This window comes from Bombina bombina, chromosome 6 (genome assembly GCF_027579735.1).
Source record: "Bombina bombina isolate aBomBom1 chromosome 6, aBomBom1.pri, whole genome shotgun sequence".
Lineage (NCBI taxonomy): Eukaryota > Metazoa > Chordata > Amphibia > Anura > Bombinatoridae > Bombina > Bombina bombina.
In genome coordinates, this window is record NC_069504.1 from 718,321,283 (window position 1) to 718,465,461 (window position 144,179).

Here is a 144,179-nt window from a genome sequence, read left to right on the forward strand (position 1 = left end):
CCTTTCCTGCGTGTACAACACTAAGTGCAGGATCTTGTTGGAACAAAGAGGCTCTGAAAAGTTAAAGAGCCAAATTGTTACTTAGTAACGGATTCAGAAGATCAAAGACCAGGCAGTGACGTCAGACGCCGACTACACGCGGCGGGTCTGAGTTTGCAGTCGCATCGAGGAAAACAGCAGTGACTGAACCGGCTGTAAGGGAGAAGGTAACTCATACGCTAAGTATCATAACATTCATCTAGCCTTATTTTGAACCGCTAAGTCTGGGACTGCATACTATACAACCTTACTGACTTTGCAACAACTTTAAATTGCCATAACAAGAAATATTTCTGTCAAGAAAAAACGGCAATTGGAAATTCTTAGAAATCTGATTGCAAAGACTCCCTTGTTATACAGAGTTGCAAGAAATTATTAGGGATTTAGATTCCATTGATATTAGATATTAGTTTTTATTTTTTACATTTTGGGGAGACGTCCCTTTATCAAATCTGATTTTATATTGTTATAATAAATAACTTTTATTAAGATTTATTCTCCTCTTCGGTTTTTTGGTATATATTTGTATGAAATAGAGATACCTATAGAGTATTTGAATTTAGATACTTTGGAACATCGGTATATTTAGAATTTGTAAGTTAACATATTTTGAAATACAAAATCTAAGACGTATGAAATTTTCAGGAGTAGCATTGATTCTATATAGTATTGTATATTAACAATCAAAGAATTTTGGGTGCACAAGATTTATCACACAGTGCACTTCATTCACATTTTTATAAATCATGATAAATGGTCATACTATATCTTAAAACGTTATACAACACAAACTATAACACAATACTCATATAAATAAACACTGATAGAAATTGGTTTTATATATTCAGAGTAATCAGTCGAGCAGACATTGACTACACAGACACACATTGTGTTAAATATTCACTAATTAGATTTCTTAAGCTTTCACTAGCCCCCTCACGCCCCACTCCCCCTTTTTCGTATAAACACAAAATTAGTCTGAAGGACTTATTTACTGTGAGGTGTTTGGAATCACTGTTTCCAGCGCTCTACTTACTCCACTCACACCGCAAAGTCCATTGTTGTGCAGCAGATCCCTTTGCGCATGCAAACGTTTTTTCTAAGCTCCCTTGCTTATGACGTCACCTAGTGCCACGTCATGGCTGGAAGTGAAGTGCCTCCACTAGCTCCTGAGCACTGCCCGAACGCGGCCATAGAAACTGTAATGGGGAATGAATAGGATACTAGGCAGATGCTTGTGGGATGGTAATAGAGAGAGCATGTGTTAGTAGTGACAAAATCATTAGCAGGTGCTATTTTTCTTATCCAATTTTGCAGCCATCTTTCAGATTTTATATAACTGCTTCTCTATAGTTAGTGTAGTACGTACTGTGACTAACACATTGACCCTGCAACTCGCTAGGTATCACCTCCCTGAAATGAGTTTTTGCAGGTTGGGATGTCTGCATAACATTTCTCTAACCTCTTGCTTAATATTTTGGAGAAATACATTCATCTTTAGAAAAATATCTGTATTACATTTTAAATGATCTGATCTTATAAAATATAGTAAGTATGCATATAAAACCTCAAAACTGTTCATGAGATCAAGTTTTTGTAAGTTTAGCTATTTCATACATAGTAGGTCATGTATGATCTCACAGGAAAAGATCTGCACATTTTGGGGTTTTTAATAGTGAGATGTTACTGTTGCAAACTAAGTTCTGGACAACATAGTAAGACTGTCTCACACAAGTGATTTGACAGCCTGGAGCTAATCTCTGCGTTCCAGATAATTATAAATTACCAGCCCATACAAATTTAACGTGGAATTTCCATTACAAATTCACGCGTGACCTTAAACACGAGTCCATGCTACAGTGTTCATATCATATGGGTTCGAGAATTATTGTGTTCCATTACTGTTTCGTTTAATAGGTTATGTAAAATAGGTCATAAATCTGATTGCCTCAGGTTAGCAACAGCGCATGTGTAGTATCATGTACAATTTACAAATGTGTCGTAGTTGCAACAGGGATTTGTCTATGAGTTCCAAGTGATTATTTGTTCCGGCTAAAATGCTGGATTCGATTGCCGCTCATGTCCGTGCTGTATTGCCACCGACTCTGGAAGAGTTTCCAACGGAGTTCGGTCCAGAGGTAGAGCATAGCGTAGCACGGTGTGTGCGAGAGGCCGCAGAATTTTTGTACCGAGGTGATCCCGCAAGATGCGCTGTTCTCGGAGCGTTACTGGTGGATTACTGCTGGGAGAAGCTGAATGCAAAGAGCTGGCAGGATGTGTCCCGGGCTTGGCGGGCTGTCTATTCTTATGGCTGTCTGTTTAAGGTGGCGGGGTTAAGCAGCAAGGAGGAGGCTTTGCAGGTGTGTGACATGGGGCTGCTGCTGGGGGCAGAGGTAATTGACAACGTATTGGGCCGGATCATCCACAGCCTACAACATAGTACAAGTGACACTTCTGATGGACTTGGGATGCTTGAAAATAAAGCGACCTCTGACTCCACAGCAGGTAACAAGAGTTTACCATGACTTTAAGTAGTACAATGATTTCGTTTAAGTGTAACCCACTGCTTACTGTTTTTTTTTATTACAAAAATTAAACAGACTGTTTTATATCCCTTTTAAGCTATAAGTAAACTAACATTCCCTAGAGATGTCTTGCCTGTTGGTCTGCAGTTTGTTTGTTTTTCATGTCCTTTTTTTATAATGGGCATGGTAATTATTTTTTCAATTCTGGAGTTGCACACTTTGGGCTCCATTTATCATCCACTGTCCACAATTATCATTGCAGAAGCTGTTGCTTGTGAAATGCCACTGCCCCACGCTCATGTGTGGCCAGTTGTGCTTGAGCAGGGGCTGTCAGTCATCCCAGTTGGATTGTAATGATTTAATTCCACCACACTATGGGTGTCGGAGAGGCTAAGTAGCTTAAAAGGCCACTAAACCCAAAATCTTTCTTTCATGATTCAGATAGAGAATAGAAAATTAACCCCTTAACGACCGAGGACGTGCAGGGTACGTCCTCAAAAAAAAGGCAGTTAACGCCTGAGGACGTACCCTGCACGTCCTCGGTGTGGAAAGCAGCTGGAAGCGATCCTGCTCGCTTCCAGCTGCTTTCCGGTTATTGCAGTGATGCCTCGATATGGAGGCATCCTGCAATAACGCTAGATGGCCATCCGATGCAGAGAGAGCCACTCCGTGGCCCTCTCTGCACCGGACATCGATGGCCGGTATCGTTGGTGGGTGGGAGCCGACTTGGGAGGCGGGTGGGCGGCCATCGATGGGCCGGGTAATGTAGAGGGGGGCGGGATCGGGGGCAGGGCCGATGGGGGCGCGCACGGGCGCGCGCGCGTGCACGGGGGGCGGCGGGCGGGCGCGTGCACGGGGCGGGAGCGGGAGGGAACGCTACACTACAGAAAATCAAAGTTTGAGAAAGGGGTATCTGAATAAAAAAAAATGTAAATCAAATGTATCTAGGAGGGGGTGGGGGGTTGGTCTTTGGTGGGGCAGGGAGCTACACTACAGAAAAGGGGAAACATTAAAAAATATAAGCAATTTTATTCTAAACTGGGTACTGGCAGACAGCTGCCAGTACCCAAGATGGCGGCCATTAAGACAGAGGGGGAGAGTTAGAGAGCTGTTTGGTGGGGGATCAGTCAGGTTGGGGGCTAAAGGGGGGTCCTACAGAGCAGCATATGTAAATATGCCTTTTCGTTTAAAAAAAAAAGCCCAAATATAGCTTTTATTTTAGTACTGGCAGAGTTTCTGCCAGTACTTAAGATGGCGGGGACAATTGTGGGGTGGGGGAGGGAAGAGAGCTGTTTGGGAGGGATCAGGGGGTCTGATGTTTCAGGTGGGAGGCTAAGCTCTACACTAAAGCTAAAATTAACCCTGCAAGCTCCCTACAAGCTACCTAATTAACCCCTTCACTGCTAGCCATAATACGTGTGATGCGCATTTAGCGGCCTAAGTACCAAAAAGCAACGCCAAAGCCATATGTGTCTGCTATTTCTGAACAAAGGGGATCACAGAGAAAAATTTACAACCATTTATGCCATAATTGCACAAGCTGTTTGTAAATAATTTCAGTGAGAAACAAAAAGTTTGTGAAAAAGGGAACTTTTTTTTTTATTTGATCGCATTTGGCGGTGAAATGGTGGCATGTAATATACCAAAATGGGCCTAGATCAATACTTTGGGTTGTCTGCTACACTAGACTAAAGCTAAAATTAACCCTACAAGCTCCCTACAAGCTCCCTAATTAACCCCTGCACTGCTGGGCATAATACACGTGTGGTGCGCAGCAGCATTTAGCGGCCTTCTAATTACCAAAAAGCAATGCCAAAGCCATATATGTCTGCTATTTTTGAACAAAGGGGATCCCAGAGAAAATTTTACAACCATTTATGCCATAATTGCACAAGCTGTTTGTAAATAATTTCAGTGAGAAACCGAAAGTTTGTGAAAAAGTGAACGATTTTTTGTATTTGATCGCATTTGGCGGTGAAATGGTGGCATGAAATATACCAAAATTGGCCTAGATCAATACTTTGGGATGTCTTCTAAAAAAAAATATATACATGTCAAGGGATATTCAGGGATTCCTGAAAGATATCAGTGTCCCAATGTAACTAGCGCTAATCTTGAATAAAATGGTTTGGAAATAGCAAAGTGCTACTTGTATTTATGGCCCTATAACTTGGAAAAAAAAGCAAAGAACATGTAAATATTGGGTATTTCTAAACTCAGGACAAAATTTAGAAAATATTTAGCATGGGTGTTTTTTGGTGGTTGTAGATGTGTAACAGATTTTGGGGGTCAAAGTTAGAAAAAGTGTGTTTTTTCCACTTTTTTCTCATATTTTATAATTTTTTTTATAATAAATTATAAGATATGATGAAAATAATGGTATCTTTGGAAAGTCCATTTAATGGCGAGAAAAACGGTATATAATATGTGTGGGTACAGTAAATGAGCAAGAGGAAAATTACAGCTAAACACAAACACCGCAAAAATGTAAAAATAGCCTTGGTCCCAAACGGACAGAAAATGGAAAAGTGCTCTGGTCACTAAGGGGTTAAACATTACAATTTACTTCCATTATTTATTTTGCTTCATTTTTTAAATATCCTTAGTTGAAGAAAAAGCAATGCACATGGTGAGCCAATCACACGAGGCTTCTATGTGCAGCAACCAATCAGCAGCTAGTGAGCATATCTAGATATGCTTTCCATCAAAGAATATCAAGAGAATAAAACAAATTAGATAATATAAGTAAATTAGAAAGATGTTTAAAATTGCATTCTCTTTCTAAATCATAAAAGGAAAAATGTGGGTGGCATGTCCCTTTAAGCCTGAAACACTTTGGCCCAGAAGTACAGTTTAATCATAGAACATTTAGCAGATACAATTTCACTTTTGTCATTGTTTGCTCTGAGTTTATGTGGCTTTGCCAGATCTTCGTATTTGCACTGGAAAATGTTTTGCAAGTATTTGCTTTATCCATATTGCCGACATCACCTGAATTTGGACCAGATCATTGTACTAGCAGATATTGGACAATCACAGTTTAGTTATATATCCCTCTTAATCATTTTAACTGTCTTCTGAACAATTTTGTGTCAACATTGTAGGTTTTTCTGCCAAAGGTCAGAAAAGGCTCCGTGAAGAAGATGAGCAGGAGAAAGTCAGCACTTCTGAGGTATTTTATGTTTGAAAGAAGTTAAAGGGACATGATACACAAAATTTTACTTTCATGATTCAGATAGAGAATACAATTTTTAAACAACTTTCAAATTTACTTCTACAATCTAATATGCTTAATTCTCTTGATATTCTTTGTTAAAAAAGCAGCAATGTGTTACTGGGAGCTAGCTGAACGCATATGGTGAGCCAGTAACGTGGCATATATGTACAGCCACCAATTAACAGCTCCTCAGGCTACCTATGTATTCTTTTCAAGAAAGGATTGAAAGATAACAAAACAAATTAGATAATAGAAGTAAATTGGAAAGTTGTTTAAAATCACATGTTCTATTACAGGGGTGTCCAATATTTAGATCGGAATCTACCGGTAGATCCCGAAGGCGCTGATGCTGCCGATGTAATAAAATTATGTGGTCAAATTACGCAATCTCAACACTAAGGCACAAGTAGAATATGGTTGCTAGCGATAAGGCTTTATCTACCGCAGTGTGTGAAGGTCATTAACCCTTTAATGACCACAGCACTTTTCCACTTTCTGTCCGTTTGGGACCAAGGCTATTTTTACATTTTCCTCTTACTCATTTACTGTACCCACACATTATATACAGTTTTTCTCGCCATTAAATGGACTTTCTAAAGATACCATTATTTTCATCATATCTTATAATTTACTATAAAAAAATTTATAAAATATGAGGAAAAAATAACACACTTTTTTTCTAACTTTGAGCCCCAAAATCTGTTACACACCTACAACCACCAAAAAAAACCATGCTAAATAGTTTCTAAATTTTGTCCTGAGTTTAGAAGTACCAAATGTTTACTTGTTCTTTGCTTTTTTTGCAAGTTATAGGGCAATAAATACAAATAGCACTTTGCTATTTCCAAACCACTTTTTTTTTCAAAATTAGCGCTAGTTATATTGGAACACTGATATCTTTCAGGAATTCTTGAATATCCCTTGACGTGTATATATTTTTTTTTAGAAGACATCAGAAAGTATTGATCTAGGCCCATTTTGGTATATTTCATGCCACCAGTTCACTGCCAAATGCGATCAAATAAAAAAAAATGTTCACTTTTTCACAAACTTTAGGTTTCTCACCGAAATTATTTACAAACAACTCATGCAATTATAGCATACATGGTTGTAAATGCTTCTCTGGGATCCCCTTTGTTCATAAATAGCAGACATATATGGCTTTGGCTTTGCTTTTTGGTAATTAGAAGGCTGCTAAATGCCACTGCGCACCACACGTGTATTATGCCCAGCAGTGAAGGGGTTAATTAGGGAGCATAAGGAGCTTCTAGGGTTAATTTTAGCTTTGGTGTAGTAGACAACCCCAAGTATTGATCTAGGCCCATTTTGGTATATTTCATGCCACCATTTCACCGCCAAATGCCATCAAATTAAAAAAATGGCTAGCAGTGAAGGGGTTAATTAGGTAGTTTGTAGGGAGCTTGCAGGGTTAATTTTAGCTTTAGTGTAGAGATCAGCCTCCCATCTGACACATCCCACCCCATGATCCTTCCCAAACAGCTCCCTTCCCTCCCCCACAATTGTCCCCGCCATCTTAAGTACTGGCAGAAAGTCTGCCAGTACTAAAATAAAAGGTTTTTAAAAAAAATAAATGAAAAAAATTAGCATATTTACATATGCTGCTGTGTAGGACCCCCCCCCCCCCCCAAAACAGCTCTCTAACCCTCCCCCTCTGCCTTATTGAGGGCCATCTTGGGTACTGGCAGCTGTCTGCCAGTACCCATTTTGCAAAAAAAAGTGTTTTTGTTTTTTTTCTGTAGTGTAGCTTCCCCCACACACACACACCAAACCCCCCCACCACCTGACTGATGTTTTTTTTTGTTTTTTTTTACTTTTTATTGCCCTTTTTTTACCGATTTTAAATACATATTTTTCTGTAGTGTAGTGGTTCCCACCCGCTCCCTCCCCGTGCGTGCCCCCCTCCACATCACCAGGGCCATCGGTGGCCGCCACCCGCCTCCCACACAGGCTCCCACCCACCAACGAAGTAGGCCATTGATGTCCAGTGCAGAGAGGGCCACAGAGTGTGTCTCTCTCTCTCTGCATCGGATGGCTACAAAAGGTTATTGCAGGATTACTCCATATCGAGGCATCACTGCAATAACCGGAAAGCAGCTGGAAGCGAGCAGGATCGCTTCCAGCTGCTTTCCACACCGAGGACGTGCAGAGTACGTCCTCAGGCGTTAACTGCCTTTTTTTTTTTTTTGAGGACGTACGCTGCACGTCCTCGGTCGTTAAGGGGTTAAACAGTCTGACAGTGGGGACACAAAAAGTGCTACAGGGTTGGATCTTGAGGGACATCGATTTCAACCAATCAATGTAGATGATTTTTTAATGACAAATTGGCCTATCAAAAGCATGGTTGAGTGAGTACTCTACCAATAGATATGGAGGTATAGTTAGGAGGGTAAGTATTAATAGATAGAAAAAGTAAATCTGTTGTATCTTTATGCTTTTGCCCCTCCCATGTGTTGCTAAATCATGCAACCTTAAAGGGATTTGAAACGCACACTTTTTTTTTCTTCATGCTTCAGATATGCAACATGCAATTTTAAACAACTTTCTAATTTACTCCTATTATCAATTTTTCTTCATTCTCTTGGTATCTTTATTTGAAAAAGCAGGAATGTAAGCGTAGGAGCCGGCCCATTTTTAGTGGGTAGATCTCGTTGAGCTATTCATTTCAAAAGTAGATCCCAATACAAAAAAAAGTTTGGGCACCCCTGCTCTATTAGAATTATGAAAGGAAAAAAAATGGCTTTCATGTCCCTTTAAAGGGACACTGAACCCAAATTTTTTCTTTCGTGATTTAGATAGAGCATGCAATTTTAAGCAACTTTCTAATTTACTCCTATTATCAAATTGACTTCATTCTCTTGGTATCTTTATTTGACAAGCAACAATGTAAGTTTAGATGCCGGCCCATTTTTGGTGAACATCCTGGGTTTTTCTTGCTGATTGGTGGATAAATTCACCCAATAATAAACAAGTGCTGTCCATGTTTTTTTTTTTAAAAAAAATAGCTTAGCTGCCTTCTTTTTCAAATAAAGATAGCAAGAGAACGAAGAAAAAATGATAATAGGAGTAAATTAGAAAGTTGCTTAAAATTGCATGCTCTATCTGAATCACTAAAGAAGGTAAACACCAGAATTGGTGTTGTTTAAAAAGGTAGATAATCCCTTTATTACTCATTCCCCAGTTTTGCATAACCAACACAGTTATAATAATACACGTTTTACCTATGTAATTACCTTGTATCTAAGCCTCAGCAGACTGCCCCCTTATTTCAGTTCTATTGACAGACTTGCATTTTAGCCAATCAGAGCTGTCTCTATGGTAAATTCACTTGCAGGAGCTCAATGTTATCTATATGAAACACATGAACTAGCGCCCTCTAGTGGTGAAAAACTGTCAAATACTTTCAGAATAGAGGTGGCCTTCAAGGTCTAAGAAATTAGCATATGCACCTCCTAGGTTTAGCTTTCAACTAAAAATACCAAGAGAACAAAGCAAAATTGGTAATTAAAGTAACTTGGAAAGTTGTTTAAAATTACATGCCCTATCTAAATCATGAAAGTTTATTTTTTATTTGACTGTCCCTTTAAGCATTTTCTCTGTTTTACAATGAGAAACATTTTAAATGATGTATATAAAAAGCAGCAAATGTTAAATTTGTTCATGTAAAAAAAAAAAAAAAAAAAAAAAAAAAAGCAGTTTATTTTATGTTAACATGGTTTGTGTTGCAGTACTAATGGGCCTTAAAGCCCCACTGACTGATAAGCAGATCTACAGCTTTTCTGGTGAATAGTGGCAAACCCCTTGGTACAGTAACACCTCCTTTTACAAAGAAATCTAAAATCTGCAATACATTTTTCAAATGACTTTTCAAAGAATGGGAAACCCAATTTTTTTTTCTTTTATGATTCAGGTAGCATACCATGTGAACCCCTTTGTGACGACGACCACTGTACCTTGGATGTCTGCCGTTGCAAGGGGCTTCCAGTGCTATAGGAGCTAGCAGCAGCTATCTCTCAGTAGTGACCCTACTTAGGTATGCTTTTCACTCAATGATACCAAGAGAACAAAGCAAATTAGATAATGCAATTGAAATGGAAAGTTTATTAAAATCGCATGCTCTATCTGAAACAGGAAAGTTTTACATTTGACTTTACTGTCTCTTTAAGGTAAAATTATCTGGATATATATGTTTGTGCACAGCTCATCCATGGGAATACTGGATAATGAGGGCTATGCCCACAGCTCTTATATTTGACGAGGATGCCCATGCAAATATCTGCTTTTAGGTTTAGCAAAGAATAAAATAGTTTAAAAGTCCTTTTGGAACAAAATCTGAAATTCACTAGATCAGTGTATGTTATCCGGACAATCAATGGTTAAGTTCCTGCTTCTGTGGTGGGTCAGGCAATGAAAGGCATAGAAAAAAAAATGCTGCAAATGTGTTCTAAGACAGCAATTTAACCCCTTGATCATGCTTTATTCTCTTGTTCTTCTGTGTTGAAGGAGAAGCAGTGGACTGCTGGGTGCTAGCTGAACACATTAAGTAAGCCAATGACAAGAGGCATATATGTGCAGCCACCAGCAAGCTCCCAGCTCCTGAGCCTACCTATGAATTATTTTCAAAAAAGGATACCAAGAGAACAAAGCAAGTTAGCTAAGAGAAGTAAATATGAATGTTGTATAAAATTGTATGCTTTATCTGAATCATGAAAGTTTAATGTTTACTTTACTGTCCCTTTGCTATAGTGTTACATATGATGATGAAGAGGGAGAAAATAGTTCTTATGAGAACTGAATTTTAGGAAAGTGAGGGAGTTGTGTTTTTTTTTTTATCCACACAATTCCATTTGTCACAAGTAAAATATATTACTAGTGGACTATAAATCATGTTAAATGCCTTGAACTTGCAATTTAATATAATGACATGGCATCATTATACGTATACTGTGCAGTTTAATCCTTTCTTTTGCTGCCTAAAGAGGATCTTCAGTCCTCTGAGTCTGCAAGCTGATTAAGATTTCAGTATTTCTTTATGAGCCCATACAATTAAAGGGACATTCAACACCCGCTATAACATAATTTCATGTTGTGTAAACAGAATCCAAAATCCGCCTGCACCACATCCCTGCCTTGTTTCTATATATAACGTCCAAGTAATCCTCATCGTTATAGCTTACCGTACTAACTAAATATGGCCGCCTAACTCCTCCCATTCATGCTTCTTCCCCATCACTCATCCCCTTCAGGCACGTTCATGTTATTTTCAGATGACGCTCTTCCTACGTCATCGCGCATGCGCATTTATTACCGAGCGCGATCGTAATTACAAGAGCTGTAGGAGTCTTCTATTGCGGTCCGTGAACGCGCTTTCATTTTCAGTCCGAGGAATGGATCATGATTGGCTGATCCTTTCAAAAAGAAGGTCCCTACGTAACGGTGGGGGGAGTTAGGCAGCCATATTAACACAAGAAACTAGAAGGTATCGTACAAGATTAAGAGGTTAAGGAAGCAAGTAAGAGAAAGGGGGTACGTTGCAGGCGGATATTCGGTTTTAATTTTTTTATATACGATTATGTTATGTCGAGTTTTGAGTGTCCCTTTAATGGGATTCAATGGCTACATCAGTTAAAGGGATAGAAAGGCTAAAATTAAATTGTGCATGGGTTATATTAAATGTTAAATAGAAGACTGTTCACAATATAGCACTAGAAAAATGCTTCTAGTATCAGCTATTACAGTATTTCAGCAGCATACACACATATGCTGTATGGGCATGTGCACCAGTATTCAAGTTCAGAGAGTTGGTGGTGTTCTGTATTGTGCCTGTGAAGACCATTTGTTTATACAAGCCACTACTGAATCTGTGAGCGTGAATACTGGTGCACGGGCTCACACAGCATATGTGCATATGTCGCTAAAAAACAATTACTTTTACTAGAAGAATTTTTGCTAATGGAAGTACATTGCAAAAATGCTTCTGTTTAAAACGGTTGCACCCATGCACATTTTAATTTGACCTTTCCATACCTTTTAAAGCTTTGTCTTTATGCAGCCCTTGTGAACAGGAGTTGAACAGCTATACATTTAGCATCATAAACCTCTGTATGACAGATCTCTCTTATTTGCAGAAAATGCCTCGCCCACCTACTCCTGTCCTAACTTTAGAGACAATGATTCCAAAAGTCAACTGTCCCACCTTGGAATTCTTCAATAAAAAATATTTGATTCTCCAAAAGCCAGTTATATTAGAAGGTGTTATAGACCATTGGCCATGCATGAAAAAATGGAGGTAAGGTCTGAAGGCAAATTATGTCATTTTGAATTTATCTTTTGCAATCTTGCTCTGGTATTGCTTTTATTTACTTCATTCCCATGCCCACTTTTAGTAGCGTCCTTGCAAGAAGTTAATACATTTTATATGTTCTTTGACTCTAGGAAAAATAATACACATTTGAGGTAGGGCTGGGCGATCACGATTTTTTTCCAAAAAAATTATGATTGCGATTTTCACGTCAGCCCCCTCTGTAACCTACATAAGTCCCATCAGCTCCTACTGTAACCCCCAAATAAGCAGCCCCTTTAACATAAGCACCGCCTGTAACCACCATCAGCCCCCAACCCACATAAATCCCAGCGCGCCCCCCTCCCTGTAACCCGCATTAGCCACAGCGCACCCCGGTAAGTCGGCTCAATGTCGCAAAACGGGCAGGGCAAGTCGGCGGCCCTCCTGTACGTCCATAGGTGACGTCATATGGGGCAGGGCTAAAAATTGCATACTCTCACGGTTTTTAAACCGCAGCGATTAATCGCGGTTTAAAATCGCATCCGCCATTAGTCGTGCAGCCTAATTTGAGGCAATGTTTACATATTGTAAGATTTAAAAACATACTAGACACAGTAAATTAAGCACAAAGCTTAATTAAAGGGATGGTAAACACCTTGTCATTACAATATTTTTCTGCAGTCTTACAATAAATTAACATAGTGTGTGAGCTTAAAATTGATTTGAAGCAATAAGATTTCGCTTGCTGCAAATGTTTTTCAGTAGCTAAGCTCCACCAACTAATTGCTTTATTTGGAGGAGCCATTCCGGACTTGTTCTTGAGCTGACAAGGCTAGACACAAAATGTATGCCTAAAGACCGTTGTTTTGCAGTTCCTTATCAGATAATCTATAGCCAATTAGGGCAGGTGGCAGAGATAGGGTTGGTAAAGCATGTTATGTGCCAATTGTCAGAATGGGTAAAGTCTTCATTTTCAGACTTAAATTACTATGGGGCAAAATAATTAGTAAAATTATATTGCTTTGTTTTACTACACCTAAATAAACATTTTACTGCCTCTTTAATTAAACATGTTGTTGCATATATCACTTCACTAATGAAGTTTTCTTTATTGTAAATCTGGCCCTCTACTTACCCAAGTTGTAAAGTGCAGGTTTTGCAGGAAATATGTGCCCATTATACACCTCAGCCCATGCGCAATATAGAGTGCACGTCTCTGAAGTTGGTTCATTTCAGTCAGTTCCGTGGGCATTAAAGGGTCTACTCCAAGATTCTTATTGTTTAAAAAGGTAGATAATCCCTTTATCCATTCCCCAGTATGCATAACCAACACGGTTATATTAATATACTTTTTACCTCTTTAATTACCTTATATTTAAGCTTCTGCAGACTGCCTCCTTATCTCAGATCTTTTAACAGACTTGCTTTTCAGGCAATAAATGTGCTTACTCTTAAATTACTCCATGGGCGTAAGCACAATGTTATCTTTATGGCTAACATAAACTTACACCCTCTAGCAGTGAAAAAAAAGTCAAATGCATTCAGATAAGAGGCGGCCTTCAAGGACTTAAAAATTAGCGTATGAACCTACCCAGGTTAGCTTTCAACTAAGAATACCAAGAGAACAAAGCAAATTTGATGAAAAAAGTAAATTGTAAAGTTGTTTAAAATTGCATGCCCTAGCTGAATCATGAAAGTTTTAATTCTGACTAGACTGTCCCTTTAAAATTAATGCTTTTTGTTCTTTTTACTGCTAGCAACAACTAGGGGGTGCTAATAGTTATCAAAAGGATATAATGCATAAAATAGCAGAGAACATAATCTTAAATGTATCTAAATATAGCAATATACATAAGTGTCTCACTCAAACAAGGATATTAGTATCCCCGAGACAATCCTAAAGGGAATGAAAGTTAGTGTCCCCAAACACAAGTGAAACAGTCTCTTCAATTGATCCACTGGTGGTCCTAATTACTTCCGGGCTGCTCTTCTCCTTTCACCCGCAACAATGAAATTCTAGAACAATATCAATAAAACAGAGAGGCGCCAAATGTACTGGAGGTCGTATTTAAAACAAATTTATTAAAAACAACCAAACTAGTACATACAGGGGGTAATGTAATAAACCCTCTGAAATATTGCAACGTGTTTCTCGCCGTCTAAACTCACCGTTTCATCAGGCACCTCCGGTACATCTCCGTTCCTATGAGGAGTTTGCAGCTGCCTATCACTGAGGAGAGTCTATAGGCCGGCTACTTTTGAGATTGGAGTTCAGTGAGCTGGTACACTGAGAATTACCAACATGCATCTTACAGCACATTAGGGTGCTCTTCTTAATTGTGAGTACCATGTGTTCATTTGTCGAGTTGATATTGGTGGCATCCTGATTGATACGCACATTTGCCGGCTCTCTGTTTTATTGATATTGTTTCTGATCCTTGTGTAATCTTGTGACACTTGTGCAAAGATGAGCAATGTTAACTATCTTTTTACAGAATTACTCTTTTCAATTATATATTAAAGTGGTCAGTATTAATTGAATTTCTGGTTCTCTGCAAGTGAAAAATGATTCCTTTGTGACTTTTCATTTGATTGTTTGGGCACTCCTAGTGTTAAAGTAAATCTGATCTTAATGTCTCTTTGGCATGTTTTGTGACCATTATTCTGTTTATTTATTTTGTTGGTAGTATAGAATACATCCAACGTGTAGCCGGATGCCGTACTGTTCCCGTGGAGCTGGGATCCAGATACACTGATTCAGAATGGTCCCAAAAGTTAATGACTGTCAATGAATTCATCAATAAATATATACTTAACCAGGTATGTTATGTGTTCAGTGGTGACCGCAAAACATTAAATTATCTTGGTGTTCCTTAAAGGGATAGAAAGGTCACCATTGATATGTGAACTGGGGCATTTTTATTTTGAATATAAACATTTTTGCTTCGTTTTTCCGTTGGTGAAAATGCTTCTAGTTAGTCATTACTGTTTTTCAGAGGCATACACACATATGCTTTGAGTGCAGAGCACCAGCGTTCAAAAACTGCACCTTCTTAGAGAGTCAGCAGTGGCTTGACACAAATGAAGTCTTCACTGATGTAATACATAGCACCATCAGCACTCTGAGCAGGTATGGTATTAGAACCTTCTAGTTATACGCTGCTGTAGTCGCACGTAGTATATGTGTGTGTGCCTTTGAAAAACAAAATCTGTAATAATCTTTATGAGAAGCACTTTTGCTATTGGTAGTATATTGCAAAAATGCTTCTATTTAAAAGGGAAACGCTTTCATGTACATTTCAATTTTGACCTTTCTATCCCTTTAATGGCGAATGAGGAAAAGATTTGTTCAAAACTTTCCTATTTTTTTTTCCATATAGCAAAGCACTGTTGGATATCTTGCTCAGCACCAGTTGTTTGAACAGGTGAGTACTTAATAATTATGTTTAATCTAGTATTATAGTACATAAGCCAAGCAAGGATGAGAATGGTTGGAACACATGAGGTGTTTTTAAGAAGAAAAAAAAAAGGAATAAGCAATTAAAAATGTGAAGGAAAATGTTATAAAAATGAAAGCCAATCTGTTTTAAAGGGACAATGTAGTATAAAAAATGACGTGCGCTAATTTGTTAGAGCTTGTAGTTTTACCTCTACTGACCCTGCAAGTCTGTGTGTTTAACCCCTGCAAAGGGAATGCTGACAGTTGCACAGCTGCTCGTTGGCTCACCAGCTGATTCCCGTTTACGACAAGCAGTTCTCTGCCCCTACTGAGCGGTATTTTAACTCTGCATTTAACCTCTTTGCAGGGGTTAAACGCATAGACTTTTAGGATCAGTAGTGCAAACATCACATGCTCTTATGAATTAAAATGTCATTTCGTCACTACAACATCATCACAGCATGTGGTTGTGCGTTTACAGATGTATGTACGACAACAACAAAAACACTTAGTTTAATTGCTCCGGCTTTATTGTATGTTACAAAAGGATATACTATCTTGAACTGTAACAAAAAGTTAATTTTATAATATAGCTTTTAGTAATTGTTCTTAATGTTACTAATGAAATGAAAAATGTCTTCTTATAAATGCATGTGCGCTCTTTTTCCAGTGAGTAGTTTCATGTCCTTAAAGGGACATAAAACAATGTTTTTTTCTGTCATGATTTAAATAGAGCATGCAATTTTAAACAACTTTCCAATTTGCTTCATTCTTTTCGTATTCATTGTTGAAGAAGAAACAGTGCATTACTGGGAGCTAACTGAACACACCATGTTAGCCAATGACCGGAGGCATATACTGTATGTTCAGCCACCAATCAGCAGCTAGCTCCCAGCAGTGCACTGCGGCTTCTACCTAGGTATTCTTTTCAACTAAGAATACATAGGGAACAAAGCAAATTAGATAATTTTCTGGGGTAGACTCATTTGCCTCACCGTTTTTTACCTAATAATATTCACGTGTTGCGGTTTGGGTTACTTAGGGCAAACACAGTGCTCTAGCTGAATTACAAAAAGAATAATTGGGGGTTTCATGTCCCTTTTAATATACAGGTAATAGAAGCCTGAGACCTCACTTTTCTCTTCACTCCCATAAATGGTCACATGATGCTCCTAGTAGTAGCTGTTTCTTATTGTCCAGCATTCGGCTGCCTTCTTTCATTTTCTCTGTTATAAGCTCTTTCAGGTGAGGACTCTTCTGATATCTGTGTATCTGTATACAGTATATCATCAGGTTTGTCCTCCGAAAATGTTACAAAATATCCGGGTGGGGGCAGTGTAATACTTTGCAATATTATAATCTCTGTTATTTGTAAATGTTACTTAACCAATTCCCATCGTTAGGACATTCAATGCCGTCCTAACTGAGCTGGGCTTTAGCACCGTTAGGACGGCATGGAACGTCCTAGCTGTTTGGCTGTACTGAAGCCATAGGCACTTCCTGAATGGGATTGCGGGCTGGAGGGGGTGCCTATCATCATAGGAAATCACCCTTGACACAAATCTCATCATTGAAATCACACAATTGCATGATTTCAATTTTTACTTATTTGTTTACATCAGAACTATATTCGGATTTAGACAAATAAGACCCGTCAGGAAGGGGTTAAGCTATCCATAGCACAAATTAATTGTTAAATGTTAGCATTAATTGATTTCATGATAATTTGTGCAAAAAAAAAGATTGGCTTACATTTTAGCTGGGTGGTGTGCCCATTAAATGTGTCATGGGAAGAACACTGCAGATGATCACATTTACATTCACCTCCCATTCACCCTGTCGCAATGAACAACCACCTTCTGTGCACGTGTGCATAATGGTGTCCATCGCCACATTCAAAATACGTCAGTACTGCTCTTCACATGTGCTTTGATGGGGTAACTATTTTCGACAGAATACGGGCCACCCTATATGAACTAGGGTTCTAAATACATTGTGTAGAACATGTAGAGACGTCTTATAGTAATCTTATGTTTATACCATTTATACATAATTTAATTCTCCCTGTATCAAGTCTCAATGTGTACTATATGTGCAACAGTTACACAGGGTTTAGTCAGTGTAAACAAATGAATTGGGTTGATAATCTGTATTAACATAGCATGTTTGATACAGGCATGCTATATTCATTCTATGCACCACAGTACTTTGTAAAACGTATGAGTATCTTGTCAGCATGTGTAATGTACAATGTGTATATACATCTCATGCACCGTACAAGGCAAAATATATATATATATATAGTTAGGTGTTATTCCCAGGGGGGGAGTGTCAGGTCAGGCCGAAGCCGCGGGCCCACTGTACCACCTGAAGCAGATGTAGATTATCTGATAAGGATATCCTTAGAACAGACTCGGACCACGCAGCAAATGATCTAAAGTTATTCATCTTTATTGAACAGTGCAAGCATGTCTTATAGACTTCAGTAACAGCATATAGGGTTAAGGTGATGACACGTTATGACCGCGTCATTTTACACAGTTAAACACAATGTTTGTCAGGGAAAAGTACTAGCTCATAAACAATATCTATAGTCATAACAAGCTAACATCTGCGAGAACAACAAGGTCGTTGGACCATCTTATTGAGATAATACCCTCCTCGGCATAATGCCAGGGACATCTACAAGGTTAGCTAGCTTTGCAGAAAAAAATGACAAGCATATATTTCTCACTACAGAATAACCCATTATAATAAAGTTTAATCATTACAAAATGGATGCCAATCATTACAAGATGGATGCAAAAGGCAAAATGGCGCCCAAGAACAAGATGGTGCTACTTACGCTAACAATAATTCCTAATATATATATGTCAATGTAAAATTAATTCAGCTTATGAACTGTAACCCGTTAGTGTAAAGTAATAGTACACTTTGGAATACTTTTCCAATATGCAGGTAGCCCTTGGTTTATGACACTTCAATTTGCGCCGTTTCAGAATAGTGCAGGTTATTGTGACACGTGACCTGAGTCACATCACCGCTACCGGGGAGGGAAATGACTGCAATTTTAAATATAAAATATGTTTACACACAGAAACAACTGTACATGTGGTACTGGCGACTTTAAATTAACCCCTGCCACCCTTGTTTTCATCCCCGTAAGTGTCCCTTTACTTGCCCCTGCGACCGTTGCTTGCCATTAGCAGCCACTCTGAATTTTAGCCAGGTGCGGCTGATTCCTTCCCAGGCCTCATGACAAAAGAAATACAGGCTCCAGAATGCCCCACGGCTAGAGGGGGTGCGGCCGGTCAGCTTTTCTTGTGATGGTGAGGGCAGGACGGTCATTTCACTATATATTTCACTGTATTGTTTGATTGACATAATCTTCCATACTGTTGCTTTTGAAACTGCTGGTTTTCTTTTTGATTTTTATTTTTTTTAAAATTTTTAAAGTATACATTAGCAGCAGTGTACATGTGCCAGCACTATACAGCATGTTAATTATGTCAAGTTTGTGAGGGGCCTGGAACATGACTCCTTCACCTTCCATTGACTTATATTATAAACTGGGTTTCAATTTACACCAGTTTTTTATTTTTTTATTTAAACAACCATTCCTTCAGGAACAGAACCCTGGTCTAAATTGAGGGCTAACTGTATGTGTGTATGTATGTATGTGTATATATATATATATATATATATATATATATATATATATATATATATATATATATATATATATATATATATATATATATATATATATATATATATATATATATATATATATATATATATATATATATATATATATATATATATATATATATATATATATATATATATATATATATATATATATATATATATTTAGACAATGTGAATGTATCAGCGCACACAGAGACCACACCGTTATTCAAGTATAAGACTGTAAGTCCAAAATATCAAAGTACCTGAAACTTGCTTGCTGATCCGTGACATGCAGGAGAGCAAATGAGAGTAGATTAGTGGAGATCTGCAGCTGTGGCGGTCTGAGCCGGTCTGTAAGCCGCTCCCAAAAAAACAATGTATACTCCAAAAGTTGAACACCAAATAGCGCAAGAGAACTCCTTGTTAAGATAAAACTTCCTTTATTATAACATAAGTAAAAACATAACAGCAAAAAACGCAGCTGTATAAAGCACTTAAAATACATAGACACAATGTCGGCGATCGAGACCACATGCAGACATGTTTCGTGTGGTTGCGCACTTGATCACTGCTTGAAAGCAGTCATGACCGCCCATTGCTTTATAGCACTTTACTTAAAGAAACACTTGCATTGTAAAAGACATTGTGCCTGTTCACACTGATCATACCCTATCCTTTGTTGAACGACATGCAAAAAAATATTTTTATGTAATTGGAAATAGCAAATGTAAAATAGTAATATGTGTTTGTCAAACAATATGTATCTCTCACAATATTATATTTCCTCTTAAGTTATTTCCTTTGCATGTCATTTCACCTCTGTATTGTTTCTTCAAACACAGTTGGATACATCAATTGTTATTAGTCACTTTTAACATAAAGATATTTAAGAAGATATAACATGTTATAACTGTTATATATCAACTCTTTTTAAATACAGAAGATCTTAAATAAACATATATATTTATCCATGGTTGTGGTAATTTCATCTATATCAGAAAATTATAATATTTGGATGTACCAAACAGATTTTTATTGTGCTTTAAAAAGAACATACGCTTCATTTGATTTTTATCTCAGATATTGAATTGTGCTTATTTTATTTATAACAAAAAATTATTATTGTCTGCCTTTCTTACTTAAAACACTTGATCAGGTTTATACACAAATATTTTTTTCATTTGATTTTTTAGTTTTAAGTTAAGTTAATTTCTATCTCCAAATATATTTGATCATTTTTGTGTTTAGATAAGCATTTGATTTCGATATCTTAAACAGTTGACTATGTTAAATATAATATATACAAGCATTCAGAATTTTTTTTTAAAGATGATTTCTATCTATTTAATAAATAGTTAATCTCATTAAATCGATAAATTTAGTGTATCCTAATTAACAAATAGATCCAGATCCCTTCTCATGTTTAGCCCTAGTGGGTTACAGGTTTTTAGTGTGACAATCCAAAAAACTTCACGTTTTATTAAGTTTATCTTCTCTGTTTCCCACTCGTTTCCATAAGGGAACATGATCAATACCTTGGATTTTAAGCAAGGATGCATCTGAGTTATGGTGAGTTTTAAAATATCTGGATACTGGGGTATCTGTATCATCATCCTCAATCGTTCTTAAATGCTGTAGGAACCTGTCTTTTATGCTTCGCTTGGTTTTACCTACGTATTGGATATTACAAAGGTCACAACTTAATAGATATACTACATGTGTAGTTGAACAATTTATGTAGTATTTGATTTTATATTCTTGCTGAGTTACATATGAGGAAAAGCTATTTCCCTCAATTACATGGTTGCAAGTTTTGCATATGTTTCTTCTACACTTGAAGAAACCTTTCCTTTCTTTTAACCAAAATTTGTTTTGTTTAGTTGGAAGATTGGATGAAGAAAGGTAATTAGAGAGTGTTCTTCCTCTTTTAGATATTAAATCTACACCTTCGCTGGTTATTCTCTTTAGTATTGGATCTGAGTGTAGTATGGTTATAGTTTCTTTAATGATTTTACTAATGTTTTTAAAGTCAGTGCTGTATGTAGTGATGAACCTAGGTTTCTCACTGTCCCTCAATTTTCAATCTTTCTTTTTATACTTAAGTAAATCATCCCTTGTTCTCTGTTGTACACTATCTTTCGCTTTATTTAGGGCATCTTCACTATACCCTCTCTGTTTTAATCTTTCTATAATGATTTCACATTGTTTAGTGTAATCGTCCTCATTAGAGCAGTTTCTTTTAGCCCTAATAAATTCGCCCTTAGGTATACCTCTAAGGACATGTCTTGGATGACATGATTTGTATAGAAGTGTGGTATTTCCTGCTGTTGGCTTTCTGTAAAGTGTAGACACTACCTTTTCATGTTCCACATCAGCTTGTAGGGTCAGATCCAAAAAATCTATCGACTCTGAGCTATGTTCTCCTGTGAATTTCAGCCCACATCTGTTATTGTTGAGGTAAACACAGAATTCTTCAACTTCTTCCGTGTCACCATCATAGATGAAGAGCAAATCATCTATGTATCTAAAAAAATGTATGACCTTCTCTCTGTAAGGATTTCTCTCTCCAAAGACGTGGAACAGCTCCCACCAACCCATGAATAAGATGGGGCAAATTTTGCCCCCATGGCTGTTCCACGCCTTTGGAGAAAGATGTCAGACCCAAACATAAAAAAATTATGTGACAGAAGATATTCAATTGCATTAAGTATAAATGCTTTAGTGACTGGTTCATAATCAGTATATTGATTCAGAAAAAACTCAATGGCTGTTATTCCTAAATTATGCTGTATGCAAGTATATAAAGACGATACATCCACCACTAAGAACTTGTAATTAGCTTTCCACTTAACATTCTGCAATTTATTAAGTAGGGATGTACTGTCTTGTATATAACTTAGTAGGTTCTTGACCAGTGGCTGAAGAAATGTATCCACTAAGTCAGACAACGGTTCATTTAATGAGTTAATTCCTGCAATTATAGGACGTCCTGGTGGACAAACTGGATCTTTATGTAATTTGGGGAAATAATGAAATTATTATTACTGAGTTAGATGGAGTTAAGACTTCTTCCAATGAAGGAGTTATGATGTTATTCAGTTTAGCTGTTTTGGTTATCTTTGATAACTCTTTCCTAAATTCTCTAGTAGGATTTCCATCTAGTTTGATGTATACTTCTTGGTCAGACAACTGCCTTCTGGCCTCTTTGAGATAATCTTCAGTATTTAAGATGACCACATTTCCTCCTTTATCTGAGGGACGGATCATTATGTTTTTCTTTTCTTTTAAAGCCATCAACGCTACCTTTTCTTTGTTGGTTAAATTAGAATATTTTTTCTTTTTACTCTTAAGATTTTTTTCATGTAAAATCCTTAACTTACTTTCCACTGTTTTTTGAAAAATATCTAACACTTTTGGTCTAGTGTGAACTGGGTAAAAGCTGCTTTTCTTTTTTAAATGACTGAATTGTATTTCCTTTTCTGCTGTCTTATTTATAGACTCGCTGTTACTCTCTTCAGCTAAATCTTGCAGATCTTTAACTGCACATAAGTCAGAAAATGAAAAAGCATTGTTAATGGCTAACGTGACACTCTCATTAGTAGACTCTTCGGTCCCAATTTGTGTCATTCGCTCACTTTCAGAGAAAAAATGTTTTCTCAAGGTTAGCTTACGTACAAAATTATTTACATCTAAGACTGTTTCAAACAGATTGAAGTGGGCAGATGGCACAAAATTGAGACCTTTAGACAGTAGTTTGATTTGTGTTGCTCAGAGTTATATCAGATATCAATGTGGACACTCATATCCACATTCATTTTTGTTTGTTCTGTCCTTGTGATCTCGTGATGTATTTCTTCTGTTGTCCTTTCTTCTGATGTTGTTTGTTGTATCTGTTGCCGCTTTCTCGTCTTGCCCCTCCTTCCTCTGTGGATTTTTTTGTTTTTCTTGGGAAAGTCTGGGGATCCTCGTTTTTTGACTCCTTATGTAGTTTTGATGTTGTTGCTTGTTCTTCAAGTTCTTGAAAAACTGCCGGTGTTTCTTCCTCAGCCTGTATGTCATTATCAGATGAGTCAAATTCGTATTCCGTGTCTGAAAATGTCACTCTTTTTCCACCCTTAGGTGTTCTTCTTTGTTGTCTTCTTTGGAATCTCCTGGGATATTCCTCTTGTGTCCATCTATAAACTTGTTTCTGGTCATAATCCCTCTTATCTTTTGTCATTTTTCGTGACTTGAATTGCCATATTTCTTGTCTAAATGTATGCATAGTTGTCTCAAACTTCTTATCATATTCTTTAAAATCTTTGTGGTATTGAAAATCCTTGAGTTTATTTTGCACCTCTTTCATCTCCTGTAACAGCTCTGCTCTTTGTTTTTTCTTATGTTCTACGAGCAAATCTTTTAGTGCAAATGAACATGCATCTAAAATGCTGTTCCATTTGGAGACAAATTCCATGTCAAACACCACAAAAGATGGAAATTTTCTGATACGGAGACCTCTTGGTATCCTCTTGTCATTTTTGTATATAGAGAATGACTTAAGGTCTAAATCCAATTTAATGTCTTTCTTAAAGCATCCATTTCAAAAAATAGGCTGTCTATAGTATGTATAATTTCATTATACGTTTCAGAAATTTCATCATGAAAATCCCCTAGTACATAACTTTCTTCTCTTATATTGTCCATATTGTTCAAGGTAATCAAACAAGGAAAAAAGGAAAAAAAAGTGTGTACATAAATTTATATGTGTAGATTAGTGCTTTAATGTGCGTTTTTGCACATTAGAACACTCTCTAATTACCTTTCTCGATCCAATCTTCCAACTAAACAAAACAAATTTTGGTTAAAAGAAAGGAAAGGTTTATTCAAGTGTAGAAGAAACATATGCAAAACTTGCAACCATGTAATTGAGGGAAATAGCTTTTCCTCATATGTAACTCAGCAAGAATATAAAATCAAATACTACATAAATTGTTCAACTACACATGTAGTATATCTATTAAGATGTGCCCTTTGTAATATCCAATACGTAGGTAAAACCAAGCGAAGCATAAAAGACAGGTTCCTACAGCATTTAAGATCGATTGAGGATGATGATACAGATACCCCAGTATCCAGACATTTTAAAACTCACCATAGCTCAGATGCATCCTTGCTCAAAATCCAAGGTATTGATCATGTTCCCTTATGGAAACAAGGGGGAAACAGAGAAGATAAACTTAATAAACGTGAAGTTTTTTGTATTTTCACACTAAAAACCTGTAACCCACTAGGGCTAAACATGAGAAGGGATCTGGATCTATTTGTTAATTAGGATACACTAAATTTATCGATTTAATGAGATGAACTATTTATTAAATAGATAGAAATCATCTTTAAAAAAAAATTCTGAATGCTTGTATATATTATATTTAACATAGTCAACTGTTTAAGATATCGAAATCAAATGCTTATCTAAACACAAAAATGACCAAATATATTTGGAGATAGAAATTAACTTAAAACTAAAAAATCAAATGAAAAAAATATTTGTGTATAAACCTGATCAAGTGTTTTAAGTAAGAAAGGCAGACAATAATAATTTTTTGTTATAAATAAAATAAGCACAATTCAATATCTGAGATAAAAATCAAATGAAGCGTATGTTCTTTTTAAAGCACAATAAAAATCTGTTTGGTACATCCAAATATTATAATTTTCTGATATAGATGAAATTACCACAACCATGGATAAATATATATGTTTATTTAAGATCTTCTGTATTTAAAAAGAGTTGATATATAACAGTTATAACATGTTATATCTTCTTAAATATCTTTATGTTAAAAGTGACTAATAACAATTGATGTATCCAACTGTGTTTGAAGAAACAATACAGAGGTGAAATGACATGCAAAGGAAATAACTTAAGAGGAAATATAATATTGTGAGAGATACATATTGTTTGACAAACACATATTACTATTTTACATTTGCTATTTCCAATTACATAAAAATATTTTTTTTGCATGTCGTTCAACAAAGGATAGGGTATGATCAGTGTGAACAGGCACAATGTCTTTTACAATGCAAGTGTTTCTTTAAGTAAAGTGCTATAAAGCAATGGGCGGTCATGACTGCTTTCAAGCAGTGATCAAGTGCGCAACCACACGAAACATGTCTGCATGTGGTCTCGATCGCCGACATTGTGTCTATGTATTTTAAGTGCTTTATACAGCTGCGTTTTTTGCTGTTATGTTTTTACTTATGTTATAATAAAGGAAGTTTTATCTTAACAAGGAGTTCTCTTGCGCTATTTGGTGTTCAACTTTTATTTATATATATATTATTCCGACAGATTTCAGTTGATCAGTGGTGATGTCAAAATGTGCAAGATTTCTCAATTCTCCCGTCGAATTCGGCAACCAGAAGTGTACTGCGCATACGCAGATTACCTATTTTAGTCATTCTGAAGGGTTACTGCTGAGTTAAGTGACATTATTGCTGGTATTTGAATGAGGGTTTTCACATTACGACGGCTTTCACTTTTCAACTCAACACCCTGTCTTAGAACACTAGACTCTCCTCTTTCAAGTGAGGTCTCATGTTTCTGACTGACTTTTACTACACAGATCTGGTAAGATTTTATGTCTCTATTGCTGTCATGTGATCATCATAGTAATAGACGACAACAACAAGAAACAACTATTTATGACTCTTGTAAATGTATTTCATTTTTGAATGGATTTATCAATCATGGCTTTTCAAAGGAAAAACAAGTTATATGTCCTGACAACTTCCTTTTAAGATGCGTGACATAAGCTAAAAATACAGCGCATTTAACTTTTTTTTTATTTTTTATGTTTACTTAAAAGATACATGAACTTAAGCAGGATATTGGCATTCCGGATTATTGCTGCCTTGGTGAAGGTGATGAAGATGAAATAACCATTAATGCTTGGTTTGGCCCTGCAGGAACAGTATCTCCTCTGCATCAGGATCCTCAGCAAAACTTCCTAGCACAGGTGTGTTTTTTGTCATGTTTTGTTTCCTCATCTTTATCTCTAGTGTACAGAATTAACTTCTCTGTCTGCACAGGTCACAGGAAATGTATGCAATCTATCACCTCCGTTATATGTCTGCATTTTCGAGCTTGCACCTCTTCCTTGTGCAGAATAATTTGGTCGTCTTTCAAAGCGCAGTATATATTGTTTGCTCACCATGGCAGCATATTTAAGTTGTTTTTCTTTCCGATGGCATGGAGAGTCCACAAACCCATTCAATTACTAGTGGGAATTAAACTCCTGGCCACCAGGAGCAGGCAAAGAACACCCCAGCAGAGCTGTTAAGTTTTACTCCCACTCACCATAAACCCCCAGTCATTCTTTGCCTTATACATCAGGATGGATGTGCGAAGATGGTGTCTGAAGATATTAATCCTTTAATGGGTACTTTTCCCTGCAAGCAAGGATTGGGGCTATGCTTTGTCCATGTAACTCTCTTTAGGAAGAGTAATGGTGGCGAGGTAGTCCTTGCTTACCTTCTAACATTTATGCTACCCTATATAGAAAAAAAAGGTTGGTTACTCTGCTTTTCTTTTTCTACAGGTCCCAGTCAGAGGTCTTCTGAGTCTGTCATACATTCATGAGAAGCTGTTCTTGCCTTGCAGCTGAAGCTCCAAAGGTAAGTGTTTTTATTCCTTCTAGGTGTCACAAAGAGAATTATGAGGGCTGAGTTTCCTTTGCTCATGATTTGATATGGTTTGTTGCAATAATCATTTATGAAGCTGCACTTTTATGTTTCTATGGTTCACTAGTTCAATGCAAATGGTTTTTGTGTGTATGTGAACTGTATTCTATCTCTTTCATAGTATGAGATTACAGCGCTGTCGGTGGCATGCAATATCTTAGTTATCTAAGTGCCCTTATGACACTAATATGTTTATATAATAGCATCATATACATTATTAAAAAAGGCTGTTTTTCTATGTTACCCTGTTTTATACAAGGGCTCCATGTTTTATTTTGAGGGGATTTTTACATATGTTTGTGAATGGGGCTTATTTTAGTCTCTCTCATAAGGAGGTGATATTTCTAAGATCTGTGACATTTGTTGTTTTATGTGTCAGACTCAATTTCTTACTGTCTTGGGACACTAATATATTTATTCCTATGTGTTATTCATAGTGATACAATTTTTTTAATCTCCCTAATATTGAGATGAAAATTGCTATGTCTGTGTCATGTATGATTTCACAGTTCTTAGTGTTTTTAGGACACTAATATCTTGATTTCTATTTTATTTATAGGAATACAATATTTTAATTTCCCTCATATTGAAGGTAATTGTTATGTTGGTGACATGTATTGTTTCATGTGTCATTCTCAATTTATCGGTGGTTTTTAGAACACTAATATATTATTTAATCTATTTCTATTCTTTATTTATAGGAGTACAATATTTTATTTTTCATATTGAGGTGATAGTTCTATGTCTGTGATATGTATGGTTTTTTCATATTGAGGTGATAGTTCTATGTCTGTGATATGTATGGTTTTTTCATATTGAGGTGATAGTTCTATGTCTGTGATATGTATGGTTTTTTCATATTGAGGTGATAGTTCTATGTCTGTGATATGTATGGTTTTATGTATCATACTCAAGTTCTTCGTTTTCAGAACACTAATGTATTTATTTCTAGATGTTGTTTTTAAGAATTCAATATTGAAATTTCCCTCATATCGAGGGATATTTGTTTTAGGCACTATTAGATTTGTTTTTAACCTATGTTTCCTAATGAATCTAATCTTTTCTTATCAAGGTCATTTATGAATGTCTGTGTCATCAGATTTTGACAGATGTTGTATGTGTGTGTATATCTAGTTGTGCTAATAAGTTTACATACCCTGGCAGAATTTGATTTCTTGGCCATTTATCAGAGGATATGAATGATAACACAAGAACTTTTCTTTCACTCATGGTTAGTGTTTGGCTGAAGCCATTTAGTATCAATCATTTGTGTTTATTCGTTTTAAATCATAATGACATCAGAAACTACCCAAATGACCCTGATCAAAAGTTTACATACCCTGGTGATTTTGGCCTGATAACATGCACACAAGTTGACACAAAGGGGTTTGAATGGCTATTAAAGGTAACCATCCTCACTTGTGATCTGTTTGCTTGTAGTTAGTGTGTGTGCATAAAAGGTCAATGAGTTTCTGGACTCCTGACAGACCCTTGCATCTTTCATCCAGTGCTGCACTGACGATTCTGGATTCTGAGTCACGGGGAAAGCAAAAGAATTTTCAAAGGATCTGCGGGAAAAGATAGTTGAACTGTATAAAACAGGAAAGGGATATAAAAAGATATCCAAGGAATTGAGAATGCAAATCAGCAGTGTTCAAACTCTAATAAAGAAGTGGAAAATGAGGGGTTCTGTTGAAACCAAACCACGGTCAGGTAAACCAACTAAAATTTCAGCCACAACTGCCAGGAAAATTGTTCGGGATGCAAAGACAAAGCCACAAATAACTTCAGGTGAAATACAGGACATGTGGTGTGGCTGTTTAAAGATGCACAATAAGGAGGCACTTGAAGAAAGATGGGCTGCATGGTCGAGTCGCCAGAAGAAAGCCATTACTACGCAAATGCCACAAAGTATCCCACTTACAATACGCCAAACAGCACAGAGACAAGCCCCAAACCTTCTGGCACAGTCATTTGGAGTGATGAGACCAAAATTTAGCTTTTTGGCCACAACCATAAACGCTATATTTGGAGAGGAGTCAACAAGGCCTATGATAAAAGGTACACCATTCCTACTGTGAAACACAGAGGTGGATCGCTGATGTTTTGGGGATGTGTGAGCTACAAAGGCACAGGAAATTTAGTCAGAATTGATGGCAAGATGAATGCAGTATGTTATCAAACAGAACATCTTATTTTCCACTTTTTGATTAGAGTTTGAACACTGCTGAATTGCATTCTCAATTCCTTGGATATCTTTTTATATCCCTTTCCTGTTTTATACCGTTCAACTACCTTTTTCGCACAGATCCTTTGACAATTCTTTTTCTTTCCCCATAACTCAGAATTCTGAAACGTCAGTGCAGCACTGGATGAAAGATGCAATGGTCTGTCAGGAGTCCAAAAACTCATTGACCTATTATACACACATACACACACTAATTATAAGCAAACGGATCACAGGTGAGGCTGGTTACCTTTTAATAACCATTCAAACCTCTTTGTGTCAACTTGTGTGCATGTTATCAGGCCAAAATCACCAGGGTATGTAAACTTTTGATCAGGGTCATTTGGGTAGTTTCTGTTGTCATTATGATTTAAAAAGAATAAACACAGTTGATTGATGATAAATGGCTTCAGCCAAACACTAACCATGAGTGAAAGGAAAGTTTTGTGTTATCATTCATATTCTCTGAAAAATGGCCAAGAAATCATAAATTCTGCCAGGGTATGTAAACTTATGAGCACAACTGTGTGTGTATATTAACAAAAAAAAATCTCTTAGGCCTGTAAGATGATCATTTAATCTTCTCTGGTTGAGGAGATTTGGTGTGGTCCTAGATCATATGTTCTTAGTGAGACTGATGGTTAGCTTAGCTGCCTAGCAGTGGGTAGTTAGCAGTTTTAATCTTGCTACAAGCTTCTTGCATCTTAATTGTGTGTCACATTATTTTTCTTCTTATCTTTGTTTAGATAGGATTCAAGGTTGTTTCTCTTACTAGAAGGTTTTATGCCCAAGACTGTTACATCTTGTCATATTTCTTCTTTTTTATTCAGTAGCTTGCATTTCTCTTCTGAGAATTGTTTCTGCAAGTATTCTTGGTGGTTATACCTCTATGCAATATCCTGGTTCATGCACCATTTTTTCATTTAGCAAGATCCCTTCCGGATTCTCTGCTGATGATTCTCCGCTCTCTCACGTGGATGGTGAATCTGGAAAAGAGCTCTTTGGTGCAATATATCAGGGTATGTTGTTTTTTTTTGAGGACGATCATAGACTACGGTCTATATCAAGATTTTCTTGACAAGAGGTCAGAGGATCTAAACTTGTTACTGCCTGTCTTTCTCCTTAGTCATCTGTCGGTTTCTCAGTGGCTCTGGGTAGGGAAGTCATTGGTCTAATGGTGACTTCCATGGACGTTATTCCTTTTGCTCTTTTCCATCTGAGACATCTACAGTTATGCATGCTCAGCCAATGGAACGGAGACCATTCAAACCTCTCTCAGAGGATAGTTCTAGACACCTAGACAAGAGACTCTCTGTCCTGGTGGATCTCCCAGGACCTTCTGTCCCAGGGCACTTGCTTCCTGAGACCATCTTGGGAGAGTGTGACCACGGATGCCAGCCTTTCGGGCTGGGGAGCAGTTTGGTGTTCATTAAATAGCTCAGGGACTTTGGTCTCAGGAGGAGTCTGTCCTCCTTATAAATATCCTAGTTTTGAGAGCCATCTACAATGTCTGATAGCTTGGCCTCAATTAAGTTTGGTCCGATTTATCAGGTTCCAATTGGACATCACTTCAGTGGCGTATATCAACCACCAGGGAAGAACTCTGAGCTCATTAGCTATGAGAGAGGCGCCTCGCATTCTTCAGTGGGTGGAGTTTCACAATTGTCACTTTTCTGCTATCCATATCCCAGGGGTGGACAACTGAGAAGTGGATTATCTGAGCAGGCAGTCTTTTCACCCAGGGGAGCGGGCCCTCGATCCAGAAGTATTCTCAATGATAACTCTTAGGTGGGAAGTTCCGGAGTTGGATCTGATGGCGTCTTGTATAAACGCCAAGCTTCCAAAGGATGGTTCAAGATCAAAGGATCCTCAAGCAACTCTGGTCGACACCTTGGCAGTGCCATGGGACTTCAGTCTATTATCTGTTCCCCCCCCCCCCCCCCGTTTGCCCTTCTTCCTTGGGTAATAGCCCGTATCAAGCAGGAGCAGGCTTCGGTGATTCTAATCGCTCTAGCAGGGCTTCGCAGAAATTGGGGACCGTGTTAAGATGTTGTCCCTTTTCCTGTGGAAATTGCTTCTGAGGAAGGACCTTCTACTTCAGAGTCCTTTCCTTCATTCAAACCAAGCAGTAAGCTTCAGAGAATTTAGGAGATTAAATGCCGTGTTGTCTAGGTGTGGCTTTTTTTACAAAAAGCTTATTGATACCATGCTTCAGGCTTGTAAGCCTGTATCTCGCAAGATTTACCATAAGGTGTGGCATAAATACCCTTTATTAGTGCGAATCTAGGGCTTCTCTTAGAGTCGGGTGAGGGTTCCCCGTATTCTGTCCTTTCTTCAGGAGAGCCTAGAGAAAGGCTTGTCAGTAAGTTCTCTGAAGGGTCAGATCTCTACTCTGTCGATTCTTTGGCATAAACGTCTGACAGACTTACCAGATGTTCAATCAAGGCCTGTGTTAAAAACCTGTTGCTCCTCCATAGAGCCTTAATCTTGTTCTTAGGGTTTTTCAGCAGGCTGCGTTTGAGCCTATGCACTCTGTTGGTATTAAATTGTTATCTTGGAATGTTTTGGTTCTCCTCGCTATTTCTTCTGCTCGCAGAGTTTCTGCTCTTTCATCTCTGCAGTGTGATACCCCTTACCTTACTTTTCATGCGGAGAAGGCGGTCCTTCGTACTAAGTTGTGATTTCTTCCTAAGGTACTGTCGGATCACAATATCAATCGGGAAATTGTTGTTCCTTTATTACTTCCTAATCCTTCTCAGAAGGTACATCTGTTGCATAACCTGGATGTTGTGCTCTAAAATTCTATTTGTAGCAACTAGAGATTTTCTACAATCTCCTTCCCATTTCGTTGTTTTCTCTGGTAAGCATAGGGCCTGAAGGTCACTTCTTCTTCTACTCTTTCTGGCTGAGAAGTGTTATTCGGTTGGCTTATGAGACAGCTGGACTTCAGCCTCCTGAGAGAATTATGGCTCAGTCCACTAGGGCTGTCTCTTCTTCTGAGGCCTTCAATCATGAGGCTTCTGTGGGACAAATCTGCAAGACGGCCTCTTGGTCCTTGTTGCATACTTTTTCCAAATTTTTCAAATTCAATACTTTTGCCCTAGCTGAGGCTTCTTTTGGGAGGAAAGTTCTTCAAGCGGTGGTGCCTTTCTGTTTAAGTCTGCCTGTCTTGTTCTCACTCCCTTACATTCTGTGTCCTCTAGCTTGGGTATTGGTTCCCACTAGTAATTAGAATAGATTCATGGACTCTCCATGCCATTGGAAAGAAAACTAAATGTATGCCTACCTGATAAATTATTTTCTTTCCTGGCATGGAGAGTCCACAACCCATCCTTAATTTAATTTTAAGACCGCTTTTGTCTTCTTTTCAAACCTCAGGCACCTCCTATACCATTGTGTCCTCTTCTTTCCATATTCCTTCGGATGAATGACTGGAGGTTTATGGGAAGTGGGTGTGGCCAGGGGTTAAATTTCCACTAGTAATTAAATGATTTGGTGAACTCTCCATGCCAGGAAAGAAAATAATTTATCAGGTGAGCATAAATTTTGTTTTTCGCTTAGTTTTTTTGTTTTTCAATAGAGAAATTGCATTTTGAGTTTAAAAGGATATGAAACCCCATTTTTTTTTCTTTTAATTTAAAACATTTCCATTTTACTTCTATTATCAAATTTGCTTGGTTTCCATGGTATAAGAGACATCTAGGAAGGCATCTTGAGCACTACATGGCAATAAATAGTGCTGCCATCTAGTGCTCTTGCAAATGGATAACATTCTTTCACAACTGCTGCTATATTGTGCTCTAGACACATGCACACTCCTGAGCTTACATCCCTGCTTTTCAACAAAAGCTACCAAGAGAATGAAGATAATTTGTTAATAGAAGTAAATTAGAAAGTTGTTTTAAAATTGCATATTTTGTCTGATTCTTGAAATAATTTTTGGGGGTTTGACGTCCCTTTAACATGTCTATCAATCTTTTCATTATTTTGTCTGCAGTTCCTTTGTTTCTCAAAAAAAAATAATATAGAGTTTTTGACTGCCCCAGGGAGGATGCAGTGGCGCGTCCTCTAGGAGCCATACCACTGACCCTACAACATTATACACAGTGATTGCATGAACCGTGCTGATGTGCTGTGCTCACTTCTATATACTGATTTTTATTACCTCCAAATTATATCATCAGCATTACATTTTTATTGCATTATCTCAAAAAGTTAAAAAGACAAAATACCTTTATTTCATTCTGATGGTTCCATGCAAAGTAAAGACTTATGTCACTTATAACGTTTGCTAAATTGTTACTGCAAACACACAGATACACAGCATTGTTTTACATTTTCTATTAAAAAAAAATAAATTGTGAGACACAAACAAATTTTGATTTTCAGATAGTTGGAAGAAAATATATACGTTTGTACTCTGTGAATGAAACTGATAACTTGTACCCCTTTGAAAGTTCAATTCTTCACAACACAAGTCAGGTGAGTTGTCTTGATTTGCACTTTGACCGTTAGCTATACATTTAAGTACTTGCAATCTAATTTCTTTCTCTTCTTTATTTTAGGTCGATATTGAAAATCCAGACACTGAGAAATTCCCAAATTTTTCAAAAGCAGAATATCAAGAATGTATTTTATCCCCTGGGCATATCCTCTTTATACCAAAGAAATTCTGGCATTATGTTAGGGCTCTTGATGTCAGCTTTTCAGCTAGTTTCTGGTGGTCATAAAAAAAAAATCATTTAAAATATGTCAAAGTCTGTTCTTTGTTCAATAGCTCAGAACCCATGAGAAGTATAGTATACTGTAACATGTTCTCTTTTTGTCTTTATTTTGTCTTTTGAAATAGCTGGGGGGGGTGATTATTTATATTTTCACTATAGGTGGTGGTTTCAACATAGTTGTATTCTGTGTCGAAAAGTTATGTAAACAGGAGACCATAGCATGAAATAACCTCCCAGTGGGGAGTGGGAGAAAGATTTCTGGAATATCTGGTTTTGCTCATGTAACTTTTAGTCATCGTTAGTATTTCAATACCTAACTATTATACTTTGTGAATATATAGAGAGAGAAAACATGAGCAGGTCTGCTTTTCCTGCAGACTCAGCACATTTAAACAGACATGTCCTTGAAAACAATAGTTAATGGTTTTAATGACCAAAAACAGCTATTTCAAATACAAAATGGACATGAAGGAACAATTTCTTATATTTTAATACGCCTGCAGTAGGCATAACAAGTCATTTCGGACACATTAATGGAAAGCAACTTTTACCGTATACAGTTTCTCTTTAAAGGGACATGAAAACCCGTTTATTTTTGTTTTTTTCTTGCATGATTGAGATTTTATTTCCATTTTCATATTTGCTACATTTTCTTATTATTCTTTATTGAAGGAGCAGCAATGCACTACTGGGAGCGAGTTTAAAACAGATGACCCAATGATAAGAGGCATAGTTGCACAACAACCAATCAGCAGATAGCTCCCAGTAGTGCATTTCTGCTCCTTAGCCTACTTAGATATGCTTTTCAACAAAAGGATAACAAGGGAACAAAGCAAATTAGATAACTGAAATCAACTGGAAGTTATTTAAATTTGTATGCTCTATCTGAATCATGAAAGTTTAATTTTGACTTTACTGTACCTTTAAGATTTGCTATATCCAGAGTGTAAAACAAGTAATCGGTTACTTTCAAGGGAAATTAAGCACTGTTTTGCTTTTGTGTTTTGCCCCACATTCCCTAGAGAGACCACATTTAAAAATGGTTACAGAAAATTTCCTTTATGGCCTCTAGGAAGTGTGTCATAAGCACAACTTTTAGATAAAAGCGATAGGTGTTTAATGTTTCTTTAATAATGCTGTGACTTCTGTGGAGTTTGAACAATTTACAGAAAAAAAGGAATATTTTCTAAATGTTTAAAAATTAGTTTTAATGTTGGTTGAGAAATCACATATAAAGGTCTTAAAGGGACATGAAACGCACATTTTTTTTCTTTCGTGATTTAGAAAGAGTATGCATTTTTAAACAACTTTCTAATTTACTTCTATTATCTAATTAAAGGGACACTGAACCCAAATTTTTTTTATCGTGATTCAGATGGAGCATGCAATTTTAAGCAACTTTCTAATTTACTCCTATTATCAAATTATTTTCATTCTCTTGGTATCTTTATTTGAAATGCAAGAATGTAAGTTTAGATGCCGGCCCATTTTTGGTGAACACACTGTGTTGTTCTTGCTGATTGGTGGGTAAATTCACCCACCAATAAACAAGTGCATTCCATGGTTCTGAACCAAAAAAATAGCTTAGATGTCTTCTTTTTGAAATAAAGAAAGCAAGAGAACGAAGAAAAATTGAAAATAGGAGTAAATTAGAAAGTTGTTTAATGTTGCATGCTCTATATGAATCACAAAAGAAAAAATTTGGGTTCAGTGTCCCTTTAAGGGGATAATTGTGGTGGGAGTTCTATTGGTTAAAAATATGAGATTATATTATAAAATGTGTAATTATACTTATACTTTCATTTTTATTTTGTCCTCTTTTCTTATAGTTTAACTCTGCAAATTGTTGGTTTTCTAAATTCTACTGAAGCTCTATAAAGTAAAGGGCACTGCCATGTTTGAAACAAAGTTTTCTGTTTTTTTACTTCATTCTCTTGAAAAGCATATCTAAAAAGGCTCAAGTAGGTGCTGATTGGTGGCTGCACATAGATGCTTCATGTGATTGGCTCACCCATGTGCATTGCTATTTTTTCAACAAAGGATCTAAAGAATGAAGCAAATTTAGATACTAGAAGTATATTGAAATTGTGTTTAAAATGTGTATTCTCTATCTGAATCATAAAAGAAAATGTTTGTTTTATGTTCCTTTAAACAATTTTTACTTCTATATTAATGTCTAAATGGAAATCTGGATTATCTGGAGATTGCTTTAGATGCTCGTTCCCTTTTGCAGACTGTATATTGTGTAATATTGTGTTTAAAATTACTGTATATTGTTTGTAGGCCTACCCCAAATGTGCTTCCTTCTGGGACAAAGCCAATTTCTGGCTTAATAAATTCTTAGCCCGTCAGATACATAAAAAAAATGGTCCATTTTATGTTTACGTATAATGAAGGAAAAAAATAACGGAAATAAGTGATTAATACAGGGCTCGACAACCTGGCTGGACATCATTTATTATTAAAAACCTGGAAGTCCCCATTTTTGTCCTGGTATCTGAATTAATTTAAAAAATGCATTCTCAGATGTCATTGAAACATTATGACTTCTCATCAGATTGTGAAAATGTATTCAAATAAGTGGAAGGAGTTATTTTGTCTACCAGTCTCAGTATAGCTTTAGTGTGTCTTACCATTTCAGAAGTCTGCATATTTTAACTCCGCTATAACTAGAAGTCTACTTCTTTCATACTGGTTAAAGGGTCAGTAAACACAAGACTTTGTTTATTAGAAAAAAATTCCCAGTCGTATATTGTAAACTCCGCCCTATGTGACACAATCTACTTTTTTTTTTTCTATACCCCCCTGACACGCTCCCTGACCATGCTAATGTTAAAAGTAGCATGGAGATTGCAAAAGCGGCAATCCGTTTTTTACCTCACTAACAGTTTGACAGCTGAGGGAAAGAGAAACAAAGTGCGCATGTGCAGAATCCGAAAAAAAATATTTTTTGATAATGGAGCGCGCTCAATAGAATGCAATGGCGCGATTGGTAACCCAGTGATAGGCGCAAAAGGTAAAAAAAAAAAAAAAATTAGTAGGGAGAAGCAGTGGGTGGGCTGCCTAAGTGCAAATAAGACAAATTATGAGGGTAAAACATAAACATTAATAGAAAACATTTAAAAAAAAAAACTGCTTTATTAATATAATTAAACAAGATATTTAAGATTAAAGAATAAAAATGTTAATGTTTACTGTCCCTTTAAGTTCTTTTTTGTTATTATTAAGATAGACTAATGTAGGCAGGGATGGGAAGATATATATATTTGGTTTTTTTTTTGTGTTAGGGTTCTATTTAAAATGTAAAATTAGAGACACATTTATTAAACAAAGTAGGTTTAATTTGTCTGCAATAGTGCAAGAGGAATGTACGAAGTTAGTATTTTTGTTTTACCCTTTAACCCATTAAAGGGACATTATACACTCATTTCTTTCATGTAATTAGCAAGAGTCCATGAGCTAGTGACGTATGGGATATACATTCCTACAAGGAGGGGCAAAGTTTCCCAAACCTCAAAATGCCTATAAATACACCCCTCACCACACCCACAAATCAGTTTTACAAACTTTGCCTCCTATGGAGGTGGTGAAGTAAGTTTGTGCTAGATTCTACGTTGATATGCGCTCCGCAGCAAGTTGGAGCCCGGTTTTCCTCTCAGCGTGCAGTGAATGTCAGAGGGATGTGAAGAGAGTATTGCCTATTGAATGCAGTGATCTCCTTCTACGGGGTCTATTTCATAAGGTTCTCTGTTATCGGTCGTAGAGATTCATCTCTTACCTCCCTTTTCAGATCGACGATATACTCATATATATATATATATATATATATATATATATATATATATATATATATATATATATATACCATTACCTCTGCTGATTTTCGTTTCAGTACTGGTTTGGCTTTCTACAACATGTAGACGAGTGTCCTGGGGTAAGTAAGTCTTATTTTCTGTGACACTCTAAGCTATGGTTGGGCACTTTTTTATAAAGTTCTAAATATATGTATTCAAACATTTATTTGCCTTGACTCAGGATGTTCAACATTCCTTATTTTCAGACAGTCAGTTTCATATTTGGGATAATGCATTTGAATCAATCATTTTTTCTTACCTTAAATTTTTTTTTTTTTTTCCCTGTGGGCTGTTAGGCTCGCGGGGGCTGAAAATGCTTCATTTTATTGCCTCATTCTTGGCGCTGACTTTTTTGGCGCAAAAATTTTTTCTGTTTCCGGCGTCATACGTGTCGCCGGAAGTTGCGTCATTTTTGACGTTCTTTTGCGTCAAAAGTGTCGGCGTTCCGGATGTGGCGTCATTTTTGGCGCCAAAAGCATTTAGGCGCCAAATAATGTGGGCGTCTTATTTGGCGCTAAAAAAATATGGGCGTCACTTTTGTCTCCACATTATTTAAGTTTCATTATTGCTTCTGGTTGCTAGAAGCTTGTTCACTGGCATTTTTTTTCCCATTCCTGAAACTGTCATTTAAGGAATTTGATCAATTTTGCTTTATATGTTGTTTTTTCTATTACATATCGCAAGATGTTCCACGTTGCAACTGAGTCAGAAGATACTTCAGGAAAATCGCTGCCCGGTGCTGGAACTACCAAAGCTAAGTGTATCACTTTTGGTATCTGTTCCTTCAGCTGTTGTTTGTATTAAATGTTATGACAAACTTGTTAATGCAGATAAAATTTCCTTTAGTACTGTTACATTACCTGTTGCTGTTCCGTCAACATCTAATACTCAGAGTGTTCCTGATAACATAAGAGATTTTGTTTCTAAATCCATTAAGAAGGCTATGTCTGTTATTTCTCCTTCTAGTATACATAAAAGTCTTTTAAAACTTCTCTTTTTTCAGATGAATTTTTAAATGAACATCATCATTCTGATACTGATATTGGTTCTTCTGGTTCAGAGGTTTCTGTCTCAGAGGTTGATGCTGATAAATCTTTGTATTTGTTCAAGATGGAATTTATTCGTTCTTTATTTAAAGAAGTATTAATTGCATTAGAAATAGAGGATTCTGGTCCTCTTGATACAAAAACTAAACGTTTAAATAAGGTTTTTAAATCTCCTGTAGTTATTCCAGAAGTGTTTCCTGTCCCTGATGCTATTTCTGAAGTAATTTCCAGGGAATGGAATAATTTGGGTAATTCATTTACTCCTTTTAAAACGTTTTAAGCAATTATATCCTGTGCCATCTGACAGATTAGAGTTTGGGACAAAATCCCTAAGGTTAACGGGGCTGTCTCTACTCCTGCTATATTTTTAGCGGATGTTGCTGCAGCTTCAACTTTTTGGTTAGAAGCTTTAGCGCAACAAGTAACAGATCATAATTCTCATAGCATTATTATTCTATAACATGCTAATTATTTTATTTATGATGCCATCTTTGATATCATTAGAATTGATGTCAGGTATATGTCTCTAACTATTTTAGCTAGAAGAGCTTTATGGCTTAAAACTTGGAATGCTGATATGTCTTCTAAGTCAACTTTGCTATCCTTTTCTTTCCAGGGTAATAAATTATTCGGTTCTCAGTTGGATTCTTTTATCTCAACTGTTACTGGAAGGAAGGGAACTTTTTTTCCACAGGATAAAAAATCTGAGGTAAATTTAGGTCTAATAATTGTTTTTCGTTCCTTTTCATCACAACAAGGAACAAAAGCCTGATCCTTCATCCTCAGGAGCGGTATCCGTTTGGAAACCTTCTTCACTTTGGAATATATCCAAGCCTTATAGAAACCCAAAGCCAGCTCCTAAGTCCCCATGAAGGTGCGGCCCTCATTCCAGCTCAGATGGTATGGGGCAGTTTACGTTCTTTTCAAAGAAATTTGGATCAATTCCGTTCACAATCTCTGGTTTCAGAACATTGTTTCAGAAGGGTACATAATTGGCTTCAAGTTAAGGCCTCCTGCAAAGAGATTTTTTTCTTTCCCGTGTCCCAGTAAACCCAGCAAAGGCTCAAGCATTTCTGAAATGTGTTTCAGATCTAGAGTTGGCTGGAGTAATTATGCCAGTTCCAGTTCTGGAACAGGGGCTGGGGTTTTATTCTATCTCTTCATTGTACCAAAGAAGGTCAATTCCTTCAGACCAGTTCCGGATCTATCAATATTGAATCGTTATGTAAGGATACCAACATTCAAGATGGTAGCTGTAAGGACTATCCTGCCTTTTGTTCAGCAAGGGCATTATATGTCTACAATAGATTTACCGGATGCATATCTGCATATTCCAATTCATCCAGATCACTTTTAGTTTCTGAGATTCTCTTTTTTAGACAAGCATTACCAGTTTTGTGGCTCTACCGTTTGGCTTAGCATCAGCTCCAAGAATTTTTACAAAGGTTCTCGGTGCCCTTCTGTCTGTATTCAGAGAACAGGGTATTGGTATTTCCTTATTTGGACGATATCTTGGTACTTGCTCAGTCTTCACATTTAACAGAATCTCATACGAATCGACTTGTGTTGTTTCTTCAAGATCATGGTTGGAGGATCAATTTACCAAAAAGTTCATTGATTCCTCAGACAAGGGTAACCTTGTTAGGTTTTCAGGTAGATTCAGTGTCTATGACTCTGTCTTTGTCAGACAAGAGAAGTCTAACATTGATATCAGCTTGTCAAAACCTTCAGTCACAATCATTCCCTTTGGTAGCCTTATGCATGGAAATTTTAGGTCTTATGACTGCTGCATCGGACGCAATCTCCTTTGCTCATTTTCACATGCGACCTCTTCAGCTCTGTATGCTGAACCAATGGTGCAGGGATTACACAAAGATATCTCAATTAATATCTTTAAAACCGATTGTACGACACTCTCTGACGTGGTGGACAGATCACCATCGTTTAGTTCAGGGGGCTTCTTTTGTTCTTCCGACCTGGACTGTAATTTCAACAGATGCAAGTCTTACAGGTTGGGAAGCTGTGTGGGGGTCTCTGACGGCACAAGGGGTTTGGGAATCTCAGGAGGTGAGATTACCGATCAATATTTTGGAACTCCGTGCAATTTTCAGAGCTCTTCAGTCTTGGCCTCTTCTGAAGAGAGAGTCGTTCATTTGTTTTCAGACAGACAATGTCACAACTGTGGCATACATCAATCATCAAGGAGGGACTCACAGTCCTCTGGCTATGAAAGAAGTATCTCGAATTCTGGTTTGGGCGGAATCCAGCTCCTGTCTAATCTCTGCGGTTCATTTCCCAGGTATAGACAATTAGGAAGCGGATTATCTCAGTCATCAAACGTTGTATCCGGGCGAATGGTCTCTTCACCCAGAGGTATTTCTTCAGATTGTTCAAATGTGGGAACTTCCAGAAATAGATCTGATGGTTTCTCATCTAAACAAGAAACTTCCCAGGTATCTGTTCAGACCCCGGGACCCTCAGGCGGAGGCAGTGAATGCATTATCACTTCTTTGGAAGTATGATCCTGCCTATATCTCTCCGCCTCTAGTTCTTCTTCCAAGAGTAATCTCCAAGATTCTGAAGGAATGCTCGTTTGTTCTGCTGGTAGCTCCAGCATGGACGGATTCTTTTTCGGATGGCCTTTTGCCAACCGTGGGCTCTTCCGTTAAGACCAGACCTTCTGTCGCAAGGTCCTTTTTTCCATCAGGATCTCAAATCTTTAAATTTAAGGGTATGGAGATTGAACGCTTGATTCTTGGTCAAAGAGGTTTCTCTGACTCTGTGATCAATACTATGTTACAGGCTCGTAAATCTGTATCTAGAGAGATATATTATAGAGTCTGGAAGACTTATATTTCTTAGTGTCTTCTCATCATTTTTCCTGGCATTCTTTTAGAATTCCGAGAATTTTTTTGCAGTTTTCTTCAGGATGGTTTAGATAAAGGTTTGTCCGCAAGTTCCTTGACAGGACAAATCTCTGCCCTTTCTGTTCTTTTTCACAGAAAGATTGCTAATCTTCCTGATATTCATTTGTTTTGTACAAGACTTGGTTCGTATAAAACCTGTCATTCAGTCAATTTCTCCTCCTTGGAGTTTGAATTTGGTTCTGGGGGCTCTTCTAGCTCCTCCTTTTGAACCCATGCATTCATTTGGACATTAAACTTCTTTCTTGGAAAGTTTTGTTTCTTTTGGCCATCTCTTCTGCCAGAAGAGTCTCTGAATTATCTGCTCTTTCTTGTGAGTCTCCTTTTCTGATTTTTCATCAGGATAAGGCGGTGTTGCGAACTTCTTTTAAATTTTTACCTAAGGTTGTGTATTCTAACAACATTAGTAGAGAAATTGTGGTTCCTTCATTATGTCCTAATCCTAAGAATTCTAAGGAGAAATCATTGCATTCTTTGGATGTTGTTAGAGCTTTGTTATATTATGTTGAAGCTACTAAGTCTTTCCGAAAGACTTCTAGTCTATTTTTCATCTTTTCTGGTTCTAGAAAAAGCCAGAAAGCTTCTGCTATTTCTTTGGCATCCTGGTTGAAATCTTTAATTCATCATGCCTATGTTGAGTCGGGTAAAACTCCGCCTCAAAGGATTACAGCTCATTCTACTAGGTCAGTTTCTACTTCCTGGGCATTTAGGAATGAAGCTTCGGTTTATCAGATTCGCAAAGCAGCAACTTGGTCCTCTTTGCATACTTTTACTAAATTCTACCATTTTGATGTGTTTTCTTCTTCTGAAGCAGTTTTTGGTAGAAAAGTACTTCAGGCAGCGGTTTCAGTTTGAATCTTCTGCTTATGTTTTCATTAAACTTTATTTTGGGTGTGGATTATTTTCAGCAGGAATTGGCTGTCTTTATTTTATCCCTCCCTCTCTAGAGACTCTTACGTGGAAAGATCCACATCTTGGGTAGTCATTATCCCATACGTCACTAGCTCATGGACTCTTGCTAATTACATGAAAGAAAACATAATTTATGTAAGAACTTACCTGATAAATTCATTTCTTTCATATTAGCAAGAGTCCATGACCATGAGGCCCACCCTTTTTGTGGTGGTTATGATTTTTTTGTATAAAGCACAATTATTCCAATTCCTTATTTTATATGCTTTCGCACTTTTTTCTTATCACCCCACTTCTTGGCTATTTGTTAAACTGATTTGTGGGTGTGGTGAGGGGTGTATTTATAGGCATTTTGAGGTTTGGGAAACTTTGCCCCTCCTGGTAGGAATGTATATCCCATACGTCACTAGCTCATGGACTCTTGCTAATATGAAAGAAATGAATTTATCAGGTAAGTTCTTACATAAATTATGTTTTTTGTCTTTGCATAAATGTTTTGTAGATCTATTTTATATAGCCCATAAAGTGGTGTTTTTTTTTTTTGTTTTTTTTTTATGTATAGTTTTTCTTATTTTTAAATAACATTGCTCTGATTTTACAGACTCCTAACCAAGCCCCAAAGTTTTACGAGAATACTGTCAGCTACCTACTCCAGCTTGCTCCTGTTTGTGTAAAGGGTCTTTTCATATGCAAAAGAAGGGGGGGGGGAGTGTCTTATTTCCCACTTGCAGTGGGATTTCCAGTTACCTTTTCAACAGAGTTAAACTGAGAGCTTCGAAGTACGTTTTTAAACAGTTTTATACTGGATTTTTATATCATTATCTGTGCATCTTATTCTTTATAGTAGTGTATATTACATGCAGTTAAATGAAAATGAGTGTATACTGTCCCTTTAAGGACAAGGCCATTTTTCAATTTCTTGCCCTTAAAGAGACAGTATACACTCATTTTCATATAACTGCATGTAATAGACAATACTATAAAGAATAAGATGCACAGATACTGATATAAAAATCCAGTATAAAACTGTTTAAAAACTTACTTAGAAGCTCTCAGTTTAGCTCCGTTGAAAAGGTAGCTGGAAAGCCCACTGCAAGTGGGAAATAAGACACTCCCCCCTCCCCCTTCATTTGCATATGAAAAGACCATTTACACAAGCAGCAGCAAGCTGGAGAAGGTAGCTGACAGTATTCACATAAAACTTTGGGGCTTGGTTAGGAGTCTGAAAATCAGAGCAAAGTTATTAAAAAAAATAAGCAAAACTATACATTTTTTTAAAAAAAAAACCTTTATGGACTATATAAATAGATCATCTACAAAACATTTATGCAAAGAAAAAATGAGTGTATAATGTCCCTTTAAGGACCAGGGCTATTTTTACATTTCTGTGGTGTTTGTGTTTAGCTGTAATTTTCCTCTTACTCATTTACTGTACCCACACATATTATTATATACCGTTTTTCTCGCCATTAAATGGACTTTCTAAAGTTACCATTATTTTCATCATATCTTATAATTTACCATAAAAAAATTGTAAAATATGATGACAAAATGGGAAAAAAAAACACACTTTTTCTAACTTTGACCCCCAAAATCTGTTGCACATCTACAACCACCAAAAAACACCCATGCTAAATAGTTTCTAAATTTTGTCCTGAGTTTAGAAATACCAAATGTTTACATCTTTGCTTTTTTTGCAAGTTATAGGGCAATACATTTCCAAACCATTTTTTTTTTTTTCAAAATTAGCGATCGTTACATTGGAACACTGTCAGGGATCCTGACAGTGACCACTTTGATTTTTTTGATGCCCCTAGATCGTGGGCGCGCACGCCCCCCCCCCCGGCATTTACTACAGCTGGCCGGAAGTAAGTTCCACAGCAATGGGGCTCCCACCCACCAACGATTGGCACTATCGATGGCCGATGCAGAGAGGGCGACAGAATGGCTCTCTCTGCATCTGTGTGCCTAAAAAGATATTGCAGTGATGCCTTAATATCGAGGCATCACGGCAATACCTTGAAAGCGACTGGAAGTGATCATGATCACTTCCAGCCGCTTGAGACCCCTAACGTCGTACAGGGTACGTCGTTGGTCTTTAAAGACCAGTTTGTTTAAGACGTACCCGGTACGACGTGTCGTTAATGGGTTAATATTGTTTTATTAAAGGAATACTAAACCCAAATTTTTTGCTATGTTTACGATTGTGAAATATGTTGGATGTACAAGAATGCGTTTGCTGATTGGTGTCTTAATGTAGCCACCATTCAGCAAGCACTACCCAGGGTACTGAACCAAAATGGTCTGGCTCCTAAGCTAAGATTTCTGCTTTTCAAATAAAGATAGCATGAGAACAAAGAGAACTTGATAATAGGAGTAAATTAGAAAGTTGCTAAAAATTGCATGCTCTATCTGAATCATATATGTTTTGTATCCTTTTTAAGGAGACATTCTTGTACATCCAACATATTTCACAACTGTAAACAGCAAAAAGTAAAAAAAAAAAATCCCAAACGGAACTCTAACCCTCCCCCCTCTAACCAGTAGCAGACATTTTAGGTAATGGCAGCTGTCTACCAGTACCCAGTTTGTTGTATTTTATTTTTTTGTAGCAGTGGGCTAAAGGTCGGACATAGATCTATGTTTTGCGGTACATCCGATTGGTGCAGGGGGTTAAATTTAAACTTGGTTTTTAAGTAGTTTTTACTACCTTTTTTTTTTTTTTTTTTTTTTTTTTAAGGAAAAGATGAAAGTAAATAATGGACTCGATTTACTATTCCTGCAGACAGACAGGTTAGCAAGTAGTGAACCTGTCCACCTGCAATCACACGGCAAAATTTAACATTGGCCTCCCCTGCTCCAGTGCACCAATTGCACTAGAAGAGGGTATATCCATCACCCCTAACGAGCGAGTGTTGCAGTGATTGATTTTGCCCCCTTTGAGGTGGCGGAAGTGAAAAATGTGTCAGCAATCTCACTTATGTACAACACTTGCTCCACATAGCCACATAGCTTAATTAATTTACCCCAATGTAGTGTTTGCTTTTTGGCACTTAGCACAAAGCTGATCTAAAACTCTTGATTATATGATAAAGCAGTTACCCTTAGTGTCTGTAAATGTTATATATTATGTCATGGATCCATGGGCTACCCTCTGTACTAGTTATTGTCGCCCCAGGAATAAGCAAAATTAAAATTGTATGCTTCTGGGACTTTTGGTGGGTGAGCAAACTAGGTCATTGTTAGTATCAGTCAATACAGCTGAGGGATGTGTATTGCTATCAACCACAGAGCATATATTCTTCAGTATAAGTAGTGCAGGATTCACTATGTGAGTACAACATTTTTTGACAATGTAGGTCATGCCATACAAGAATTTATTAAAAAGCATATGCACCAACCCATAATTGATATGTATGGATACATACTGTAGTGTGTATATACAGAATATATGTATGTGTGTGTATATATAATTAGTATTTATTTGAATTTTCTTTTATGCCATAGCAATATGCAATTATTGCTGGGTGTTTAATTTAGATGAAAGATCCGTGACATAGATACTTTTTTTTGTTTCTGTCTACGCCTATCTTGGTTCTGGCCTACTGCATACAATGGAGTTTTTAAAGGGATAGTAAACCCCAAAACTTTCTTTTATGATTTAGATAGAACATACAATTTTAAACAACTTTCCAATTCTATCATCAAATTTTCTTCGTTCTCTTGTTATCCATTGCTGAAGGGACAGCATTGCACTACTGACAGGAAGCCTTATCTATTTAACCAATCACAAGAGACAAATTATGCAGGCACCAATTAGCAGCAGCTCCCACTAGTGTATGATATGTGCGTATTAATTTTTTAACAAGGGATACTAAGAGAACGAAGCACATTTGAAAATAGAAGTAAATTTAAGTCTTAAAATGACATGCTCTATCTGAATCATGCAAGTTTTAATTTTGACTTTCCTATCCCTTTAAGCAAGCAGATACAGCACTTTTGTAGCAAAACAGATGTGTGTTTCTTGAAAAGCAATTCAAGACAATATAGCTACCTGAGTTGTGAAAAATTACAAGTCAGTATCTCCATCTAAAGGGGAGGAGAGTCCACTGCTTCATTACTTGTGGGAATTAAGAACCTGGCCACCAGGAGGCGGCAAAGACACCCCAGCATAAGGCTTAAATACCTCCCCCACTTCCCTCATCCCCCAGTCATTCTTTGCCATCCTCCTGTGATGAAAGGCAGAAGAGTGCCGGAGTTTGAGTAGTCTCTTATGGAGGGTAGTACTCTTTGCATTGGGACTGGAGTTTTAAGTAGTCCTGTCAGCCTCTCGGTGAGAGCCTGGGCGAAAGTTAGAGTCCGGAAATGCAGGGAAAGTCTTTCTGCAAAACCATCCCGACTCATATCAACAGCTCCATAAGCAATCGCGTTGACGAGTTTCGCTGCCTGTTTTCTTCACTCAAGTCCATGTCAGGAGCGAGACTACTAACCTGTCACACTTGAAGGGCCGTGTTCCTGTTCAACGGCGTAGATTCTGGTGTGATTGTTTCATTTTTTATTAATGATAATAACATAGAAGACAGGGTCACAGTGTGGTGCCTTTTTATCTTTACAGAATCAAGGGTTAATATTCCTGGAAGGGGGATTATTGAACAAGGGGGTTTATACATGATATCGTTTATCGTGCCATTGCTGCGTTATGTGCGAGATGAGGCTCTGTCAACGTGTGGAACTTTTAGGACTTGTGGAAAATTTGCAAAGCCATTTTTTGGCGTGTTTTTTCCTAGTGCAGGGGCAGTCCTGCCAGGCATTCCATGTGACTGGGTGTGACTACCTATCTTTCCTGTTGAACTGTGGCGCAGGAGACGTAGCGGTTTCTGTGGTCTGGGTTCTAGGAGGTGGTGAGTGCCCCGGCCATTGGTGGTATAAAGGTGCCTTTTTAATAAATAAAGTTAGTCTAACCTAACAAGCAAGCGATGGAGGAGACTCCTTCCTTAATAAAGTCTCATTCCTGTGTTTATTGTGAGGAGGTTCTGGTAGATCAGCCTGCCCAACTATGTTCCACATGCCTTGATAATCTTACAACATCTAAATGTAAACGGATGTCTAGTACTACTGAGCCGTCCACCTCTGAGGGTTCTTTGTCCTGGGAGGTGCGTTCTCTACATTCATCTCCGATTGCACATGCAGCGCCCCAGGGTCCAACCGTTACTCCTTCGGGAGAGATTAGTTGGCCGTCAGACTTTGCGGACCAACTGGGATCGGCGGTTTCGAAAGTGATCCATGCCTTACCACATTCTTCTAAGCGCAAGCGTAGGGTTCATCATAGCGGCCCGTACCAGGGTTTGTCCTTGCTGATGGAAGATCTAGAGGCTCTCTACGATGACAAGGCCCACTCCGACTCTTCGGAGTAGGCCCTTTCTGGTGTGTCATCTAAACTCCGGCGGCGGAGGAGCCTGGTTATAAGTTTAGGTTGGAAAACTTGCGCTTTCTGCTATGGCAGGTGCTTGCTACTTTGGAGGTTCTGGAACCTAAAATCCCAGAGGAACCTACAATTCCTAAGCTTGACAAGGTATACGAGGATAGGGTAGTACCTCAGTCTTTCCCGGTTCCCATTAAGATGGCTAATATTATTAAGAACGAATGGGAGCGATAAGGTTCTTCCTTTTCCCCTTCTTTTAAAAAACTGTTCCCTGTTCCCGACTCTCAGCTTGAGCTGTGGGGGACCATCCCTAAGGTGGATGGGGCTATCTCTACGCTCGCAAAGCAGACGACTATTCCCCTCAAGGATAGTTTGACGTTTAAAGAGCCTATGGATGAAAAGCTGGAAAACATGTTGAGAAAGATGTTTCAGCACACAGGGTTTGTTTTTCAGCCAGCAGCGGCCATTGTGGAGCAGCGATATATTCGTGTGAATCCCTGTGTGAAATGGTCGAGGGGGAAGCATCCATCGACGAGATACAGGAGAAGATTAAGGCGCTAAAGATGCCAATTCTTTCATCTGTAATGCCAATATGCAAATTATTTGCCTGAATGCTAAGGTGTCAGGTTTTTCCGTTTTAGCGCGCAGGACTCTGTGGCTAAAATCTTGGTCTGCGGGCATGACCTCTAAGGCGAGGCTGTTGTCCCTGCCTTTTCAAGGAAAGATCCTGTTTGGTCCAGGATTGGATTTTGATTATATCCACAGTTACGGGAGGCAAGGGATCTTTCCTACCGCAAGATAAGAAGGCTAAGCCTAAAGGATCTACTTTTCGATCCCTTTCGTGCGGACAAGCCCCAGCGCCAGCAAACCCGCCGCAGAGCAGTCCAAGGGATCTTGGAAGCTGGATCAATCTTGGAACAAGTCTAAGCAGAGCAAGAAGCCCGCCGAGACGAAATCGGCATGAAGGGGCGGCCCCCGACCTGTCTCCGGATCACGTAGGGGGCAGATTATCTCTATTCTCAGAGGCATGGTTGCAGGACGTTCAGGATCCTTGGGTTCTAGAAGTGGTCTCCCAGGGTTACAGGATAGGGTTCGGTTCCCATCCACCCGAGGGCAGATTCCTCCTGTCAAACCTGTCTTCAAGACCGGAGAAGAAAGAGGCCTTTCTAGAGTGTGTGTGTGAGAGATCTCGCCTCTCTTGGGGTTATTGTACCAGTATCCCTAGCAGAAAGGGGTCTAGGTTACTATTCCAATCTGTTTGTGGTCCCGATTCTGGCCCTAAAGTGTTTAAACAAGTTTCTGAGTGTTCCATCGTTAAAAATGGAAACGATCAGATATATTCTGCCCCTAGTTCAAGTTTTTCTTGTGGACCATGGAATAATAAAGGTTTTTCTTTTAACTATCTGCCCAGGCTGGAGCCTCTTTTCCTAGTTCAAGAGGGATAGTTCATGACAACTGTAGACTTGAAGGACGCTTACCTTCATGTGCCAATTCACAGGGACCACTTCAGGTTCCTAAGAGTTGCGTTTCTGGACCAATACTTCCAGTTTGTGGCCCTTCCTTTTGGTCTGGCAACGGCCCGAGAGTCTTCACGAAGGTTCTGGGGGCGCTGCTTGCGGTGGCGCCTTACCTGGACGACATCCTAGTTCAAGCGCCATCGCTCGGCCTCGTAGAGGATCAATCGAGGGCTCTTCTGCTTCAATCTCACAGGTGGCAGATCAACGCAGGAAGGAGTTCCCTGGTTCCCAGCAACAGGGTGGAGTTCCTGGGTACAACATAGACTCTGTCCATGAAGATATTTCTCACAGATCAGCGGCGTAGGAAGCTTGCATCCACCTGTCTTGCCCTTCAGTCCTCCACAAGTCCGTTGGTGGCTCAATGTATGGATGTGATAGGTCTCATGGTGTCAAGCATAGATGTCGTTCCATCTCAGACCTCTTAAGTTGTGCATGTTGAGACAGTGGAACGGAGATCATTCAGATCTATCACATCTGATATCCATGGATGCTATGACTCGGAACTCCCTCTTAGTGGATTCGTCTGGAGCAACTGTCCATGGGGACATACTTCTTGTGACCGTCCTGGGAGATTGTGACCACGGACGCCAGTCTGACAGGATGGGGAGCTGTTTGGGGTGCCAGGATGGCACAAGGAAGGTGGTCCAGGGAGGAATCTCCTTCCTATCAACTTCTTAGAACTACGAGTGATTTACAATGCTCTGAAGGCATGGCCTTCTCTGGAGTCGGTTAGTTTCATCAGATTCCAGACGACATTTCCTCAGTGGCTTACATCAACCATTAGGGGGGTATGAGGAGCTCTCTTGCAATGAGAGATGTGTCTTGGATTCTGGAGTGGGCTGACTGCGTGGAGATTGAATGCCTAGTCTTAGCCAAGAGAGGATTTTCAGAGAGTGTGATTGATACTCTAATTCAGGCAAGGAAGCCAGTCACTCGTTGCATCTACCATAAGGTGTGGGGGACTTGTCTGAGAGGCATGGATATCCTTGGCACAAGGTGAAGGTATCCAGGATTCTGTCCTTTCTCCAAGATGGTTTGGAGAAGGGTCTTGCTGCTAGTTCCTTAAGGGTACAGATTTCGGCATTATCAGTTTTGTTGCACAGGAGACTCGCTGAGCTCCCTTAATTCAATCTTTTGTTCAGGCTATGTCTAGATCAGGCCTGTCTTTAGACAGTCGGCTCCCCCTTGGAGCTTAAACTTAGTCCTTAAGGTTTTGCAGAGGGTTCCGTTTGAACCTATGCATTCCATAGACATTAAGATTCTGTCCTGGAAGGTTCTCTTCCTGTTGGCTATTGCATAGGCACGCAGAGTATCTGAACTAGCTGCCTTGCAATGTGATCCTCCTTATCTGGTGTTTCATGCGGATAAGGCTGTACTTCACACTGGGTTGGGGTTTCTCCCCAAGGTGGTGTCCAACCATAACATTAATCAGGAAATAGTTGTTCCTTCTTTGTGTCCTAACCCGTCTTCTTCGAAGGAGAGGTTACTTCATAACCTGGATGTGGTTCGTGCCTTGAAGTTCTATCTTCAGGCTACAAAGAATTTCAGACAGTCTACATCTCTTTTTGTGGTGTATTCTGGGAAGTGAAAGGGGCAAAGGGCCTCTGCTGCTACTTTGTCTTTTTGGTTGAGGAGCTTGATTCGCTTGGCTTATGAGACAGCGGGACATAAGCCTCCTCAGAGAATCAAGACTCATTCCATTAGAGCTGTGGCTTTGTCTTGGGCCTTCAAAAATGAGACCTCTATGGAGCAAATTTGTAAGGCGGCTACCTGGTCCTCCTTCCTCACTTTTACAAAGTTTTACAAATTTGAAGTTTTTTGCTTCTGCGGAAGCTGTTTTTGGGAGACATTTTTTGCAGGCTGTGGTGCCCTCTATTAGGGTTCGCCTTTTACCCTCCCAGTTTCATTCAGTGTCCTCTAGAGCTTGGGTATATGTTCCCACAAGTAATGAATGAAGCCATGGACTCTCCTCCCCTTTTAGATGGAAAACATAATAATGCTTACCTGATCATTTCATTTCCATCGAGGGGCGGCCCTAAATTTATGATCTTCTGGCACCTTTTTTTACCATGATATTTCTCCTACTGTTCCTGGTTCCCTCGGCAGAATGACTGGGGGATGAGGGAAGTGGGGGTGGTATTTAAGCCTTTGGCTGGGGTATCTTTCCCACAAGTAATGAATGAAGCAGTGGAGTCTCCTCCCCTCGATGGAAATTAAATTATCAGGTAAGTATAATTTGTTTTTTATGTGACATATGTTAAAAATGCATGTTATTTATTTGCTGTTGTGCATGATTTTAAAAGGGACAATGTACACTAGATTTGTTTAATTTTCATTAATTACATTAATTTATGAGTTATAATACTTTAAGTTAAATGTCTTTCAGTAAGTACCATCAAGCATATCAAAGTGCAAACATTGCTCTCTGGCATGAGGCCTTTATTTTAATAGAGTTGGGGTTCACTTGACCACTCCATTTGATATGTGGTTGGTGAAATAATGTTGTCCTAGACAATATAATTTGAATGAGCTAGTGATTTTTTTAATTGTCATTTAGTCATGTTCCCTGGTGGTCTAGTGGTCAGGATTCGGCGCTCTCACTGCTGAGGCCTGGGTTTGATTCCTGGTCAGGGAATTCCTTTTGCGTTCCTTGCCAGTGGTAAACATTTGGCTTCTTCAAAGGGACCGTCTATTCAACATTTAACTTTCATTATTCAGTTAGGACTTGTAATTTTAATCAACTTTACTTTTACTTTTGTTCTTTTGGTATTCTTAGTTGAAGGGACAGTAACCACTCCTTATATAATTACCTTAATCAAAAGTTGTAAAGCTGATGATATGTTTGCAATCTTTGAAGTATAATAGTTCCCATCGTATTGTGTTGAATTCTGAGTTCAAACTGCTCATCCAGACCGTTAAAAATGTCCCCCAAACTCGGCGCCTAAGAAAATATTTTATTACCTTAATTCCATATGCTCCTCTAGTAGCCGACTCTCAAATCAGTTGATCTTTCCGTGCATGGACTGTTGCGCTTACGTGATCATATCGAATCACACGTGATGCCGAATTTGCGCATGCGCGACGTCTAAGGGGAATGAAAAATCCGGAACCATCAGATAATCTGTGCTTTGTATTTACGGACATTGCAGAAAAGTACACAGGGTGAAAGCGTTCCCTCTGCTCATCTGGTAATGAAGATGTGGGAAACTCATTGCGGTGCGCATGCGCATCGCTGTGCGAGTAGTGTTCACATTTCATCTTCACTGCGTGATGACACAAATGAAAGCCTCATGAACGAGAAGAGGTATTAAAAAAAAAAATAAATAAACGTTGATGAAGAAGGTACAGGGAGGAGGAGTTTGGGGGCCATTTTGGAGACCTATATTTAGATGATTACATTACTGATATTTATGGCTGATGATCTTATTCATTATTGGGGGTATGTGAATAATGGTTGATTGGTTATGTATTTTTGGAATAAATATAGATCTTAGTGGTGTTTACTGTCCCTTTAAACTAAACCTAGGTAGGCTCATATGCTAATTTCTAAGCCCTTGAGGGCTGCCTCTTATCACATGCTTTTTAAATTGTTTTTCACAACAAGAGACTGTTCATGTCTTGGCCATATAGATAACACTGTGCTAACGCCCGGGAAGTTATTTAAGATTTAGTCCAACACAATACTAAATGCAACGCAATAGATTTTATATAGTTACAGTCATGTGATCAGGGGCTGCCAAAAGGTTCTTAGATACAAGGTAATCACAGAGGTAAAAAGTATATTAATATAACTGTGTTGGTTGTGCAAAACAGGAGAATGGGTAATAAAAGGATTATGTATCTTTTAAAGCAATAAAAATTATATTCTAGACTGTCCCTTTAATAGAATGTAGTTGTTTAGATTTTATTATCAAAACCTCTAATGCATGTGTAAAGAGTAGCATTACTGAACGTGAACATAATACATAACGTCTATTTAATTTAGATGTAAATTCACTAAAGGAAAGCAAGGCTGCCTTTTTATGGGTTTTATTTCATAAGGCAGTAACTGTAAGGTTGAACTGCCCAATGCTGGTATCATCTATTAACTGTACTAACATTTCCGTCAGAAATAGAATACATACAATTAAAAAGAAAGGCAGTCTTGCTTTCCTAAAGGGGGAATAGGGGTAGGGAAAAAAAAAAAAAAAATTGTTTCTGCCCGGTTTCGAACCGGGGACCTTTCGCGTGTGAGGCGAACGTGATAACCACTACACTACAGAAACCTTAAAGTAGTCTTACCAAATGTAGTTTAGTGATGTCTGAGATTCATTCTCATGCTTATATTGAGCTTTTAAGGTGGTATTGCTCCAAATAGTACATTAGTTAAAATTTAGGGTGGATTCACAAGCAGAAGTACATACAATGTACTTCTGATATAAGCATGAGAATGAATCTCAGACATCAGAGCCTGACAAAGACTTGACAAAAGTTAAAACGTGCTGCTCTGTTTTTACTATGGAGGGCTTCTGTAGCCTTTAAGCATTGGGTGTTTCATGTGGGCTGTCGAAATCTCAGAACGGAGGATCCACAAAAGACCAGTAAAAGCCGTTACAGCGAGATCGATGTTAGAACCACTAAGACATCCCAATTCTGCCAATTCCAGGGATTAGCCATTTATATCGGATACGCCTTCTTTTATTTATATGGAGCTGAGAAAGATCATTTATGGTGTAAGTAATATACACCTTATTCCTGTACTTTTATACTGTGTTCAAAGAACGCTTTCTCTGTTTACTTCCAGCGCACTTCAGATTTACAGAGACTTTACATCACCAAAGACTTTTTATTGAATTTGAATTTTTTATGTTTTATTTTATGTGATAAATTATGTTTTATACTATGATACTATACATTTTTTGTTTTCAATTAATCCATTATTTCTGAATGTTTTTATGGGTAAAACTGATATATTTAACATTGCTTTGAAATTATTATAACACTGTATATGTCCTATATCTGATATGTTGCTACATTGTTGGAATTCTTTATTTATATATATATATATATATATATATATATATATATATATATATATATATATATATATATATATATATATATATATATATATATATATATATATTTTTATTCTATCTCAGTCCACCAGTTCACAAAAAATATATAACGGATATAAAAAGTGAAATCCAAGTGTCCACTTTTATATCAAAAATGTTCCTTCGGTATTAAGAGTATTGAAGGAGGGTTAATGGGACAGTCTAGTCCAAAACAAAATTTCATGATTCAGATAGGGCATGTAATATTAAACAATTTTCCAATTTACTTTTAGCACCAATTTTGCTTTGTTCTCTTGGTATTCTTAGCTGAAAGCTTAACCTAGGAGGTTCATATGCTAATTTCTTAGACCTTGAAGGTTGCCTCTTAAGAATGCATTTTAACAGGTTTTTCACCACTAGAGGGTGTTCATGTGTTTCATATAGATAACACTGTGCTCATGCACGTGAAGTTACCTGGGAGCTATCACTGATTGGCTAAACTGCAAGTCTGTCAAAAGAACTGAAATAAAGGGGCAGTTTGCAGAGGCTTAGATACAAGATAATCACAGAGGTAAAAGATATATAAATATAACTGTGTTGGTTATGCAAAACTGGGGAATGGGTAAAAAAGGGATTATCTTTTAAAACAATAACAATTCTAGTGTAGACTGTCCCTTTAAGTGTCAACAAGGTGAGTATTGTAAAATAGTTCACCATAAACCGAGATACTGGTAAGTCCATTCAGTAAAAAGGAATATCCTCTCAAGGATGTACCTCTTGAGCCCTTTTGACACGTCTCAGACCTCCCGAATGGCCTCTGAAGTCGGGGGTACAGCACGGCGTCGTCCATGCCATCCACTGTGTCTCGTTGGTAATCAATCTCATACATTGTGGGAACGTGTGCTCCACCTACATGACTCAGGATTGGCTCGACGTCACAGCAAGGGGTGTGTACTGTCTAAGGATGAGTGTGATTTATTAGAAATAGGACTTTCATTTTGCCCACATATAAACACTATTTTTTTTTTTATTAAAAAAAGACTAACAAAGATTCTTTAGAAATATAAAATTTAACTTGGTTTAATCATAATGTCTATATTGAGAATAAGGATACTACGTTAACAACTGGTTATTAAAAAACTATCACTATGGAAGAAGAGTATGTTAACAGAAATAGTGGGTAATGAAATAAACAAATGAAAAGAAAAATCAACATCAACAAAAAGAATAAATAAAAGGACAACATTAAATAAATGCAATTTAACTGAAGGTGAATGTAAAGCAATTAAATTTGTAAAAAATAAAGTCTAGTCTAATCATCATTAAAGGAGCGGACAAGGTAGGTGCAACTGTGATCCTAGATAGGGCTTATTATATAAATGAGATAGGACAGCTAGGTCATAAGGAAACTTATAGGAAACTCAAAATAAGTCCAATAGGTAGCATACAGAAAGAAATTGAGAGGATCTTAAATAAAGCAAAATTAATAGATAAGAATTTAAATACGTACCTATCCAATAAAAATCCAAGAAACCCAATATTTTTCACTGCGCCAAAATTGCACAAGAATGCCTCAAGTCCCCCAGGAAGACCAATTGTGTCCAGTATTGAGTCTGTCTTTTCTAATATTTGTATATTCTTAGATAAAATATTACAATCTGAAGTGGAACAAATGTCTTCTTACTTGAAATATACAGTTGATTTTTGAATAAAGCAAAGGAATTGACAGACAGACAAATTCCAGTTTTTTTTACAATGGACATTATTATTATTATCAGGTATTTGTAGAGCACCAACAGATTCAGAGCCTGTACACGGCCATAAAGCATGAGACAGGAATAAATATAATTAAAAATGTATTAATGGTAAACAAGAAATACTCGGATGAACAAGTATAGTTTGTGGAAGAACTATTGAGATTTATACTTTATTGGAATCACTTCTTGTTCCAAGATGATTGGAAGGTCCAAATTAAAGGGACAGCCATGGGGACTAACATTGCCCTATCATATGCCAACCTTTTATGAATGAAATAGAAGAGAAGGTCATTTATGAAAATTTAAAAATTCATAAAGTGATGGTACATCGATGATGTCTTTGGGATATGGTGGGGCAGCGCAGAAACCCTGTAAGAGTTTGCAAAATAACTTAACTCAGCTGTTAGGGGTTTAGAGTTTTCCATTCAATACAGTGAGGAGTCTGTAACCTCCTTGGATAGTAAGGTTTATAAAAAAAGGAAACCAATTGGCATTTGATCTTTACGAAAATTTTCATCCAAGGAGATTACTAGACTCCCTAGTGAACTGGATAGTCAGTAATGAAAATTTAAAACAAATAAGATTGAGGGAAATGAAACAAAAATTTCTGGATAGGGGGTACCCAAATACACTTCTAGATAAACATGGCAAATTCGAAAACAAAATCTAGCAATAGAAGTAAAGAAAAGGAGAAGAGACTAGTATTCGTATCCCAGTATAGTCCCCATAATGAAAAAATAGCACGTATTATACAAAAACCCTTGCATATATTGCAAGAATACAATAGAGACATGGAAGTATTTAAAACTCCCCCCTGATGACTTACAAGTGAGTGAAATTTATTTACTGGTCCTTTAAAGGGACAGTATACACCAGTTTTCATATAACTGCATGTAATAGACACCACTATAAAGAATAATATGTACAGATACTGATCTAAAAATCCAGTATAAAACCTTTTAAAAACTTATTCAGAATCTCCCAGTTTAGCACTGTTGAAAAGGTTAGGTTGGGGCACCCACTGAAATGGGCTGGAAAGCAAAAAAAAAAGCAAACCCCCCCCCTCCCCCGCGTATGAAAAGACCCTTTACACAAACAGGAGCAAGCTGGAGTAGGTAGACAGTCTATTTCTAAAACTTTGGGGATTGGTTAGGAGTCTGAAAATCAGCACAATGTTATTTAAAAATAAGCACAACTATACATAAAAAACTACAAGGGCTATATAAACGGATAATTTACAAAACATTTATGCAAAGAAAAATCTAGTGTATAATGTCCCTTTTAAAGGGACAGTTCACCCAAAAAAACTCTCCCATTTTAAATTGTTCCCAATGATCCATTTTACCTGCTGGGGTGTATTAAATGGTTTACAAGTAGCTCCTTTACCCCTATTTTGGCCTTTGAAATAGCTGATTTAGCCTGTGGTTTCCCAACCTATTCTGAAAGTTTTGATACTGGACTCTGGTCTTTAGAATAGCCTAAGTAAACACAACCAGCAGAATAAATAAAACTCACAGTGGGGGACAGGATAGTTAAGTATCAAAATGACAATTGTCCATTGTTCTCTGTATGTATTCTATTGGGTACTTATGTCTGGTGGAGGTGTAGAAATGTACGCGGTGGTTGAGGTATTCGGGTCCGATGTTGTGTAGGGCCTTGAACGCATGGGTAAGGAGCTTGAAGGTGATTCTCTTGTTGATGGGAAGCCAGTGAAGGTTCCTTAGGTGTTCGTGATGTGGCATTGGAGAGGGAAGTCAAGGATAAGTCTGGCTGAGGCGTTCTGGATACATTGGAGTCTCTTTTGGAGTTTGATGGTGGAGCCAACGTAGAGTGCGTTGCTGTAGTCTAACCGGCTGCTGACGAGGGCGTTGGTGACTGTTTTCTTGGTTTCGGTAGGGATCCACTTGAAGATTTTTTTTTAGCAGGTGGAGAATGTTGAGGTGATGGCATTGATTTGTCGGTCCATGGAAAGTGAGGAGTCCAGGATGAAGCCAAGATTTCGTGCATGGTCGGTTGGGGTTGGAGGGTGACTGAGGGCTGTGGGCCACCATGAGTCGTCCCATGCAGATTTATTGGGTCTGAAGAGGAGGACTTCAGGTTTGTCTGTGTTCAGTTTGAGCCGGTTGTCCTTCATCCAGGCAGCGACTGCTGTCAGGCCTTCGTGGACGTTCTTTTTGGCGGTGGTGGGATCTCGGGTGAGTGAGATGATTAACTGGGTGTCATCAGCGTAGGAGACGATGTTGAGGTCTTGGCTTCGGGCGATGGCCGCATGAGGGGACATGTAGATGTTGAAGAGGGTGGGGCTCAGCGAAGAGCCTTGCAGTACACCGCAGTTGACTGGTGTGGAGGAGAAAGGCGGGAGTCTGACTTTCTGGGTCCTGCCCATGAGGAAGGAGGTGATCCATTCCAGGGCTTTGCTGCGGATGCCGGCGTTGTGTAGGCGGGTGCAGAGGGTTTCTGCTGAGAGGTCTAGGAGGATGAGGGTGGCAGTTTCTCCTCAGTCGAGCATGGCACGGATGTCATCTGTGGCGGCGAGGAGGGCTGTCTCAGTGCTGTGGTTACTTCTGAAACCGGATTGGGAGTGGTCCATGGTGTGGTTGGCCTCAATGTGGTCAATACGTTGCAAGTTGATGGACTTCTCTATGACTTTGTTCGGGAAGGGGAGTAGAAAAATGGGGCGGTAGTTATTCAGGTCCGTGGGGTCTGCTGACGGTCTCTTCAGCAGGGGTTTCAGTTCTGCGTGCTTCCAGATATCCGGGAAGGTGCCAGTTTTGATGGAGCAGTTGATAGTACGGCGGAATTCAGGGACGATGGTGTTGCTTGCTTTGTTGAATATGTGATGGGGGCATGGGTCCGAGGGTGCACCGGAGTGGATGGATTTCATGATTCTGAGGGTGTCATCTGTGGTGACGGGGCTCCAGATAGTCCATGTGTGGTGAGGGGTGTCTGGTGTAGGGGAGTTGGTGGTGGAGGTTGAGTTATGAGGCGTGAACGTGTCATAGATGTTGAGGATCTTGCGGTGGAAGTGTGCTGCGAGGGTATTGCAGAGGTCCTGGGAGGGTGAAATGTTGGTGGTGTTGCTGTTGGGTTTACAGAATTCCTCGATGACTGAGAAAAACTCCTTGCTGCATTAGAGTTGATTCTGTCTTAGATGGCTGTTTTTTTGGTGGTTTTTATGAGGTGGTGGTTGGTGGTGATTGCTTTCTTAAAGGCAGCTTTATCCAGAAGGGTTTTGCTGGATCTCCAGGTTCTTTCCAGTTGTCTGCAGTGGCGTTTGGAGTCCTGGAGGGCCGGGGTGAACCAGCTGGCTTTGTTGGTGGTTTGGCGGCCAGATGTTTTTTTGAGGGGGCGAGGGTGTTAGAGCAGTCTGTAATCCAGCGGTGGAGGTTGCGGGCGGAGGAGTTGGCATCTGTGGAGGTAGGTGGGGAGGATTTGTTTAGGGTGCTGTGTAGTTGGTCTTGGGTGATGTTGTTCCAGTTTCTGCAGGTCGGGTGGTACTGTCGGAGGTGGGTGGTGGGTTTGTTGAAGGAGAAGTGTATGCTGTGGTGCTCAGTCCAGAGGAGTTCGATGATGTGGTTGACTTAGATGTGGTTGCCTGAGGAGAAGATCGGGTCGAGGGTGTGGCCGGCTGTGTGGGTTGGGTAGTTTACGAGTTGCTTCAGTCCGATTGTTCCGAGGTTTTCCAGGAGGGTGGAGGTGTTGTGATCGTTAGGGTTGTCAAGATGGAAGTTGAGGTCACCGAGGAGGATGTAGTCCGTTGAGGTGAGGGCATGGGGTGCGATGTGGTCAATGATGGACAGAAGGCAGGACGAGGTCCGGGAGGTCTGTAGATGAGGGTGCCGCAGAGGGTGGTGTTGGGGTTGACCTGGATCTTGAAGTGTAGGTATTCTAGGTCTGGTGAGTTGTCGTCGGAGCTGATTGTGACTTAGATGGTGTGTTTGTGGATGATGGCAATGCCTCCTCCAGGTCGGTTGCTGCGGTCTTTGTGGCAGATCTTGTAGCCGTCGGGTATTGCAGTGGCGATGTATTGAGCTTTAGTATTCCAGACTAAGATAAGGAAGCAAGTCTGTGTACACAAAGTGATAACATAATGAGATCTAATATTACCTGAAGTTCAACTCATTGTAATAGGCAGTGGTTTAAAAGAACATATACACAAATAAACCTGAAAATGCAATTAGATAACAGAAGTAACAGAGTTGTTTAAAACTGCTCTACTACACTGCCCCACTCTAATAAACTGATAGTTAATATTTCCACAGCAGTCAGACTCTGCATTGCACGATTCTGGAAGACTAGAATACCTGATTTCTCTATTGTTGAAAACAAAATCAATTATAATTACTAAATGTCATGCAGTGCACCTGTGCTGCAGATATTTTAGACACAAAAGACCAAGGGGATGATTTATTATGATGCGGGCGAACATGATCCGCTGTAGCCTGACATCGCTAAATGCCGACAGCATACGCTGTTGGCATCTAACATTGCACAAGCATTTCTAGTGAAATGCTTGTGACATACGCCACCCCCTGCCGATTCACGGCCAATCAGACGCTAGCAGGGGGTGTCAATCATCCCCATCGTATCTGATCAGGATGAGGTGGTGGATAAGTTAAGGAGCTGCTTCATAAATCGACCCCCAATTCTTCTCAACGCCTTTACTACCCGTTCCCTAGCTTTGCACAACCAACATTGTTATATTAATATACTTTATAACATTTAAACCTCTAAATTTCTGCCTGTTTCTGAGCCACTATAGACAGCCTCTTATGACATGCTTTTTTATTCGTTTTTTCACAACAGGAGACTGCTAGTTCATGTGGACCATATAGAAAATGTTGTGCTCAGACCCGTGGAGTTGTGCATGACACTGCACTAATTGGCTAAATAGATAATAAATAAAAAGTCATGTGATCAGGGGGCTGTCAGAAGATGTTTAGATACAAGGTAATCACAAAGGTAAAACATATGATAATATAACCATGCTGGTTGTGCAAAACTGGGGAATGGGTAATAAAGGGATTATCTATCTTTTAAAACAATAATAATTATGGAGTAGACTATCCCTTTAATCAATGGGTGTAGGATTGATGAGAGCAAGGGAAAGGGTTTGGTGATGACCGACGTCACTTATTTTTTTTCAACCAATTAGTATTTTTTTGTAATGTATAAAGGAAACTTTGAAATGAATGAGTCCTAACTACAATTACAGCTAAGGCTGAAACGCGTCAGTGGGTTATCGAGTGACTGACCATCATCTTTGTTGCTGCTGTGTTTTAAAGTTGTTGAATAAAGGTTATGTTTTATCAATAGCACCAGTGCTCATCGCTACATTTAGCATTTTATTCGTACCTAAGTTCATTTTAAATGGAACATCTACAAGCCAAGTTTCTTTCCCCATATTTTTCAAGAGGCAATAGATGATAAATATGAAACCATAATGTGTCTGTAGGTCAGAAACTATTTGGTATAGGTCATTCAACCAGCCATCAGAGGCAACTATTATTTTGAGTTGCATAAAGGCAGTTTTCTTTTACAAAATAATAGAGGTGCAAACTGATGAAATAGGTAGATTTGATTAGTGGGTAACGTAGAATCTAGTCATGTATCAGCTTTCTGGACTCAGTAATCTATCACTAAGTGCAAACTGAACTCACAATACGAGGCAGGGTATTTATTAGCCGTGTATTTCGTACTTACTATATAAAGTGGCATATGGCAGCGTTTATAATATTTAAACAGCATATTTAAATATATCACCTAAACTTATTGTGTTTATATGTAACGGCTCATCTGTCCCAACATAGCTGGGTGGCATTTTGGAGGAGGGGGGAGGTATACTATCCTGGGTGAAGTTTAGTAGAAGTGGGAGGTAGCCTGGGCGGACGTTAGGCATAGTGTGTGTTAGCTTACTAGCGATGTGTGGGCGGGGTTTCGGGAATTGCCAATTACCGCCGATTTTGATAGATCCCTAGATTCGAGTCCGACACTATACAGTCCACTATAGCGCGGATTTTTCAGCAAAATTAGTGCATTGTGAGCTATATTATTTATATCTACAGTCAAGCTTACAAGTTTTTTTGTGTTCCCTAGATTCGAGTCCGACACTATACAGTCCACTATAGCGCGGATTTTTCAGCAAAATTAGTGCATTGTGAGCTATATTATTTATATCTACAGTCAAGCTTACAAGTTTTTTTGTGTTTAATGCAATACTGACTGAGGTCATTGATAAACATGTTAATAACTTACTACACTTTCCAAATCATTCAGACAAAAATGCTATAAAATTAGGACTATTGAAAAAAAAAATGTCATCAAAATAAATACTGAATAGTGAATTGCTGTTACAATGCAGCTCATTTTCAGTGAAAGATGGAGCAATATGACGATCTCCTAAATTCTACGTGTACATTTTGTGCAGTCCTAGGCTTTTTAATTTTTATATTGCTTAATAGAATCATGTATCAATTTTACCACTGAACAAGTGGCCAAACATTAAGACAGTTGCCAAATATGTGAATGTTCCCCAGCTCTGCATTTCGGCCACATGAGTCATTTTACAAGTAGATAGGCAAACACTCGTGTAATTTGTAAATGTTTGCATGTCTCATTGGCAGCCAGCTGGAAGGACCTTTCCATCTCTTATATAGTTAAATGTAGCAGAGACATAGTATCCAGAGGCAACAAAAATAAAAGCCTAACCAAAGTAGTGTTTGGGTAAAGCAATAATCTACATTTTTTTTACTGATTTTTCTGAATGATGAAAGCATAAGGCTGTAGAATTGTGCATGTGAACAGAAAATCACTTTGTCAAAAGTTTTTAACAGCTTCCCTGGTGGTCTAGTGGTTAGGATTCGGCGCTCTCACCGCCGCGGCCCGGGTTCGATTCCCGGTCAGGGAACATCTTTTTGTAAATATTGTTAGGCACACTTTACCAAATGCAACTTATATGTATATTATCTACAAATTTGTACTTACTTTTTTGTAGTTAGACTTATTAAATGCAACATTTTCGTGTTTAATCATTTTATAAAATGAATTGTGTTTAAAGAGACAACTTTCATATAACACTAGGTATGACTTGTAGGTTCCCTGGTGGTCTAGTGGTTAGGATTCGGCGCTCTCACCGCCGCGGCCCGGTTTCGATTCCCGGTCAGGGAATTTCACTTTTAGTGTCCTTTCTATCTAGAATGTTTATGTTGATAAAACTGCATATTTTCTCATCATTATAAAGCGATTTATATATCACATTATTATTAATAAATGATTATATTACCGCAAGTACTATTTATTAAAGTGAAAAATAATAATACAGACAACACTATTAACTTTCCCTGGTGGTCTAGTGGTTAGGATTCGGCGCTCTCACCGCCGCGGCCCGGGTTCGATTCCCGGTCAGGGAAATACTTTTCATTACTTTTTTTTGGGAGTTTATTTTTTTCTTATTTTCTTTTCTTTTTTTTTTTTTTTTTTTTTTTTTTAAGGTTGAAATGCATTTTTTGAGTATCTTAATCTACAATATTGTGTTAAAACAGACTAATGTCTCATTATTATAAGAGCATTTTATTGTGCTAAAAATGTAATATCTCTAAGCAATAAGTATGTGCCTTATTATATTCCCTCAACATTTCTTTTATGTTTTAAAGTATGGTCAATGAACTATTACAATCAACTCAAAACGTATTGTAGAGAAAAATATACTGTATAGTTATTTCAACAAAAAAAAAAATGTTTCTGCCCGGTTTCGAACCGGGGACCTTTCGCGTGTTAGGCGAACGTGATAACCACTACACTACAGAAACTGATACTTTTCTTCATGTTAAAGTATTAAAAAACGAAATGCTTTCTTTCATATTGGAATGTTTTTTCATAGTTTCAAATATATAATTTATGATTTTATGCGTTCATTGAATAAACATTTTAGCATGCATATGTTTTGTAAAGTCCTATTGGATAAATACTGTTATGAACAATCAGTAACAACAAAAAGCTAATGTATGCTATATATTTTTACTACAGGAAAAAATAAAGTAACGAAGAAAACTTTATTTTCAGATCTAATCATAAGCAAGGAAAGCAATGGTACGTTTAAGAAAAAAAAAGTGTTTCTGCCCGGTTTCGAACCGGGGACCTTTCGCGTGTGAGGCGAACGTGATAACCACTACACTACAGAAACCATATTCTATTCAATACTTTTCACTTTTAATATACATAAATAATATACATACAGTATTCGATTGAACGAAGATAAAATCTACTTAGATAAAATTTACGTCAAACGATATAATTTTATCTCCAAATATTCCATTATACATCATTTAACAGCTCTCAAAAATACCTATACATTAATCTTTTTTTTTTAGATACAGTACAATTTTAGCATGAACATTATTTCTGTCACTAATCACAAAGGGACATTGAAACATATAGAAAAAACATACAATGTTCTTTTTAAAATAATGACATTTATTTAGACATTTTAACCCCAAGGCTGCCAATGGAGAAAATTAAATTGTCGGCGTTCTGGACATATACAAAAAGAGAAAATTCAGATGATGTCCATTAGGTGGCAGCAAAGCTCAAGTAAAGTAAATACACTTTCCAGCGAGTTGAAATTGAAATACGCTTCAGTTTTGATATGAATATTTTTACAGTATATTTTAACAACTGAAAGCGCTTTACTAAGTTACTAGAAGTATTTGACTTTAAAACATATAATACAAACATTCACCAGAACCTTAATTACAACCTTAGACAGTGTAATTAAATAACACAACACTCCTGACATTTTGAATGTGATACTTGGGAGTTGGACAGTAAAGTAGGAAGAAAAGAATATTGATTACATATTTATAATTTACTACACTGTTTTGTTTATACACTTCAATGTGAAGGAAAATGTATTTAGAAATTTTAACCCCAAAGCTCCTGATTCATTTGCTTTTCCTTCTGCCATTCAGAGATTTCCTTAGAACTGTTCATTTGTTCAATATCTAGGGGGAAATGACAAGGGGCCAGAGGTATTGTGTGATTTTTAGCATTTGCTGAAGTAATTTTTTTTGTCATAGTAAGGGTTTTCTAATTGCTTGGTAAGTTTTTTTTAGAACCAATATCTTTGCCCCCACAAAGAGAAACATGAAACTCCTGATTCCGGAGAAGGGGGGTCTGCCTTTTCTAACGAGGGATTGCATGTTGCTTTTAATAATGCAAGTGATCTCCACAACACAACATAACTATCTTGTAATTGCAAGGTGTTTATTGTCTCCTTAATGTTGTTACCAATTATCTTATACTAGCTGCTGAGTATAAAATTGCTACTTTGGTTTATTTTTGTATATCAAAAAGCTGCTTTTGCTCTTAAAACCACAACTCATTCAAATGGTATGACCCTGCAGGGAGAACATATCTCATTGTCTTATCCCTCTATTGAAACACAAATATGTAATTATCATATCTCTGCCATAACAACTAAAAATTTACTTATTAATAACTATCTCTACCATATACACACTAGGAGTGTAATTTCTTCGTCTTAAAGTAATGGCAAATCCAAGCATTTAAAAAATGCTAGGATTACCATCACTAAATATAATGTTAAGTTTCATTGATCATTTATTAAAAAAATGGGTGCTAAACTTATTCTATCTGTGCTGCGGCAGCTCTCTAAAGTCAGAGCCTCCTGCCGCCCACGGCACAGCGCTCTTCTTCAATGAGGTGATGTTTCCACCTCTACGCCAATAGCCGTGCGTGTCACCTGACAGTGTTAGAGGTGGACATGTTACCTCATTGGTAGAAGAGCACTGTGCCGTGGGCTTTGACTTTAGCAAATTGCTGCAGCATAGACAGGGTGAGTTTCGTACCTTTTATTTACTAAATGCTTAATGAAACGCAACATTATTTTTAGTGATGGTAAACCAGGTCTGCCCTTTGGTCAGAGTGAGAGGGGCACCCACCAGCAGTGAAGTTATGAGATGGTGCAATGTATATGTTATATTTAGTTTATGAGTAGTGTTTATGGTACCAGGGGGTCTAATATTTTGTGTTATTCTTTATTTAGGTATCACTAAATGTTGGCACACTGGTGGGCCATGCAAGGGGCAGGGCATACAGGGGAGGGGAATAAGGGCAATGGGCTGAGGGCCCCCACAAATTTATCTTGCCCAGGGTCCCGCGAATGCTAAGGTTGGCCCTGGGGTAAATCCTAGCATTTTTATTTTTTTTAAACACTCGGATTAACCATCACTTTAATCTTATTTGCATCTCTTTTCTGTATCAATTACTGCAGTAATAAAAATCTCAGTATAGGTGTCAGCTTCAACAGGCAAAACAACTATTTAAAAAAACAAAATAAAGGTAGTTGAGCTATTTGCGAGCACATTAAAGGTAAGAACATTTTAAAGTACAATGCCCTTTAAAGGGACATGAACCCCTATATCTTTCTTTCATGATTGGGGTAGCACATACAATTTTAAACAACTTCCGAATGTGCATCTAATATCAAATATGCTTTAATCTCTTGGTATCCTTTATTGAAGGAACAGCAATTTACTACTGGGAGCTAGCTGATCACATTGGATGAGCCAATGACAGGAGGTATCTATGGGCAGCCACCAATAAGCAGCTAGTTCCCAGTAGTGCATTGCTGCTCCTGAGCCTACTTAAGTATGCATTTTTAATGAAATATACTAAGAGAACAAATTAGATTAAATAATAGAAGTACATTAAATTTGCACACTTCCCAATCATTGCAACTCTCGATGCAAAAGAAGAGATAAAGAACAAACCTAGTGTGCATGTCAGGTTGATTGTAGTTTTGATCAATATAATTTCCTTTGCATCTTTACATTTTTTTATTTTAGAAAATGTAGTAATTCTCTGTATAAAAGCTCAATACGTTTTATGAAATACAAAATGTGTAGGTTTAATTATTTCATTAAAATGTAGTCTTTGATATTTTATTTGACAAATGTAAACTTGTTGCAGATTTCAGAGCCTGAGTGATCACATGGTAATATACAGTATTTGTATTTATTTTTATTTCATAGTGTGATTTACTGATCCATAGTATTCTGGACTGGGGATAGGCAAGGTGTCCGTACACGGACACTGGTGTCCGTGACTAGCCCTTGCAGTGTCCGCCACAACCTTAGTATATGTTTTGATTGAATAATAGGAATAAAAAAAAAATGTAGTGTGAATAAAGTTAGTGGTTTGTCAAAAGACTGCTAGCGATATTGGGTGATAAGTTATGGAATAACTAAAGTCTGAGAGAAATACTGGATGTGTATCTGCATCTGTATAATAACACCCAGCTCTATACAAAGACACAGTAGTGACACTGGCACATGCGTATAGCCAGACAATGGCTGCTTATATGGTCAGTGGTATCTGCATCAGTATAATAACACCCAGCGCTATATAATGACACAGTAGTGACACTAGCACATGGCTATAGCCAGAGGAGGGCTGGTTATAGGATCAGTGGTATCTGCATCCGTATAACACCCAGCACTATATAATGACAAAGTAGTGACACTGGCACATGGGTATAGCCAGAGGAGGGTTGGTTATAGAATCAGTGGTATCTGCATCAGTATAATAACACCCAGCACTATATAATGACACAGTAGTGACACTGGCACATGGGTATAGTCAGAGGGCTGGTTATGGGGTCAGTGGTATCTGCATCAGTATAATAACAACCAACGCTATATACAGGGCCGTCTTTAATACTTACTGGGCCCTGGGCAAACATTTCCTTGGGCCCCCCCTCCCCACCCATGCAATTTCGCTCTCCACCCCAACACCCCAAAAAACAACTAAATCAATTTTTTTTAAATGATTAGCCCAGCAGTGGATCATCCACTGTTGGGCTCATCATTTTCAAAAAAATATGAAATAAATTGCAATATGTGAAACTGTACCTAAGCAGTACTAATAAGTAAACAAATATATAAATTCCTCCATATTGACTAATTAATTAACTGTTGGTTTTTAATTTATTTATATATTTTTTCTCCAGAGCATACACATACACAAGTAAACACAAACACACACTCTCCAGAGCATACACATATACATGTACACACAAACACACACTCTCCAGAGCATACACAAACACAAGTACACACAAACACGCACTCTCCAGAGCATACACAAACACAAGTACACACAAACACGCACTCTCCAGAGCATACACATACACACACAAACACACACTCTCCAGAGCATACACATACACAAGTAAACACAAACACACACTCTCCAGAGCATACACATATACATGTACACACAAACACACACTCTCCAGAGCATACACATACACAAGTACACACAAACACACACTCTCCAGAGCATACACAAACACAAGTACACACAAACACGCACTCTCCAGAGCATACACATACACACACAAACACACACTCTCCAGAGCATACACATACACACACAAACACACACTCTCCAGAGCATACACATATACATGTACACAGAAACACACACACTCTCCAGAGCATACACATATACATGTACACACAAACACACACTCTCCAGAGCATACACATACACAAGTACACACAAACACGCACTCTCCAGAGCATACACATACACACACAAACACACACTCTCCAGAGCATACACATACACACACAAACACACACTCTCCAGAGCATACACATATACATGTACACAGAAACACACACACTCTCCAGAGCATACACATACACACACAAACACACACTCTCCAGAGCATACACATACACACACAAACACACACTCTCCAGAGCATACACATATACACACAAACACACACTCTCCAGAGCATACACATATACATGTACACACAAACACACACTCTCCAGAGCATACACATACACAAGTACACACAAACACGCACTCTCCAGAGCATACACATACACACACAAACACACACTCTCCAGAGCATACACATACACACACAAACACACACTCTCCAGAGCATACACATACACACACAAACACACACTCTCCAGAGCATACACATATACATGTACACACAAACACACACTCTCCAGAGCATACACATATACATGTACACACAAACACACACTCTCCAGAGCATACACATACACAAGTACACACAAACACGCACTCTCCAGAGCATACACATACACACACAAACACACACTCTCCAGAGCATACACATACACGCACAAACACACACTCTCCAGAGCATACACATATACATGTACACAGAAACACACACACTCTCCAGAGCATACACATACACACACAAACACACACTCTCCAGAGCATACACATACACACACAAACACACACTCTCCAGAGCATACACATACACACACAAACACACACTCTCCAGAGCATACACATATACATGTACACACAAAAACACACTCTCCAGAGCATACACATACACAAGTACACACAAACACGCACTCTCCAGAGCATACACATACACACACAAACACACACTCTCCAGAGCATACACATACACACACAAACACACACTCTCCAGAGCATACACATATACATGTACACAGAAACACACACACTCTCCAGAGCATACACATATACATGTACACACAAACACACACTACAGAGCACACACAAATGTATGTACACACTCCAATATATAATCCAATATTAAAAATACAATGTATGTGTGCCTCAAGACGGAAGAGAGCAGTGTCTGCAGCTGCACAGAAGTTCAAATCCTCATGTGCCTGCCGCTCCAGCTTTCTGCAGCATGCGCCTACAGTCAGCCCTACCCTGAACAATCCCCACCACCAGAGCAGTTACCTGGTAACAGTGGTAACCCCAGCAGAACCTTTTCTTATACAGTATGATTGGTTGGATGCCGAATTACGGCTTAGCATTCAGTGCTGCACAGTGCACACCTTAAACAGCACATGGCACTAGCTTGGCATGTCACATGATCCCAGCACAGTCTGGCACAGTTTCTAACAAATAAATATAAGCAGAGAACTTTTGACTGTGACAGTATTAGGACTGACATCAGCAGACTGGCATGAACCAAAAAAAAAAAAAACTTTTTTTTTTAGGACTCTTGGGACCCACAACAAAGACTGGGCCCTGGGCAGCTGCCCCTTTTGCCCTGTGTTAAAGACGGCCCTGGCTATATAATGACACAGTAGTGACACTGGCACATGCGTATAGCCAGTTGAGGGCTGGTTATAGGATCAGTGGTATCTGCATCAGTATAATAACACCCAGCACTATATAATTACATAGTAGTGACACTGGCACATGGGTATAGCCAGACAAGGGTTGGTTATAGGATCAGTGGTATCTGCATCAGTATAATAACACCCAGCGCTATATAATGACACATTAGTGACACTGGCACATGGGTATAGCCAGAGGAGGGCTGGTTATAGAATCAGTGGTATCTGCATCAGTATAATAACACCCAGCGCTATATAATGACACAGTAGTGACACTGGCATATGGGTATAGCCAGAGGAGGGCTGGTTATAGTGTCAGTGGTATCTGCATCAGTATAATAACACCCAGCACTACATAATGACACAATAGTGACACTGGCTTATGGGTATAGCCAGAGGAGGGCTGGTTATAGGGTCAGTGGTATCTGCATCAGTATAATAACACCCAGCGCTATATAATGACACAGTAGTGACACTGGCACATGGGTATAGCCAGAGGAGGGCTGGTTATAGGATCAGTGGTATCTGCATCTGTATAATAACACCAAGCGCTATATAATGACACAGTAGTGTGTAATACTGTGTCTTATGTGTTTAACTGGTTCCCTCTTTTGTAAAAATGCCTAATATCTTCTTATTCCCTTTTGCTGCCTTTTGTCTCTCTTACAAACTACTTTATTCAATTACTCCTTCTCCCTCTCCACCTGCACTGTTCATTAGCCCATCTCTCTTAAACTCACATTACTTTTGTACTCATGAACTCTACCTATTCCTAAACACTCTCTCTCCCCCCTGCACCTTGTCTCAAAAGCAGTCTCACTACTGCAAATCTGTATCTCATCTTATGTCACTCTCCCTCTTGCTTCTACTAGCTGCTGGTGACATCTCCCCTAATCCTGGTCCCCAACAACTGCCTAGCTGCGCACATCCATGTATACCATCCCACAGACTCAAAAAACAAAACTCTGACAACCTTACTCACATTCCTCTTGCATCAAAAGCCACTTCCCCTTTCACTTGTGCACTTTGGAACTCTCGCTTTCTTTGCAACAAACTCACTTCTATACATGACCTCTTTATCTCCCACTCCCTCAACCTTCTGGCCCTAACAGAAACCTGGCTCTCTCCCCTAGACACAGCATCCACTGCTGCTCTGTCACATGGGGGTCTCCACTTCAGCCACACTCCTAGGTCTGGTAACAGACAAGGAGGTGGTGTAGGTATTTTACTTTCCTCTCGTTGCACCTTTCAACAAATACATCCCATCTCTTCCCTCACATTTTCCTCATTCGAAACCCACATTATTCGCTTATTCTCTCCTCTTTCTATACGTATCGCAGTCATATACCGTCCTCCTGGCTCCTCAACTCAATTTCTAGATCACTTGGCTGCATGGCTACCTTATTTCCTTTCCTCAGACACCCCTTCCCTCATTCTTGGTGACTTCAACATCCCTCTTGACAATCCCACTGCCTCCTCTGCAAAACAACTTCTGCAACTCACTTCCTCTTTTGGTTTGTCACAATGGACTGATTCTCCCACTCACAAAGATGGTCACTCCCTTGACCTGATCTTTACCTATCGATGCACCCTCTCAAACTCCCCTTTCCTCTTTCTGACCACAATCTCCTTACTTGCAACATATCATCCCTCCCTACAACTCTCCCTCCTTCTGCTCCTCACATCAAACTTCACAGAAGCATTACGTCATTAGATCAACAACAGCTCTCTAATTCCCTCAAACCTCTCCTCTCATCCTTCTCCTCCTTTTCATGCCCTGACCAATCTATCTGCCACTATAATTCCACCCTTACATCCGTCCTTGACAATCTCGCCCCTCTTACCATAGCTCAGAAATCAAACACTCATCCTCAGCCCTGGCATTCTCCTCTGACACGATACCTACGAAGATGTTCCCGTACTGCTGAGCAGCACTGGATAAAATCTAGGAGTTCAGTTGATTTTCAACACTACAAATTTATCTTGAACTCCTACTACTCTGTCCTTAATTTCCATAAGCAACACTACTTCTCTACTCTTATCTCTAATCTTTCTTCAAACCCAAAACATTTGTTCTCCACTTTCAATACTCTTCTCCGCCCTCCCCCTCCTCCTAATACAACTTCTCTGTCAGCTCAAGACTTTGCCAACCACTTCAATATCAAAATCAACTCCATCAGAAATGAAATCAGCTCTCAACATAATTCCATTCTCTCACCCCCTCAAATGCTCTCAATCAACCACAACCCACATAACCTTAAACTTAGCTCATTCTCCCCTTTTACTGAGGAAGAAGTTTCGGCACTTATACTGTGCTCTCACCTCACTACCTGTCCCCTTGACCCTATCCCCTCACAGCTACTCCCCTCCCTCTCTGCCACCCTTACCCCTATACTCACACACACTTTCAACTTCTCCTTCAGCACCGGTATATTTCCCTCATCGCTGAAACATGCACTGGTCACACCTATCCTCAAAAAACCTTCCCTTGATCCTATCTCCCCATCCAACTACCGCCCTATTTCCCTCCTACCTCTTGCATCAAAGCTTCTCGAAAAACTAGCTTATGCACGCCTATCCCATTTCCTTACAATAAACTCCCTCCTTGACCCATTGCAATCTGGATTTCGTCCTCATCACTCCACAGAAACAGCCATTGTTAAGGTTACCAACGACCTACTTACAGCAAAATCAAAAGGCCACTTCTCTATGCTTATTCTCCTTGATCTATCCACAGCCTTTGACACTGTTGACCACCCTCTCTTGCTCCAAACCCTCCAATCCTTCGGCATATGTGACACAGCCCTCTCGTGGCTCTCTTCCTACCTGTCAAACCGTACCTTTAGTGTAGCCTTCTCTGGGGCCTCCTCTGCCCCGTCACCACTTTCTGTTGGAGTACCGCAAGGCTCTGTCCTCGGTCCCCTTCTCTTCTCAATCTACACGTCATCACTAGGTTCCCTAATAAAGTCCCATGGTTTACAATATAATTTGTATGCCGACGACACCCAAATCTACTTCTCTGCACCAGACCTTTCTCCTTCCTTGCTAACCTGTGTCACTAACTGTCTTTCTCACATCTCCAACTGGATGTCCTCTCACTACCTCAAGCTAAATCTCTCCAAAACTGAGCTCCTTATTTCCCCCCTTCTTCTAAACTCTCCACCCCCAATCTCTCTATAACTGTTGACAACTCCATCATTACCCCTACCACGCATGCCCGATGTCTCGGGGTCACATTTGACTCAGATCTTTCTTTCACTCCTCACATTCAGTCTTTGAGGGGTAGTTATCAACGTGTCTACCTCAAATACGCTGGAATTCCGCAGCGTATTTGAGGCAAGGCTGATTCGCCTTAGTTATCAAGCCCTAGATACCGGCAAAAGTAGAATTTTGTGACGTAAGCTTCGATCCGCCGGACTCAGTCCGACACAGATCGATTCTTACGTCACTCCAGATGTTCCGCACACAAGTGCGGCACAATCTGACTACTTTTGCTAGTTATCAAAAAACTAGCAGGTACGCTCGGCACTTTTCCGGCCCAGCGTACCTGGTTTTCAAACCGCCGCCCTGGAGGCGGCGGATCCCATAGAAATCAATGGGAGTCTGACCATAGCAAAAGTTCATGTTCGCTGCTGCCAGACATCCCATTGATTTCTATGGGAGCTGTCTACACCCTAACATGTACCCAGAGTCTAAACACCCCTAATCTGCCCCCCTACACCGCCGCAACTAAATAAAGTGTTTACCCCCTAAACCGCCGCTCCCGGAGCCCGCCGCAACTATATTAAACATGTTAACCCCCTATACCAGCGCCCCCGGAGCCCCCCGCAACTAAATAAAGTTAGTAACCCCTAAACCGCCGCTCCTAGACCCGCCGCAACTCTTATAAATGTATTAACCCCTAAACCGCCGCTCCCGGACCCCGCCGTCACCTACATTATACCTACTAACCCCTATCCTGCCCCCCCTATACCGTCGCCACCTATAATAAATTTATTAACCCCTATCCTGCGGATCCCGGACCCCGCCGCAACTAAATAAATAGTTTAACCCCTAAACCGCCGCTCCCGGACCCCGCCGCAACCTATATTAAACTTATTAACCCCTAATCTGCCCCCCCTACACCGTCGCCACCTATAATAAATTTACTAACCCCTATCCTGCCCCCCACTACACCGCCGCCACTGTAATAAAATTATTAACCCCTATCCTGCCCCCCCTACACCGCCGCCACTGTAATAAAATTATTAACCCCTATTCTGCCCCCCCTACACCGCCGCAACTCTAATAAAATTATTAACCCCTAAACCTAAGTCTAACACTAACCCTAACACCCCCCTAACTTAAATATTAATTAAATACATCTAAATAAATTTAACTCTTATTAACTAAATGAATCCTATTTAAAACTAAATACTTACCTTTAAAATAAACCCTAATATAGCTACAATATAAATAATAATAAATAATAATTATATTGTAGCTATCTTAGGATTTATTTTTATTTTACAGGCAACTTTCAATTTATTTTAACTAGGTACAATAGCTATTAAATAGTTATTAACTATTTAATAGCTACCTAGCTAAAATAAAGAGAAATTTACCTGTAAAATGAAAACTAACCTAAGTTACAATTACACCTAACACTACACTATACTTTAATAAATTATTCCTATATAAAACTAAATACTTACCTGTAAAATAAACCCTAAGATAGCTACAATATAATTAATAATTACATTGTAGCTATTTTAGGATTTATATTTATTTTACAGGTAACTTTGTATTTATTTTAGCTAGTTAGAATAGTTATTAAATAGTTATTAACTATTTAATAACTACCTAGCTAAAAGAAATACAAAATTACCTGTAAAATAAATCCTAACCTAAGTTGCAATTAAACCTAACACTACACTATTATTAAATTAATTAAATTAATTACCTACAAATAACTACAATTAAATAAACTAACTAAAGTACAAAAAATAAAAAAAGCTAAGTTACAAAAAATAAAAAAATAAGTTACAAATATTTAAAAAATATTACAACAATTTTAAGCTACTTACACCTAATCTAAGCCCCCTAATAAAATAACAAAGCCCCCCAAAATAAAAAAATTCCCTACCCTATTCTACATTAAAAAGTAAACAGCTCTTTTGCCTTACCAGCCCTTAAAAGGGCCTTTTGCGGGGCATGCCCCAAATAAAACAGCTCTTTTGCCTGTAAAAGAAAAATACAACCCCCCCAACATTAAAACCCACCACCCACATACCCCTAATCTAACCCAAACCCCCCTTAAATAAACCTAACACTACCCCCCTGAAGATCATCCTACCTTGAGTCGTCTTCACTCAGCCGAGCACCAATTGAACTTGAATCTGATTGGCTGATTGAATCAGCCAATCAGATTTTTCTACCTTAATTCCGATTGGCTGATAGAATTCTATCAGCCAATCGGAATTCGAGGGACGCCATCTTGGATGACATAACTTAAAGGTACCGTCATTCGTCGTCGGGAAGAAGAGGATGGATCCGCGTAGGCTCTTCTGAAGATGGCTCCGCTCTGGGTTGGATGAAGATTGAAGACGCCGCCTGGATGATGACTTCTATCGGATCGAAGACCTCTTCAGCACCGCCTGGATGATGACTTCATCGGATGGAAGATTTCTTCTGCGCCCCTTGGATGATGACTTCTGCCGCTCCGGATCTCCTCTTCAGTTCCATTGGTGCTCGGCTGAGTGAAGACGACTCAAGGTAGGATGATCTTCAGGGGGGTAGTGTTAGGTTTATTTAAGGGGGGTTTGGGTTAGATTAGGGGTATGTGGGTGGTGGGTTTTAATGTTGGGGGGGGTTGTATTTTTCTTTTACAGGCAAAAGACCTGTTTTATTTGGGGCATGCCCCGCAAAAGGCCCTTTTAAGGGCTGGTAAGGCAAAAGAGCTGTTTAATTTTTAATGTAGAATAGGGTAGGGAATTTTTTTATTTTGGGGGGCTTTGTTATTTTATTAGGGGGCTTAGATTAGGTGTAAGTAGCTTAAAATTGTTGTAATATTTTTTAAATGTTTGTAACTTATTTTTTTTTATTTTTTGTAACAGCTTTTTTATTTTTTGTACTTTAGTTAGTTTATTTAATTGTATTTAATTGTAGTTATTTGTAGGTAATTAATTTAATTAATTTAATGATAGTGTAGTGTTAGGTTTAATTGTAACTTAGGTTAGGATTTATTTTACATGTAATTTTGTATTTCTTTTAGCTAGGTAGTTATTAAATAGTTAATAACTATTTAATAACTATTCTAACTAGCTAAAATAAATACAAAGTTACCTGTAAAATAAATATAAATCCTAAAATAGCTACAATGTAATTATTAATTATATTGTAGCTATCTTAGGGTTTATTTTACAGGTAAGTATTTAGTTTTAAATAGGAATAATTTATTAAAGTATAGTGTAGTGTTAGGTGTATTTGTAACTTAGGTTAGTTTTTATTTTACAGGTAAATTTCTCTTTATTTTAGCTAGGTAGCTATTAAATAGTTAATAACTATTTAATAGCTATTGTACCTAGTTAAAATAAATTGAAAGTTGCCTGTAAAATAAAAATAAATCCTAAGATAGCTACAATATAATTATTATTTATATTGTAGCTATATTAGGGTTTATTTTAAAGGTAAGTATTTAGTTTTAAATAGGATTCATTTAGTTAATAAGAGTTAAATTTATTTAGATGTATTTAATTAATATTTAAGTTAGGGGGGTGTTAGGGTTAGTGTTAGACTTAGGTTTAGGGGTTAATAATTTTATTAGAGTTGCAGCGGTGTAGGGGGGGCAGGATAGGGGTTAATAATTTTATTACAGTGGCGGTGGTGTAGGGGGGCAGGATAGGGGTTAATAATTTTATTACAGTGGCGGCGGTGTAGTGGGGGGCAGGATATGGGTTAATAAATTTATTATAGGTGGCGACGGTGTAGGGGGGGCAGATTAGGGGTTAATAAGTTTAATATAGGTTGCGGCGGGGTCCGGGAGCGGCGGTTTAGGGGTTAAACTATTTATTTAGTTGCGGCGGGGTCCGGGATCCGCAGGATAGGGGTTAATAAATTTATTATAGGTGGCGGCGGTATAGGGGGAGCAGGATAGGGGTTAGTAGGTATAATGTAGGTGGCGGCGGTGTCCGGGAGCAGCGGTTTAGGGGTTAATACATTTATTATAGTTGCGGCGGGGTCTAGGAGCGGCGGTTTAGGGGTTAGTAACTTTATTTAGTTGCGGGGGGCTCCGGGGGCGCCGGTATAGGGGGTAGAACAGTGAGTGCTTAGTGACAGGGGTATCAATAAAGCTGTGAAAAAGCCGAAGAGCAGCGAGATCGGATGAGTGATAACTATCACAGTCCGCTGCTCATCGCCCCGTACTTGGTGCGCAGCTTTTTGACAGCTTTTTTGATAACTTAGGCGAACGTATTCAGGTCCGCGGCGGCGATGTGAGGCGAGCTTAGGCGGGCGTATTGGACCGGCGAAGGCAGGTAAAGTAGACGGCTTGATAAGTACCCCTCTTTGGCTAAAGCCTGCCGCTTCCACTATAAAAACATCTCTAAAATTAGACACTTCCTTACACAAGACACAACTAAGATTTTAATCCACTCTCTCATCCTCTCCCGCCTCGATTACTGCAACTCTGTCCTCTCTGGTCTCCCCACCTACCGCCTAGCTCCTTTACAATCCTTAATGAATACCTCTGCCAGACTCATCTTCCTTACACGTCGCTCTTCATCTGCTGCACCTCTCTGCCAATCCCTTCACTGGCTTCTTCTTGCCTCTAGGATCAAACACAAAATTCTCACTCTGACATACAAAGCCCTCAACTGCACTGCTCCCCCCTATATCTCAGACCTTGTCTCCAGATACTCTCCCTCCCGTCCCCTTCGCTCTACTCACGACCTCCTCCTCTCCTCCTCTCTTGTCACCTCATCACACTCCCGTTTACAGGACTTCTCCAGACTGGCTCCCATCTTGTGGAACTCTCTGCCTCGCTCCACAAGACTCTCTTCTAGTTTTAAAAGCTTCAAGTGCTCCCTAAAGACTCTACTGTTCAGGGATGCATACAACCTACGCTAACCTTTCTTTATACCAGTTCCTCTCCTCCATTGCTATCCCCTGAACCCCCCTAGCATGTAAGCCTAAGAGTCCAGCTGTTTGTAGATCACCTTCTAAAAGAGCTGACTATAACAGTGCAACTCTTGGCAGGGCCCTCTACCCATTTGATCCCTATAATTGTTTTGTTGTACTCCCCCTTTGTTTATAGCACTGCGGAATCTGTTGGCGCTCTACAAATAACCGATAATAATAATAATAATAATAATAGTAGTGACAATGGCTCATGGGTATAGCCAGAGGATGGCTGGTTGTAGGATCAGTGGTATCTGCATCAGTATAATAACACCCAGTACTATATAATGACACAGTAGTGACACTGGCACATGGGTATAGCCAGACAAGGGCTGGTTATAGGATCAGTGGTATCTGCATCAGTATAATAACACCCAGTACTATATAATGACACAGTAGTGACACTGGCACATGGGTATAGCCAGAGGAGGGCTGGTTATAGAATCAATGGTATCTGCATCAGTATAATAACACCCAGCACTATATAATGACACAGTAGTGACACTGGCACATGGGTATAGCCAGAGGAGGGCTGGTTATAGGATCAGTGGTATCTGCAGGAGTATAATAACACCCAGCACTATATAATGACACAGTAGTGACACTGGCACATGGGTATAGCCAGAGGAGGGCTGGTTATAGAATCAGTAGTATCTACATCAGTATAATAACACCCAGCGCTATATAATGACACAGTAGTGACACTGGCATATGGGTATAGCCAGAGGAGGTCTAGTTATGGGATCAGTGGTATCTGCATTAGTATAATAACACCAAGCACTATAAAATAATGTTTTTAATTTCAAATGTACCTTGGTATCCTTCACTAAGGTCTGTATTTTGGAAAATGTCCGCCACAGCCTTTGTCTGTGCCTATCCCTGAGGAGAACTAACCTTTGTGTGTCACAATATCTTACAGAGTGATTGACAAGTGCAGTTCCTATATATAAATGTCATGGGTGGAGTATTCCAAACACTTTCTGAGTTAGCATTATAACTGGGTGTAGTATAATGTACATTAAAAGGGACATGAAAGAGCATGCTATTTTAAACAACTTTCCAATTTATTTCTATAATCTAATTTGCTTCATTCTCCTTTATATCCTTTGTAGAAAATCATCTCTAAATAGACTCAGTAGTTGCTGATTGGTGGCTGCACATAGGGGCCTCTTATGATTTGCTCAACGATGTGCATTGCTATGTGTTTAACAAAGGATATATGAAGAATTAACAATAATTTAAAAAAAACTAGGTGATGATGATGATTAAAGTGATTGTAAATTTTAAAGAATTAAAGCCCAGTATCTAAAAATACTCTTAAAAACAGGGGCACTTTAATTAATTAAACTTTACAATCACGTTTAAAAAAAAACTTACCATTTCGTTAGGGTGAGAAATAAATACGCAAACATATCCAGGGTGGTTGTGGGTATGCCTGAGACCAGAAAATACCTCATGTCTGATTCCCACAGTCATCCATATCAAGCCACACCTCCTGATAAGTTATAATATGGGACAAGAGGCAAAAAACCTGTGAATTTCTAGGGACATTGGAACAGTTGTTAAGTATGCTATATACAGATTGGAACTTAGTCATGCCACAGCAAAGCTAGGGTTTTTTGTAACCCCTTAAAGGGATAGTAAGGGCAAAAAATATTATTACATTATCGCAAAGGTTATTTGTAAACATAAATGTGCTCAAATACCTTGCGCTTTTGCCTCTAAACCATTTTTCCGCAACCTTCATCAACCAATCACTGTGGGCAACCTGGGTTTGCGATTTCGCTGAAGTTCAGGTGTTCCAGACGCATCTGCACTTACTGACGATACAGACAAGGCAGTTATGTGACCGCAGTGTTATCCAGACACAGCATCAGTGAGAGTAAGAAAGCCATTTAGCCAACCAAGTAACGCTCTAGTTTGTATGATGCAAACACCAATTGAAAGCAGCATCTTATGAGATCTGTGAATAAAGTTGAACACTGTGATCTCGTTAGTGCTGTGTGTTGTACTCGTGTATTGCAATGTGAGACATAGCCAAAAATCTTTTGCGCAGAGAGGTGACCTAGCGACGATGTCCTCCAATTCTGCCATGTGTAATTGAAATGCAGCGATGTTGCTAAAAAGGCAGTGGCAGGTAGGTTGTATGTACCAAATAGGTCGAGCACAGGGTACTCACATGTGGCTGCTGCACCCAAATTAGCTGATAGAAATGCCCTGGAGAATCACAGTGCTCCAGTTCACTGATCTCCGGTTGCAGGTTCTTTCCACGACCACAGCAGGTAAACCAGAGCACTGTGATTCTCCATTTGGGTGCTGCAGCCACTCCCAACTGTCCCTATTTAGGAGGGACAGTCCCTGATTCTGAGCTCTGTACCGCTGTCACTTTGAGACAGCCATATATCCCTCTTTGCCCCACCCACAAAACACTCAGAAACACCCACAAACTGCCCTGACACATCCACAAACCACCCAGAAACACCCACAACCCGCTGGCTAACCAACTATGATCCCTCCACTCCCAATGCAGCTCCACCCACAAAATGGTGACAGGCATCCGCCCTGGATGAAGATAGAAGAGGTCCCCGTGCTGGATCGAGATGTCACCGCCTAGAAGAAGACCTTCTCTGCCGGACTTCAGGAATTGTTAGTACCTATTTGGGGGTTATACTTAGGCTTTTAATTTTTTTGAGGTGTTTTTTTATTTTAGTTTAGGGATTTTATTATTTTAATAAGTAATGTTAGCTTTTTTATTTTAATTGTTACTTAGTATTTTTTAATTTAGGTAATTGTTGTTAATTTAGGGGGTGTTAGGCTAGGGGGCTTAGTAATTTAGTTATTTGCATTGTGGGGGTTTGGCGGATTAGGGATTAATAGGTTAATTAGGGTACATGTGTTGAGGGGGTTTGGCGGATTAGGGATTATTTGTTTTATTAGGATTATTACGTTGTGTGGGTTAATAGTTTTATAAGGTTTGTTGCGATGTGGGTTAATGGTGGATTAGGGGTTAATACATTTATAAGGTAGTTTGCAATGTTGAGGTTGGGGGATTTAGGGGTTAATACTTTTATTAGGTTGATCACGATGTGTGTGAATGGCGGATTAGGGGTTAATAGTTTAATTAGGCATATTGTGTTGTGGGGGGTTGTCGGTTTAGGGGTTAATACTTTTATTATTAGTTCCGATGTTGGTTTGATGGCGGATATAGGGGTTTTACATGTCGGGTTTATTTTTGGGAGGCGGGTTAGACTTTTACGGGAGATTTGATATTTTTATTTTATTTTCTTAGGCGCCGGCAGTTTCTAAAGTGCCGTAAATCACAGGCGACTCCAGAAATTGGTATTTACGTTCATTTCTGGACATCGCTAGTTTATCCGACTTACGTCAGTTTATGAACTGCCGGCATCGTATATGCGATTCTCCGATGTGCGAGGTGAAATTACGAGCGGTGAGGGTTTCAGCATTTGCGCTGAAGCTTGCGCCGCATATGTAATCTTGCCCAAGGAATACAATGTTAATTTTCAATTGTTCTCTTTAAGAGCCTGATGATAAAAACGTCACAAAAAATCTTTGGGGGCTTTTTTTCAAGCATTATATTGCAATGTATTTGTCTCTCTTTAACACCAACAACACTATATAGCTAGATAAACAGCTCTAAGGCTAAATTTGTCTTTCTAAAATTAGTTAAGAGACCTCACAATGCTGACGAGACACCTTAGATCATCTCGCCAGAGTGGCGAGCTTTATATCATCAAGTCCTAAGTATTAGGCTTTGGTTTACAGATATAATATAAAGAAGCCTGTGTGTGTATGGAAAGTGAAAATAAAAATGAGATCTGATTTCCCTGCAAGCTCAACCAATTTTAATGGATTGTTGTTTCAAAGAAACCAACTATTTCATATACAAAAAACAAAATATACATATACGCAATTTTATACATTTTATGCTTTAATAAGTCGTAAACACATTAAGGAAAAAATAAGTTTACATTATTCTGTCCCTTTAAATTACAGAATAAAAGGGCACAAAATAAATTAAAAAAAATGCCACTGAACATAATTAAATATGTTATATTACTATCTCAAACTTATAAGTTTTTGTTTAAATGTATATAAAAGAGCAATAGTTACACACTTCATTTTTTAATGAAAAAAGTAAAATCTGTTTAAATTTAAAGGGATAGGAAAGGCAAAATTAAACTTCTTTTTTAAAATGTGCTTTGTTTTCTTGATATTCCTTGTTGAAAAAGAATACACAGATATCCTACTTTAGTAGGAGCTAGTTACTGATTGGTGCCTGCACACATTTGTCTCTTGTGATTGGCTAACTAGGACCTAGATTTGGAGTTTGGCGTTAGCCGTGAAAACCAGCGTTAGAGGCTCCTAACGCTGGTTTTAGGCTACCGCCGGTATTTGGAGTCACTCAAAATAGGGTCTAACGCTCACTTTTCAGCCGCGACTTTTCCATACCGCAGATCCCCTTACGTAAATTGCGTATCCTATCTTTTCAATGGGATTTTTCTAACTCCGGTATTTTTTGAGGATTCTATCAGCCAATCGGAATTAAGGTAGGAATATTCTGATTGGCTGATGGAATCAGCCAATCAGAATCAAGTTCAATCCGATTGGCTGATCCGATCAGCCAATCAGATTGAGCTCGCATTCTATTGGCTGTTCCGATCAGAGCTGTATTTCTTGGGGCATGCCCCGCAAAGGGCCCTGTTCAGGGCTGGTAAGGTAAAAGAGCTTTGAACTTTAGTAATTTAGAATAGGGTAGGGCATTTTTTTTATTTTGGGGGGCTTTGTTATTTTATTAGGGGGCTTAGAGTAGGTGTAATTAGTTTAAAATTGTTGTAATATTTTTCTTATGTTTGTAAATATTTTTTTATTTTTTGTAACTTAGTTCTTTTTTATTTTTTGTACTTTAGCTAGTTTATTTAATTGTATTTATTTGTAGCAATTGTATTTAATTAATTTATTGATAGTGTAGTGTTAGGTTAATTGTAGGTAATTGTAGGTAGTTTATTTAATTAATTTATTGATAGTCTAGTGTTAGGTTTATTTGTAACTTAGGTTAGGATTTCTTTTACAGGTAAATTTGTAATTATTTTAACTATTTTAGCTATTAAATAGTTCTTAACTATTTAATAGCTATTGTACATGGTTAAAATAAATACAAAGTTACCTGTAAAATAAATATAAATCCTAAAATAGCTATAATATAATTATAATTTATATTGTAGCTATATTAGGATTTATTTTACAGGTAAGTATTTAGCTTTAAATAGGAATAATTTATTTAATAACAGTTAATTAATTTCGTTAGATTTAAATTATATTTAACTTAGGGGGGTGTTAGTATTAGGGTTAGACTTAGCTTTAGGGGTTAATACATTTATTAGAATAGTGGCGAGATTCGGTCAGCAGATTAGGGGTTAATAATTGAAGTTAGGTGTCGGCAATGTTAGGGAGGCCAGATTAGGGGTTAATACTATTTATGATAGGGTTAGTGAGGCGGATTAGGGGTTAATAAGTGTAGGCAGGTGGAGGCGACGTTGTGGGGGGCAGATTAGGGGTTAATAAATATAATATAGGGGTCGGCGATGTTAGGGCAGCAGATTAGGGGTACATAGGGATAATGTAAGTAGCGGCGGTTTACGGAGCGGCAGATTAGGGGTTAATAATAATATGCAGGGGTCAGCGATAGCGGGGGCGGCAGATTAGGGGTTAATAAGTGTAAGGTTAGGGGTGTTTAGACTCGGGGTACATGTTAGAGTGTTAAGTGCAGATGTAGGAAGGGTTACCGCATAGCAAACAATGGGGCTGCGTTAGGAGCTGAACGCGGCTTTTTTGCAGGTGTTAGGTTTTTTTTCAGCTCAAACAGCCCCATTGTTTCCTATGGGGGAATCGTGCACGAGCACGTTTTTGAGGCTGGCCGCGTCCGTAAGCAACTCTGGTATCGAGAGTTGAAGCTGCGTTAAAAATGCTCTACGCTCCTTTTTTGGAGCCTAACGCAGCCTTTATGTGGACTCTCAATACCAGAGTTATTTTTATGGTGCGGCCAGAAAAAAGCCGGCGTTAGTTTTTCGGGTCGTTACCGACAAAACTCCAAATCTAGCGGTAGATGTTTTCAGCTACCTGTCAGTAGCGCAATGCTGCTCCTTCTGCAAAGGATAACAAGATAATGAAGCAAATTTCATAATAGAAGTAATTTGGAAAGTTGTTTGAAATTGTATGTTTTATCCAAATCATAAAAGAACATTGTGGGGTTTCCTGTCCCTTGAAAGTGAAACTATCAGGAAGTTTGTGATTGTGTACGAATCCTGGGACTAAGGGACAACTCAGACAGAAAACTTTTTTTTTTTTTTTGTTTTTTTTTCAGTCAAGTAACATAAATTTTTCAATCAAATTAACCCCTTCCCGCCGTTACAAGGTTCTATGCCGTCCTAACTGTGCCAGGCTTTAGTTCGATGCCGTCTGTCGAACGGTTTTCGAGTTCTGCTCCCCCTTCATTGCCCCCTTCAGCGCTCAGGAGAAGTATTGATCTGTCCCTGCAACAATGTAACAGCCAATGAGAGGGATCATTGGCTGTTACAACTGTATCTGCTTCCTCTCTTCCCTCACTACAATCTGAGGGAGAGAGGAAGGCAGATCACCGTGTCCCACTGCCATAATGACGACATAGGCCTAGAAAATCAAGGCGACAATTTTCCATTTATGAAGACTAAAACGGACAGGCCCCATATTTGTCGCTGTAACTTCCGTAAACCCCATAAAAACTGTACACGGGGTACTGTTGTACTCATAGGACATACTCGGGGTACTGTTGTACTCATAGGATTTTATAGCAAGAAAACACATGTTGATGATAGAAACAGTCAAAGTGCAGTGTTTGTGTGAAAAACACATAAAAAAATATGACCACTACATTTGGCCAGGTGTTCTGACTAAGTGGCTACAAAAAAAGATTAGACATAGCCCTTTTGAAATACCCTGGTCAGTCTTATTTTACAAATGGTAAGCCATGATGGGGTAATTTTTATTCCTGGTTTGACATAATGTCTTTATGGTGACATAGGCCCAAATTTCCATGTAAATGGGCAGGCCCCATATTTGGCCCTGTAACTTCCATAAACCACATTAAACCTGTACATGGGGGTACTGTTGTACTCGTAGGACATTGCTGAACACAAATATCGGTGTTTTATAGCAGTAAAGCATATAAGGATGATGATAGAAACAGCCAAAATGTAGTGTTTGTGTGAAAAATGCATACAAAAAATATGACCACTATATTTGGCCCAGTGTTGTGACTAAGTGGCTACAACAAAAGACTAGACATACTGAAGCCCTTTTGGAATACGCTGGGTTGTCTACTTTTGCAAAAGGTATGCCATGATGGGGTAATTTTCATTCCTGGGCTGCCATAATGTCTCAAAGACCCAGAAAATCAAGGTGCCAAATTTCCATGTATGAACTAAATTTGTCCAGGTGTTTTGACTAAGTGGCTAAAATAAAACGACTAGACATAGGGGTCGATTTATCAAGCTGCGACGGACAGCGGCACACATACGCTACCCTGCCTGCCGCAGCTTGCCTCTGGCAGGCTGAATTATCGCTGCTGGAATTCAGCATTCTACACGAGAGCTATTTTGCTCTTGCATGCAATCCCGCCCCCTGCCCGCGCACAGCCAATCACGTGCGGGCAGGAGCTGTCAAACTCCCTGGTCAGATGAGACTGGGGAGATTGAAATTCACCATCTAAGAGGTGGCAAAAGGTTAGGGAAGCAGCGGTCTGATGACCGCTGCTTCATAAAATACAGCCTGCAAGTTCTATTGTGGTTTAATAAATCTACCCCATTGCCCTTTTGAAATAACCTGAGTTGTTTACTTTTGCAAACGGTATGCCATGATGAGGACATTTTCATTCCTGGGCTGCCATAATGTCTCAAAGGTGACTTAGGCCCAGAAATCAAGGTGCCACATTTCCATATAAATAGGCAGGCGCCATGTTGAGCTCTGTAATTCCTGGAATCCCATAAAACCTGTACATGGGGGGTATCGTTTTTCTCATGGGACATTGCTGAACACATAAATAGCTAAATCTAAGAAAGACAATATAGGTACATTAAAATGCGTGGAGGGTAGCATAATTAATAGTGACAGGGAGAAGGCTGAGGTACTAAACCAGTTCTTTTCTTCAGTATACACAAGAAAGGAACCAATGGATGATACTTTGGAACAAACTAGAACATGCCAGCACATACCATTAACTGAGTTATATATAGAGGATATCAGGAAAAAATTGGATAATATTAAAGTAAATAAAACTCCAGGCCCAGATGGAATTCACCCAAGGGTGTTAAGGGAACTTAGCACTCTTATAGACAAACCTCTACTCTTAATCTTTAAAGACTCATTATTCTCAGGCATGGTCCCCCAGGATTGGCGTAAAGCTGATGTGGTGCCACTCTTCTAAAAGGGAAGCAGGGATGATCCAGGAAGCTATAGACCAGTTAGTCTGACATCAATAATGGGGAAGATATTTGAAGGGATTATATTGATGAGCATATTCCTGTAAACAAGATTATGAGTTCAAATCAGCACGGTTTAATGAGAAATCGATCATGTCAAACTAATCTAATTAGATTTTATGAGGAAGTAAGTAAAAATATAGATAAAGGGGGGCAGAACCTATAGCTGTTGTGGTAGGACATGTGTTTGAGGAGCTCCAGGTCTTGCAAAGTTATTTTAGAGTTATTTCTCAATTATTATTTAATTTTCTTTTTGGGAATCTGGTGCTACCCAAGAGGAACCTGGAGACACCTTATCCATAACGGACCACCTATATTCTTCAGCTGTTGGCATTGCAGCTAGCTACGAGACTGAGAGGCCTCTCTAGACTAACAGTGTGGTCAAAGCTGCCGCCAATATACCCCCCCAGGTCCCTGGGTTATCAAACCAGTTCTATAGTAACTGGACAGTTCTTTCATCACAACTTTTGACAAAGAGGAGGAAAAGCCCTAGTGCGACAGACTGATGGAGGATTGAAAGATTTTCTAGTTGCACACGCACCTAATAAAGATGGCGACTACTATCAATACTCTACTCGAAGCAATTACCTTCCTGCTGAATGATCACCACGAGAAACTGATGCAAGCATGGTCTGCTGAATGGGGAAGCCTAAATGCATTAACTAAACAAGTTGGTTCACGTTGTACACTTCCAAGAGCCGTACCGGTGAAGCCTGTTACAAGTACCCAAGTACTCATCCCCAACTTGTTAGACCCCCTGCCCCAGGCTCCTTCTAAACCAGATCAGAACCGCCACTTAAGTGATTCAGAGAGCGGCCCTTTAGCAGCAAACACCCGCACCCTATATGTACAAAAATGTACTAACCCTGATGAGCAGAAGTCGCTAACTGATTCTGGGAGCCGTTCAGCCTGTGGGATGACACAGGAAGCCGTGATCATCAGTCCGGCTCAAACATTGGAATGTTACCCACCACAGACATCTAGGCGCCATGTTGCCTCTGAGCTCTCAATGGAACAACTCTTCCCCACACAGCTGGATCGGGGTTTTGAGCCACAGGAGGACGGGCTAAATTATAGTTTATCCGAGTGCCCAGTAACCCTCTCCTTCTTGATGCGACAACTGCCTAACGGGAAAATGTATATTTTGGATCTCCACTCTGCACATCACATTCCCGCTTTGCGCAGTTTAAAGTGGAGTGGCAGGGACTTAGCTGTCGACAAACCTGCCAGAAGCCTGTGCCAGCTTTTTGATCCGGGGGGTCCAAGCTGAAAATGGGGGGCGGTAAGTTCCCACTGCATAGGTCCGGTGTCGGATGGGCTGTGTTTTCCCCTTCATTCATCCGGCCCTAATTCAGTATCAAACTTTTACCTTTTGGTAGCTGTCCCCTGGGTCTGGCTCATGGATCTATCATGGAGACTCTTACTGAGACATTGTTTGTGGGGTTAGTTGTGAGGTACTTGTTACGCTATCATTTTGTGTTTTACACTGAAGCCCTTCTTATTTTTTCATATATGTGTCCCTCGCATTAATTACTTCCCAAGGGAGCTTTGTTTGTTTATACGGTCGTGTGAAATGTATGGAAACATGCAGGGATGTGCATGTGACGTTCAGAAATGTAGTTGTTAAATCATGCATATCACTCATGGGTACGTCTACAAATTGTATATTTATGTAGCTATTGACTGCCCCATTCTATGATACACGGATAGTGATAGACTAATGCATATTTAGGGGCTACAACTCTGCTAGGTACATACCCTATACTATATATGAAGAAGTAGCCCATGTTGTTAGTTTATGTTCGATAGAGTATCACACCCACATAAGTAGGTATCTGCAAATTATATTACACTTCACCACAAGTCATACAGGGAGTGCAGAATTATTAAGCAAATGAGTATTTTGACCACATCATCCTCTTTATGCATGTTGTCTTACTCCAAGCTGTATAGGCTCGAAAGCCTACTACCAATTAAGCATATTAGGTGATGTGCATCTCTGTAATGAGAAGGGGTGTGGTCTAATGACATCAACACCCTATATCAGGTGTGCATAATTATTAGGCAACTTCCTTTCCTTTGGCAAAATGGGTCAAAAGAAGGACTTGACAGGCTCAGAAAAGTCAAAAATAGTGAGATATCTTGCAGAGGGATGCAGCACTCTTAAAATTGCAAAGCTTCTGAAGCGTGATCATCGAACAATCAATCGTTTCATTCAAAATAGTCAACAGGGTCGCAAGAAGCGTGTGGAAAAACCAAGGCGCAAAATAACTGCCCATGAACTGAGAAAAGTCAAGCGTGCAGCTGCCAAGATGCCACTTGCCACCAGTTTGGCCATATTTCAGAGCTGCAACATCACTGGAGTGCCCAAAAGCACAAGGTGTGCAATACTCAGAGACATGGCCAAGGTAAGAAAGGCTGAAAGACGACCACCACTGAACAAGACACACAAGCTGAAACGTCAAGACTGGGCCAATAAATAAATATCTCAAGACTGATTTTTCTAAGGTTTTATGGACTGATGAAATGAGAGTGAGTCTTGATGGGCCAGATGGATGGGCCCGTGGCTGGATTGGTAAAGGGCAGAGAGCTCCAGTCCGACTCAGACGCCAGCAAGGTGGAGGTGGAGTACTGGTTTGGGCTGGTATCATCAAAGATGAGCTTGTGGGGCCTTTTTGGGTTGAGGATGGAGTCAAGCTCAACTCCCAGTCCTACTGCCAGTTTCTGGAAGACACCTTCTTCAAGCAGTGGTACAGGAAGAAGTCTGCATCCTTCAAGAAAAACATGATTTTCATGCAGGACAATGCTCCATCACACGCGTCCAAGTACTCCACAGCATGGCTGGCAAGAAAGGGTATAAAAGAAGAAAATCTAATGACATGGCCTCCTTGTTCACCTGATCTGAACCCCATTGAGAACCTGTGGTCCATCATCAAATGTGAGATTTACAAGGAGGGAAAACAGTACACCTCTCTGAACAGTGTCTGGGAGGCTGTGGTTGCTGCTGCACGCAATGTTGATGGTGAACAGATCAAAACACTGACAGAATCCATGGATGGCAGGCTTTTGAGTGTCCTTGCAAAGAAAGGTGGCTATATTGGTCACTGATTTGTTTTTGTTTTGTTTTTGAATGTCAGAAATGTATATTTGTGAATGTTGAGATGTTATATTGGTTTCACTGGTAAAAATAAATAATTGAAATGGGTATATATTTGTTTTTTGTTAAGTTGCCTAATAATTATGCACAGTAATAGTCACCTGCACACACAGATATCCCCCTAAAATAGCTATAACTAAAAACAAACTAAAAACTACTTCCAAACTATTCAGCTTTGATATTAATGAGTTTTTTGGGTTCATTGAGAACATGGTTGTTGTTCAATAATAAAATTAATCCTCAAAAATACAACTTGCCTAATAATTCTGCACTCCCTGTATAAATTAATAATTTCCTCTGAGGTCTCAGATAAGAGGGCCTTTATATGTTGTATGTATGTTTCCCTAAGTCCTAAGGGTATACACCTATATCTCAATATACACCTGCTTCATATATTCTACTCGGGGGTTTTGGATGGCTCTAGGCCACACAATTATGTTGAGACCAATATTTTATTCTCCCCCTAGAGTTTTATAGCATAGGATGGGCAGTTAGAGGGTGTTTAAATCCTAGATTTGATTGTTTACCCCTAACTAAGGAGTATGTGCTTTGAGTTATTTCTATTATGGCTCAGCTCAAACTCGGTTCTTTAACCCCTTAATGACCACAGCACTTTTCCATTTTCTGTCCGTTTGGGACCAAGGCTATTTTTACATTTTTGCGGTGTTTGTGTTTAGCTGTAATTTTCCTCTTACTCATTTACTGTACCCACACATATTATATACAGTTTTTCTCGCCATTAAATGGACTTTCTAAAGATACCATTATTTTCATCATATCTTATAATTTACTATAAAAAAATTATAAAATATGAGGAAAAGTGGAAAAAAACACACTTTTTCTAACTTTGACCCCCAAAATCTGTTACATATCTACAACCACCAAAAAACACCTATGCTAAATAGTTTCTAAATTTTGTCCTGAGTTTAGAAATACCCAATGTTTACATGTTCTTTGCTTTTTTTGCAAGTTATAGGGCCATAAATACAAGTAGCACTTTGCTATTTCCAAATCATTTTTTTTTTTCAAAATTAGCGCTAGTTACATTAGAACACTAATATCTTTCAGGAATCCCTGAATATCCGTTGACATGTATATCTTTTTTTTTAGTAGACATCCCAAAGTATTGATCTAGGCCAATTTTGGTATATTTCATGCCACCATTTCACCGCCAAATGCGATCAAATACAAAAAATCGTTCATTATTTCACAATTTTTTTCACAAACTTTCGGTTTCTCACTGAAATTATTTACAAACAGCTTGTGCAATTATGGCATAAATGGTTGTAAATTCTTCTCTGGGATCCCCTTTGTTCAGAACTAGCAGACATATATGGCTTTGGCGTTGCTTTTTGGTAATTAGAAGGCCGCTAAATGCCACTGTGCACCATACGTGTATTATGCCCAGCAGTGAAGGGGTTAATTAGGGAGCATGTAGGGAGCTTTTGGGGGTAATTTTAGCTTTAGTGTAGTGTAGTAGACAACCCCAAGTATTGATCTAGGTCCATTTTGGTATATTTCATGCCACCATTTCACCGCCAAATGCGATCAAATTAAAAAAAAAACGTTAAATTTTTCACAATTTTAGGTTTCTTACTGAAATCATTTACAAACAGCTTGTGCAATTATGGCACAAATGATTGTAAATGCTTCTCTGGGATCCCCTTTGTTCAGAAATAGCAGACATATATGACTTTGGCGTTGCTTTCTGGTAATTAGAAGGCCGCTAAATGCTGCTGCGCATCACACGTGTATTATGGCTAGCAGTGAAGGGGTTATTTAGGTAGTTTGTAGGGAGCTTGCAGGGTTAATTTTAGCTTTAGTGTAGAGATTAGCCTCCCACCTGACACATCAGACCCCCTGATCCCTCCCAAACAGCTCCCTTCCCTCCCCCACCCCACAATTGTCCCCGCCATCTTAAGTACTGGCAGAAAGTCTAATAATAAAAATTATTTTTTTTTAGCATATTTACATATGCTGTGGTGTAGCATCCCCCCTTAGCCCCCAACCTCCCTGATCTCCCCCAAAACAGCTCTCTAACCCTCCCCATCTGCCTTATTGGGGGCCATCTTGGGTACTGGCAGCTGTCTGACAGTACCCAGTTTGCAAAAAAAAAAGTAGTTTTTTTTTTTTTTTTCTGTAGTGTAGCTTCCCCCCTCCACAGACCAACCCCCACCACCTGCCTGATCTTTTTTTTTTTACTTTTTTATCCTTTTTTTTAAATTTGTACTCCAACTTTTTCTGTAGTGTAGCGGTTCCCACCCGCTCCCTCCCCGTGCACGCGCGCGCATCCGTGTGCGCCCCCGGCCATCCCCTCCCACGATCCCGCCCCTCTCCACATCACTGATCATCATCGATGGCCGCCACCCGCCTCCCACACAGGCTCCCACCTGCCAACGATACCGGCCATCGATGTCCGGTGCAGAGAGGTCCACAGAGTGGCTCTCTCTGCATCGGATGGCCAAGGGGTGTTATTGCAGGATGCCTCGATATCGAGGCATCACTGCAATAACCGGAAAGCGGCTGGAAGCGAGCAGGATCGCTTCCAGCCACTTTAAACCCCTAATGTCATACAGGGTACGTCACTGGTCTTTTAAGACCAGGTTGTGTGCGACGTACCCTGTACGACATGCGTCGTTAAGGGGTTAATGTCTGTTTACAAGAACCCTATCAGGTTATTTACAGCTCCTTTAACAATGTTTATCACACCTAGTTATTTTCGGTAGATATGTCATCCATATTCAACCCTACATAACAGAAACTTAACACTCTTTGTCTCCCATGTAGTGGTTTCCCTCAATTTGAGTAATCTAGATGTACTAGTTGAGGTTTAAAATGTCACTCCTTAACAACCAATCTTTAGACTCCATCTTAATTTATTTGTCCTTGCACAAGGCGGTAATAGCAACCCTAGTAAACGCTATGAGAGGTTGATAAATTCAATTGAGATATTGTCAATAATGTTGTTATGGTTAAATATTTACTTTGTTTTTATAGTTCATGGTTAAAAATATAAAATAAGGAAGTTATTTGAGACCCAAAAGCGGTTTCTCTTGTTTAGGACAGATCTCCTATATTTTGGTTATATTGCAATTTGGTCCAAAAGTGGCCTTATGTGACAATCAGGAGGTCTAATGGGCATTTGGCATCTGGTTAACCTACTGTACCTGGGTCAATCTCTTTTAGGAATCTATACTGTATAAAAATTCCATACATTGTAATATCTGTATTCCTTTAATGATATGCGATATTGCTTTACAGTTTATGTAGGCCCTATGTATGTATGCCTTACTTTAATCCTCAATAAAAAAAAAAAAAAATATATATATATAGATATATATATATATATATATATATATATATATATATATATATATATATATATATATATATATATATATATATATAGATAAAGGGGAATCAGTTGATGTGATATACTTAGATTTTGCAAAGGCGTTTTATACAGTGCCACATGAGAGATTAATGCACAAAATTAAGAGACTGGGAATAGCTGAAAATGTTAGCTCATGGATAAATAACTGGATAAAAGATAGGGAGCAAAGAGTAGTAGTAAATGGATTATACTCAGATTGGACAAAGGTAATCAGTGGCGTCCCCCAGGGATCAGCGACATCTCTATTTTTGCAGATGATACTAGGTTAAGTAAAGTCATTAGGTAAGAGCAGGATAAACTTTCGTTACAAAGGGATCTGCAAAAATTAGAAGTATGAGTAGGTAAATTGAAAATGAGATTTAATCGCGAGAAAATGCAAGGTTTTACATTTTGGAAGTAAAAATAAGCAGGCAATTTATTATTTAAATGGGACAAGAACCAAACAGAGGAGGAAAAGGATTTGGGACTCGGGAGTAGTAATAGATAACAAGCTAAAGATGGGTGCACAATGCAGTGCAGCGGCTTTAAAGGCTAATAAGATACTAGCATGTATTAAAAGAGGCGTTGATTCAAGGGAGGAAAGTATAATTCTGTCACTATGTAAATTCCTGGTAAGACCTCACCTTGAGTATGGAGTGCAGTTCTGGGGACCAATCGCAAAAAAAGATACTGCAGAACTAGAAAAAGTTCAGAGAAGGGCCACAAAGCTAATAAGGGGAATGGAGAATATAAGCTATGAGGAGAGGCTAGCCAAACTGGGTATGTTTTCTTTAGAAAAAAGGTGCTTGAGAGGTGACATGATTACTTGATATAAATATATTCAAGGCCCATATACAGAGATGGCAGAAGCTCTGTTTATGCCAAGAAAATTGTTTGTGACAAGAGGTCACAATTTAAGGTTGGAGGAAAAGTTTTTTTTCACTGTAAGAGCAATAAAATTGTGGAACTCATTACCAAAGCAGGTAGTGAATGCCAATACATTAGATACATTTAAAAATTGTTTGGATACATTTCTGTCTAGAAACAGAATTCATGGATATGATTGCTTGTATTAAATGGGTTTATGCCTGAGGAAACAGTCTGAGACTGAGAAACGCGTCGCAATTCTTTTATATTTTATTAAAGTGATTTTAACTTTTACTAAAAACACTTGCTGCCTTTGAATTGGTTATTATCTGAGGATATGACTGACTTATAGACCATCAAGAGGACTATTGTATGCTGTTTGCCATGGTTCTAAGTCTGTTGGGTGACTGAATTCATCCCAGCCTGTCTCTATAGCATCATTGGAGATGCTCAGACCAAACAAAAAATATGGCAACTGGTTTAAAAACTAAAAGTCCTTTATTTCATCCTTTTAAAAATTCCATAGCTTAAAAATGTAGAAAAACATGGCACAGACAGATAGACACGTCTAACATGTTTCGGCCCTGACTGGCCTTATTCATAGACACTCCTTGTCAGTCTCAGCTGTGTGGTTTTATTCCACTCTCTGTTGTTTGATTGGTAGTCTGTGCTATGCCTCTATTCTATTGTTAACCCTTTATTGGAAACTATATGTGCTCATATTTAATCAGTGTTTCTATTTATTATGAACTTACTTAATTTACATATGATTGTTGTTACTAGATCATATTGATTATGCATGTATATATACACAATCCAGTTAAAGCCATTTGCTTCAATTCTTTTTTTATCTAGTTGTTATAATTAATATTATAAAATTATCTAAAATTAAGATACTAAAAACATATAATACAATACAGTTAACGTTTCCTAAATATAATAATTATGTAAACAGTTTGTAGTGTCTCCTATGTATTTAAGACAATCCCTGATATTAGGGTAAATAGTTCCAAGTTCCTTGGGGGCAATTCTGCCCTATGATGAGTCGATCCTAGGGAGTATAACTGTGAAGGTGTCCAAGAAGTATGACTTAGTGAAGGGTGATGAAAAATGTAAAATGTAAAAATGTGGAAAAAACTGAAAAAAACAGAAAAAAAATAGAAAAAAATGTCCTAGTGCTGTGATCAGTGGCAATATAACTCAGATCCAAAGAAAATATATTTTTGTGGCAAAAAAAATATAATATACGTGGGAAGTGGATAAGTTCAAAAAAGTGAAAAAATAATCGTATTAATGTCCCAATTCCAAAATCCAAACAGATTTATAATAAAAAAATAAAAAATAAAAGCGAATAAGATTCCCAGTGTACCTGTGGAATATAAAACAAAAACAAATAGTGCAATAACGTTTAGGAAATCCTTAGTATAAATGAAATGAGGCTTACCATCAATAGCCAACGCGTTTCGGCCCTTCCTTGGGCCTTTCTCAAGACTGTATTGTGGTAAGCATAACTAGGCCTCTTTTTATACTATGGTGCACCTATCACAGAGCACCAAAATTGCGCCAAAAAGTGTTCACCTTTGACCCGGAAGTGATACCTTCCTGTATTTCAGATGTTTTAAGTATAAATGTTTTCTTTTTATTTTTATTTGGTTTTTGGGGCCAATTTATAGGCTGTTGCTTGATTCCTCTCTAAGCAGAATAAGGAGAAGCAGAAAGGCGAATTTTTCCTCGCCGAAATCGCCGAAACCGGAAGTGCACTTCGCATGTTGGTGTCACTTCCGGTTCGTGATTAGGGGCCGGTGTCGAATAAAAGTGCTTCTAGACTGGCATATACTTACAACTGACTATGGTGTCTTGGGTTGTACATTTATTCTTGTTTGGTCCCAGGGGGGTGTTGTTTCTTATGTCATTTCGGCTAATATGTATTACCGGAAATGACGTCACCACCGGAAGTGGAGTTCCAGTCTCTTTATGACCGGAAGTGACGTCATAACCGGAAATGGTGTTCCGGTCTCTGTTTGACTCTGGGTATTTTTTCAGGGGTCTGTAATACTGAATGTAAAATCCTTAGTAACATGTTATACATAGATTCATTATAGTCAAAAAAATAAGAACGTGTCTGTATTGAAACAGTCAGTGAGATAATTTACATAGGTGAATTGGTAAAACACTTTAAAAAATATATTAAAAGTATAATACAAGTCTGTTATTAAGATGCATAAGTGGACACTTATTTAAAAATCTCTCATTGAGTCTCGAATGGATTACTTTAGATCAGAGGTGTCAGAAATCACTATTCCAGTTAGGTGCCTAATTAGTGTCATATTTTGAAAGATGAGGAATTCTCTAGTCCATATACTGATAAAATGGGTTCCCTCAACATCAGGTGTTTCTCTGTGTGGAATCCTCCCAGTAAGTAGGGCTCTATATTATCACATCAGGAAGAATTGATGGGAAAATTATAAAATATTATAAAAAATGTATATAGAAAGGGATTTAGAAACATTTATTAAAACATCATCAACAATTGGTGGGGAAGTGGATAATAAAAGATTATAAAAGATTCAGGCTAAAATTGAAGGGGAGTTGTATAATAAAAGTGATACAACTCCCCTTCAATTTTAGCCTGAATCTTTTATAATCTTTTATTATCCACTTCCCCACCAATTTTTGATGATGTTTTAATAAATGTTTCTAAATCCCTTTCTATATACATTTTTTATAATATTTTATAATTTTCCCATCAATTCTTCCTGATGTGATAATATAGAGCCCTACTTACTGGGAGGATTCCACACAGAGAAACACCTGATGTTGAGGGAACCCATTTTATCAGTATATGGACTAGAGAATTCCTCATCTTTCAAAATATGACACTAATTAGGCACCTAACTGGAATAGTGATTTCTGACACCTCTGATCTAAAGTAATCCATTCGAGACTCAATGAGAGATTTTTAAATAAGTGTCCACTTATGCATCTTAATAACAGACTTGTATTATACTTTTAATATATTTTTTAAAGTGTTTTACCAATTCACCTATGTAAATTATCTCACTGACTGTTTCAATACACACACGTTCTTATTTTATTGACTATAATGAATCTATGTATAACATGTTACTAAGGATTTTACATTCAGTATTACAGACCCCTGAAAAAATACCCAGAGTCAAACAGAGACCGGAACACCATTTCCGGTTATGACGTCACTTCCGGTCATAAGGAGACTGGAACTCCACTTCCGGTGGTGACGTCATTTCCGGTAATACATATTAGCCGAAATGACATAAGAAACAACACCCCCCTGGGACCAAACAAGAATAAATGTACAACTCAAGACACCATAGTCAGTTGTAAGTATATGCCAGTCTAGAAGCACTTTTATTCGACACCGGCCCCTAATCACGAACCGGAAGTGACACCAACATGCGAAGTGCACTTCCGGTTTCGGCGATTCCGGCGAGGAAAAATTCGCCTTTCTGCTTCTCCTTATTCTGCTTAGAGAGGAATCAAGCAACAGCCTATAAATTGGCCCCAAAAACCAAATAAAAATAAAAAGAAAACATTTATACTTAAAACATCTGAAATACAGGAAGGTATCACTTCCGGGTCAAAGGTGAACACTTTTTGGCGCAATTTTGGTGCTCTGTGATAGGTGCACCATAGTATAAAAAGAGGCCTAGTTATGCTTACCACAATACAGTCTTGAGAAAGGCCCAAGGAAGGGCCGAAACGCGTTGGCTATTGATGGTAAGCCTCATTTCATTTATACTAAGGATTTCCTAAACGTTATTGCACTATTTGTTTTTGTTTTATATTCCACAGGTACACTGGGAATCTTATTCGCTTCTATTTTTGATTTTTTTATTATAAATCTGTTTGGATTTTGGAATTGGGACATTAATACGATTATTTTTTCACTTTTTTGAACTTATCCACTTCCCACGTATATTATATTTTTTTTGCCACAAAAATATATTTTCTTTGGATCTGAGTTATATTGCCACTGATCACAGCACTAGGACATTTTTTCTATTTTTTTCTGTTTTTTTCTGTTTTTTCCACATTTTTACATTTTACATTTTTCATCACCCTTCACTAAGTCATACTTCTTGGACACCTTCACAGTTATACTCCCTAGGATCGACTCATCATAGGGCAGAATTGCCCCCAAGGAACGTGGAACTATTTACCCTAATATCAGGGATTGTCTTAAATACATAGGAGACACTACACACTGTTTACATAATTATTATATTTAGGAAACGTTAACTGTATTGTATTATATGTTTTTAGTATCTTAATTTTAGATAATTTTTGAATATTGTGTTTCTATACCTGCTATAGGGTTTTATTCATATATTTTTTACTGTACTCATGGATCCATGAAAGTTTTTTTTTTTTTTATATATTTTCATATTTTTCATATCCTCTGCACCTTTTATTCTTTTACATTTGTGTATCACCATCCTGTTTGATACCATAAAAGTTAATGTATAAGAGGATGTATATTCAATAAGTTGAGGAATTCCAACTCACTTCAATCGCTATCTCATATTTTTTACATTTTTAAATTGTTTTATTGTGTTTGTATGAATAAACCTGTGAAATCTTTCTAAACACCCATCTAAGTTTTATGTGCATATATCCCAGCCCAATTTGAGGCGCTCCCTAGATCCTAATTTATACACTGTTCAATATCTATAGACAAAATAGGTGTCTTATATCTTCTGGGGAGCTAGTTGGATATAGAGGAGACGCTGTGAGGAACACAACCTATTCTATAATTAATATTATAGCTGGAAATCCTATTAGTATATTGTTAATTGCATCCCTGCAAAACTGTTTCTAGACTAATATAAATACATGTCTCTGTATATACTAAATTGACATTAGTTCTTATTTTTATACTTTGGTTTTGCAACTTGTACTCCCTATAGCTATAAATATTATTGCTTTAAATTTTACCAAACTCTCTCTTCCTCAAGTTGGAAATACTGCTGAATTATTTATTAATTATGAGTGATATTATTCTCACATTATTTTAGGTTTCTTTTAAATGTCAACACTTTCTACCCTAGAGCGGGCCATATATGGACTATTATTGTGTGCATTCTGAAAAGCAAGCCCCAAAGCTCCGCTAGTACCTCATTACTACTAACTATGGCCTAGATTTAGAGTTCGGCGGTAGCCGTCAAAACCAGCGTTAGAGGCTCCTAACGCTGGTTTTGGCCGCCCGCTGGTATTTGGAGTCAGTGATTAAAGGGTCTAACGCTCACTTTACAGCCGCGACTTTTCTATACCGCAGATCCCCCTACGCCATTTGCGTAGCCTATCTTTTCAATGGGATCTTTCTAACGCTGGTATTTAGAGTCGTTTCTGCAGTGAGCGTTAGAGCTCTAACGACAAAACTCCAGCCGCCTGAAAATAGCAGGAGTTAAGAGCTTTCTGGCTAACGCCGGTTTATAAAGCTCTTAACTCCTGTACCCTAAAGTACACTAACACCCATAAACTACCTATGTACCCCTAAACCGAGCTCCCCCCACATCGCCGCAACTCGATTAAAAATTTTAACCCCTAATCTTCCGACCGCCACCTACGTTATACTTATGTACCCCTAATCTGCTGCCCCTAACCCCGCCGACCCCTATATTACATTTATTAACCCCTAATCTGCCCCCCACAACATCGCCGCCAGCTACTTAAAATAATTAACCCCTAATCTTCCGACCGCAAAGCGCCGCCACCTACGTTATCCCTATGTACCCCTAATCTGCTACCCCTAACACCGCCGACCCCTATATTATATTTATTATCCCCTAATCTGCCCCCCTCAACGTCGCCGACACCTGCCTACACTTATTAACCCCTAATCTGCCGAGCGGACCGCACCGCTACTATAATAAAGTTATTAACCCCTAACCCGCCTCACTAACCCTATCATAAATAGTATTAACCCCTAATCTGCCCTCCCTAACATCGCCGACACCTAACTTCAATTATTAACCCCTAATCTTCCGATCGGAGCTCACCGCTATTCTAATAAATGTATTAACCCCTAAAGCTAAGTCTAACCCTAACACTAACACCCCCCTAACTTAAATATAATTTTAATCTAACGAAATAAATTAACTCTTATTAAATAAATTAATCCTATTTAAAGCTAAATACTTACCTGTAAAATAAATCCTAATATAGCTACAATATAAATTATATTTATATTATAGCTATTTTAGGATTAATATTTATTTTACAGGCAACTTGGTATTTATTTTAACTAGGTACAATAGCTATTAAATAGTTAAGAACTATTTAATAGTTACCTAGTTAAAATAATAACAAAATTACCTGTAAAATAAATCCTAACCTAAGATATAATTAAACCTAACACTACCCTATCAATAAAATAATTAAATAAACTACCTACAATTACCTACAATTAACCTAACACTACACTATCAATAAATTAAATAAACACAATTCCTACAAATAAATACAATTAAATAAACTAGCTAAAGTACAAAAAATAAAAAAGAACTAAGTTACAGAAAATAAAAAAATATTTACAAACATAAGAAAAATATTACAACAATTTTAAACTAATTACACCTACTCTAAGCCCCCTAATAAAATAACAAAGCCCCCCAAAATAATAAATTCCCTACCCTATTCTAAATTTAAAAAGTTACAAGCTCTTTTACCTTACCAGCCCTGAACAGGGCCCTTTGCGGGGCATGCCCCAAGAAGTTCAGCTCTTTTGCCTGTAAAAGAAAACATACAATACCCCCCCCCCGACATTACAACCCACCACCCACATACCCCTAATCTAACCCAAACCCCCCTTAAATAAACCTAACACTAAGCCCCTGATGATCTTCCTACCTTGTCTTCACCATGCCAGGTTCACCGATCCGTCCTGGCTCCAAGATCTTCATCCAACCCAAGCGGGGGCTAGACATCCACTGAAGAAGTCCAGAAGAGGGTCCAAAGTCTTCCTCCTATCCGGCAAGAAGAGGACATCCGGACCGGCAAACATCTTCTCCAAGCGGCATCTTCGATCTTCTTCCATCCGGTGCGGAGCGGGTCCATCTTGAAGCAGGCGACGCGGATCCATCCTCTTCTTCCGATGTCTCCCGACGAATGACGGTTCCTTTAAGGGACGTCATCCAAGATGGCGTCCCTCGAATTCCGATTGGCTGATAGGATTCTATCAGCCAATCGGAATTAAGGTAGGAATTTTCTGATTGGCTGATGGAATCAGCCAATCAGAATCAAGTTCAATCCGATTGGCTGATCCAATCAGCCAATCAGATTGAGCTCGCATTCTATTGGCTGATCGGAACAGCCAATAGAATGCGAGCTCAATCTGATTGGCTGATTGGATCAGCCAATCGGATTGAACTTGATTCTGATTGGCTGATTCCATCAGCCAATCAGAAAATTCCTACCTTAATTCCGATTGGCTGATAGAATCCTATCAGCCAATCGGAATTCGAGGGACGCCATCTTGGATGACGTCCCTTAAAGGAACCGTCATTCGTCGGGAGACATCGGAAGAAGAGGATGGATCCGCGTCGCCTGCTTCAAGATGGACCCGCTCCGCACCGGATGGAAGAAGATCGAAGATGCCGCTTGGAGAAGATGTTTGCCGGTCCGGATGTCCTCTTCTTGCCGGATAGGAGGAAGACTTTGGACCCTCTTCTGGACTTCTTCAGTGGATGTCTAGCCCCCGCTTGGGTTGGATGAAGATCTTGGAGCCAGGACGGATCGGTGAACCTGGCATGGTGAAGACAAGGTAGGAAGATCATCAGGGGCTTAGTGTTAGGTTTATTTAAGGGGGGTTTGGGTTAGATTAGGGGTATGTGGGTGGTGGGTTGTAATGTTGGGGGGGGGGTATTGTATGTTTTCTTTTACAGGCAAAAGAGCTGAACTTCTTGGGGCATGCCCCGCAAAGGGCCCTGTTCAGGGCTGGTAAGGTAAAAGAGCTTGTAACTTTTTAAATTTAGAATAGGGTAGGGAATTTATTATTTTGGGGGGCTTTGTTATTTTATTAGGGGGCTTAGAGTAGGTGTAATTAGTTTAAAATTGTTGTAATATTTTTCTTATGTTTGTAAATATTTTTTTATTTTCTGTAACTTAGTTCTTTTTTATTTTTTGTACTTTAGCTAGTTTATTTAATTGTATTTATTTGTAGGAATTGTGTTTATTTAATTTATTGATAGTGTAGTGTTAGGTTAATTGTAGGTAATTGTAGGTAGTTTATTTAATTATTTTATTGATAGGGTAGTGTTAGGTTTAATTATATCTTAGGTTAGGATTTATTTTACAGGTAATTTTGTTATTATTTTAACTAGGTAACTATTAAATAGTTCTTAACTATTTAATAGCTATTGTACCTAGTTAAAATAAATACCAAGTTGCCTGTAAAATAAATATTAATCCTAAAATAGCTATAATATAAATATAATTTATATTGTAGCTATATTAGGATTTATTTTACAGGTAAGTATTTAGCTTTAAATAGGATTAATTTATTTAATAAGAGTTAATTTATTTCGTTAGATTAAAATTATATTTAAGTTAGGGGGGTGTTAGTGTTAGGGTTAGACTTAGCTTTAGGGGTTAATACATTTATTAGAATAGCGGTGAGCTCCGATCGGAAGATTAGGGGTTAATAATTGAAGTTAGGTGTCGGCGATGTTAGGGAGGGCAGATTAGGGGTTAATACTATTTATGATAGGGTTAGTGAGGCGGGTTAGGGGTTAATAACTTTATTATAGTAGCGGTGCGGTCCGCTCGGCAGATTAGGGGTTAATAAGTGTAGGCAGGTGTCGGCGACGTTGTGGGGGGCAGATTAGGGGTTAATAAATATAACATAGGGGTCGGCGATGTTAGGGCAGCAGATTAGGGGTACATAGGGATAACGTAGGTTGCGGCGGTTTACGGAGCGGAAGATTAGGGGTTAAAACTGTAATGCAGGGGTCAGCGATAGCGGGGGTGGCAGATTAGGGGTTAATAAGTGTAAGGGTAGGGGTGTTTAGACTTGGGGTTCATGTTAGGGTGTTAGGTGCAGACGTAGGAAGTGTTTCCCCATAGGAAACAATGGGGCTGCGTTAGGAGCTGAACGCTGCTTTTTTGCAGGTGTTAGGTTTTTTTTCAGCTCAAACAGTCCCATTGTTTCCTATGGGAGAATCGTGCACGAGCACGTTTTTGAGGCTGGCCGCGTCCGTAAGCAACTCTGGTATCGAGAGTTGAATTTGCGGTAAAAATGCCCTACGCTCCTTTTTTGGAGCCTAACGCAGCATTTGTTTTAACTCTCGATACCAGAGTTAAATTTATGGTGCGGCCAGAAAAAAGCCCGCGGAGCGTTAACAGCCCTTTTACCGCCGAACTCTAAATCTAGGCCTCTGTGTTTAACACGATTTATTAAACCTAATATCTTAAATATTTGGCAATTATTTGACATAAATGGATCTTTATTCGGTGTTTGGCAAAGGAATATCAAGCTATTGGCTACCAATGATTGATCAAATCTGTCTCAATATTCATGCCATTTGGCATACGTGTATATAGCTTGAAAATCCAAAATGCCTCTTTCTTATAGAGTTCCTTGATTTTGCTACCTCCCCTAGGTTTGTTCCTTATGATGTCAATGATCATCCAGGTGAATGTTTTAGCACTACCTCCATGTTCATGGATGAAATGCTTTGATGCCCCCGTAGCTGTCCTTCCTCTCTCAATGTCACTAAGGTGCTCACTTATCCGCTCTCGTGTTTCTCGTGTAGTGCACCCTACATACTGTTTCTGACAAGAGGAACAAGTTATCAAATATATTGCAAACTCTGAACAGCAATTCGTGCAGAAATTACAATCAAAAACTCTTTGCGAGTAGCTTGACTGAAAGACCTTACCAGTTAAAGTATAACCACAGGCTGTACAGCCATGAGAGCCACATCTATAATGGCCCTTGCAGCTGAGCCAGCTGCTTTTTTTCTGTGGTTTCCTGAGAGCGCTAGGTGAGACAATGTTACCTATCGTTATGTTCCTCTTGGAAACAAATCGGCAACCTTTGTCTATCACGGTCTTTAGCGCTTCATCAGCCCTTAAGATTGGCAAGTTTCTCTTGATAATGTCACACACTTGTCTGTATTGGTTAGTATAGTTAGTCACAAAAGAAATTTCACTCAACTCTCTATCTACTCTCTGTGGTTTAGGTCTCAGCAGGTCAGCCCTAGGGATTTTCTGGACCTCAAGATACGCTTTACGTAAGGGCCCTTCTGGATATCCCCTTGCTTTGAGCTTTTTCCAAAGTGTCTCACTCTCTGCTTGATAGTCAATTTCTCTTGAACAGTTTCTTTTTAACCTTATAAACTGGCCCTTTGCCATGCCATAATTCATATGGCGTGGGTGGCAACTTTTTGCATGTAAAAGGGCATTAGCAGCTATAGGTTTTACATATAGTGTTGATATTACTGTTCCATCTACTATATTCCCTTCTAGTTCCACATCAAGGTATGACACTTTTTTATTTTCAAAAATATGTGTGAATTGTAGACCTGCCTTATTTTGGTTAAGATGTTCAACAAAGGATACACTTTCTTCCTCTGTACCTGACCAAACCATTATGAGATCATCAATATAGCGCTTGTATGCTATAATTGAGCTCCTAAATGGATTATTATCTGCATAGACGTGGGACAGCTCCCACCAACCCATATATATGTTGGCAAAAGCTGGAGCAAATTTTGCCCCCATGGCGGTCCCACGTCTCTGCAGATAAAACAAACCATTGAACTTGAAGAAGTTGTGTGTCAATAAAAAGTGGAGAGTACGCAATATGAAACTTTTTAGATTGGCATCATATTCACTAAAGTAATCCAACATGTACTTCACAGCCTCTAGACCTTCCTTGTGGGGTATCGCCGAATATAGGCCCACCACATCTATGGTGAGCCAACTATAATTTGGCTCCCAAACGAAGCTATCTGTCAGATTTAGCAGATGCTTAGTGTCTTTGAGAAATGAGGGCAATCTCCAGACGACGGGCTGGAGTAGAGATTCAATCCAATTGGACAGGTTTTCAAATAATGAACCTATGCCGGACACAATTGGGCGTCCCTTAACATTGTCCAAGGATTTATGCACCTTTGGTAGATGGTGGAAGATAGGAGTGACCGGTTCCTCCACCATCAAATAATCAAAGGTGACAGAATCAATTATGCCACACTCCAGTCCGTCATCCAGTAGATCCCTCATTTCTCTTTGGTAGGTCTGGACTGGGTTCCCTCTTAGCACGAGGTATACCTCCTTATCCTCAAGTTGCCTTAGTGCTTCCTGAACATAGAAGCTCCTGTCCATAACGACAATGGAGCCTCCTTTGTCCGAATTCTTTATTATCAGATTGTCCCTTTTCTTCAAAAGTTTTAGGCCTCTCTTTTGTTTCAATGTTAGATTCTCTTTATGGCTAGATTCTTGTGATTTTAATTTCACTAAGTCCTCCTCCACTCTTTTGTGAAATTGCTCAAGTATATTACCCCTTTTCTGGGTTGGATAGAAGTCTGACTTAGATCTATAGCCTGTGTGTGAACCTTTAGTTGTCTCTAGTGTACTGCTTTCTCTTTCTAATTGATGTAATGTTATGAAATCCACAGCATCATTCACCTGAAAATGATCATTGTCCACCATTCTATCAGTAGTTTTCTGTACTGGTACACCCTTGTGTTCAATATTTTCTGCATTGAAAAACTTTTTTAATGTAAGTTTACGTACCAACTTATTCACATCTAACAATGTTTCAAACACATCAAAATCCACTGATGGCACAAAGTTGAGTCCTAATCTTAATACTTCTAATTCTGATTCTTCTAAGATAACAGAAGATGTCAGCCGTATTAAGTCAGTTCAGGATTTAACCCAAGTGCTAGCGTGGATATTAAAACACACGCTGGCACACTGAGAAATATCCAGGACGTGACCCACTCAGGAAACAAAATAAGCAGGATATAAGAACTTTCCAAAAGAATAGTAATTCAATATATCTTCTTGAGGACAGAATTGATTTACAGGAGATAGCGTTCCTTTCTCAGGGAAATTGACACAAACCAAAATAATGTCCCTTTAAGCAGGTTATCAGAGAACAAATAATAATGTTTCTTTCTTGAGGATTTGTAACAAACAAATAATGTTCCTTTAAGCAGGTTGTTAGAAAACAAAAGTTAAAGTTCCTTGATGCAGGATTGTAAGCAAACAAATGATTATGTCCTTATTAGCAGGATTAAAGCAAGCAAAGATAACGTCCCTTTAAGCAGGTGTCCGCAAACAAATGTTAATGTCCCTTTAAGCAGGATTCTCAGCAAACAAAAGATTATGTCCTTATTAGCAGGATTAAAGCAAGCAAAGATAAAGTCCCTTTAAGCAGGTGTTCACAAACAAATGTAAATGTCCCTTTAAGCAGGATTCTCAGCAAACAAATGATTATGTCCTTATTAGCAGGATTAGCAAGCAAACAGATTAAGTCCCTTTAAGCAGGTATTCACAAACAAATGTTAATGTCCCTTTAAGCAGGATTCTCAGCAAACAAAAGATTATGTCCTTATTAGCAGGATTAGCAAGCAAACAGATTAAGTCCCTTTAAGCAGGTATTCACAAACAAATGTTAGCTAAAGATTAGTAGGCAAAACAAGGTCATGTGGGATAGGTTCAGACTCTAAAAGTATACCTCACATAGGTAGGGTCCGGCAGAAGCGAACAAACGGGCCCCGAGTAAATCTCCCGCCGAGATTTAAAGGTAGAGAGAGGCCGTACGTCACAGGGGCTGTCAGAGAATACGTCACGTTGCCTAGCAACGTGACGTAGGAACCAGAAGAGATCCGGGAGCCGCGGCGACACGGCGATGAACGGTGAATACATGACATCACCCCCCCCTCAAGGACCCCTCCGGGGGACAGGACCAGGCCTAGTAGGGTGGAACTTGTGAAAGGCCTTAAGTAAGGCAGGGGCACGCACCTGCCGGGCAGGTTCCCAGGATCGTTCCGTAACAGGATAACCTTTCCAATGAATGAGATAATACAGTTTCTTACCACGAAGTTTGGAATCCAGGATGTGACTGACCTCAAATTCAGGTTGGCCATGAATCAAAAGAGGTGGAGGTTTGAGCAAAGGTTTAGAATACCTATTAGATAATACAGGTTTCAAAAGAGATACGTGAAATACCGGATGGGCTTTGAGGGTCTTGGGCAGAGCAATTCGGTAAGCAGTAGGACATACTTGACCCAGTATTCGGAAAGGACCCACATATCGTGGTCCCAATTTGATGGAAGGCTGTTTGAGGCGAAGATGACATGAAGAAACCCAAACCTTATCGCCAGGCCGATATTTGGGAGCCCTCCGTCGCCGAAGATCAGAATAGAACTTATAACGTTCAGAAGCCTTGGAAAGAAGAAGGCGTATCTTCTTCCAATGACGAGTTAACCTCCTGGCGGATAGATCAGAAGCAGGATTGTCAGTGGAAGAGGTGTGTAGAGGAAACGTTCTGGGTTGAAATCCATAGGCTGCATGAAAAGGAGAGGTCCGAAGAGAGGAGTTGTAACGTGTGTTATGAGCCAATTCTGCTAGTGGAAGGTAACCAGTCCAATTAGAATGATGATGATCCACATAATGCCTCAAATAAGTTTCAAGGCACTGGTTAACCCTTTCGGTTTGGCCATTAGACTCCGGATGATGTGAAGTAGACAAAGAGATAGTTGTTCCAAAGTGTTTGCAGAGTGATCTCCAAAACCGAGAAACAAATTGTACTCCTCTATCCGAAACAATGTTCAGAGGGAAGCCATGTAATCTCACAATGTGTAAGAGAAAAAGTTCGGAAAGTCTTTTGGCAGATGGTAAACCAGGTAAAGGAATGAAGTGAGCTGTCTTAGTGAACCTGTCAACAACCACCCAGATAGTGTTGTTTCCAGCTGAAAGAGGAAGATCGGTAATAAAATCCATGGATAAATGGGTCCAAGGCTGATGAGGAATGGGTAACGGTTGAAGCAAACCGGAGGGAAGTTGACGAGGAGTCTTATTGCTGGCACACTGTGTACATACTGAGACATAATCTGTAACATCTTGAGACAGAGTAGGCCACCAGACATGCTGCTTGAGCCTTCGAGCGGTGTTACTGATGCCAGGATGTCCAGAGAGAGGACTGTCATGAGCCCAATATAGAATCTTGGAACGAAGACGTTTAGGAACAAAGAGTAGGCCATCAGGAGGTTTGCAAGACAAAGGAAGATCCTTTTGAGCAGATTGTAAATCATGTAACCACGAGGTTGATAACTGGGCTAAGACTTTATGAGGTTGAAGTATGGTACCAGATTCAGGAGTTGAAGTATCTTGAAATTGTCTGGAAAGGGCGTCAGCCTTGATGTTCTTAGAACCGGGAATATAAGACAGATTGTAATGAAAACGTGAGAAGAACAAAGACCAACGTGCTTGTCTGGAGTTCAGTCGTTTGGCCGTTTGAAGATAGAGAAGGTTTTTATGATCTGTGAGTATAGTAAACGGCAAAGAAGTGCCTTCCAACCAATGCCTCCATTCATCCAGTGCCATTTTAATAGCAAGTAACTCCTTATTACCTACATCATAATTTAATTCAGAAGGAGAAAATTTCTTGGAGAAGAATCCCACAGGGTGGATCTTTCCTGTGTCAGGTATACGTTGGGAAAGAACAGCCCCAGCAGCAACTGAAGAAGCATCCACTTCAAGAATAAATTGAAAATCCGGATTTGGGTGACGCAGGATAGGTGCAGAAGAGAAAGCTTTTTTGAGAGAATCAAAAGCTTCAACAGCTTCAGGAGGCCAATCTTTACAGTTTTGTCCTTTCCTGGTGAGAGAGGAAAGAGGTGACGTTATAGTAGCAAAACCTTTGATGAATTTCCTGTAATAACTGGCAAATCCCAGGAAACGTTGCAGAGCTTTAAGAGAATCAGGTTTAGGCCACTCCAAAATGGCAGAAAGTTTAGTTGGATCCATTTCAAATCCTGATTCAGAGATTACATATCCCAAAAAAGGAATGGACCTTTGATGAAAAGAACATTTCTCCAGTTTGGCAAATAGATGGTTATCTCTTAAACGTTGAAGTACTTTCCTGACGTGATGTATATGATCTTGGTAGTTTTGAGAAAAAATTAATATATCGTCAAGGTAAATGATAACAAAAATATTCAAGAAATCCCGAAAAATCTCATTCACGAAGTGTTGAAAAACAGCAGGGGCATTACACAGCCCAAACGGCATGACAAGATACTCATAATGCCCAAATCGAGTGTTAAAGGCTGTCTTCCACTCATCACCCTTGCGCATACGGATAAGATTGTATGCTCCACGGAGATCGAGCTTGGTAAAAATGGTGGAACCTTGAAGATATGTGAATAATTCAGGTATTAGGGGTAAAGGATAACTGTTCTTGATGGTAAATTGATTTAACCCTCTGTAATCGATACAAGGTCGCAGTCCGCCATCCTTCTTTCCCACAAAGAAGAACCCAGCCCCTACAGGAGAAGAGGAGGGTCGAATGAATCCTCTGGCCAAATTATCTTTGATATATTCTTCCAAGGCTAAATTTTCAGGCCTAGAAAGTGGATAAGTTTTGCCTCGAGGATAAGGAGCTCCAGGAAGAAGGTCAATAGGACAATCAAATGAACGATGAGGAGGAAGGCGTTCTGCTTCTTTTTTAGAAAAGACATCGACAAAATCTTGATACTGCGTAGGTAGAGGACCAGAAGAGTCGGTAGTAAGAGCAATAGTGAGTGGTATCTTAGTAAGTGGTTGAAGACAGTTAGTATGGCAAGATAATCCCCAGGAAGTGAGTTCACCATGGGTCCAAGAAAAGGTAGGATTATGCAACTGAAGCCAAGGAAGACCCAGGATTATGGGAAATTGAGGAGTAGTAATCACATCAAAACATATCCTCTCACAATGAAGTACTCCGACAGAAAAAAGTATGGGTATAGTAGTAAACTGGATGAGTCCGGAACCCAAAGGATCTCCACTAACAGTAGAGACGGAAACTGAAAACTTCTTTCTTATTAAGGGAATAGTATGAGTAGATACAAAAGTGGAGTCAATGAACACTCCTCCAGCACCAGAATCAATAAGAGCTTGGGTATGAATCTTGTTATCGCCCAACTGAAGGGTTACAGGAACAAAGAGTTTATTATAGAGGGAATGAACTTGTTTTTGGCTTAACTTAGTTCCCTGGACAGAAGTTAAGCCCTGGCTTTTACTGGCCTGGTAGGACAATCCCTTAATAAATGCCCTTTAAGGCCACAGTATAGACACAGGCCAAGAGAACGTCTTCTCAAACGCTCAGTTTCGGTTAATTTTATGGTTCCCACTTCCATAGGTTCAGCTTGATCAGGGGAAGGAGAGGCAGTTGTTACCGGGTTAGAAAAACGAGGCGCCAGACGAAAAGGAGTTCGAGTTGAGGACCTCTGATTTCTTTCTCTTTCTTGTTGGCGTTCACGATATCTAGAATCAAGACTGATGCAAAGATTTATTAAGGCTTCTAGGGAGTCTGGAAGTTCCCGATACACCAATTCATCTTTGAGACGCTCTGAAAGTCCTTTGCGAAAAGCTGCTCTAAGAGCTCCCTGATTCCAAGTAGTTTCAGATGCAAGAGTGCGGAACTCAATGGCATATTGAGACACTGGTTGAGCACCCTGACGTAGGTCTAATAGAGAAGCTTCAGCAGCGGAAGTCCTTCCAGGTTTGTCAAACACATTGGAAAAAACAGAAAGAAAAGCATCCACATCCTGAAGTATAAGATCATCTTTTTCTAACAGAGGTGATACCCAGGCCAAAGCTCTTCCTTTCATTAAGGAAATAAGGAATGTAATCCGAGATGAGGGAGTAGCAAAAAGGGTTGGACTGTTACGAAAGTGAAGTCGACATTGATTCAGAAATCCCCTACAGTCTTCAGGATTCCCATCATATTTATCTGGAAGAGGAATCCTAGGACTCAAATGTCCTTGTGATTGGTCGATGGGAATAGGAGGGGGAGATGCCTCAATATTAGGATTGGGAGGGATAGGAGCAACCAAGCTCTGTAATAATGTAGTGATTTGATCCAGCTTAGTATCCAAGGATTGCAAGTGGGTAGCATGAGATCCCAATAATTGTCCCTGGTGAGTCACGGCCATGGATAATTCAGTGGGGTCCATTTATGGCCCGTTTGTAATGTCAGCCGTATTAAGTCAGTTCAGGATTTAACCCAAGTGCTAGCGTGGATATTAAAACACACGCTGGCACACTGAGAAATATCCAGGACGTGACCCACTCAGGAAACAAAATAAGCAGGATATAAGAACTTTCCAAAAGAATAGTAATTCAATATATCTTCTTGAGGACAGAATTGATTTACAGGAGATAGCGTTCCTTTCTCAGGGAAATTGACACAAACCAAAATAATGTCCCTTTAAGCAGGTTATCAGAGAACAAATAATAATGTTTCTTTCTTGAGGATTTGTAACAAACAAATAATGTTCCTTTAAGCAGGTTGTTAGAAAACAAAAGTTAAAGTTCCTTGATGCAGGATTGTAAGCAAACAAATGATTATGTCCTTATTAGCAGGATTAAAGCAAGCAAAGATAACGTCCCTTTAAGCAGGTGTCCGCAAACAAATGTTAATGTCCCTTTAAGCAGGATTCTCAGCAAACAAAAGATTATGTCCTTATTAGCAGGATTAAAGCAAGCAAAGATAAAGTCCCTTTAAGCAGGTGTTCACAAACAAATGTAAATGTCCCTTTAAGCAGGATTCTCAGCAAACAAATGATTATGTCCTTATTAGCAGGATTAGCAAGCAAACAGATTAAGTCCCTTTAAGCAGGTATTCACAAACAAATGTTAATGTCCCTTTAAGCAGGATTCTCAGCAAACAAAAGATTATGTCCTTATTAGCAGGATTAGCAAGCAAACAGATTAAGTCCCTTTAAGCAGGTATTCACAAACAAATGTTAGCTAAAGATTAGTAGGCAAAACAAGGTCATGTGGGATAGGTTCAGACTCTAAAAGTATACCTCACATAGGTAGGGTCCGGCAGAAGCGAACAAACGGGCCCCGAGTAAATCTCCCGCCGAGATTTAAAGGTAGAGAGAGGCCGTACGTCACAGGGGCTGTCAGAGAATACGTCACGTTGCCTAGCAACGTGACGTAGGAACCAGAAGAGATCCGGGAGCCGCGGCGACACGGCGATGAACGGTGAATACATGACAGAAGATAGATTGATTACTTTTACACCTTGTATCTGTTCTGCTTCCCCCTCCTTAGTGTATATCTTCCTCTCTGTGTTAATGGTAGTTCTTCCCCTTGTGATGTCAGGGGTTTGTGTATCACTCCTCTTCCCCTCCCTCCTCCTCCCTGTCCTGCCACGGCCTCTTGAAAAACCTGCGGCTGCTCAATATTAGCCCCATATCTATTCTGTTCCTCATTAACTAAGGCTTTGACATATCTATTTTTATTACTAGTCTGTCTAGGTTTATGTTTGAGTATGCCCCCATTGGTAATGGCCTGCAAGGGTTGGGTAGGGTGTGGGTCTGGTGAGTGCAAAATAACAACTTCATTATTTAATTCGGCCTCATCAGATGAGGGACCACTTGTCATAAAGTCCACAAAGTCCTGAACTTCCAATTCATCATTGGACTCTGGGTCCGTGTCAGAAAAGGTGAATTGTTTCTTATTTAGTGTAGGCTGTTGTTGTTGTCTACTTGACTCTCTGGGTTCCTGGTCCCCCCCTTTGTGCTGTCTGCGTTGTCGTCTGTGTCTCCTATTTTGTTGGGAATTCTTAAGATAGACCCTGTTATGAGTATAATCTTCAGAGTCTCTAGTAAACTTCCGAAACTTAAGTTTATCAATGTCTTTTTTCATATTGTCCACTGTCTGTTTAAGTAGATTGTCAAGTTTCTCATACTGTTTGTATCCCAAAAATTCATTAAGGTCTTTTTGTATGTCCTGTATATGTTGTCTTGCCTCTATCAGCTTGATTTCCTTATGTTTGATAATTAAATTCATAAGTCTTATAGAACACTCTGTAAGTATGTCATTCCATTCTGTCAGAAAAGCATCATCAACCACTAAGAAAGTAGGCCTTTTCTTTATTCTTAGGCCCCTAGGTATCATATTTAAATCAATATACTTTTCCAGGGACTTTATATCCCACCATGTTTGATATTCTCTCATTAGTGCCTTTTCCATCAAAAGAAAAACCTCTGAAATTTCTTTAGTTTCATTTTCAGGGTTAAATATGTCCTTCAATGTTGGTCTGCTTTTCTCTAGTTCCTCAAGAGTTAACAATGAATAGTAATTGCTAGTAGCCATGTCTCTTTAATTAACCTCAATAAACTTATATCAATATGCTTGTAAATAATATTATTAAGGTATGAAGCAATATAAAGGTTTCTGACAGTGACTGTAACTTGTATTGTCAAAAATGTTAATATTAATTATCCCACAATATTAGCATATTAGTAGCTTGTCTCTTGTAATTCCGTATTTTTTCACTGCTTATTGTCCTCTCATTTCCTTAGCACTCTATTTCTGCTAGAGATTCAAATATTACCCGCATAGAAATTGCAAAAATATTAGAGAGCTTTAGTAAGTGATGAGGAATTTCTTACCGCTCACGGTGACACCCTCCGGTCCTCAGCTTTGTCCTCTTTCTCTCTGAGTAGTCACTCCACTGGTTCCGTATTATTTGGCTAGACTGCTGTGAGCTTTAGGCGGCTTGTCTGTTCAGGCTATTCGGCTATCATTGGAGATGCTTCATCAAATGTGAGTTTAAATTCTATATAATTATCTGGTGTGGAATCACTCTAGCCATACAATACTAGGCCATATAGGCTATTTTGTGCTTTCTATCTTACACAGACCCTGTATCAATTCGGGAGGTCGGTCTGCTGGGTGACTGTTATAGATCCCAGACTGTGCCATTTGCACCAATTGAGGTGCTCCATCACATGTGAGTGCAATTATATAGCAAAATTTACCACTCTTTGGAACCTAAAATATTGGGCCATGTGGCGCATCTGTTTTTGTTTGTTATTTTAGATCACTTTTTAGTGGGATTATTTAAGCTTAACTGGAGCTTTCTGTAAATATTTTACTGTATATTTGTATAGACAAAAATACAGAAACAGGTGTGTGCACTCTACTTATAAATGGGATAATATCAGGTGCTTGCAGTCATAAAGTAACATATACAAATATATAAAAGGTAGAACAACCAGTAAATATATGGTTATTAAAAGAATGACAAGGCAGCACTCATATCCCTGAACAAAATAGTGGTTTTATTCAACTTCCTCCGTTAGTGTCCATGACACCATAGTCACCAATGAGATAAAGTGTTAAACATATATAACATGCATATAAGCCCTAAGGTCAGCCCACAAAGGGGAGGGGCGAAACGCATCATGTCTGACGTTCCGTATACCGGCAACTTTTGAAGCTTAGTAACAAGCATTACTTTAGAGCCTGTGGTGGATTTTGCTGTGGTACCCGAGATTCAAGTTTGCCAGTGAGAGTTTCAAGCTCAAGTCGCCTTGTTTTGTTCCTGTGTTGTGTCTGAAAAGGAGGAATCACGATACTGGATTTCTTATACAACTAAAGGATACCAGCTGCTTTTCATGCTGTGGAGCTGCAGCCTAATTGAAGCGGTTGATTTGGTTCTATTCAGCAGATGACTCGCTTCTTAAGGAAACAGGAACGACACCGCTAGATGTGGTGAGGCTTTTCCAATATAGCTGGCTTATTTCCTCTACATGAGAAGGGTACAATTGTAACGAACTTTTATTGCCTTTTCTATATGGAGCGTGTGCAATACACTAAAGGGACAGTCAAGTATAAATTAAACTTGCATTATTCAGATAGGACTTTTAATTTGAATCAACTTTCCAATTTACTTTTATCATCAAATTTGCTTTTTTCTCTTGGTATTCTTAGTTTAAACTAAACATAGGTAGGCTCATATGCTAATTTCTAAGCCTTTGAGGGCTGCCTCTTATCACATGCTTTTTAAATCTCTTTTCAACACAAAGAGACAGAAAGTACACTTGGGCCATATAGATAACACTGTGTACAGGCACAGGGGTTATTTAAGATCTAGCACAAAACAATGCTAAATGCAAGACAATAGATAATAAACAGTCACAGTCATGTGATCAGGGGGCTGGAAGAAGGTTCCTAGATACAAGGTAATCCCAAAGGTAAAAAGTATATTAATATAACTGTGTTGGTTATGCTAAACTGGGAAATGAGTAATAAAGGGATTATCTATCTTTTAAAACAATAACAATTCTATGGTTGACTGTCCCTTAAGTGCTCCTAAATGGACAATTTTTTCTCTATATGTCAGGTATAGTTTATTAATCTTGCTACAATTTGCAACATTCAATTTATAACCTTGTTTGCATCAAAGGAAAAAAAAAAAAAATGTGAGCGTGTGTTTACACTTATGTGCTCTCTTAACTTTATGCAATTTGGTTATATCTACCCAGGCATGGTAATTCTGGTTATATGCATGTTATATATTTTTAACACTTTATCTCATTGGTGATTATGGTGTCATGGACACTAGCGGAGGAAGTTGAATAAAACCACTATTTTGTTCAGGGATATGAGTGCTGCCTTGTCATTCTTTCAATAACCATATATTTACTGGTTGTTCTCTCTTTTATATATTTTATATGTATGTTTTTATAGGTTGAACTTGATGGACTTCAGTCTTTTTTCAACCTCATCTACTATGTTACTATTTTACTATGTTACAAATATGGGTGTTTTATTGCAATTATCTCTATCAGGATTATGATATTCACAATAAAATTACTAGGAAACATACAATTTCTTAATCTTTCACACTTAATGAGAAAAAAAATTCTCATATAAAGTTTAGAAAGAAATATTTGATTTTAAAAGAAAGCCCTATTTGTCCTGTAAAAAACAATAAATAATAAGTGTGGGTGCACTTAATGTGAAAGAGATAAATTATGGTTAAACCTTTTGTTTACGTTCAGAACTTGGTCAATTGTCTCTGTCATGAAGGGGTTAAGCATTGTAATACATTTTAAAACATTTTCTTTTAGATGGAACAAATGGTTTAATTGAGTATCATGATAAAAACAAAACTATTGTTATAGATTCCTTCACCAAAAAGCTTCCTGACAATTACAATTCCTGACATTTTTACTGATAACATGGCAGTCTCTCTTAGAATTGGAAAAAGGTTAATGAAGAACAGGAAATAAATGATGATTTTTGAAAAAGCTTAATCATCTGAATGTTATCAAAAGAAAAATAGTATCAGCAATTGCATTTCCTCTATTTCTAACAAAAGAAGAGAGTGAAATAAAATACACATTTAAAGGCAGCAGTCCAAAATATTTTAGTCCTTAGATTGGCAATTTCTAAAAAAAAAAAAAAATTGCATCTATTTATTTGTGATTCTTGCAACCTTTTTGAATGTAATGTATAAAAATAGAGAGAGAGCAAAAAATAGGTTTTATATTGCTTCTAAAGGGACATAAAATATCAATTTTACTTAGTTTTCTTGGTATCCTTTGTTGCAATGCAGGTAGATAGGCTCAGGAGCATGCATGTGTTTGGAACACTTTCTGGCAACAGTTTTGCAAGTTTGCGTATAACAGTTATTGATTGTGTAAACACTGCTGCCATCTAGTAAAGACATATTAAATATTGTTTTATATATAATACTAGTCCTAAAGATCGTGTACAGGGGCCCAAATCCCCATCCACTTGGATCCCCTCTCCCTCCCTCCTTCCCCTTCCCTACCGCTCTTAACTTTTTTTTTCTGTAGTGCAGCAGTCCCACCCGCTCTCGCACCCCCCCCTACGCTATGGCCTCTATTTATCAAGGTCTGTCGGACCTGATCCGACAGTGCGGATCAGGTCTAACAGACCTCGCTGAATACGGCGAGCAATACGCTCGCCGTATTCAGCATTGCACTAGCAGCTCATAAGAGCTGCTGGTGCAACGCCGCCCCCTGCAGACTCGCGGCCAATAGGCCGCCAGCAGGGGGGTGTCAGAGCAGGCGGACAGGTTATGGAGCAGTGGACTTTGTGACTGCTGCTTCATAACTGCTGTTTCTGTCGAGCCTACAGGCTCGCCAGAAACACGGGGCATCAAGCTCCATTTGGAGCTTGATAAATATGCCCCAATATATTTAGTTTTTTTTAAAAGGGGACCTCAAACATTTTTGACGGCAATTGGGGGGCATTTAAAAAATCACCAGAGGTCTGACCACTTGTAATGGCTGGTTATTTATTGAGAACCCGTAACGGGTGAATTTGTGCAATAAATTAGCGCTCCTCTTCTGAAGTAGCCCTTAGTGGAATTATCTGACTTGAACATATTTGAGAAGGAATGCTTTTTTTAAGCCTAAATTCAATGATTTTCTTCCAGAAACCTGACTTACTGCTTGTAAAAGCACCAACGTTCTAACCAAATCTGGAGCTTTGCGTTAACTGTTTACTCTACTAAATAACACCTGCATTGTCTCTGAATTGGCTGCAAGCATGCACACCTTCCTTAAAGGGATACATTTTCCATTTATGCAAAAATTGTGCTTTATATATTCTAAATAACGTTTTTTTCAGCTGCTCGCCATGCTCAATACTGGCAGCTAGTGTTACAGAACACCGTAGGTCTCCTATTTTGTATTCCAGAACAGCACCATGTTAAACACCTTGCACTCAACACTGTAAACAACTCATTTCCAATAGACTGTGCAGCAGAGATGGCTTCCACTTCGGCTGACTCCAAACAGTAAGTGGTAGGAGACTCCCACTTCTGCAATCTTGCAAACATGTACAGTCTCAGTTCATCCAGAGAACGTTGAGTAGCACGCCAATCCTCATGTGACCTTGGAGTTCCACGTAATCTTAGTCCATAGAAGCTTACGCCTAGATTTAGAGTTCTGCGTTAGCCGTCAAAACCAGCGTTAGGGGGTCCTAACGCTGGTTTTTACCGCCCGCTGGTATTTAGAGTCAGTCAGGAAAGGGTCTAACGCTCACTTTCCAGCCGCGACTTTTCCATACCACAGATCCCTTATGCCAATTGCGTATCCTATCTTTTCAATTGGATCTTTCTAACGCCGGTATTTAGAGTCTTGGCTGAAGTGAGCGTTAGAAATCTAACGACAAAACTCCAGCCAGGAGTTAAGAGCTTTCTGGGCTAACGCCGGTTCATAAAACTCTTAACTACTGTGCTCTAAAGTACACTAACACCCATAAACTACCTATGTACCCCTAAACCGAGGCCCCCCCACATCGCCGCCACTCTAATAAAATTTTTTAACCCCTAATCTGCCGCAACCTACATTATCCCTATGTACCCCTAATCTGCTGCCCCTAACACCGCCGACCCCTACATAATATTTATTAACCGCTAATCTGCCCCCCCAACGTCGCTGCTACCTTACCTACAATTATTAACCCCTAATCTGCCGACCGGACCTCACCGCTACTCTAATAAATGTATTAACCCCTAAAGCTAAGTCTAACCCTAACACCCACCTAAGTTAAATATAATTTTTATCTAACGAAATAAAATAAATCTTATTAAATAAATTAATCCTATTTAAAGCTAAATACTTACCTGTAAAATAAACCCTAATATAGCTACAATATAACGAATAATTATATTGCAGCTATTTTAGGATTAATATTTATTTTACAGGCAGCTTTGTATTTATTTTAACCAGGTACAATAGCTATTAAATAGTTAATAACTATTTAATAGCTACCTAGTTAAAATAATTACAAAAGTACCTGTAAAATAAATCCTAACCTAAGTTACAATTAAACCTAACACTACACTATCAATAAATTAATTAAATAAACTACCTACAATTATCTACAATTAAACCTAACACTACACTATCAATAAATAAATTAAATACAAATACCTACAAATAAATACAAATAAATACACTAACTAAAGTACAAAAAATAAAAAAAGAACTAAGTTACAAAAAATAAAAAAAGAACTAAGTTACCAAAAATAATAAAATAATTTTCAAACATTATAAAAATATTACAACAATTTTAAGCTAATTACACCTACTCTAAGCCCCCTAATAAAATAACAAAGCCCCCAAAATAAAAAAATGCCCTACTCTATTCTAAAATAAAAATTGAAAAGCTCTTTTACCTTACCAGCCCTTAAAAGGGCCTTTTGCGGGGCATGCCCCAAAGAATTCTGCTCTTTTGCCTGTAAAAAAAACATACAATACCCCCCCCAACATTACAACCGACCACCCACATACCCCTAATCTAACCCAAACCCCCCTTAAATAAACCTAACACTAAGCCCCTGAAGATCTTCCTACCTTGTCTTCACCACGCCGGGTATCACCGATCCGTCCAGAAGAGGCTCCGAAGTCTTCCTCCTATCCGGGGCTGAAGAGGTCCATCATCCGGCTGAAGTCTTTATCCAAGCGGGGGCTGAAGAGGTCCATCATCGGGCTGAAGAGGTCCATCATCAGGCTGAAGTCTTTATCCAAGCGGGGGCTGAAGAGGTCCATCATCCGACTGAAGTCTTCTATCAAGCGGCATCTTCAATCTTCTTTCTTCCGGATCCATCTTCAAGCGGCATCTTTAATCTTCTTTCTTCCGTTTCCATCTTCATCCCGCCGACGCGGAACATCGATCCGATCAGCCAATAGAATGCGAGCTCAATCTGATTGGCTGATTGGATCAGCCAATCGGATTGAACTTGAATCTGATTGGCTGATTCCATCAGCCAATCAGAATTTTCCTACCTTAATTCCGATTGGCTGATAGAATCCTATCAGCCAATCGGAATTCGAGGGACGCCATCTTGGATGATGTCCCATAAAGGAACCGTCATTCGTTGGGAAGTCGTCGGCCAGGATGGATGTTCCGCTTCGGCGGGATGAAGATGGATCCAGAAGAAAGAAGATTGAAGATGCCGCTTGATAGAAGACTTCAGCCAGATGATGGACCTCTTCAGCCCCCGCTTGGATAAAGACTTCAGCCGGATGATGGACTTCTTCAGCCCGATGATGGACCTCTTCAGCCCCCGCTTGGATAAAGACTTCAGCCGGATGATGGACCTCTTCAGCCCAGGATAGGAGGAAGACTTCGGAGCCTCTTCTGGACGGATCGGTGATACCCGGCGTGGTGAATACAAGGTAGGAAGATCTTCAGGGGCTTAGTGTTAGGTTTATTTAAGGGGGGTTTGGGTTAGATTAAGGGTATGTGGGTGGTGGGTTGTAATGTTGGGGGGGGGGGTATTGTATGTTTTTTTTTACAGGCAAAAGAGCAGAATTCTTTGGGGCATGCCCCACAAAAGGCCCTTTTAAGGGCTGGTAAGGTAAAAGAGCTTTTCAATTTTTATTTTAGAATAGGGTAGGGCATTTTTTTATTTTGGGGGGGTTTGTTATTTTATTAGGGGGCTTAGAGTAGGTGTAATTAGCTTAAAATTGTTGTAATATTTTTATAATGTTTGTAAATTATTTTTTTATTTTTTGTAACTTAGTTCTTTTTTTATTTTTGTAACAGTTCTTTTTTTATTTTTTGTACTTTAGTTAGTGTATTTATTTGTATTTATTTGTAGGTATTTGTATTTAATTTATTTATTGATAGTGTAGTGTTAGGTTTAATTGTAACTTAGGTTAGGATTTATTTTACAGGTACTTTTGTAATTATTTTAACTAGGTAGCTATTAAATAGTTATTAACTATTTAATAGCTATTGTACCTGGTTAAAATAAATACAAAGTTGCCTGTAAAATAAATATTAATCCTAAAATAGCTACAATATAATTATAATTTATATTGTAGCTATATTAGGGTTTATTTTACAGGTAAGTATTTAGCTTTGGAAATACAAGCAAAAAGTATACACAATATAAATAAATATACAATGTTAATGGATAAACAAATGTGTTCACAAACTAAGAACTAATACTCTCCTTTTAAGGTAGACTGCAGCCTTCTTACAGTCTCTCTTCTAGGACTGTGTGGATAAAGCGTTGTAGGAAGATAGATGGCGCTGGTCTGTAAAGTGATTTTTTCTCTGATAATGAAGAGAAAAAAAGGGGCTTGAGGTGTATATAGCTACCAGATAAATATGGGTGCAGCATACTCACTCCATATGCTGTAGTAGTTCAGCTCCCAGAACATATGTCTCCCAAGTAGGATATGTGGTGTTCCTGTGAAGCCTGTTATTTGGCTGTAAATAGATGGAAACTCAAATGACAAATAATCCAGTGTGCATGGGATAAACAAAGTAGTAACTTACTCCTTAAAAACAGAAAATCCGGCTTGATACAGCGAAGAAAGAAGTCAGCAGTCTTTCAGCTTTCATAAAAAATATGTTTTTTAATAGCTCAACGCGTTTCAACGTTTAAACATCTTTCTCAAGAGCAAAATTTAAAAACAGAAATAAAAAAGTGGTGAAGACAAATGACTGAGTATCTCCAATAGTTTCCATCTATTTACAGCCAAATAACAGGCTTCACAGGAACACCACATATCCTACTTCGGAGACATATGTTCTGGGAGCTGAACTACTACAGCATATGGAGTGAGTATACTGCACCCATATTTATCTGGTAGCTATATACACCTCAAGCCCCTTTTTTTCTCTTCATTATCAGAGAAAAAATCACTTTACAGACCAGCGCCATCTATCTTCCTACAAGTATTTAGCTTTAAATAGGATGAATTTATTTAATAAGATTTATTTTATTTCGTTAGATAAAAATTATATTTAACTTAGGGGGGTGTTAGGGTTAGGGTTAGACTTAGCTTTAGGGGTTAATACATTTATTAGAGTAGCGGTGAGGTCCGGTCGGCAGATTAGGGGTTAATAATTGTAGGTAGGTAGCAGCGACGTTGGGGGGGCAGATTAGGGGGTAATAAATATAATATAGGGGTCGGCGGGGGTTAGGGGCAGCAGATTAGGGGTTCATAGGGATAACGTAGGTTGCGGCGGTGTACGGAGCGGCAGATTAGGGGTTAATAGTATAATGCAGGGGTCAGCGATAGCGGGGGCGGCAGATTAGGGGTTAATAAGTGTAAGGTTAGGGGTGTTTAGACTCGGGGTACATGTTAGGGTGTTAGGTGCAGACTTAGGAAATGTTTCCCCATAGGAAACAATGGGGCTGCGTTAGGAGCTGAACGCTGCTTTTTTGCAGGTGTTAGTTTTTTCTCCAGCTCAAACGGCCCCATTGCTTCCTATGGGGGAATCGTGCATGAGCACGTTTTTGAAGCTGGCCGCGTCCGTAAGCACCGCTGGTATTGAGAGTTGCAGTGGCGGTAAATATGCCTGTACGCTCCCTTTTTGGAGCCTAACGCAGCCCTTCTGTGAACTCTAAATACCAGCGGTATTTAAAAGGTGCGGGGGAAAAAAAGCACGCGTAGCTAACGCACCCCTTTGGCCGCAGAACTCTAAATCTAGGCGTTAGGAAGGTGCTCAGGCAAATGGAACAGGATACAGATAAGGAAATGAAGAACTGGCACTTCTTCCATAAAACCTTCAATGCTTTATTGTCACATATTAAAAACCATAGTAGAAAAGCCAAGTCTTACTCGCTTCAGCTAAGTGCCTAAATCATAGATGAGACATCTATGACTAAGGCACTTAGCTGAAACGCGTAAGTCGTCATTTTTCTAATAGGGCTCTTAATATTTGACAAAAAAGCATTGAAGGTTTTATGGAAGAAGTAAAAAAAATTTCATTTCCTAAAATTGTGCTTTGGTAGTGTCTGTGATGTCACCATATACGCACATGGTGATATCAAAAAGGTGGCAGAATCAGGAAGCTTAAAGGGACACTGAACCCAATTTTATTCTTTTGTGATTCAGATAGGGCATGCAATTTTAAGCAACTTTCTAATTTACACCTATTATCAATTTTTGGTTCAGAACAATGGAAAGCACTTGTTTGTTGATGGGTGTATTTATCCACCAATCAGCAAGAACAACCAAGTTTGTTCACCAAAAATGGGCCGGCATCTAAACTTACATTCTTGCATTTCAAATAAAGATACCAAGAGAATGAAGGCAATTTGATAATAGGAGTCAATTAGAAAGTTGCTTAAAATTGCATGCTCTATCTGAATCACAAAAGAAAAAAATTGGGTTCAGTGTCCCTTTAATATAGCTACAAGGGAGCTGGATGTGGGAGGTTATTCAAACCCCTTGATTACTGCACCCTTTGCTGCTACAAACTTCCAAGACCCCTCATTTGAAAGAGAATCACAAATGAATACAAAAAGATGTTTAAAAATAAAGTAGAACAAACACATTGGGGTTTGCTTGGGAATGGGTCATTATGGGATCAATAAATAAAATCTGATATGTCTAGAGACCCCTAATAAAGTTTATTTTCCAGTAGTCTCTCTCTTTAAAAATATATTAATTTTGTCTGTATGGTCAGGAGAGCACTGTGGTAACACTTGCAAGAAAAAAAAAGTGCTTTTATGTCTGCGCTGCACAATGGGGCCTCTCTAATCTATATTATAACCCCCAAAAGCCATATGGGCCCCTATTTCCCATGTGGCTGCCCATGATGACAATTAAATAAGGTGATCACAGTAACTACACTCGACCATTTTCAATATTATTTACTAAAATCTACACAAAATGTATATATATTTTTTTTTTTTACTGTTTTTGCAGCAGCTATCTCACATGCCATGAATTATAAATATAATAATGGTATATTGTGAATCTGCTGGGCTGAAAAAAGCAATGTATAATTTGTATGCAATTTTAAATAACTTTCCAATTTATTTATATTATCACATTTGTTTTCTTCTTTTTGTATCCTTTGTTGAAAACTATACCTAGGTAAGCTCCGAAGTTGCTGATTGGTGGCTGCACATATACGCCTCTAGCATTACTGCTTCTTCGACAAAGGATACAAAAATAATTAAGCACATTAGAATAAAAGAAGTACATTGGAAAGCTGTTTAAAGTTGTTTGATCTATCTGAATCTCGAAAGAAAGATTTTTGGTTTCATGTCCCTTTAAGTGCATACCTAAGTAGGCTCGGGATTGTGCATGTAACTACTTGAGAACTATATGGGAGCTGTTTTACTACCATATACTGATTACAACGTGCATTATTTTTATACCAGAGCAAGGTTAAATTGGGGGTGGAGTCTCTGAGGTCTGGGGGAGAGGTTGGTTTATAGACATGACCAGAATACCCAAGGTGGCACTACCTCAGTATGCCCCCATGGAGAGGAGCAAAGTTTTAGCAAAAGGTACCAAGAGAAAGTAATTTTTTATTATTATTATTATTATTATTATTATTATTATCAGGTATTTGTAGAGCACCAACAGATTCTGCAGCGCTATAAACATAAGCGGTATATAAGGTAACATTTATAGGGATCAAATGGGTAGAGGGCCCTGCTGAGAGTTGCACTGTTGTAGTCGGCTCTTATGAAGGTGATCTACAAACAGCTGGGCTCATAGGCTTACATTCTAAGGGGTTCAAGGAGATAGCAAGGGAGTTAGGCAGGTTAGTGTAGGTTGTATGAATCCCTTAATAGTAGAGTCTTTAGGGAGCGCTTGAAGCTTTCAAAACTAGGGGAGAGTCTTGTGGAGCGAGGCAGAGAGTTCCATAAGATGGGAACCAGTCTGGAGAAGTCTTGTAAATGGGAATGTGAGGAGGCAACAAGAGTGGAGGAGAGTAGGAGATTGTGAGCAGAGCGAAGGGGACAGGAGAGAGAGTTTCTGGAGACAAGGTCTGAAATGTAGGGGGGGAGCAGTGCAGTTGAGTGCTTTGTATGTCAGAGTGAGAATTTTGTGTTTAATCCTGGAGGCAAGAGGAAGCCAGTGAAGGGATTGGCAGAGAAGTGCAGCAGATGAAGAGCGACGTGTAAGGAAGATGAGCCTGGAAGAGGCATTCATTATGGCTTGTAAAGGAGCTAGGCGGCAGATCGGGAGACCAAAGAGGATGGAGTTGCAGTTGTGGAGGCGGGGAAGGCTGAGAGAGTGGATTAAAATCTTAGTTGTGTCTTCTGTAATTTAATTTAACTTCATTGTCCCTTTAACCTATCTTAACAATTTATAAAATTGTGTTGCTCTTGGAGATGTAGAAGAAACATTACTGCAATAATTACATTGTATATGAAAGGGATAGAAATGTTTTCCCTTTGCCGCGGTCAATGAATGTAGGGTCTCTGTGAGGCAGATAACAATGGATTGGAATGAGAGCTTAAAATCTGTCAATACCATACGTATTTTGTCATATAATATTATTTGTACAATTAAGGTGACCAGGTGTCCCTATTTTTTAGGGACAGTCCTGTGTCCCTAATCTTTTTTTCTATAAAAGAGAGTCCTAAATTTGGTTTTTCTGTCCCTAATTATTCAAAGGGTGGATCTATACTGTCCCGGATTGTCTTGAATTTTCCCGAAAAAGATTTCCTGTCCCTTGTACCAGTGAGTAAATGACAAGAACCAACTTCACTATCCACAAAATCAGCTGACTGCATCTTATATTTCATGTACAATTTTCAAGTCATGCAGAGCAGGAAGAAGGGCAAACGGTGTGCAAAACCATAAACAAGAGTAAGAGAGATAAACTAAGTATGTGTTAAAGGCACAAGGAACCCAACTCTTTCATGATTCAGACAGAGTATACATTTTTAAACAACTTCCCATTTTACTTCTATTTCCAATTTTGCTTCATTCTTTTGGCATCTTTTATTGAAGGAGCAGCACTGCACTACTGGGAGCTAGTTGAACACATCAGCAAGCCAATGACGAGAGGCATATATGTGCAGTCACCAATCATCAGTTTGCTCCCAGCTCCTAAGCCGACCTAGGTATGCTTTTCTACAAAGGCTAGTAAGAGAACAAATTAAATTGGATAATTTAAGTAAATTGGAAAGTTTTTTTAAATTGTATGAAAGAAAAATGTTGGGTTTCATGTTCCTTTGGCTTTTATTGTAGGTAAACTATTTTCACATGCCTGTATAAATTAAAACTTTTCAACAGTTTTTTTATTTTATTAACACTTTCTCAGCATCTATGAGGTGTCGTGAATTTGCATCTGAGGTATCCTGAAATAGGGCCCTTGAAATCTGGTCACCTTACTACAATATCACAATTACAGTGTAAAAGGAAACTTACAATACTCTCAAGTTGTGAATGAAAACATAAAAAGTTCCTAGCTTTAAATGCTTATAAATGAAAATTTGAAATGTAAAACTAAATGCTTCCCTTAAACAGACACTGCAATCAGGGGCATGGGTGGCCACTTTTCCCCAGCTATTTGTAGGGCATTTTTTGAGGGAGGATGCAAATGTGTGTAGGTGCAGCCATTCAGGAAATGCACTCAGTCCACCCTCTGCCTTCACAATAACAAACCTCCCAACCGTCTCAGATATTCCGGGATTGCAGTGGATTAGGAACTCCCCACTGTCCCTCCAGCAGATTCCCCTGTCAGGGCAAATGTCTGTGTCTCCAGGGACTACCTTGACTCTGTCTATGACGCGCACTATATCTGCAAAAACTCACTAATAACGTCCCCCTCACCTCCCTGTAAACCTGGAAGATAAGCAACAGAGTAGAACACACTACAAACTGATAATATGTAACAGAGCATTGCACTTTGCACCCAGTGCAATTCCTCTGAATGACAGGATTGCTCTCTCCGGTACATCAAACACTTTGTGCAGCTTAAAAAAACAATAAAGTCTACCTTAAACATTCATGATTCAGACAGAGCATACAATTGTAAGCAACGTTTTCCTTTGTTAAAGAGTAATCATAGGTGAGCTCAAGAGCAACTTATTCTTTCTAGATACATCATACAGTTTAACCCCTTCACTATCGGGACTTTCAATGAAGAATTTGCCAACATACCAGAGAATTTTTGGCATTTTTTGCTATGAATCCATTTAAACAGAAGTACAGAAGTAGAGCCTTGTTTTTTTTGTTTTTTTTTTCATAAATATATATTTTTTAAGTAGACAACCCAAAGTATTGATCTAGGCCCATTTTGGTATATTTCATGCCACCATTTCACCGCCAAATGCGATCAAATAAAAAAAAATCATTAAATTTTTCACAAACTTTGGGTTTCTTATTATTTACATACAGCTTGTGCAATCATGTCACACATGATTGTAAAAGCTTCTCTGGGATCCTCTTTGTTCAGAAATATCAGACATATATCGCTTTGCCATTGCTTTTTGGTATCTAGAAGACTGATAATTGCAGCTGTGCACCACACCTCTTTTATTCCCAGCAAGGAAGGGGTTAATTGGGTAGCTTGTAAGGTTAAGTTTTGCTTTAATGTAGAGATTACCATCCCACCTGACACTTCCAATCTCCTGATCCCTACCTGATCCCTCCCAAACAGCTCTCTTCCCTCCCTCACCCCCCACTGGTCACCCCCATCTTAGGTACTGGCAGAAAGTCTGCCAATTTAAGGCATTTTCCCCCCCCCTAATTTCTATTTATTTATTTTCTGTTTTCTGTAGTGTAGGATCCCCCCTTACCCTGCAACCTCCTGTATCTGTCCCAAACAGCTCTATAAACCTCCCCCCTCTAACTAGTGCCTGCCATCTTAGATATTGACTGCTGTCTGCCAGTACCTATAAAACTATTTTTTATATGCTTTTTTATTTATTTTTTTACTTTTTTTTTCTGTAGTGTAGTGGTCACCCCACCTCCCCACCTCTTTCAATCCTTAGTTAGGGATCCCCCACCCCCCTTTTTCTGTAGTGTAGCTGCCCTATCCCTCTCCCTTTATTTTACTTTTGCCGCAGTGTAGGGCCCTCCCAAACCCTACCCCTTCCTTCTCCGCTGCTAGACCAACCTACCCGCATCCTGGATTCCATCCCACACTACCCGCTGGTACCAACAGATGATCGTTACAGACGGTGACACACATAGTCTCATTACCTGTAACGACCTGGCATCTACCCTCATATGGAACCAGAGCACCGATCGTGCTCCAGTTCCATATGTAGGCAGATGCCTGGAGCTCAGGAACTCCAGCTCTCAGCTGTAACTTAACAGCCCAGATTGCTGGAGCTTCTTGAAGCTCAGACATATTTAAATGTTGTGCGGTATGATAAGCAAAGTACCGCACAACGTATATATACGTCTTATTGGGTTAAGGGGTTAAATAACTTTCCAATGCACTTCTATTATTAAATTTACTCCGTTATGTTGGTATCCTTGTTGAAGGAGCTGCAATGCACTACTGGGAGCTAGCTGAACACATTGTGTGAGCTTGGCACTAATAGAGAGCAAAAAAAAAAAACACTACAGTTTAGGATGAAGCATCAAGAAGGCTGAATGTCTTCATGGTGAGTAAGCAAGAAAACATATCTGAATTTGAACATAAGACACAAATGGCATATTAGAAACAGAGTATAGAACTTTACCATGGGATACTCAAATGTATGAATGTTCAAATGTACTCATTAAGATGCCCATTCTTACCAGTGTTTTGTGGAGACATGGCTGTATGGCATTGGGTTAAAGATATAATCCCTTGAAACATCATCTTTTAAAAGCTCTACAACTGTGTAATTCAAAAATACATGTGATCAAGTACAGATGTGGGATAGTGGGCCAGATGATAGTAATATTCACCATCAGACTAGTACTGTATGTATCTGGCTCAGAGGTAATACGTCTTCAGCCTCAAAAAATTTAAATGATTATAGAACAGACAAGCTAATTCCAGAGCAGCAGGCTAGATAGTGGGGAAAGTAAACTCTTTTCCCAGTATAAGACGTGGGCACAGAAAAAAATCATGGACTCCCTCAGTAAAACATTAGGGAATATGCATTACTTGAGAAAATCACTATATCCAGGTATACATCAATGAGGAGGATATCAACAAAAGTGCCTGGTCCCCCAAAGTTAGTCCTGAATAATGGACAAAAGAGACAGGGGGCCATAACCATAGTAAGGCGCAGGCCTGCCCTTTGGGTAGGGTTGAGAGGGTAACCCACCTAGGGCCCTGTAATAGGCATCTGTGCAGGTAACTACTGTGTGTATATAAGGGACAGATGTGTGTATGAACGCATATCTTTCTGAGAAAGTTTACGCTGTATCTAATCAAAATGCGTAGAGTTTTAGTCCTCTGTCTGCAGTAACCTGTGACGACTTCAGCAGGACTGTAGGGAGACGAAACCCTCTAATAGGAACAGCAGATGTCCGTAAGGAGTGGAAGAATACCAGGTACACAGTGTTTCATCAGCCAATCCAGAGGTGTTTTTATGCCTGTTTACACTTTTATCTAGTGAGTAGTTATAGTACTTATTTGTCTTAATAAATTTCATTTGAGTCGAAACTACATCCTGTACTTAGTTTAGGAGAAGGTGTTTATGCTATTAGGAGGTGTAGCATATAGTGATATTTTTTAAAAAAAGTTCCAGGATAAGCCCACTCCTACTTGCTATAAATGTCTTCAATACCAGGGTGCAGAAAAATCAAATCATATATTCCATAAAGTAGTTAGTAGATAACACTGAATGTTAAGACAGAGGTGGACCATACAGGGGGAAGGGCATACAGGGGAAGAGGAATACGGGTGCCCCATAGCTTAGGGGCCCCATAGTTTTGTTTTGCCCAGGGCCCCACAAATGCTAAGTGCAGCCCTGGTAGGGGCCCTGTATATAGCTGCATGCAAGCAAAATAAATATCAAAGACAGAAGCACATCCTAGCCCCCAACAGTAAACAGATTGCTTTGAAACTCAGATAAGGCTTTGGTTTCCTAAACTGGCCCATAAGGTCCAGGAAAAGTTTCACAGTTTTCAAATATTCCAGTTGCCTTTGAAAATCAAAGGTCTTATATTCCAGATGAGGACAACCATCAGGTTTAGTGCCATTCCAACCATTCTAAAACATGTAAAAGAAAAGACTGCAAGGAGGTCAAAACTGTCTTGAACAACCTGCTCTTCTGATATCTCAAGTCAAACTGAACGACTCCTAGTTAGCTTCAGAGAGAGACTTTCAGTTACCAGCTTCTTTACTTCTAGCGATATACCTAGTTTTAGATATGGTGAATCAAGATAATGATCATGCTTTAGTATTAGCCAACACTCTATATTGTGAGCTGGTCTAAGCTTTGCTGCAAATCTGCCAATTCAGGTTTTACATAGACCCCTGTCATGATTACAGCTGTCTTCTGGAACTTCTCAAGCCAACAGGATGATGTCAGTCTAAATCAAAAATATTATAGAAAAAGATTATTCAGCTGACAAAGAAAATTGGTGCAATTTCATGAATGAATAGTGAGCTCCAATATCATAATAAGGGTATCGGAATATTTCAGCAACAAGCCTTTACTACCCATCCCCCAACTTTGCACAACCAACATTGTTATATTAATATACTTTATAACATTTAAACCTCTAAGTTTCTGCTGGTTTCTAAGCCACTAAAGACAGGTGCTTATAACATGCTATTGTATTATTGTTGTATTGACTGCTAGATAGATGGGCCATATAGATAACATTGTGCTCTCTCCCGTGGAGTTGTGCATGACACAGCACTAATTGGCTTTAATGCAAGTCAATAGATGATAAATAAATAGCCATGTGATCAGGGGGCTGTCAGAAAATGCTTAGTTACACGGTAATCACAGAGGTTAAAAGTATATTAATATAATCGTGTTGGTTGTGCAAAAATGGGGAATGGGGAATGGGTAATAAAGGGATTATCTATCTTTTAAAACATTTTTTTTTTTTGGAGTAGACTGCCTCTTGAAGGTGGTCATTATCTAACCAACCATATTATACCTTTTGACGTTAGAAACTATTCATAATTGCAAGGAACCATAAGTTGTTCAGCAGTTTATTTTCTCTGGCTCAGGGAAATCTCTGCCTTTTTATTATTATTATTATTATTATTATTATTATTATTATTTATTATTATGATTATTATTATTATTATTATTATTATTATTAATTATTATTATTATTATTATTATTATTATTATTATTATTATTAATAAAAAATCATCACCATCTTTATTTTTTTACAAAAACAGATCTTGTGGTGTTATACACAGGCTACAAAAAATAAAGATAAGAAAAGTTAGACAGAGGGATAAATGTGCTGCTCCAGATAATAGCTGGGGACAAAAAGGAGGGTGTAGTTTGTGGTCAGTGTTGATATCAAGTTTTCAGCTAGCTGCAAGTTTAATCTTTGGAGCACTAGCATCTGTTTAGTTTCCAATTATCTAAAACTCTTTAGGATAACTGTTAAAGTGAAGGTCAATTTTCATGTGAAAGTGCCCGGTTTAAAAAAAAAAAACTATTAAAAACAGTGGCACTTTCATTTATGAAAATTGACATTTGCACCGTATTTTAAAAATACTTACCTTGTTCTTCTGAAACGCCGGATTGCCATTCTGAAACAATGCCCTGCCTGCTTCTTCCTGGTTTGCTTACCCAGCAATGACGAAACCCGCTTCCTCCAATCACGGCATTGCCTCAGGCAATGATTACCCCCGGGGGGAAGCCGTGATTGGAGGATGTCGGAATCGTCATTGCTGACGTATGAAGAGGCTTGTGACAGGCTGGTGAAGCACTGGAGCGGCTTCAAGAAGAAAAGGTAAGTATATTTTTTAAAAAATGGCTGAAATGTCAATTTTCATAAAAGAAAGTGCCCTTGTTTTTAATAGTTTTTTTAAAAACCAGGCACTTTCACATGAAAATTGACCTTCACTTTAATATAGTAAAAATATATTATAACATAATTATATAGTACAGTTCTCTATTCACTTTTGCAAGCAGCATCTAAACTCTGTGTGATTGGCTCTCATATGACATGAAAATGATTACGTCTTTGTTTGAATTAAATAATACAATGATTTTAAATACATAGTTTAAGTCAGCTTAGGATCGGCATTATTGATCCGGAGCTGAATATGACAAATCAAAGACAACAAACTTTTAGTCCCACACTTGTACCACACACACACACTCTAACTGTACCTAATAGCCATTGTACTCTCACACAGTGCTGATCTGACAACAGTGCTGATCTGACACATCTCTGATTCAGCATATCGCTAATCCGACACAGTGCTAGTTGACAAGTCTTCTTTCAACTCAGGTAGCATAAGCTCTCAAACAATGCTCCTCTGATGGCAGCACTGATCTGACAAATCGTTGCATGATAGGTCCTTTTTCAGCTCTGGCAGTGGCCGCATTGTGCTGGTATGATGCCCGTGGCCTTGCCCTCCTCTCTCTTAAAGTGTTGGCAAAAATGGCAATCAAAAAGTTAAGAAAAGAAATAAAAACCCTAACTCCCAAACACAATTTTCCACTCATCCTGGACGAGAGTACTAGTGGATTTTTCAACATATATACTGTATCTATCTATCTATCTATCTATCTATCTGCCTGCCTGTCTGTCTGTCTGTCTGTCTGTCTGTCTCTCTCTCTCTCTCTCTCTCTCTCTCTCTCTCTCTATATATATATATATATATATATATGCCTGTCTGCCTGTCTCTGTGTCTGTCTGCCTATCTGTCTATCTTTCTTTCTATCAATCAATTAATCTATCTATCTATCTGCCTGTCTCTCTGTTTATCTATCTATCTATCTATCTATCTATCTATCTATCTATCTATCTATCTATCTATCTATCATCTATCTATCTATCTATCTATCTATCTATCTATCTATCTTTCTATCTATCAATCTATCTGCCTGTCTGTCTATCTTTTTATCTATCATCTATCTATCATCTATCTATCTATCTATCTATCTATCTATCTATCTATCTATCTATCTATCTATCTGCCTGTCTCTCTGTCTGTCTATCTATCTATCTATCTATCTATCATCTATCTATCATCTATCTATCTATCTATCTATCTATCTATCTATCTATCTATCTATCTAAGGAACAAAGTCACATTAAAAAAAAAAATCAACAGATTATTTTGTTTATATGCCCTTTTTTTTTAAAACAGATGTTTCTAAATTAAGCTAATTTCTCTGTGCCATAGTTTACAAAGAGAACTGTGGGAGTTGTCCTCATCAGCCAGTGAGTAATTTTACGTCCTGGAGCGTTTCTTGATCTGTGCTTGATCTGAGAAGGAATGCACATGAATGCTGAAACACACATTGTTTGGCATCAATGACGATATTTTAACTGCATCTTGTTCCTGCTTTTTCACTGGTGCAAAAGGTTTCCTGTTGGCCATTCTACTGGTATTCCTGGGGACTTATGCTGTGTTCCTGACACTTGTTTGTTGCTCCTGCTTGCTTTTTCTAAACAGATTTCCTCTGATATCGTGCTTGGATCCTGTTCCTCTCATGATGAGTCTGTGAGCACTCTACCTTGTTAAATGTATTCTATTGCATACTCTATTGCATACTCTATTGCATACTCAGGTATTATGCATGAATTGTAATCTCCCAAACCTGTGTGTTCTCTGCCTTGTTTAACTTTATAAAGCACCAAATTAGCAACCTTCACAAATACCACAAACTATATTACTGCTGCATACTCAAGTATTCTATCTAAACTGTCCTCTCCTGAACTTGTGTGCACTCTGAATTGATTGTATTGTTACTGCATATTTAAGTATTCTGCAGAAATTCTGCCTTATTAAAAGCGCTTAATTGCTGCCTACTCTACCATTTTTGCACAATCCTGCAATTTCTTCTCATTTTATTGAATTTATATTGTTTTGTGTAGTTGTGAATATTGTACTAACTGCACTTCTAATGCCACTCTGTTTAGTGATTTTATACTGGGGTTGCCACCTTTAGTACAGACCAAGCACAGCAAAAAATGCAATGCCGCCCCCTGCCGCTAGCAGGGGGTGTCAATTAACCAGATTGTATTCGATCGGGTTGATTGCTGTACGCCGCTCAGAGGCGCGAATCCAGTTAAGAAGCAGCGGTCTTAAGACCGCCGCTTCTTAACTCCTGTTTTCGGCGAGCCTGAAGACTCGCACGGAAACAGGGCGAGTTGGCCCCATTCAGGGCATAGTAAATCGGTCCCTATATATAATAACATATAAACACAAACTCACACACAGATATTCACACTTTCTATCTCAAAAAAGCCCCAAAAGATTCTGCGGGATTTCTCTCCATGCCGGCGAGTATTTGATCATCAGGCCCATAGAATACAATAAAACTAGGGGCCCAATTCTGCTTTGTCAGTATTATGAGGTCCCTCAAGGATTGTTTTAAAGGCAATTGTTACTCAGGGAAACATTTATCACATTAACAGGAGATCACTAATATTATTTATGTGAAGGAGAGACACTTTTCAATGCAGTGCTCAGTAAAATAAGCTTATGATTTCTCTCCATGCCGGGGAGTTTTTGAGAATCGAATCAGCATTAAGATTTTTATGGAAATTTATATATATATATATATATATATATATATATATATATATATATATATATATATATATATATATATATATATATATATATATATATATATATATATATATGTGTGTGTGTGTGTGCCAAAGATAAACACAAAATTAAGATTACACCTTTTACAGTGCGCAGTCTGTTCTTTGAAGTATTGGTCACTAGGGATAGGTGAATGTGTCGAAAGCACAATTTGTTTGGTTGAAAGTACTGTGGACATTTGTTTTGGACAAATATTGATAAAGATGAAAACCCCTTAAAACTTGTTAAACAAATGATATTTCCGATTTTCGAATGTTTACAATTAGATTGAATATCCACATTCAAAATTTTGAATGTAACATTCAATTTAACCCCTTAAAGGGACATGAAACTCAAAAAATGTCTTTCATGATTCGTATAGAGAATACAATTTCTTTCTAATTTACTTCTATTATCTAATCTGTTTCATTCTCTTGGTGTCATTTGTTAAAGGAGCAGCAATGCACTAATAGTTCTAACTGAACACATGGGTGAGCCAATGTCAATCGATATATAAATGCAGCCACCAATCAACAGCTAGAAGCTAGGTTATCTGCTGCTCCTTAGCTTACCTAGATAAACCTTTCAGCAAAGGATAACAAAAGAAGGAAGCAAATTAAAAAATAGAAGTAAATTGGAAAGTTGTTTAAAATTGTATCTTCTATCTGATTCATGAAAGAAAAATTCTGGGTTTCCTGTCCCTTTAAGGACCAAGGACATACAGGGTACGTCCTACAAAAATGGTCACTTAATGACCAAGGACGTATATTGTATGTCCTCATGGTTTTCAAGCGCTGGAAGCGATCGTGATCGCTTCCAGATGCTTTCATGTTATTGCAGTGATGCCTCGATATTGAGACATCCTGCAATAACATTTTGTAGGCATCTGATGCAGAGAGAGCCACTGGTGCAGATCGTTGGTGGATGGGAGCCATAGCAGGGAGGTGATGGTGCCGATCGTTGGTGGATGGGAGCCATAGCAGGGAGGTGGGTGGGCTGCCCATCGTTGGTGAATATTCAGATCCTGTCCCCCTCTGTGTTCCTGGGATGTGGGAGCATGTGCGTGTGTGCGCACATTAAACTAACTTATCACAGGAGTCAAAGAAGGGAGAGGGAAAAAATGTTTGGGAAGGGGCTTGGGAAGGGATCATCTGGGAGGGGGAGGGTAGGTAGGGTATTAAGGGTGGGCAGCTACACTACAGAAATTGGGGCTTTTATTTATTTTTAGACAAAAAAGGGAAATTTTTGTAGTAAATGGGTACTGGCGGACAGCTGCCAGTATCTAAGATGGCAGCCAATAGGTCATGGGGGAAGGCTTAGAGAGCTGTTTGGGGGGGGGGATCAGGGAGGTTGGGGGTAATGAGGGATCCTACACTAAAGATAAAATATAAATGACCTTTATTTTTATACTGGCAGACTTTCTGCCAGTATTTTAAGATGGCAGTGTAAATTGTGAGGTGGGGGAGGGAAGACTGCTGTTTGAGGGGGGTCAGGGAAGGATCAGGGGGTGCGATGTGTCAGGTGGGAGGCTGATCTCTGCACTAAAGCTAAAATTAACCCTACGAGCTACCTAATTAACCTCTTCACTGCTGGGCATAATACAAGTGTGGTGCGCAGCGGCATTTAGCAGCCTTCTAATTACCAAAAAGCAATGCCAAAGCCATATATGTATGCTATTTCTGAACAAAGGGGATCCCAGAGAAGCATTTACAACCATTTCTGCCATATTTGCACAAGCTGTTTGTAAATAATTTCAGTGAGAAAGCTAAAGTTTGTGAAAAAGTTTGTGAATTTTTTTTTTTTTTATTTGATCACATTTGGCGGTGAAATGGTGGCATGAAATATACCAAAATGGGCCTAGATCAATACTTTGGGTTGTCTACTAAAAAAAATATATACATGTGAAGGGTTATTCAGATATCAGTGTTAAAATGTAACTAATTTTGAAAAAAATAGTTTGGAAATAGCAAAGTGCTACTTGTATTTATTGCCCTATAACTTGCAAAAAGCAAAGAACATGCAAATATTGGGAATTTCTAAACTCAGGACAAAATGTAGAAACTATTTAAATGAAATAATTTTTATTTGAGTTCTATAAATGCATAAGAAAATACAAGGAAGTCTTGAGTACAATAAGACAAAAAACAAACAAACAACATTGTCGAGAAACATCCAGATACACCATTTTGCAGTAAGTGGCAAAAAGGGATTATGGTGAATGATATATTGGTTGAGTCTATAATATACTTATAGTTGGAAGAAATTCTCTACTCAACTCTAGCTGGGTAGATTTAGAAACTATTTAGCATGGGTTTTTTTTGGTGGTTGTAGATGTCTTACAGATTTTGGGGGTCAAAGTTAGAAAAAGTGTTTTTTTTTTCCATTTTTTCATCATATTTTACTAAACAATTACAGGGAGTGCAGAATTATTAGGCAAGTTGTATTTTTGAGGATTAATTTTATTATTGAACAACAACCATGTTCTCAATGAACCCAAAAAACTCATTAATATCAAAGCTGAATAGTTTTGGAAGTAGTTTTTAGTTTGTTTTTAGTTATAGCTATTTTAGGGGGATATCTGTGTGTGCAGGTGACTATTACTGTGCATAATTATTAGGCAACTTAACAAAAAACAAATATATACCCATTTCAATTATTTATTTTTTACCAGTGAAACCAATATAACATCTCAACATTCACAAATATACATTTCTGACATTCAAAAACAAAACAAAAACAAATCAGTGACCAATATAGCCACCTTTCTTTGCAAGGACACTCAAAAGCCTGCCATCCATGGATTCTGTCAGTGTTTTGATCTGTTCACCATCAACATTGCGTGCAGCAGCAACCACAGCCTCCCAGACACTGTTCAGAGAGGTGTACTGTTTTCCCTCCTTGTAAATCTCCCATTTGATGATGGACCACAGGTTCTCAATGGGGTTCAGATCAGGTGAACAAGGAGGCCATGTCATTAGATTTTCTTCTTTTATACCCTTTCTTGCCAGCCACGCTGTGGAGTACTTGGACGCGTGTGATGGAGCATTGTCCTGCATGAAAATCATGTTTTTCTTGAAGAATGCAGACTTCTTCCTGTACCACTGCTTGAAGAAGGTGTCTTCCAGAAACTGGCAGTAGGACTGGGAGTTGAGCTTGACTCCATCCTCAACCCGAAAAGGCCCCACAAGCTCATCTTTGATGATACCAGCCCAAACCAGTACTCCACCTCCACCTTGCTGGCGTCTGAGTCGGACTGGAGCTCTCTGCCCTTTACCAATCCCATCCATCTGGCCCATCAAGACTCACTCTCATTTCATCAGTCCATAAAACCTTAGAAAAATCAGTCTTGAGATATTTCTTGGCCCAGTCTTGACGTTTCAGCTTGTGTGTCTTGTTCAGTGGTGGTCGTCTTTCAGTCTTTCTTACCTTGGCCATGTCTCTGAGTATTGCACACCTTGTGCTTTTGGGCACTCCAGTGATGTTGCAGCTCTGAAATATGGCCAAACTGGTGGCAAGTGGCATCTTGGCAGCTGCACGCTTGACTTTTCTCAGTTCATGGGCAGTTATTTTGCGCCTTGGTTTTTCCACACGCTTCTTGCGACCCTGTTGACTATTTTGAATGAAACGCTTGATTGTTCGATGATCACGCTTCAGAAGCTTTGCAATTTTAAGAGTGCTGCATCCCTCTGCAAGATATCTCACTATTTTTGACTTTTCTAAGCCTGTCAAGTCCTTCTTTTGACCCATTTTGCCAAAGGAAAGGAAGTTGCCTAATAATTATGCACACCTGATATAGGGTGTTGATGTCATTAGACCACACCCCTTCTCATTACAGAGATGCACATCACCTAATATGCTTAATTGGTAGTAGGCTTTCGAGCCTATACAGCTTGGAGTAAGACAACATGCATAAAGAGGATGATATGGTCAAAATACTCATTTGCCTAATAATTCTGCACTCCCTGTATAGTAAATTATATGATATGATGAAAAGAATGGTATCTTTAGAAAGTCCATTTAATGGCGAGAAAAACAGTATATAATATGTGTGAGTACAGTAAATGAGTAAGAGGAAAATTACAGCTAAACACTGCAGAAATGTAAAAATAGTCCATAAAGGGATAGTAAACACCACAAATGTTATTGTTTTAAAAGATAGATAATCCCTTTATTTACCATTCCCTTGTTTTGCATAACCAACACTGTTATATTAATATAATTTTTAGCTCTGTGATTACCTTGTATCTAAGCTTCTGCTGACTGCCTCCTTCTCTCAGATCTTTTGACAGACTTGCATTTCAGCCAATTAGTGCTGACTCTTAAATAACTTCACGTGCATGAGCACAGTGTTATCTATATAAAACACACAAACTAACGCCCTCTAGCTGTGAAAAACTGTCAAATTCAGAGGCGGCCTTCAAGGGCTTAGAAATTAGCATATGTGCTTACTTAGGTTTAGCTTTCAACTAAGAATAACAAGAGTACAAAGCAAATTTGATGATAAAAGCAAACTAGAAAGTTGTTTAAAATGACATGTCCTATCTGAATCAGGAAAGTTTAATTTGGACTTTTACTATCCCTTTAAGGGTAAGAAAATTGAAAAATGGTCTGTCACTAAGGGGTTAAAGGGATATTAAACCCCACATTTTTCTTTCATGATTCAGAGAGAGCAATATTAAACAACTTTCCAATTTGCTTCTATTATCAAATTGTCTTTGTTTTTTTCATTATCCTTTGATGAACAGCAGGAAGGTAAGTTCAGGAGTCCAGAAAAGTAGACGGCTTGATAACTACCCCCCAAAGTGTCCAATAATATGAAAATTATCCTCTCTTTCTTTTTCTCACAGGAGAAATAGATAAGCACATTTTGCTGATTCATATTATGTTTTACAATCTACTTTAATTTTCCCACTAGTATTTTCACCTTTTAATTTTGTCTCCTTTGACCTAAACCTGAAACAAGAAAATTTTCTTCATAAACAAAAAGAAATATGGACTTTTTTGTCCAGTTAAAAATATAATAGATTTCCACAGCTTTATTTCCTACAATCCTTTCAAAGAGTAGGAAACGTAACCTCTTAAGATATTGTCTCATGGATAAAGATTGGATGGTACATTTAGACCGTAAAGATGCTTAGCTTACAGTCTGCATTCATGCTTCTCACACACATTTTCCCAGATTTTCTTGGAGAGACAAAAAGCGTTTTTTAATGTTATTATGAATTTAGACATCATTGTTCTCATGATCCAGGAACAATCCAGCTTGAAAAGACAATTGCGCAATAATATTTATTCTCCTCAAAAATGTAGATTTTATTATTGTCAACAAAGAAAAATCCATTCTGATACACACACACACACACACACATATATATATATATATATATATATATATATATATATATATATATATATATATATATATATATATATATATATATATATATATATATGTATAGTGAGACATAACAAGAGAACTCATCCTGGAAAGTAGCCAGGTTGAAAAAAAGACAGGGAAACAGCACTCTTTTAAAGTAATCAATATTTTTACTAGCACAATATAATATACATAAATGGTAAAGGAGATGGCATACGGGTGTCCTCCCTCCGCCTTGGCACTACAAGGGTAGGCAGAATCCACCGTGTGTGAAAATACAGAATCTGATTGCAACAAAAATATATTACAAAGAAACAATACTATAGGACCTATCGAGTCCAATAGACGAAACCTGACCGGTCAGGGGATGTGCGAAACAAATTGCCCAAAAATTGTAAATGCAGCAAGATGCAGAGCTGGCTAAAGTAAAGCCTGTCACACTTCCTACACCCGGCTGCACACAGCACCCCTGTGAAGAGGTAATTGCTGGGCAGGTAAAACGAAATGTGGGATCTAAGAAAGTAATGACAGCCTTATAACAAGCGGAATATAATAATCAGGCATACCTTGCAATATGTACAATATAGAAAATATATACAGAGGGAAAGTGTGTACCAAAGATCAACTACTCCCTGCTGCATCCGACACCTCTCTCAGGAGGTATGACAGGTCGGGCAGGTTGTGTAGTGGGATCTAAGTGATCAAATGGAGACACGCCCTCAGGATATGTACATGGGTTAATGAGCCATACATTTCAATCTTCATATGGAAATGACATAAGTAAACTCAAAAACAAGGCATAGGTTAATGTCTGAAATGACCAATTGACATATTAAAGCAAACAGCGTTAGTATATGCTATGCAGAGAAGCAAAAGAATATGTTAGTACTCAGCATGCATCCATCCATTTGTTATTAGATGAGCTATGATCCTTGTAAGTTCTTAAGGAAAGCCGTGCCCCCTCTTGACAGAGTGGCGTTTGCCAGGTGCGAAAGTTCACGCACATAAGCCAGAGCTGGTTAGTACAGTTAGCGGCAAGGAGTCTAATAACACTAAGGAACCATACGACCTGTTAGATTCAGTGGTTTGTCGGCCGTGCCAGGTTGCTGTTAGTCCATGACAATAAATGCCAGAAGTTTATCCGGACTTTTGCTTTTGAATGTGGCTGTTGAGTAACCGCTGGGCTTGTTGGAAGTTCTTTACTTTGAAATCCTCACACGCACATCACGTGATCCGGTCGGCTGGACCTATGCCGACGCGCGTTTCACCCGTGCGTCCAAGTTGCTTTACGGGCTTCGTCAGGGCATAATATCCATGGTGCACTTGTCACCGTATTTATACAAAGTATGGTTAGCTCCTCTACTGACGGGTGAAAATATTACAGGTAAATACAAAATGTCAAAACTTAAGAAAAGACACAAACTGTCTATTTTTAAATTTAGAGTAGCAAAAGTGCTCGCTCTACTTTATGTTGCATATTTACAAAAGAATAAAAGTTAACTATATTAATGTTGCAACCTACAATTTGTTGAAGGTTTACTTGGTTAAACTTAATAGCGTACAAGACCCTAGAGAATGAATTTATTTACAAAAAACAGGCCATATCCAATTTATCATTAAGGCCTGCAGGAAGCTGTGTACCCAGAATAGAGATCCACCTGCATTCCTTTTGGAGGAGAATTCTATCATTATCCCCTCCTCTATTATTGGTAATTCCCCTATCTATTCCAATAAAAGAGAGAGAGTCAGGATTGCTATCATGCATGAGTTCATAATGTTTGGCCACATTACTTTTCTGGTTTTTGTATTTGACATCATCCCGGTGCTCTGTTATCCGGTCTTTTATGGCCCTTCTCGTTTTTCCCACGTAGTACCGCGGGCAGCTGCACGAAAGGAGGTAAACAACCCCTTCCGTGTTACAATTCACAAAGTGTTTTAGAGTGTAGGTTTTGCCTGTATGTGTTGCAAATTGTTTAGTCTTAAGCATAAACTTGCATGCAACACATTTACCACAGGGATGGTTGCCATAAGATCTATGTTTAGACAGCCAGTTCTGTTGTTTAGGAACTGACAGATATTGGCTTTTTACCAATTTGTCTTTTAAATTTGGAGCCCTTTTGGCTGTGATGTTTGGAAAATCCCCAACATCACGAGATACAGCTTCATCGCTAAGTAGAGTGTGCCAATTTTGTGCCAGGATTTGTTTTAGTGATGTCCAGTGGCAATTATACTCAGTGACCAATCTAATCTTTGATTCGCCACTCTTGTCTTTGGGCACAAGAAGACTGTCTCTATTCAAATGGGCCGCACCAGTTAGGGCTTGTTTTACTATCCTCTTTGAATATCCTCTATTCAAAAACCGTTTTTCCATTTCAGCCGCATGTTGATAGTATTTCCCTTTTGTGGAACAATTCCGGCGTAGCCTGAGAAATTGGCCCTTGGGAATGCCTCTTTTTAGGTGGCTTGGATGGTGACTTGAAGCGTGGAGTAGGCTATTGGTGGCAGTGCTTTTGCGATAATTTTCTGTCACCAGATAGCCATCTTTGATCTTCACGTTTATATCCAAAAAGGATATTTCTTCCTTACTAAACTGTAAGGTAAGTGAGATGTTACTCTTATTGTTGTTTAAAGAATTAACAAATTCTTTCAAATCATGCTCCGAGCCTTCCCAGATGAGGAAGACATCATCCACATATCGTAACCATATGTGGATGTTGTCTTCAAAGAGGGAGTTCTGGTATACATCTTCCATCTCCCAGATGCCTAGATGGAGGCACGCATAAGTGGGAGCACATGTAGCCCCCATTGCTGTTCCCTGTTGTTGGGAATATATCTTATTGTCGAACATGAATATATTATTGGTGAGTGTAAATTTTAGCAGTTCAATTACAAAATCTGTGTGTTGCATTGCGCTCATACCTCTCATCGATAGAAAGTGCTTGCAGGCCCTTAGTCCCACCTCGTGTGGGATTGATGAATACAATCCCTCCACGTCAAGAGTGACCAGAATGGCGTTGTCTGGAATCACCAATCTGTCAATCTTCCTTAGGAAATCCGAGGTGTCCATGATGAAGGATGGTAAGGTGTTGAGGGATGGTCTGAGAAAGGAGTCCACATAATTGCCCAGATTCTCAGTGAGGCTGCCAATGCCTGCCACAATTGGTCTGCCTGGTGGATGATTGGCATTTTTGTGGATCTTCGGGATGCAGTAAAATACAGGCATCACCGGATGTTCTGGATACAAGTATTTAAATTCAGTGGAGGTTATGATGTCTTTACTCTTTGCTTCTTTTAGAATGTTAAAGAGTTCAAATTGTAATGTAGGGATAGGGTTAAACGTTAAACCCTTGTAGAATGTTTTATCCAAGAGTTGGCGTTTAACCTCCAATACATACATGTTTTCGTCCCAGAGAACCAGGTTCCCACCCTTATCCGCGGGTTTTATTACAAAACCCTTGGCATTCATGAGCTGATTTAGTGCCTTTCTTTCAGATTTTGTTAGATTGTCATTGACCAATCCTGTAAAGGGTAGTCCTGAAATTTGTTTTTCAACTTCTCTGACGAAGATGTTCACAGCAGGTACCATAGATAGCTGTGGCATGTATTTGGATTTTGCCTTAAAATTTGAATGAAACCTCTCATACTGGATGGAATTCTCCATCTGTGAGGGAACATATTGACTACCTTCACTATCTGCCAATAGACTCTGAAGGTTTT

General features: G+C 38.7%; 1 protein-coding gene and 6 non-coding genes across 8 annotated transcripts; 4 read left to right on the forward strand and 3 right to left on the reverse strand.

The window, feature by feature from the left end:
• The first annotated feature begins 2,026 nt into the window (after positions 1-2,026).
• KDM8 (lysine demethylase 8) lies at positions 2,027-33,916 on the forward strand. 2 transcript variants are annotated; one of them, XM_053717908.1, is made up of 8 exons: positions 2,027-2,544; positions 5,669-5,736; positions 11,928-12,088; positions 14,770-14,902; positions 15,463-15,507; positions 26,066-26,215; positions 33,556-33,648; positions 33,732-33,916. In XM_053717908.1, exons 1-8 carry the CDS (start codon positions 2,097-2,099, stop codon positions 33,894-33,896), a joined length of 1,263 nt encoding a protein of 420 aa, XP_053573883.1. In that variant the 5' UTR covers positions 2,027-2,096; the 3' UTR covers positions 33,897-33,916. The 2 variants fall into 2 exon arrangements, with proteins under 2 accessions (XP_053573883.1, XP_053573884.1); XM_053717909.1 differs by lacking the exon at positions 33,556-33,648.
• A 19,841-nt stretch (positions 33,917-53,757) lies between these two features.
• Positions 53,758-53,830, reverse strand: TRNAV-CAC (transfer RNA valine (anticodon CAC)). Its single transcript has one exon. It is a non-coding gene; the product is annotated as a tRNA-Val (tRNA).
• Positions 53,831-63,193: 9,363 nt separating this feature from the next.
• TRNAE-CUC (transfer RNA glutamic acid (anticodon CUC)) lies at positions 63,194-63,265 on the forward strand. The gene has a single exon. It is a non-coding gene; the product is annotated as a tRNA-Glu (tRNA).
• A 188-nt stretch (positions 63,266-63,453) lies between these two features.
• TRNAE-CUC (transfer RNA glutamic acid (anticodon CUC)) lies at positions 63,454-63,525 on the forward strand. The gene has a single exon. It is a non-coding gene; the product is annotated as a tRNA-Glu (tRNA).
• A 170-nt stretch (positions 63,526-63,695) lies between these two features.
• On the forward strand, positions 63,696-63,767 carry TRNAE-CUC (transfer RNA glutamic acid (anticodon CUC)). The gene has a single exon. It is a non-coding gene; the product is annotated as a tRNA-Glu (tRNA).
• A 326-nt stretch (positions 63,768-64,093) lies between these two features.
• TRNAV-AAC (transfer RNA valine (anticodon AAC)) lies at positions 64,094-64,166 on the reverse strand. The gene has a single exon. It is a non-coding gene; the product is annotated as a tRNA-Val (tRNA).
• Positions 64,167-64,467: 301 nt separating this feature from the next.
• TRNAV-CAC (transfer RNA valine (anticodon CAC)) lies at positions 64,468-64,540 on the reverse strand. Its single transcript has one exon. It is a non-coding gene; the product is annotated as a tRNA-Val (tRNA).
• Between the last annotated feature and the right edge of the window lie 79,639 nt (positions 64,541-144,179).

Coding starts and splice junctions, on each gene's coding strand:
- KDM8 (XM_053717908.1), top strand. CDS start 2,097: ATGCTGGATTCGATTGCCGCTCATGTCCGTGCTGTATTGCCACCGACT. Junction 2,545..5,668: donor GACCTCTGACTCCACAGCAG/GTAACAAGAGTT, acceptor TCAACATTGTAG/GTTTTTCTGCCAAAGGTCAG. Junction 5,737..11,927: donor AGAAAGTCAGCACTTCTGAG/GTATTTTATGTT, acceptor TCTTATTTGCAG/AAAATGCCTCGCCCACCTAC.